At 51.9% G+C, this 125,901-nt stretch overlaps 6 protein-coding genes and 1 long non-coding RNA gene across 17 annotated transcripts; 3 read left to right on the top strand and 4 right to left on the bottom strand.

Moving 5' to 3' along the window:
* Positions 1-13,891: 13,891 nt before the first annotated feature.
* Positions 13,892-37,565, top strand: LOC111144267 (shisa family member 5). Of its 3 annotated transcripts, none has more exons than XM_022498493.1 (6): positions 13,892-14,061; positions 16,225-16,381; positions 28,749-28,832; positions 35,714-35,832; positions 35,985-36,197; positions 36,312-37,565. In XM_022498493.1, the coding sequence occupies exons 1-6, from the start codon at positions 13,995-13,997 to the stop codon at positions 36,389-36,391; spliced, it is 720 nt and encodes a 239-aa protein (XP_022354201.1). In that variant the 5' UTR covers positions 13,892-13,994; the 3' UTR covers positions 36,392-37,565. The 3 variants fall into 3 exon arrangements, with proteins under 3 accessions (XP_022354201.1, XP_022354202.1, XP_022354200.1); XM_022498494.1 differs by having other exon boundaries at positions 13,909-14,064; positions 35,714-35,829; XM_022498492.1 differs by having other exon boundaries at positions 13,911-14,064.
* Positions 37,566-37,597: 32 nt separating this feature from the next.
* LOC111144266 (three prime repair exonuclease 1) lies at positions 37,598-39,590 on the bottom strand. The gene is made up of 2 exons (XM_022498491.1): positions 39,136-39,590; positions 37,598-38,818 (listed from the first exon to the last, which is right to left on the bottom strand). Exon 2 carries the CDS (start codon positions 38,796-38,798, stop codon positions 37,857-37,859), a length of 942 nt encoding a protein of 313 aa, XP_022354199.1. The 5' UTR covers positions 38,799-38,818; positions 39,136-39,590; the 3' UTR covers positions 37,598-37,856.
* Positions 39,591-39,724: 134 nt separating this feature from the next.
* On the bottom strand, positions 39,725-53,161 carry LOC111144116 (ATR interacting protein). Of its 7 annotated transcripts, XM_022498265.1 has the most exons (14): positions 52,915-52,972; positions 50,469-50,599; positions 49,606-49,776; positions 47,889-48,007; positions 46,601-46,758; positions 45,664-45,765; positions 45,217-45,346; positions 44,302-44,994; positions 41,611-41,747; positions 41,333-41,424; positions 40,797-40,877; positions 40,340-40,592; positions 40,040-40,076; positions 39,886-39,936 (listed from the first exon to the last, which is right to left on the bottom strand). In XM_022498265.1, coding segments are annotated over exons 2-14 (2,076 nt in total). In that variant the 5' UTR covers positions 50,571-50,599; positions 52,915-52,972; the 3' UTR covers positions 39,886-39,935. The 7 variants fall into 7 exon arrangements, with proteins under 7 accessions (XP_022353968.1, XP_022353967.1, XP_022353969.1 ...); XM_022498260.1 differs by lacking the exon at positions 40,040-40,076 and having other exon boundaries at positions 39,725-39,936; positions 40,340-40,588; positions 40,793-40,877; positions 52,915-53,161; XM_022498259.1 differs by lacking the exon at positions 40,040-40,076 and having other exon boundaries at positions 39,725-39,936; positions 52,915-53,161.
* A 2,781-nt stretch (positions 53,162-55,942) lies between these two features.
* Positions 55,943-58,241, bottom strand: LOC111144174. 2 transcript variants are annotated; one of them, XR_002640366.1, is made up of 4 exons: positions 58,109-58,241; positions 57,972-58,027; positions 57,802-57,889; positions 55,943-56,155 (listed from the first exon to the last, which is right to left on the bottom strand). It is a non-coding gene; the product is annotated as an uncharacterized LOC111144174 (long non-coding RNA). The 2 variants fall into 2 exon arrangements; XR_002640367.1 differs by having other exon boundaries at positions 57,802-57,885; positions 58,109-58,174.
* Positions 58,242-58,299: 58 nt separating this feature from the next.
* LOC111144173 (coiled-coil domain containing 51) lies at positions 58,300-66,767 on the top strand. Of its 2 annotated transcripts, none has more exons than XM_022498357.1 (5): positions 58,300-58,343; positions 62,736-62,858; positions 63,804-64,123; positions 65,143-65,307; positions 65,785-66,767. In XM_022498357.1, exons 3-5 carry the CDS (start codon positions 63,812-63,814, stop codon positions 66,538-66,540), a joined length of 1,233 nt encoding a protein of 410 aa, XP_022354065.1. In that variant the 5' UTR covers positions 58,300-58,343; positions 62,736-62,858; positions 63,804-63,811; the 3' UTR covers positions 66,541-66,767. The 2 variants fall into 2 exon arrangements, with proteins under 2 accessions (XP_022354065.1, XP_022354064.1); XM_022498356.1 differs by lacking the exon at positions 58,300-58,343 and adding an exon at positions 60,821-60,871.
* A 2,869-nt stretch (positions 66,768-69,636) lies between these two features.
* On the top strand, positions 69,637-95,537 carry LOC111143822 (plexin B1). The gene is given in 39 exon segments (XM_022497740.1): positions 69,637-69,722; positions 73,362-73,414; positions 74,294-75,406; positions 76,087-76,269; positions 76,611-76,739; positions 76,837-76,937; positions 77,228-77,360; positions 77,652-77,808; positions 78,052-78,160; positions 78,243-78,351; positions 78,742-79,002; positions 79,004-79,429; positions 79,639-79,761; positions 79,949-80,071; positions 80,362-80,455; positions 80,531-80,703; positions 80,860-81,011; positions 83,656-83,761; positions 83,905-84,041; positions 84,308-84,484; positions 84,684-84,855; positions 85,044-85,286; positions 86,055-86,231; positions 86,308-86,456; positions 86,964-87,064; positions 87,168-87,385; positions 87,542-87,720; positions 87,858-87,924; positions 88,180-88,326; positions 89,070-89,238; positions 89,534-89,637; positions 89,711-89,795; positions 90,031-90,203; positions 90,393-90,553; positions 90,658-90,805; positions 92,408-92,472; positions 92,616-92,691; positions 93,527-93,601; positions 94,786-95,537. Coding segments are annotated over 37 exon segments (6,414 nt in total). The 5' UTR covers positions 69,637-69,722; positions 73,362-73,414; positions 74,294-74,299; the 3' UTR covers positions 94,891-95,537.
* An 8,894-nt stretch (positions 95,538-104,431) lies between these two features.
* Positions 104,432-120,691, bottom strand: LOC111143750 (F-box and WD repeat domain containing 12). The gene is made up of 7 exons (XM_022497590.1): positions 120,632-120,691; positions 114,658-114,867; positions 113,940-114,098; positions 112,813-113,023; positions 112,177-112,355; positions 111,973-112,106; positions 104,432-104,531 (listed from the first exon to the last, which is right to left on the bottom strand). The coding sequence occupies exons 1-7, from the start codon at positions 120,656-120,658 to the stop codon at positions 104,432-104,434; spliced, it is 1,020 nt and encodes a 339-aa protein (XP_022353298.1). The 5' UTR covers positions 120,659-120,691.
* Positions 120,692-125,901: the final 5,210 nt, after the last annotated feature.

Genomic DNA, 125,901 nt, shown 5'->3' with positions numbered 1-125,901 from the left:
CTGCTTGGCTGCCAGCTTTTATCCGTGACGGTTCTCGTGTCAAAACATTTGTGTTGAAGACACATGTGCTTGCGTCAAAGACATTTTCCCATTCTCCTTGGAATGGGTGATGGTGGATCTCAGCTGCACATCACACTGTGTCCAGCATTCTTTGCAATAAATACTTAAAGAAAAAATTGGGGCGCCTGGCTGGCTCAGTCAGTAGAGCATGTGACTCTTGATCACTGGGTTGTGAGTTCAAGCCCCATGTTGAGCCTAGAGCTTACTTAAAAAAAAATAAAAATGAGAATCTAAGGTTGTATCTTGTGGCCATCTCTCCATTTCTGAGGTATTTTCAGCTGGTTCTGAAGACTCCCACATTGAGGTCTCTCATAGGTCTGTGTTGGGATCTTCGGTCCAGCTCCCACTTCCATGCCTATCCCTCTCTGGAGAGGAAGCTGTCTTGTCCCGGAGTGAGTCCTGGGCCTGGTGCCCATGGGCAGGGACAGGGCCGAGTTTTCTCTGGGCCAACCTAGGATTCTGGTCCTCGCCCCTGAGCAGGAAGCAGATGTGTGAAGGGACATCTGAGGTGGAGGACTGTTAAGGGGAAATTATGAGTCCCAGATCGTGGCATCTTTGGGGCGCGGATGGACCCAGGGGCTGGGTCAAGGATGGAGGGGCGGCAGGGGGTTGTGAGTGGGGCGTGTTGGCTGGTTCTGCCCTGTTTTCTTTGTCGCCTGCCTTTGGGTTGGGAAAGATGGTGACGGGCAGGGTTTTCCCTTTCCCCTGGTCCAGGACTTCACTGGACTCTGCATGCCTCCTGTGCTGGGGCCAGGCTGTTGGAGGGCAAGTCGCAGGGCTGCTTCTCGGTGGACACGATGGGGCCTGGACATGTTGGCTGCCCATCTGCACCTCTTCCAGTGTGTCGGGATGGAGGTAGCTGTGGCCGGGCTGCTTCTGTCAGGTCCGGTGTTGCCAGTAGCTATGGCTCTGCCTTACCCGATTGTGTCACGATCAGTGACAGAAACCTCTGGCCTTCATCCCCGAGTTTAGCGCTATTTCAGCTGTGACGGTCTTCCTGGCGGTCAAGATTAGGGGACAGCTTGATGGTCCTCCCCCCGTCTCTGGACACTGAGGTCCTGGGTGGACGGACACCTGACCTGAGAGGCCTCAGCACTTTTGGGAGAAGATGTTAAAGACTTCTAATAGCAAAGCAACAGCAGAAGGAATAAGATCTAACACTATGAGAATTTTTCTTCAGGTCCAACGTTCTACCACAGCCGTAGGAAGAAGGATTATATTTCGTCGTATTGAAAAATTGTATAGCATTTTGGGTTGCTAGGAAACAATGACCATCATTGGATGTTAGGGTCAGAGGACATTTGGAAGGCAGCTATGCTCACCACTATACCACCAACGCTCAGAGGACATTTGGATAGAAAGAAATGCTGTTCCAAAGGCATAGACTTTAGCAGGGGCGTCTGACGGGCTCAGTCAGTGGAGCACGTGACTCTTGATCTCGGGGCAGTGAGTTTGAGCCCCACATTGGGTGTAGTGATTACTTAAAAATAAAATTTTTTTTAAAGATTTTATTTATTTACTTGACAGAGATCACAGGTAGGCAGAGAGGCAGGCAGAGAGAGAGGGGAAGCAGGCTCCCTGCCAAGCCGAGAGCCCGATCCGGGGCTCGATCCCAGGACCCTGAGATCATGACCTGAGCCAAAAGCAGAGGCCCAACCCACTGAGCCACCCAGGTGCCCCTAAAAATAAAATCTTAAAAAAAAAACGTAGGTTTCAGCAACATTTGAGTTAGGTTTATAATATAACAAATACATACTATATATTAATAAATGAAAATACAGTGATCACTTGGCAAAGGAAATGTTGGCATGTTTGGCTTAGACCAGTCATGTGTGGGGCTGGGCACGTTGTTGTTTGAACAAAACTATTTTATTAAAAGTGAAAAATGGAGGGGCGCCTGGGTGGCTCAGTGGGTTAAGCCTCTGCCTTCAGCCTAGGTCATGATCTCAGGGTCCTGGGATCGAACCCCGCATCGGGCTCTCTGCTCAGCGGGGAGCATGCTTCCCCCTCTCTCTCTGCCTGCCTCTCTGCCTGCTTGTGACCTCTCTGCAAATAAATAAATAAAATATTTTTTTTAAAAAGTGAAAAATGGAGGACACGCCTGGATGGTTCAGTCAGTTGGGCATCTGACTCTTGACCTCAGCTCAGGTCATGATCTCAGGGTCCTGGGATTGAATTCTGCATCATCGGGCTCTGAGCTCAGTAGGGAGTCTGCTTGGCATTCTCTCCCTCTGCCTCTCCACTGGTTTGTGAGTGTGTGCGCATGCGCTCTCTCTCTCAAATAAATAAATATTTATAATAAATAAATAATAAATAAATATTTATGTATTTATTTTTTAAAATATCTTATTTATTTATTTGACAGAGAGAGATCACGAGTGATCAGAGAGGCAACCAGAGAGAGAAGAAGGGAAGCAGTCTCCCCGCTGAGTAGATAGCTGATTTGGGGCTCGATCCCAGGAGCTCAGGATCAGGACCTGAGCCGAAGGCAGAGGCTTTAACCCACTGAGTTTAGTCGCTTAACCAACTGAGCCACCCAGGTGCCCCTAAATAAATCTTTAAAATAAAAAAATGGGGGCACCTGGGTAGCTTAGTCATTAGGCCTCTGCCTTTGGCTCAGATCATCCCAGGGTCCTGGGATTGAGCCCTGCATGGGGCTCCCTATTCCATGGTGAGCCTGCTTCTCCCTCTCCCTGTCCCCCTGTTTGTGTTCCCTCCATCTCTCTCTCTCTCTCTCTCAAATAAATAAATAAAATCTTTAAAAAAAAAAAAAAAAGGGCACCTGGGTGGCTCAGTTGGTTAAGCGACTGCCTTCTGCTCAGGTCATGATCCCGGAGTCCTGGGATCGAGTCCCACATAAGACTCCCTGCTCGGCAGGGAGTCTGCTTCTCCTGCTGACCTCTCTCCTCTCATGCGCTCTCTCTCTCTCTCTATCTCTCTCAAATTAAAAAAAAAAAAAAAAAAAAGAATCCCCCCACATGGAGAACAGTGACTGTGTTGCCTAGTAAGTAAAGGTTGAATTGTGTCCCCCCTACAAAAAAATTCAGACATTTAAGATCTAACCCCTGATACCTCATAATGTGACCTTATTTAGAAATAGAATCTTTGGGGGCACCTAGGTGGCGCAGCTGGGTAAGCGTCCAGCTCAGGTGGTGATCACAGGGTCGTGAGATCAAGCCCCGCGTGGAGCTCCACACTCAGCACCAAGTCTGCTTGTGATTCTCTCCCTCTCCCTCTGCCTCTCCCACTCATACTGTCTCTCAAATAAATAAAATTAATCTTAAAAAAAAAAGAAGAAAGAAAGAAATAGCATCTTTGCAGATGTACTGAGTTGAGGTAAGGTCGTACTGCGGTAGGCTGGGCCCTCATTCGGATTCCCCGGTGCCTTCAGAGAGAGCGTGGCCCTGCCAACACCTCGGCTCCAGAACCAAGAGACAAGAACTTTCTGTTGTTTAAGCCACTTGGTGTGTTATAGCTGCCCTGGCAGACAAACTTCTGAAAGACATTCCCCTCAGCAACAAGCTTCTAAACGACAGAGAAGGGCGTATCTCTGGGTGAGTTGTCTGAGAAACTCAGTCCAACATTTGTTTTCAATGAATGAGCGAATCTTTCTGAGGCTTTGGATTCTTTCCTCTACATGAGACCAGGGGACTTTCGGCATCTCGATTGCATTTAGTGAGACTCGGCTTTCCTTCTGGCCAAATAGATACACAGAACGACCCCTTGTAGCTCAAGCCAGCACATGGAATCCCAGATTTCTAGCAGATGCACCTGCGTTGATAAATTCAGCCCCATCTAAACTTCGGTTCTTATCTCCTTGGCCCCGGACCTGGATCCTTTCTCACACATACTCTTCATATTGTGACCAAGGTAAAGTAACAAAGTCTTACAATTCCTTTGATATGTAAGCCTTCCCCTCTGGGTTTGACTTGGTAATAAGACCTCCAGACATGCTGGAATCCATCTTTTTATTTATTTTATTTTTAAGTAATCTCTACACCCAGCGTGGGGCTTGAACCCACAACACTGAGACCAAGAGTCACATACGGTGCTCAGCTGACTGAGCCCGTCAGGTGCCCTGCGGGAACCCATCTACAGTTTAAGGCACCGGGGATGTTAAGGAGTTTGGGAAGAGGGGCAGGAGGGTCGGCTTCCCTTGGCAAACTGACTCTCTCACGAGGTCTCGGAGGAGGACGCCTTGCTTCCGGGTGCAGGGGGTGCAGAGGGGCTGCCATTGGTGGTAATCAGATTCCTCTGCATTCTTCTATCTCTCTTCATCCCGTGTCATTTGCTAACACATCAGGTGCCTACCGTGGGCTAAGCCATGGGGGCAGAGCAGTAAGCCTAACAGACAAGCCCTTGCTGTCACAGAGCTGACATTCTAATGGTGGTGGACACAGTGAGGAAATAAGACCAGGGGCGCCTGGGTGGCTCAGTGGGTTAAAGCCTCTGCCTTCGGCTCTGGTCGTGATCCCAGGGTCCTGGGATTGAGTCCCACATCGGGCTCTCTGTTCAGCAGGGAGCCTGCTTCCCCCTCTCTCTCTGCCAGCCTCTCTGCCTACTTGTGATCTCTCTCTCTCTCTGTCAAGTAAATAAATAAAATCTTAAAAAAAAAAAAAAAAAAAGCAAGATCAGAGAGAGAGAGAGAGAGAATCACTTCACAGGACGCTGGGACAGGCCGTTTACGAAGGCCTCACTGGAAGGTGACTGAAAGCCTGGAGGAGGCCGGGAAGCATTCCACAGCCAGTGTGAGACCCTGAGGGTGGGCTGTGCTGGCTAAGTTCCAGTAACGTAGGGGACACTGTGGGGCTGCAGAAGCAGGAGTGAAGAGGAGGAGGACCAGGTCAGAGGTCACGAGGTGCTGGCGATACGGGGCCTTGGAAACAGGAGGCTACTTTGAGCCAAGTGACTTGATCTGATGAACGTTTTTAAAGTGTCCCCCTGGCTGCTGCTGACTTCAGAATGGACTTCAGGGGGACAGAGTGGAGGCCAGGAGACCTGTCCAGAGGCCACTGTGACAATCTGGGCAAGAGAACTTGACATTGGTGTTGGGGCTCTTGAGAAGTAGTCGGATTCTGCCTAAAGTGTGAAGGTAGAGCCAAGATTGGCTGCTGGTTTGGATGAAGCATATGAGAAACAGGCCATGCCCAGGGGTGAGGTCACCGCTGAGGACATGGGAAGGGCCGCAGGGGGCATCGTGGTGCTGGGGGTCCACAGATCAAGTGAAGGCACATTCGGATTTAATGCCAGAGATACCCAAGGGGAGGCATTGAGGGGACAGTTGCTTCTTGTCATCTGGAGGTGAGGCCTGGGCCAAAGGTAAGAAATGGCATCATCAGTGCATAGACAACACTTAAAGGTATGACACTGAACGAGCGCTCAAGGGGAAGGTAAATAGGGAAGAAATGACACCTGAGGGCTGAGCCGTGGGGAGCCCACATTACAGCTTGACATGAAGAGCCAGAAGAGGGCTATGGGAAGGAGCAGTGTGGGGAGAGTGGGTGGAGCGCGGAGTGGCCCGCCATGTCGGGTGACGCCCGTGGGTCAAGGAAGGTGACAATTGCCACTGGACGTGAGCTTGTGGAGTGTTTCCTGGTGTCGCTGTACACACTCCGTGCTATGTCTGGAGCAGTGCCTAGCGTTTCCCTCAAAGATTTAAGGAGGCTCTGAATTCAGTCAGTATTTAACCGGGAAGCCACAGAATCAGCCTGCGGGTTTGATGATGGGCTGCCGCAGCCCCATGGGCCGCAGGAGACAGGAGGCTCCTTTGCAAAGCAGAGAAAGAGTTGTTTGTGCCAGGACACACAGCAGCTAAGAATCTGACCCTGTTCTCTTTCTTCAAGCTGTTTGGTGCTGTTGGAAGCAGCCACCTGACGCTGGGGGCATTTCTGAGGCCCTTTGCGCACTGCTGTCAGGGGAAGCCCTAGGCCTCCCCATACCCCATCCTCAGTCCTCAGTGGGTCCCTCACGTGAGGGGCCACCTGTGGTGTTTTCTTTTCTGACTTCACCTCGGACCCTAAATTTGGTGGGAGTTTCACACCAATGATGATTTCTCTAACTCTCCCACACCAGCTAGTTGTCCAACAATTCAACTCAATTTGGACACCAGCTCCTGAGGGAGTGTAGGCCCTACAGGTGGAGGGCTCAGTCCCACAGGACTGACCCTACTTCAGGTGCTAGCAACAACTCCCTAGGGGGCCACTTGTAACTTCTTACCAGGTGCCCATACGTCAGGTATGAGCCCCCTCCTCAGCTTCAGTAATTTTCAGGACTGGCTCACAACGCAGGGAAATACTTTATTTACATTTACCAGTTTATTAACAAGGATACAATTCAGGAACAACCAAACAGAAGAGAGGCATAGGGTGAGGTACTGAGGGGAGGGCAAGCTTCTAGGATGACCAAGGGCTCATGACTTCCCAGCTCCGGAAGCTCCCTGAATTCACTAGGCAAGGAGTTTGATGGAGGTTTCTTACAGAAGCACTTTGCAAGTTTAAGGATGGGTGTAGAACTGGAGTACCAGGAGACTTTACCTTCAAAGACCCTAGAAACCAAGTTACTTAGAGCATAAAATCATTGGATTCATTTTGAAAGAACAATGTCTTGACTTAAAAACTTTCTTTTTGAAAGGAAAGAAAATTTGCTCTTGGGCGCCTCAGTGGCTCAGTGGCTGAATGCCTCTGCCTTTGGCTCAGGTCATGATCCCAGGGTCCTGGGATAGAGAGCCTCCTATCGGGCTCCCTGCTCAGCAGGGAACCTGCTTCCTCCTCTCTCTCTCTGACTACTTGTGATCTCTGTCTGTCAAATAAATAAATAAAATCTTTAAAAAAAAGAAAAAAAAAAAAAGAAAATTTGCTCTTGCAGGCACTGATGATCCACAAAAAAAACACCCAACAAAAAACACTGGCCTTGGGGCGCCTGGGTGGCTCAGTGGGTTAAAGCCTCTGCCTTCGGCTCAGGTCATGATCCCAGGGTCCTGGGATGGAGCCCCGCATCGGGCTCTCTGCTCAGCGGGGAGCCTGCTTCCTCCTCTCTCTCTGCCTGCCTCTCTGCCTACTTGTGATCTCTGTCTGTCCAATAAATAAATAAAATCTTTAAAAAACAAACAAACAAACAAAACATTGGCCTTTGGTTGATAGAAGTGAAATCTCCACTCCCACCTCCCCAGTTCAGGCTGGAAGTTCCTACCCTCTATTCCTGGCTTGGTCTTTTTGGTGACCTGCTCCCCCACCCCCATCCTGAACCTATCTGGGGTATGCCTTTTCTTGTCGGGGAGTCTTCTCATTAGCATCCAAAAGATAGTACATTCCAAGTGTTTTAGAAGGTCTGGTGCCAGGAAGCAGAGACTAAGAGCATCTCTCTCTCTGTCTCTCTCTCTTTTTAAAAGATTTTATTTATACATTTTGTATATAAATTTTAAATATATTATTTTTATATATTTATATTTATACATATTTATATATAAAATATATTATTAGTATATATTATTTATATATATTATATTATATATATTATTTCTATATATTATTTCTATAGAGCACAAGCAGGGGGAGCAGAAGGTAGAGGGAGAAGCAGGCTCGTTGCTGAGCAGGGAGCCTGATGCGGGACTCGATTCCAGGACTCTGGGATAATGACCTGAGTTGAAGGCAGACACTTCACCCACTGAGTTACCCAGGTGTCCCAAAGAGCATCTCTTCTGTATTAAACGACACCCCCAATGGGGGGCTTCAGCCTGCCAGGTTAGCTAGAGCCCTTTCCTTTCATCCTAGCTGGATTTCTTTAGCTCCCACCAGATGAATGTCCAGTCTGGACACCTCCTGCCGTCCCTGGGCACAACTCCTCTGTCAGTCGCAGGAAACAGGACTCTGTCCAACTTAATCAAAGAAGGCGAATTTCTTTCTTTCTTTTTTTTTTTTTTTGAAGATTTTATTAATTAATTTGACACAGAGAGAGCATAAGTAGGCAGAGAGGCAGGCAGAGAGAGAGGGAGAAGCAGGCTCCCTGCTGAGCAGAGAGCCCGATGTGGGGCTCGATCCTAGGACCCTGAGATCATGACCTGAGCCGAAGGCAGAGGCTTAACCCACTGAGCCACCCAGGCGCCCCAAAGAAGGCAAATTTCTAAAAAGGAACTTGTGTAGCTGCCAGAGCCACCAAGGAGGTTAGAGGACAAGACACAGAGCCACACAGTTTGTCTCCAGCCCAAATCACAGCTCTGTGCTCCTCCCGGTAGGCCCAAACACTGCAGGCGGCCTGCCCCCACGAACTAGGCTCCCAGCAGTTCTGCCGCCCATTGCCAGCCCCCGAGTGAACTCCAGGGAGGGTAGGTTTGATTGGCTGGGCCTGGACAAAGGCCCTTGCCCTCGGGCGAAGGACACAGGGGAGAGTGAGTATGTGGCATTTCTGCCTTCTGAAGCGGAAGAAAGGGGCCAGGTGCTGGGTGGAAAGGGATGGCCGGGACCTCTACTGTAGCATTGGTAATTAACGCGAATTCAGCTGAGTAACATGTAAAGCCCTAATTGGCTTAATTAAACACTTCGTTAATTGGGCAGCACTCCACCTGTTGAGTGGAGGGGAGCTCCAAGGAGTAGGACCAGATGGAGGGTTTCTTTAGATGGACTGTAGATGCAGGACAGTTATTAGCAAAAGAAAAGGATTGTTCTAGGCTTCCCGGCTTGGCGGGGGTGGGCAAAGCCAAGTGTCTTATCATGCAGATGACCTCATCTCTCTTTGGGGGGGGGGGGGGGAGAGCAGCGGGTGGCAGACTCAGTGGCGCTCATCAAGAATTCCCGACGGACCGGTTAAGACCACATTTCTGGCGGAGGTTGAAACCGCAATTAGATTGGGGATCAAGCCCTGGTTTGGGGACTTGTTCTGAGGGGCACCTTTCTGGGCCTGCAGTTTTCTCTTTAACAGCACTCACCCCTCTTGTCCCTGAGGCTCAGTCCTGGGCTGATGGGCCGTGCCCACGCCCTGACACCCACACCCTGTCAGGACTGGGCCTCCGGGCATCACTGGATGTGGCTCTGGGCTGCGGCCCCCACGTAGAACTCCCAGCACAGCTGGGCCACCCAGCACAAGTGAAGGTCCCATTCCCATCAGGTTGGGTGTTCGAAAAGAGTTCAATACAAGGGTTGTTTACGGGGCTGTAGATAGGTTCAAGGGGTCACCTAGGTTGGCGCATCACTGGGGGGGCTAACATCAGGAGGAGCCCTTTCAGGGTGTCTGGGTGGCTCAGTCAGTTTACTGTCTGCTTTCGGCTCAGGTCGTGATTGGAGGGAGTGGTGGGATTGAGCAGTCTGTTGGGCTCCCTGCTGGGTGGATAGCCTGCTTTTCCCTGTCTGTCTGGGCACCCCCACAGTCGTGTGTGCACACACACAAGCGTGCACACACACATACACACACACACACACGAGCGTGCTCTATCTCTCACTCTATCTCAGATAAATACAATCTTTAAAAACAAAAACAGGGGCGCCTGGGTGGCTCAGTGGGTTAAGCCTCTGCCTTCGGCTCAGGTCATGATCTCAGGGTCCTGGGATCGAGCCCGGCATCGGGCTCTCTGCTCAGCGGGGAGCCTGCTTCCCCTCTCTCTCTGCCTGCCTCTCTGCCTACTTGTGATGTCTGACTGTCAAATGAATGAATAAATCTTAAAAAAACAAAAACAAACACAAAAACACAAAAATGGGGAGCCCTTTCCATCCCTAGGCCTGCAGGGGGCAAAGTAGGGAATGGTTACTCAAACCTGGTGTGGGCCCGCGCCTTAGTCCCGTTCAGTTTCTGTGATCTGTCCACCAGAGGGATCTCTCAAGACATGCGCTCCTGTGGTCCTCTAGATAAAGGCCCAATATCTCAGCATATAGCCCTGCAAGGGACCTGGGAGAGGGGTGACTATGGGGTGGGGTGTGTTGACTGCAGGCAAGAGTTTGGGGAAGGAGTAGGGGAGGAGCAGCCCCACCCATACATTCTCCAACTTCCTACCTTTGCCTTCTATTTGCCAAGCCCAGCAAGAAGCCCTGGAAGAGGGAGCCCCGGGACAGAGGAGGGTGGAAGGTGGACCGGGAAAGGGAAGTCAAGACAAGCTGCTGTCACAGGCCCCTACTACGGGCAACACAGAGGCTTGGGGGCACTGAGGCAGCCTGTCCCCAAGGGGAGTGATTCAGGCTGGTACTCAGGGGAAAGTGATCAGTGGGTTGAAGGGGATCCTGTCTTTCCTTTTTCAGTTTTCTGGCATGTGCATGGCCCTTGTGCTGGTTATAGAAGACAGACCTCTACCCCAGCCTCACTGAACCCCCAGAGTAGCAGAAGGCACCCACATAACCCAGGGTTTGGTGTTGGGCTGGGGAGCCACAAGGGCTGTGGGAACGTAGAGGGGACCCCTAATTCAAACTTGACATCTTGGGGGGGCTTCCTGGAGGAGGTGGTGTTTTAAACTGGGACCTAAAGGGTGAGTCAGAGGGGGTGAGGGGGATGTATGTGGTGGCTGCAGAGCCAGGAAGCATGAGGAGCCCCATTTTATTGCTGGGAACAAAATTGGAGCTTTACCTTAAAAAGCCCTTAAGGGGAGCCCTTGCAGGGTTTAGGGTGGCGGGTGTGTGTGTGGGGGGGATGCTGGCTACTGATTTATTCTTTAGGAAGATCAAGACTGGAAGCATGGAGAGAGGTGGTGAGACCAGAGCTGGGTCAGTGGTGAAGAAAAGAATGTTCTGGAGGTGAGAGTGGCAGAGTAGGCGGAGTCGAGCACCAGTCTGGGTGACCAGGTAGAACTGGGGAGACAGGTATGAGTTGTCCGTGGAGGCCTAGGAGCTCTTGGGAGGTGCTGTCCTGGGAGTCTTTAGGGCCTGGACTCTGCTGCATGGACAGGGACTCTCAGAGGCCCAGCCGGCTCGGAGAGAGAGGTTAGGGCAGGGACCTCTGGGAGCACACTGGGGAGGGGGCAAGAGGAGAGTTGTGGGTAGATGGTGAGGAAGGTGAGGATAAGGTGTTCTGGGACACCAGCAGGGAGTGTAAGGCGGAAATGCAGAGGGAGGGGGTGAGGACTTAGGGGAGGACCCTGTGGTGCCAGTGGCCTGGGACAGGGGAAGAGCAGAAGGGAGTGACTGCGTGTGCCCTGAAGTGAGGTGTGAGCCATTCCAGGTAGACGGGAAAGGGGCAGAATTTAAGGGAGGGTCTGCTTCTAAGCAGGGAAGGGCACCGGCTGGGACGAAAAGCAGGTAGGGGAAGCCTGAGGAGACAGGCTGTCAGAGGGGTGGGTCTGAGCCCAACAGCCCCTGCTGCCCGGCCCCTCCATCCCATACACAGACAGACGTGGCCTGGCACTTTTTTGCTGAGCTAGTCCAGTTGGTCTGGGTCCTTGCATCAGGTGTCCTGCCTGTACGACCCTCAATCCTGTTGAATACACTTTTTTTTTTTAATGTAAACTACATGCAATGGAGGACTTGAACTTATGACCCTGAGACCAAGCGTTGGATTGGAGGGCCCTCAGTCTTGTTGAGACCCCCACGTTTGGCACAGGGAGTTTGGTTTCTGTCTCAGAGCAGCTGATTTCCCCAGGCGGCTTGTGGAAGTAACCACTTCCCCGCTTCGCAGACTTGGTGTCCTCCTCCCTCGCACGGATTCATGCCTGTCGGGGGCATGGCTGCGATTTCTCAGCCATGGGCTGTTCTTGGTATCCAGCGCCGCTCGGTCTGCAGACAGCTCTGGGTGGGCCATGGAGCCCTCACCGGACTCCCCCAGGAAGATTTCCCCCATTTGTCTGTGAGGTGTGGGAAGATGACAGGGCATGGGGACCCCAATCCTGAGAAGGTCAGGGAGGATGAGGCCAGGGGAGAGGCCCTTAGAGGAAGTGGGGTGGGGGTGTCAGAGCAGAGAGGCCAAAGACAGGTGACAGGACGTAAGAAAGGACAGCTCTTTTATTTTATTTTTTTTAATTGCTTTGCAAATGTGGGAAAACATTGCATTTCCTTTTTTTTTTTTTTAAGATTTTATTTATTATTTGACAGAGAGAGATACAGCGAGAGAGGGAACCCAAACAGGGGGAGTGGCAAAGGGAGAAGTAGTCTTCCTGCAGAGCAGGGAGCCAGATGTGGGACTCCCCTGAGTACCCTGGGATCATGACCTGAGCTGAAGGCAGATGCTTAACGACTGAGCCACCCAGGAGCGCCATGAAAGAAAGGACAACTCTTAGAAGCTTTGCTCAGGGCAGGGACTGGGTTATGAAGAGAGACCAAGTCTGTGGGAGGCAGAAGGCTGGGCACCCAGGGTGTGGAACGAGGGGTGGAAGGCTGGCTGGACAGGTGCATGTGGAGGGGAGCGTGTGGCGGCTGTTGTCCTTGGGAAGGGGGACCTGCGCTGTGTTCAACTTCAGACTGTATTGCTGAGGGGGCAGGACAAGGCTGAGAGGTGTCAGGGAGGGCTCTTCATTCTGCTGGGGGACAGCCATGCCTCCACCTCTGCTGAGTCCTGACCCCTTCCTCGCCAGGTGGTCCAGGTGGTGGCCAAGCTGAGCTGTCTCCTCCCTCTTCTCACCCCCCAGCCTGGGGAACCGCACTGAGGACCTCGCAGGTGGTCCTCTGGGGTCTGTTAGTCCCAGCGATGCCCCTGTCCTCGGGTGAGAAACACACAGCAGGACACAGGGTGTATGCCGGGGCTTGGGTGCCCAGTCAGTGCAACGTGTCATGTTTTCTGCCTTGAGTCCGATGTACTGCACGTGCCAGGTGCGGGGTGGGCGGCAGGTCAGAAACCCTGGGTGAAAAAATGCTGCGCATAGACTGAACACCTGTGTCCTCCCCAAATTCACATGTTGAAATTCTAACCCCAAGGTGATGGTATTTGGAGGTGGGGCCTCTGGGAGGCGATTAGATCTTGAGGGTGGAGCCCTCATGAATGGGGGTTAGTGTCCTTAGAGAGGAGGCCCAGAGAGGTCTCTTGGTCTTTCTGCCAAGTGAAAACACAGGGAAAAGACAATCATCTATGAACCCAGAAACTCATCAGACACAGAATCTGCTGGCTACTTGATCTTGGACTTCCCAGTTGGCAGAACTGTGGTTCCCCAAGCCTATGATGTTTTCGGATGGCATCTGGAACAGAGTTGTGGCAGGGCTCCTTCTGCATTTCCTTGGCTCTGCCCAGACCCCTGACCACAGTGAAAGGCAGGGTCAGGGGTAGCTACTGCCCCATCTCAAGGAGTCTTGTGTGAGCGCATGGTCCTGGAACAGAAAGGAATGCGGGCCAGCCAGACTCCCCTGAGCCAGGAGGTGACCTAGAGTGCCTGGAAGCTGCCAATTCCCATCCTCAGAACAGCCCATCTGAATCGGGCATGTTCTGAGATGGGGGATGAGCCTGCCTGGGCTGGGGCCTAGGATGACTGTGGGGATAGAGAGGTCAACCCAGTGGATGGAGCCTCCTCAGAGTCTTTGGATTAGCATTTATTGAGTGCCTACTGTGTGCTTAGGTCTGCTCTGGACACTCTTCTCACCACCTCACCTGGTCCCCAGCTCCCGGTGAGTCCCGAGTGAGGATCCACCTGTGTCCCGCCTCCCTAGTGTTAGGATGCAGATTTCCCCCTTCCCAGGAGACCCCCTCCGGGCCAAGGGCTGGGAACTGGGGCGCGGGGGAGGAAGGGGGCTGAAAGTATCCCGTGCACAGAGGGCGACGTCGGGTGGGGGGGTGGGCAGGCGCCGCCACCTCCTGAAGGAGTTGGAGTTTCCGCGTGGCCCCTGGACGTGGGCCTGGCCAGGAGGCTGGGAGGGGCGTCCGCTTCCCCTCCCTGGCCTCGCTCTCCTCCCCTCCGCTCCCTCCTCCGGGCGGGGTTCCCGGAACAGGCCGCCAAGGGCGGGGCGAGGAAGCGGTGGCCGTACGGGTCGCTGAGGCTGCCGCCGCACCTCAACCCCTCCTGCTTCTGTCCATCTGTCCTTCTGTCCGTCTGCCGCCCTGCCATGGCTGCGCGGATCCCCGCGCTCCGGATCCTACTGCTGCTGCTTCTGCTGCTCCCGCCGCCTCCAGGTGGTGAGCCTTGTGGGTGGGGGCATTTTGTCCCGGGCAGGCACGGTGTGTCTGGGAGGGGGGTTGCCCGGTTCCTGCGTCCCTGGAGTGTGCCCAGGCAGCACCATCCCCACAGTGTCCCCAACCCCCAGTAACCCCGAGGCAGTCAGCCAGCCACCCAGGACCTGACCTCAGCTCCCCTCCGTGTCTGAACGGACCCTAGGAAGTTGCCACCATTATTGTGCCCTGGGTGACGGTGGCAGTGGTGGGGTCTGTGGTCCCTCAGACGTTCGGAAGGATTGGGTCCCCAGGGGCTGGGGTGGGAGTCCCTGCCTGGTCTTAGCCTAGGGTAGTGGCAGAAGGGAGGCCTGGCCCCCTCCATCAGAGGCCTTCCCTTCAGCCCTATGTACTGGCTGGACTCCCCCACCCGCTGCTCCCATGGCCCTTGTGTTCCTGGAGACGGCTGAGGCTGGCCTCCCGGGTTGGAGGAAACACCACTGTGTGTGTTGATGGTACACTGATGATTCACAGACGGAGGAGGCCAGGCTGGGGGCCATTTCGGGGTGGGAATTGGAACAGCCCCTTGCCCAGCCAGCGGAAGCCAAATGATCCCTCTGGGGTGAGCGGTTTCCTCAAGGAAAAAGGCTTTATTTCCTGGGGGAGCTGAGATGAATCTGGGGACCCGGGCTGGGAAAGTGAGAAGGTAGTTCCCTGGTCCCTGGTCCAGTAAGTTCTGGCAAGTCTCAACCAGCTTGTCGGGGGCCCAGAAGAGCATTTGTGTCCTGGGCTCTTGGTCCAAGCCAAGTGGTGTGTGTATGTTTTTGTCCCCAGCTTAGAGGCTGAAAGGACCCTGCTGGAGGGGGGTCACCTGAGTTTCCGGTAGCGTTGGCCAGGCTGACATACCTACTGTTGGATGGACAGCTGGTTAGGGGAAGCCTGGGAGTGGTCAGGTCCTCTGCGCCTCCAGCTTTGCCCAGAGCAGGGTTCTGCCTGAACCTGCCAAGAACAGAGCACCCCTCCCCCGTCCCCCACTCCTTCCTAGTTATCTCTTCTCAAGGAGGTCACTCAGTGCCTCTGTCTTTGGGCCTCGCTCTGTATGTGATGCACTGACCAGGCTGGGTCTCCAGATTCCAGGTGCTGGGCTGGGATGTTTTTCAGGTGACATAGCCATACTTGAGGGTTTATCATTAGACCTGTCCCCAGGCTACCATAATCATTTGGGTCTTGCTGGACTGGGTGTTCTGTTCGGGATCTGTCCAGGCACAGTCTGGGACCGGCCCCCTCCTGCTGGTGGGCACTAGATCTCTGCTTATGTGGTCTAAGGGTGCGTGGGAACATTTGGTTATAGCATCTTCCTGGAAGTTTGCAAGCCTGTGGTCTCCCAAAGCCTTGGGTCATTTCCAACACTGGTCAGCCAGGTCCTCTCGGCATGACCTGGAATACTGGAGCTCTGTCCTTACCCCAGCCTGTGGGAAGGTCCTTGGATCCTTACTCTGGCTGAGAGCCTTGTAATGGTTCTGGGGCTTGAAGCGGGGCCACTGCCTCGGAGCCCTGGCCACCAGTTGTGTAAACATTTTCTGGGCACCTGCTTTTCTTGGACTTTTCTGGGCTAAGCGCTTCATGGACATGTATGGTGGGTATGACCATGGCCCAAGGTGAGCCTGGTGTGAGGGTGTGGTCTGTGAGCGCCAGGCCCCTGCACTTCTGTGTCTAGCAGAGACTGAGGCTAATATGACTGAGTGGTGAGAAGAGGAAGTTAGGGGCTGAGTGCGGATAGAGCTGGAAAGTTGGGGTGACCATCAAAGCCCTTGGCAGTCCAGCCCGTGCTTTGTGGACCCTGGACTTGATTCTGAGGCAGTGGGGACCTGGGATGGTCCACGAGCAGGAAGTGGCCCCACCGAACTCCCACTTAGGAAGGCCAGGCTTCCGGCAGAAGCCAAGTGGCTGGTGGGGGAGAGAGGGAGCCCGGTTAGCTGCCTCTGCTGTGGGACAGGGGAGAGGGCAAGGCAGATGGGGGCTGTGGCTAGAGGTGGTCAGTGACTGGGGTGGCTCAAAGGCCCCCCAGATGCTTGTGCCTGCTAGCGGTGCTGGGGAAGGGGCTCCGTTGCGCGGACCATGGCCAAGGTCTGGCGTGATGCCTGGCCCTGTGGCCCCCCGATGAACAAGGGTGCTTCTCCGCTCCAGCCCACAGTGAGGTGTGTGTGGCTTCCCATGGACACAACTTCTTCCCAGAGTCCTGTCCTGATTTCTGCTGCGGCAACTGTTACAACCAATACTGCTGCTCCGACGAGCTGAAGAAATTTGTGGGGAACGAGGATAGCTGCGCAGAGCCCAAGGCCAGGTGGGTGCACAGTGGTCACAGGGTGGGAGGGCTGAGTCTGCACCCAGCAGGAGTGTGCATGAAGGAGAAGTTAGCTCTGCCCCTGGCCTCTCAGGCCCTGCAAGGTGGTAGAGCACTGGACCAGGGATGGGGGGTGAGGGTGTGGAGACCCTGTTCTGGGCTGAACCCCCCCCCCCAGAGCTTACTCAGTTAGTCCTCTACCCCTCTTTCCCAACCCTCGAGGGCCCCCGCTCACCCAGCTCCCTCAGTCTTGGGCTGAGCAGGTTTCCCAGGGCTGGTGGCCTCAGCCGGCCCTGTGGCTCACCCCTGGGTATGCACCTGGACCAACAAGGTGCACACCTTGGTGTGAGTCTACCTTATAGCAAAGCATGCACCTGGCTGGGGTAGTATGTGACTCGTGTAGGCATCAACTTGTGGGCCCTGGAGCTCACGTCGCACCCTGCACCATGCCCGTGTCCTCTTAGTGTGGCCAGTGGATTTGCATTGCATCATGGGCTGGAAGCAAGGTCTCCCTTTGCCACATCGGGGTTTCTTTTGTGTTTGATCATAGGGATAGAGAGGGTGGAGGGGGTCCAGCTTCTCTGCTTGTGACAGGTGATCATCACTGGTCTGGACAAGACCAGCCCATGCCGTCCTATATATTTAATCTCACATGTCCCTTCCATTTCCCTCTCACCCCATAAGCAACCAGTCTGTATGTCGTTTTCACTGTTTGTGATTGATTGATTGATTGTTTGATTGACTGATTTTTAAGTTAAAGTTTTTTTTTTTAATTTTTTTTTTAAAGATTTTATTTATTTATTTGTCAGAGAGAGAGAGGGAGAGAGAGCAAGCACAGGCAGACAGAATGGCAGGCAGAGGCAGAGGGAGAAGCAGGCTCCCTGATGAGCAAGGAGCCCGATGTGGGACTCGATCCCAGGATGCTGGGATCATGACCTGAGCCGAAGGCAGCTGCCCAACCAACTGAGCCACCCAGGCGTCCCTAAGTTAAAGTTTTTTAAACTCTGCAACCAACCTAGGGCTCAAATTCACTACCCCAAGATCAAGAGTTGTGTGGTCTACTGATGGAGTTATTTTGTGTTTTGGAAAGTCTACATTGTTTTGTGGATGCAAGGAATGCCCTTACTTTTTGCATTTGGCTTAGGGTTTATAAGACCCAGTCATACTGCACTGTGTGCATCTAGCCTATGTCCACCCCTGTGGTGTTATTCTCTGGGGTGTGAGTATTAAGCTTGCTGTCATAGATGATCACTGTAAGCATCTTCCTGTACTTTCTTCCTCTTTTTTATGGAACCATGTGAGAATTTCTTGGAAGTGTACATGGGAGCAAATTGCCAGGAGAGTGATTTATGTAGGACTTCTAAGGTGTTCTTGGGAATGGCAGCCCCAGGCTACATACCAGCCTACCTAGATTCCTGATGGATCAGAGTCCACCCTTTCACTGGAAGTGAACACCTTTTGGTGTCCTTATATTTTTACATGCATCTTTTAAAGAAAATCCATTCCAGTAATTTTTTTTTAAATACATGAGCATTTCATTTAAATTTAATGTAATTATTGATGTTCTGGGATTTTATTTGCCATCTTATTTTGCGCTTTTTATTGCTCTCTTCTATTCTCTATTTCTTTCTTCTTCCCTTACCATATTGTTTTGCTTTGTTCTTACTCCATTTTTTCTTCTTCTATTCTTTACTTCTTTTACCTTCTGTATTCCTTTATTCCTTTTTCTTGCCTTGTTGCACAGGCTGGGACTTCCAGTGCAATGTTGAATAGAAGTGGTGAGAGCAGATCTCCCTGTCTGGGTCTCAATTTTAGAGAGAAAATATGCAGGATTAGGTATGATGCTGGTTGTAGCTTTTTCATTGGTGGCCTCTATCAGATTGAGGAAGTTGCCTTCTATTTCTAGTTTGCTTGGACTTGAAGGGAATCTTGAATTTTGTCAAATAGTTTCCCTGCATCTGTATTTTTTTTAACGTAATTAATCTTTTTGATGGTACTGTAGTGTAGTTTAGAATTCTTGTTATTTATTGATATAAAGGCAATACATTTTTATAAATTAACCTTGTATCCAGAGACTTTACTAAATTTATGTATTAATTTGAGTGATTTTAATAAAAACTTCTTAAGAACTTTCTACAGAAATGGTCACGTCATGTATAATTAATGTTTTATTTTTTCCATTCCAATTCTTATACTTTTAATTAACTTTTCTTGCTTTATTGCACTGGCTAGGATTTCTAGTGCAGTGTTGATTGGAAGTGATGATAGGTAGCATTCTTGTCTCAGGGGAAGGCTTTCATCATTTCATGATTAAAAATAATTAAATAAAATCTTTTAAAAAAGGGGGGGGGGTGCCTGAGTGGCTCAGTTGATTAAGCTGCTGCCTTCGGCTTAGGTTGTGATCCCAGAGTCCCAGGATCGAGTCCCGCATTGGGCTCCCAGCTCCACGGGGAGTCTGCTTCTCCCTCTGACCTTCTCCCCTCTCGTGCTCTCTCTCACTCTCGCTCTCTCAAATAAATAAATAAAATCTTTAAAAAAAATAATATTTACTGTAGGTTTTTTTTTTTTTTAGGATACCTTTTATTAGACTAAGGAAAGATTTTATTTATTTATTTGACAGGCAGTGAGAGAGGGAACACAAGCAGAGGGAGTGGGAGAGGGAGAAGCAGGCTTCCTCCCGAGCAGGGAGCCCAATGTGGGTCTGGATCCCAGAACCCTGGGATATGACATCAGCTGAAGGCAGATGCTTCATGGCTGAGCCACCCAGGTACCCGGTTACTGCTAATCTGATAGTGATACTAAGAACTCTTTTTTTAAATAAATCCTTGGTGCCCTTTAAATATTTACTTATTTATTTGTGTGTGAGAGAGAGAGACAGAGAGTGTGTGTGCATGAGTGGTGGGGAGGGGCAGGGAGAGGCAAAGAGAGAATTAAAAAAAAAAAAGATTTATTTATTTATTTATTACAGAGAGAGAGAGATCACAAGTAGGCAGAGGCAGGCAGAGAGAGGGGGGAAGCAGGATCCCCGCCAAGCAGAGAGCCCGATGTGGGGCTTGATCCCAGGACCCTGAGATCATGACTGGAGCTGAAGGCAGAGGCTTAACCCACTGAGCCACCCAGGCACCACTAAAGAGAGAATCTTAAGCAGACTCCCCACTGAGTGCAGAGCCTGACTTGGGGCTTGATCTCAGGACCCCAAGGTCATGACCTCACCCGAAATCAAGAGTCAGGCACTTGACTGAGCCACCCAGGTGCTTCTCCTTGGTGTCTTTTATTTTTTTAGAATTTTTAAAAGATTTAATTAATTTATTTGACAGTGAGAGAGCACAAGCAAGGGGAGCAGCAGAAGGAGAGGGAGAAGCAGGCTCCCCGCTGACCAGGGAGCCCAATGTGGGACTGTGGGACTCGATCCCAGGACCCTGGGATCATGACCTGAGCTGAAGGCAGATGCTTAACCATCTGAGCCCAGGCGCCCCACCTTGGTGCCTTTTAAAAGAAACATATTTCTGGGGCTCCTGGCTGGCTCAGTCGGAGGAGCATAGGACTCTTGATCTCGGGTTTGAGTTCAAACCCCATGTTGGGGATAGAGATTACTTAAATAAATAAAATTTTAAATGGAACATATTTCTTTTGGGTAAATACCTAGAAGTCAAATTGCCGAGTCATTGGGTACACGTGTTCAGCTTTGGCAGATACCCCCAGTTTTCTTTTAATTTTTTTTTTTTTTTTTTTTTGACAGAGATCAAAAGTAAGCAGAGAGGCAAGGCGGGGGGCGGGGAGCAGGCTCCCTGCTGAGCAGAGAGCCCGATGCAGGGCTTGATCCCAGGACCCTAATATCATGACCTGAGACGAAGGCAGAGACTTAACCCACTGAGCCACTCAGGCGCCCCTACCCCCAGTTTTCTAGCATTGTGGTAGTGTTTACACTCTTAGCAGCCATGTACGAGAGTTCCAGTTTGCTGTGCCTCCTCTAAAAACTTGGTATTGTAAATCAATTTTTAAAAATTGAGATATAATTACATGTAATAAAATGCACAAGTCTTAATGTTTCAGTTTGATCAGTTTTAATAAATGCATATTTCTCACCTGTAGTACCTCAGTCAAGATCTAGATCATTTCTATTTCCTAGAAGGTTTTAATTTTAGTAATTTTGGTGAATGTGTGGTAAGACCTCATTGTGTTGTTTTCTTTTAAGATTTAAGTGTTTTGAAATTTATTGAGATTCATTTTATGACCCAGCATATACTATCCCTTGGTAAATGTTTCATATGAACTTGAAAAATGGTATATTCTGCAGTTGTTGGGTGTAGTGCTTTTAGAAGTGTCAGTTAGGTCAAGTTGGTTGATAATAGTGTTTAGATCTTTTCTGTCCTTGTGGGTTTTGTCTGCTTGTTTTATCGATTACGGAGAGACCACAGATATGTTCATTCTTCTTTTAGTTCTGTCAATATTTGCTTTGTGAATTCTGATGCTTTGTTATTCGGTGCATACATATTTAGGATTGGTTTGACTTTCTTTTTTCTTTTCCTTTTTTTTTAAGATTTTATTTATTTGATAGACAGAGATCACAAGTAGGCAGAGAGGCAGGCAGAGAGAGAGGGGGAAGCAGGCTCCCCACTGAGCAGAGAGCCCCATATGGACTCGATCCCAGGACCCTGAGATCATGACCTGAGCCGAAGGCAGAGGCTTAACCCACTGAGCCACCCAGGTGCCGCTGGTTTGGCTTTCTGATGAAGTGTTCATTTTATCATGTGTAATATCCCTCTTTATTTCTTGTAATACTATTGTAAACCTCAAAGACAGTATTTTAATTGGTTTTGACAGTGAATATTTATTTACATTTATCCATATCTCGTCTTCTCTGCTGCTTCTTCTTGCTTCCTACATATTTAAGCCTTGGCTGAGATCGGGTTCCTTCTACATCTCATGCAGGTATGCTGGTGTCAAATTTTGTTTTTGTTTTTCTGAAAATGTCTTTATTTCACCTGCGTTCTTAAAGGATATTTTTCCTGGTTATAGATTTCTAGGTTGGCAGCTGTCAACTTCTCTCAGCACTTTAAAGCTTTCATTCCATTGTCTTTTCTTTTCTATTTACTTATTTTTTAGTAATCTCTACACCCAGCGTGGGGTTTGAATTTATGACCTTGAGATGCTTTTCTGCCTGAGCCAGCCAGGCGTCCCATTCCATTCCATTGTCTTCTGATTTCTGTTGTTTCTGTGGAGAAACCAGTTGACAGATTAATTATTGCTCCTTTGCAAGCAACATGTTTTTTTCTGACTACTTTTTTTTTTAATTTTAAAAATTTTTAATTTTTAAAAAATTAAAAAAATATATTTTTTTAGATTTTTTTTTTTGTTTATTTATTTGACAGACAAAGATACAAGTAGGCAGAGAGAGGCAGGCAGAGAGAGAGGGGGAAGCAGGCTCCCCGATGAACAGAGAGCCCGATGTGGGGCTCCATCCCAGGACCCTGAGATCATGACCTGAGCTGAAAGCAGAGGCTTAACCCACTGTGCCATCCAGGCGCCCCCTGACTACCTTCTTTTTAAACTTTTTATTTTTTAAAGATTTTATTTATTTATTTATTTGAGAGAGAAAGAGAGAGAGCATGTGCGCCTGTGTGTGTGTGAGCCAGGGGAGGTTCTGAGAGAGAAAGAGAGAGAGAGAGAGAGAATCTCAAGCAGACTCCTCATAGAGTGGGGAGCCTGATGGGGGGCTCGATCCCACTACCCTGAGATCATGACCTAAACTGAAATCAGGAGTCAGATGCTCAACTGACTGAGCCACTGAGGTGCCCCTTTGACAACTTTTAAAATTTTTCTTTGTATTTGGTTTTCAGCAGTTTTGGTGTGATGTTCCTGGGTATGGCTTTGTGCTGCTTGGGGTTCACAGTACTTTTTTTTTTTTTTTTAAGATTTTTCTTTATTTATTTGACAGACAGAAATTACAAGTAGGCGGAGAGGCAGGCAGAGAGAGGGGGGGAAGCAGGCTCCCCGCTGTGCAGAGAGCCTGATGTGGGGCTCGATCCCAGGACCCTGAGATCATGACCCAAGCCGAAGGCAGAGGCTCAACCCACTGAGCCACCCAGGCGCCCCCACACTACTTCTTGAATTGTTATTTTTTTCTTCAGTTTTGAAAAATTGGCAGCCGTTATCTCTTTGAAGATTGCTTCTGCTCCATTTTCATACTCTTTTCCTTTTAGGACCCTAATTACACATATGTAAGACTTAGCTCTTGTAAACCTCTTATATTTCATATCTTGCCCACCATCTTCTGTCTTTACATTTACTGTCTTTTTGTGTATCTGAGCTTCAGTCTACGTGTATTAGACCTATTCTCCAGTTTATGAATTGTATCTTCAGCTCTGTCTAGTAAATTATGAATTTGTAGTATTGCTTTTTAGTTCTAGAATTTTTGTTTCTTCTTTTATATTTCATGTTCTCCTGAAGTGCTCAATTTTTTCTTTGATCTCCTTGAACTGTGTATGTGATGGTGTTTAATGTCAGTGGCTTTGCTATTTGAGGCCACATGGGTACTTCTGTGGTCAGTTACCTGTGGTCACTTGTGTTGTATTCACGTTGTCTTGTGTCCTCGTGTTTCTGAAACTTTTTGATAGTGTGCCTGATGTCACATTTTCAAAATTGATTATAGAAATTTGGAGCCCAGGACTTCTTCCAGGGAGGATTTGTGTTGCTTTTGCCAAGGTCACAGCACTCTTAAGACTGTCTTGGCCTGGGACCCCCTGGGTGGCTCAGTCAGTTAGGCGTCTGCCTTCATGAAGCTCAGGTCATGATCCCAAGGTCCTGGGATGGAGCAGGCTCCTTGCTCAGGAGGGAGCCTACTTATCCCTCTGCCTGCCACTCCTCTCGCTTGTGCTCTCTTTCTGTCTCTCTCTCTGACAAATACATAAAATCTTAAAAAAAAAACCATGTTGGCTTAAATGCAGACAGAGACAGAGGATTAGAAACTGAGCTGTCTACTCACTTCCTCCCTTCTTCTCGGGGCTCGGGGCACAGCTTTTGAGGTCTCATCCCAAGTGAGTGGGAATCACTGGGGACTGCCCACCTGGTGGACTCTGGGTCTAATCTCTATTACCTGAGACCTTCAGAGAACAGGGCCTCAGATGCGAGCCTTACTTCCATGGATCTTTCTTTCCAGCCACCCACATACCAGCTTGGTTTCCTTTGCTCTCTTATTGCTCACCAAAGCCTATGCAATGATTTTTTTTTTAACTTTTATTTAGGAATTCTCTGTACCCAACGTGGGGTTCGAACCCATGACCCTGAGATCAAGAGTTGCGTGCTTTTCCAAACTGAGCCAGCCAGATGCCCCTGCACACTGGTTATTTTTTTTTTTTTAAGATTTTATTTATTTATTTGACAGACAGAGATTACAAGTAGGCAGAGAGGCAGGCAGAGAGAGAGAGGAAGGGAAGCAGGCTCCCTGCCGAGCAGAGAGCCTGATGTGGGGCTTGATCCCAGGACCCTGGGATCATGACCTGAGCCGAAGGCAGAGGTTTAACCCACTGAGCCACCCAGGTGCCCCTACTTTTTTTTTTAAGATGTTATTTGTTTATTTGACAGAGAGAGAGAGACAGTGAGAGAGGGAACAAGCAAGGGGAGTGGAAGAGGGAGAAGCAGGCTTCCCGCACAGCAGGGTGTCTGATGCGGGTCTCAATCCCAGGACCCTAGGATCATGACCTGAGCCAAAGGCAGACGCTTAACGACTGAGCCACCCAGGCGCCCTGCACACTGGTTTTTAAAAAATATTTTCTCCTCAGCTTCACTTTTCCTTCAAGTTTAGGATATAGTTGTTCCTAATGCTTTTAAAATTTTATTTTAAATTATATTTAATTTAATATTTTAATTATATTTACTTAATATATTATATATTATAATAGATATATAACATATAATATATATAACAATTATATTTAATTTAATATTTTAATTATATTTGATTAATGTATTATATATTAAATTATAATATAATAACTGTACATATCCATCACCTGCTTCCATAGTCACCAACACTCTGATATTGTTATTCCATATACCTCCCCCCCTTTTATTCTCTGATCATTTTAAAACAAAATAAAAATTAAAACATCATAAATACTTCTCCCAGGGACGCCTGGATGGCTCAGAGGGCTGAGTGTCCAACTCTGGATTTTGGCTCAGGTCATGATCTCTGGGTCCTGGGATCCAGCCCTGAGTTGGGCTCTGCACTCAGTGGGGAGGCTGCTTGAGATTCTCCCTCCCTCTGCCCCTTCCCCGGCTCTCTCTCTCTCTCTCTCTCTCTCTCAAATAAATAAATAAATAAATAAGTCTTTTAAAAAAATGTCTCCTTAATTGTTAGTTTTCATCTGTACGAACAAGTCCTTTATAAAGAGTTATTTGTAAAGAAATATACAAGTTCTTTGTAAAGAAATATAATCATGATTATATTTGGCATAATTAACAGTAATTCATTAGTAATTTTCAATGCCAGTCTGTCTTTAGCTGCCTCCACTTGTTCTAAAGTGCCTTCTCACAGGTGGCTTGTTCCATTCGGAATCCAAAGAAGGTTATTATTGTTTTTTTTTTTTTAAATTGAAGATTAGTTGAGTACAATATTCTGTTAGTTTCAGGTATATATCATAGTGATTCAGTATTTTCATATGTTACAAAACGATCCCCACAATCAGTGTAGTTACCATACAAAGTTACTGCAGTATTATTGCCTGTGTTCCCTGTTACGTACATTACATCTCTGTGGCTTATTTATTTTATGACCGCAGATTTGTACCTCTTAATCCCCTTCACCTCTTTCACCCGCCCAGCCCCCAGCTGGCCCTCCCTCTGTAACCACATCTTTGTTTCCTGTATTGATGAGTCTCTCTTTGTTTTGGTTTGTTGTTTGCTAGATTTCACACAGAAGGGAAATCATACGGTATTTCTTTCTCTGTCTCATTTCAGTTAGCATCATACCCTTTGGCTCCATCCATGTTGTGGAAAATGGCAAGATTTCTTTCTTGTTTTGTGACTGAGTAATATTTTAGTGTGTGTGTGTGTGTGTGTGTGTCCCATCTTCATTTTCCACTAATCTACCAATCAACACCTAGATTGCTTCCATTTCCTGACTATTATAAACAACTCTGCAATGAACATAGGGGTGCATATATCTTTTCAAATTGGCATTTTCGTTTTCTTCAGATAAATACCCAGAAGTGGAATTGGTTATATACGGATTATATAGTATTTCTGTTTGTAACCGGTGGGGGGAACCTCCATGCTGTTTCCCCACAGTGGCTGCACCAGTTCGAATTCCTATTAACAGTGCACCCAGGCTCCCCTTTTTCCACATGCTCCACAGTACGTGTTGTATTTTGTCTTTTTGATACTAGCCAATGAAGTTATAACTTTTTTTTTTCATTTTTCAAAAGTTTCTTTATTTTAAAGTGAGAGAGGAGAGGGCAGTGGGAAGGGGTAGAGGGAAAGGGGGAGAGTCTCAAGCAGACTCTGCCCCGAACATGGAACCTGTGTGGGGCTTGATCCCACGATCCCCGAGATCACGAACTGAGCCAAAACCGAGAGTCAGACGCTCAACCAGCTGTGCCAACCATGCACCCCTGAAGTTATTACTTTTTTTTTGGAAGAGGGAAACAATTTTTTTAAAGATTTTATTCATCTGTTTCTCGGAGAGAGAGTCCACAAGCAGGGGGAGCAGCAGGCAGACAGAGGGAGAAGCAGATTCCCCGCTGAGCAGGGAGCCCAATGCCAGCTCCATCCCAGGACCCCGGGATCATGACCTGAGCCAAAGGCCAATGCTCAATCAACTGAGCCATCCACCTGCCCCTGAAGTTATTACTTTTAAAGTCTTTGTTGTACCTGTAGTTCTTTCCTCTTTTTTATTATGCATTTTTTCCTTTTTTTGTCTTTTCTCCTTGATGAGTCTTGCCAGAGGGCCTGCCAACTTTGGGTTTTTTAATCTTTTGTATTATTTTTTTGTGGTGGTTGTTCTCTTTTATTTTTGTGCTTCCCTTTATTAATCCCTTCCTTATTTGGGGGATTGGCTCTATTAGTTATCCCCCAACTTCTTGAGTTTAACATCTTACTTTTAAAGATAAATAAATTTCTGAGGCAGCTGGGGTGCTCAGTCGGTTGAACATCTGACTCTTGATTTCAGTTTGGCTCATGGTCTCAGGGTCATGAGATTGAACCCCACATCAGACTCTGTGCTCTGGGAGTAGTCAGGTTGAGATTCTTTCCCTCTCCCTCTGCCTATCCTCTTGCCTATACACTTTCTTTCTCTCTGTGAGATAAATCAATCTAAAAAAAAAAAGATAATAAATTTCCCTCTAATAACTGCATTAGCTGTGTTTTTTACCTGTTTTATTTTAACCTGTTGTATTTTTGTTATCCAGTTTTACTAATTTCTCTCTCTCTCTTTTTTAAGATTTTATTTAATTATTTGTGAGAGAGAGAGAGAGAGAATGAGAGGGGAGTGGGTCAGAGGGAGAATCAGACTCCCCGCTGAGCAGGGAGCCCAGTGCGCAGGCTCGATCCTGGGACTCTGGATCATGACCTGAGCTGAAGGCAGTCACCTAACCAACTGAGCCACCGAAGCGCCCAGTTTTACTAATTTTTTAATTTCTTTTTCTTTCACTTGGCACAATTTTATTTATTTTTTTTCTTCCAAATTTGTATTTAAATTTTGGTTAGTTGACATATAGCATAATACTGGTTTCATGAATAGAATTTAGTGATTCATTACTTACCTACAGCACCCAGGGCTCATCATAAAAAGTGCCCTCCTTGGGGTGCCTGGGTGGCTCAATCGTTAAACATCTGCCTTTGACTCAGGTCATAATCCTGGGATTCTGGGATCAAGCCCCCTATCGGGCTCCCTACTCAGCACAAAGCCTGCTTCTCCCTCTCCCATTCCCCCTGCTTGTGTTCCTTCTCTCGCTGTCTCTCTCTCTGCCAAGTAAATAAATAAATAAATTTTTAAAAAAGTGCCCTCCTTAATGCCCATCACCCATCTAGCCCATCCCCCACCCCCTTCCCTCCGTTAACCCTCAGTTTGTTCTCTGTAGTTAAGAGTCTTTTATGGTTTGCCTCCCCCTCTCTCCTTCTCTCTTGCTTTTCCCTTCCCACACATTCTTCTGTTTTGTTTCCTAAAATCCACATATGACTGAAATCATGTGATATTTGTCTTTCTCTGACTGACTTATTTCACTTAGCATAATACATTAGCTCCATCCACTTCATTGCAAATGGTAAGATTTCATTCTTTTTGATGGCTGAGTAATATTCTGTTGTATAGATATACTACATCTTTTTTTTCTTCTTCTTTTTTTTTTTTTTTAAGATTCTATTTATTTATTTGACACAGAGAGAGAGATCACAAGTAGGCAGAGAGGCAGGCAGAGAAAGAGGGGGAAGCAGGCTCCCTGCTGAGCAGAGAGCCTGATGTGGGGCTTGATCCCAGGACCCTGAGATCATGACCTGAGCCCAAAGCAGATGCTTAACCCACTGAGCCACCCAGGCGCCCCTACATCTTTTTTTCTTAAAATTTTATTTTTGTATATTTTTGTTTGAGAACGAGAGAGAGAGAGAGTGTGTGTGTGCCCACATGCACAAGTGTGGGGGAGGGGCAAAGGGAGAGAGAGAAGCAGGCTCCCTGCTGAGCAGGAAGCGCTACTCAGGGCTCCATCCCAGGACCCTGAGATCATGACCTGAGCTAAAAGCAGACACTTAACCAACGGCACCCCCCTGGTGCCCCGATATACCACATTGTTTTTATCCATTCATCAGTCAGTGGACACTTGGGCTTTTTCCACAATTTGGCTATTGTTGACAATGCTGCTGTAAACATCGGGGTGCATGTGCCCCTTTGAATCTGTATTTTTGTATTACATATTTCTTAATTTACTTTATAATTTCTTATTAATGCACATTATTTTTGTTGCCTTTTTTTTTTGGTAGCGTGTTAGTTTCTCAAGGTGTGAGTTATGTTCAGTATTTCTTTTTTCATTTCGTTGCACAGTAGTCTTCCTTTGCTGATTTCTAACTTCATGGCACTGTGGTTGGAGAAGATAGCTTTGTGTGTTGCCCATCTTTTCAGATCGATGGAGCCTCTTTTTGTAGCCTTGTATGTAGTGTCTACTGGAGAATGTTCTGGGTACACCTGAGAGGAGTGTGTGGCCTTGTAGCCTGAGATCCTAGGGAGTGTGATAGTCCTCCTCAGGAGGCCGTGAGGAGTCTTCTGTGGCCTGTACAGGATTGGTTCTTGTGCATTTTGTGCGTTTGCTGAGGTAGTGTTTGTTCCAGGTGTGCTGGGTGGGGGCTTGGGTGTGTCAATCATGAAGCTTTCTCTTTTCAGTGTGTCTGCCGGTACCGAGCCCCTGGAGCAGCTGGGCTCGGCGCTGAGGTTCCGTTCCAGCTTGGACAGCGACCCCATGTCAGGGTAAGTAAAACCTGCAGGCGGGGTCCATCTTCCTGGTGGAGGTGACAAGGGTCTCAGTGGGCTAGAGTGAGGGCTTTGGGGACTGGGATGCCACAGAGGCATTGTAGTGCGGCCCCAGAGTAGCTGACCAACAGGTTCCTTGATTCTTAGGTTGGAAAGTCGAGTCCTCATCATTGTGGACTGGGGATGGGGGGCTGGGGTTGACAGTTGAAAGGCCAAGTGTAGGAGGTCCGTATTGACCTAGGTGATGGGGTGGGCACTGGTGACTGATGAGTAACGAGTGGTGGTGGTGGTGATGGAGGTGATGGTGGTGACGGTGATGGTGTGATGGTGACAGTGATGGTGTAATGGTGACAGTGACAGGGCAACGGTGACAGTAGTGGGGTGATGGTGGTGACAGTGACAGGGTGATGGTGATGGTGACAGAGATGGGGCAATGGTGACAGTGATGCGGTGATGGTGATAGTGACGGGGGAGATGGTGGTGACAGGGATGGGGAGATGGCGGTGACAGGGATGGTGTGACCGTGGTGATGGGGATGGGATGATGGTTGTGATGGGTGATGGTGATGATGGTGGCAGGGTGATGGTGGTGACCATGACAGGGCGATGATGGGGAGGTGGTAAAGACACTGGGATACTGATAAGCCTGGTTCCTGTGTCAGGGCCTGTGAGCCATGGTTGCTGTGTCAGGGCTCTTCTATCAGGGGCCAGGGAACAAGGCTGTCTCCCAAACCTCAGTTCCCTTGGCCAGGTTCCTGCTCTGTCTTGTTGCCACCGTGACGGGTGTTGTGACGCACCCTTCACGTGGGCGGAGCCAGCGTGCAGCCACGCGTGTATTTTCCTGGTGGGGTCTGTTCCACGTGCTGCCTGCCTCGGCCCTCGTGGGTCTAGAAGCCCCTCTCAGGAGATCTGCACAGGCCTGGCCGCCCCTTGGGAAGAGGACCCTTGGGGCTCCGGGCCCGCATGGGGGTCCAGGTATGCGCCTGCCCTTTCTGCCCTGCAGGCCTGGGTGGGTGCGGGGTCTCACTGGCCACAGTGGAATCAGGACAGGGCTCCCGGGAGCGGGGAGGGAAGAGGTACAGCCTGTGGGCCCTCCTCAGAGCCCAAGGCCTGGCCTTGGCCCTTTGGTCTGCGGGCGGGTCCTGCGCCCTTGGCTGATGGGAGAATGACACCCTGATGAGCCCCTCCCTCCGCACGCAGGGGGCGCCCTTCCTTGGCTGAGTCCCAGAACTGTGGGCTTTCTGACAGCCCCACAGGACCTCCTGCTGTCCAGCCAGCGTGGGCCTGGGGCAGCCCAGGAGTGCGCCTTGTCCTGAGGACAGTGGAGTGTTCTGGGCAGTGCTGGTCTAAGCGGTGTTTAGGAAGGAGACCATTCTGGCTGCTCCAGGGAGGATGAGGCTGGGAGGGGGTGACGGCCATGGCTTCCCAGTCCCAGGTATTGGGAGGCTGGAGGGAGACTGGGCTTGGCGCAGAGAGGTGAGTGCCTGGCCTCTGCCCTGGTGACGGGACGGGAGGTCCAGGCCTGTGAGAGGATGTGGGACCAGGAGGGGGGCCGGGGTAAGGGGCTCAGGTTGGGTGGCAGGAGTGTGCCGAGGACTGAATCTGAGGGTCAGCAGCATTTGAAGAAGGGCCTCGGGAGATGCTGAGAGGGAGGGTTTGGAGAAGCAGAAGGAAAGAGGAAGATGTGTGGGCTGTGGGCTGTTGAGGAATGTGGACTCCCTACCACAGAGGCCGTGGCACCCTTGGGAGGAGTCGTTCAGTGCAGCGGACTGAATAGTGAGCCGGAAACTTGTAGGGTGAAGTGAGTGTGGAGGCTTCAGGGAGCCATTGCGCTGCGAACTCTAGACAGGAGTTGGAGGAGGAGTCAGAGTGAGGAAGGGCTTCTTGGGTGCTGGTAGAGACTTGAGCTCAGAGAGGGGACAGAGGGGACACTGCAGAACCAGGTCCTCGAGGGGCATGGGAGGAGAGGCTGCCGGGGCTGATGGCCGCAGCGAGGTGACTGAGTGTGAGCACAGGAGCACCTGTTCCTGCCCGAGGTGTGCGCCCAGAATGGGGGCTGGTGGGAGGTGTGCACACGCCTGTGTGTGCTGGGGGTGCCTGCTGCCTCCCGCCCCGGCTGTCCTGCCCACTGGGGAGCGTGGGTGACGGCAGTCGTGCTGCCCCATCTCTCCCTCCCTGCCTTCTGGCCAGCGCCCCTGTGTCTTGGTCAGCACCTGCCTTATACAGGTTTAGGGCTTGGGAAGCAGCCAGAAGGGCAGGGTCACCAATGACACATCTGTGTTCTGCCCTGTTGGCCAAGGGCACTGTTTCTCTGCTGGAGTGTTGGCTCTGTGGTGGGGTTCAGCCCCTGCTGCCCAGGCCATGGCTGGAGCTCCAGTAAAGCTTCAGTCGGGGCAGAAAAACCCCCACATCTCCCTCTGTGGGTAACTCCTTGGGTTCTGCAAGAATGAGGCCTCAGGTCAGAGCACAGGGACCCAGAGGAGGTCTCCTCTGCCTGTCACAGCCTCCATGGGTGGTGTCTTCCCTTCACGTGGGCCCTTTGCTCCCTAGATGTGGCCGTGTTGCCTATGGGCCTGAGGTTGGCCCAGGTCTTCTGTAGCCTGCTCCCCAACTTGGGCGGGTGAGCCCCATCCTACCCTGTTGAACGGTCAGTGTCTGTGTCCACTCTTGGCTTGTACGCTCCCCAAGTGCATACAGGGGCCTCAGTCCCTGTCATGGTTCTTTTGGACCCTAATATCATTGTCCTTTCCGGTTCCTTGCTACTTCTGGGCAGGATCGACGTGTATTTCAGCATCTGAGTGGTAGAATGCACGGCTGCAGGCCCCAGGCAGGTGGCTGCTGGCCCTGACTGCTGTGAGTGATGGTGTGGGAGAAAGACATGCAGGTCTGTTAGGTGCGGTGGGGCCGTGGTACACCTGTCCCAGCTCTCCCAGGATCCTTTGTGCGGCTCTCACACCCACGGGGTCATGGCTGGTCCACCGCCTTGCCAGCATGATGGTGAAAGTGCTGTTGTCCCCGCTCCGGAGAGGGTTTTCCCCAGTCCCTACACGAGGAGTCTTCAGCCTTCTAGAACCACGCACTTCAGTCCTGCACACTCTCTGCTTGGGCTGATTCTGCTTTTTTTTTTTTTTTTTTTTTTTAGGTTTTTTTTTTTTTTTTTTTTTATAGAGAAAGAGATCACAAGTAGGCAGAGAGGCAGGCGGAGGGAGGCCCCACATCAGGCTCTCCGCTCAGCGGGAGCCTGCTGTGGGGCTTGATCCCAGGACCCTGAGATCATGACCTGAGCTGAAGGCAGAGGCTTAACCCACTGAGCCACCCAGGTGCCCTGATTCTGCTTTTTGAACTTGGCCTTTGGACTGTCTGATCTGGGAGGTAGCACCAATGTTGGGAAACCCATTCCTTCCTCTCAGAGGCATGGTTCCACTAGAACTGTGGCCTTGGGTACCATAGGCCCCTACCACACTCTGGAACCACCCCTCAAATATTACCCTTCCTCAGAGCATCATGCCTGGCCGCCCTACTAGGTGCTGCCCATGGGGTCTCTGTGTGAATTTTTTCATCCATCAAATCCCTGTTGAACACACACAGTGTGCTCAGTGCTGGAGATAGAGCAATGGCCCAAAGCAGGTGCAGTCTGTGCCTCTGTGAATCCACAGGCTAGAGGCAAGATGCACGTTAATCAAATGCTCACAGAGTATATGTTTGTAAACTGAGGGAGACAGGGATTTAGTTCCATCAGAGCATTTATCAAGGAGCCTGAACTTATCTGGATGGTCAGGGGAGATGTCCCCAAGGAAGTGGTATTTTGAGCTGAGTTCTGAAGGGTGAACAGGAATTAATTACATGGAGGACAGGCCAGGCAGGAGGAACTATATATGCAAAGGCCCTGAGGTCAGATTATAGCATGGTGCTTTGAAAAACTGGAAGGAAGGTGATGTGGCCAGAGCACAGAGAACACGGTGAGGTAGGAGGTCCAGACCACACAAGTTTCATTTTTAAAAATTTTTAATTTAATTTAATTTTTTTTTAAGATTTTATTTATCCATTTGACAGACAGAGATCACAGTAGGCAGAGAGGCAGGCAGAAAGAGAGGGGGAAGCAGGCTCCCCACTGAGCAGAGAGCCTGATGTGGGGCTCGATCCCAGGACCCTGAGACCATGACCCGAGCCGAAGGCAGAGGCTTTAACCCACTGAGCCACCCAGGCGCCCCCACAAGTTTTTTTTTAATAGACTTTGTTAACTAAAGATATTTTTTAAATTTTGATTTTATTTTTTAAAAATTCAGTTAGTTAACATATATTATTGGTTTCAGAGATAGAGGTCAGTGATTCATCAGTTTTATATAATATTTATTAACTAAAGATTAAAATTTGTCTTATTTTAAGTTTTACTGTCTGGTGAGACAAATCATAGATTTTTTTTTCTTTTATTTTCAACTATCATATATATGTATGTGTGTGTATATATATGCATATATATATGTATATACGTATATATATGCACCCCCACACAGAAAATTACGCATAGATACATAAAGGGGTTTTTTTTTTAGGACTTAAAAAAATTTTTAAGTAATCTCTACACCCGGTGTGGGGCTTGAACTCACAACCCTGAGATCAAGAGTGGCATGCTCCACCGACAGCCAGCCAGGTTCCCCAGATACACAGTTTAACAAGTAAATTATAAATCAAATTCCTGGAGATCTCAAGAGCTGCGGGAGCCATAGAAGGCTTTTGAGCAGGGTGACATGATCAGACCAGGCAGATTGGCCAAAGGCACTTGAAGAGGCTTCTGCGTCGTCCTGGTGAGGCAGGCTAGTGGCTTGGAGCACGCGCTGGTGGGAGAGGGGAAGCTGAGGGGACTCGTGTGTCATTCCAGGGGCCCCCAGGGCTGCTGGTGGACCTAGATCGCTGAAGGTGCCCATCAAGGAGGACAGCTGCAACAGGGCTGGTGGGCTGAGCAGGAGTGTGGCTCTGTCCCCCACACGTCGGATCCAGGGCAGCATCTGGGCAGGAAGGTGGACAGCCATGGTGTGAGGCCAGACTCGTCAGGGCAGGCGAGGCTGGGACAGGGGCCACTTTGGGAGGACCGCTGGACAGCCCTGGCTTCCCTCCCTGCTCCAGGCCTCCCTGGCACCGCTGGGCCTTGCTGTGTCTTTAAGAGCTCTGCGCTGACGTCAGAGATAGGGGAGGGCCAAGATTTGCTTTCCTTTCCTCGAAAGGGGAGGAGTTTGGAACTGAGTGGCCCGCGATGGAAATAGGGGAAGTCCAGGGCTGCTGGAAGCCCGGGAGTGAAGGCGGAGGCTAACATGGGGTGAGCTTGGGCGCCATACTCTGTGTGTGTGTGTGTGTGTGTGTGTGTGTGTGTGTGTGTGTGTCCCCGTGTCCCCATTCCTTGGGGGCAGCAGCGAGTCTGGGAGGTGCTTGAGTCCCGGGCGGGTGACCCGCAGTGATCAGTGGCTTTTGGTTTGTGAATGCGGTTGTGTACTTTGGAATCCTCAGTGTGAAAGGTCTGTCACTAGCCTGTCCCTGGGCTGTTTGGGGCCCTGCTGAGATGATGCTGCCCCTCTGGACTGTGAGGGGAAGCCCCTCCACCCAGGGGTGGGTGGGGTGGAGTGGGGTATCCCCCCCCCCGGGGGGCCCCCCCCCCCCCCCCCCCCCGTTTCCCCTGGGCCTGCCGTGAGGAGGCTCCACGCCCAACGTGGGTGGGGCTTGAACTCACGACCCAGATCGAGAGTGGTCTGCTCTACCAGCTGAGCCAGTCAGGTGCCCCTCCTTCCACGTTTAAATATTCCAGGTGCTGTCACCAAACATGTGCCTTTTCTTAGGGTTTGGTCCCTGGCAATAGAGGAGGAGAGCAAGGGACTCCATCTGCCCTTGAAAGTCAATGTTGGTGAACTTCCTGTCCAGGGCCTGCCCTTTTTTTTTTTTTTAAGATTTTTTTTTTTTTAACTATTTACTTATGAGAGAGAGTGAGAGCATGAGCAGGGAAAGGGGCAGAGGTAGAAGCAGGCTCCCCAGGCTGAGCAAGGAGCCTCATGCGGGGCTCCATCCCAAGGGCCCTGGGGCCATGACCCGAACCAAGGGTAGAGGCTTAACCCACTGAGCCACCCAAGCACCCCTGGGTCTGCCTTTTCTTAAAGCCCCTCTACTCTGCTATGGTCCTTGCTGAGGGGCTGGCATCAGGCAGGGAGGCCTCCTCTTCCAGAAGACAAGCTTAGCTCTAGCACCTCCATATCAGCCACCTGGCTCTGCTTATCCACTTGGCCTCCTGGTCAGAGCATGGGAGCCCAGGATATATGCGAACTCCTGGCACGGTGCTGGGCACCCAGTGGGCTCCCTGTCACTCCGGGGGGCCTGTAGCCCCTCTCTGGGGCCAGTGGCGGGGCTGTGTTCCCTGCGTGCCTCTCCTCACTGTTCTGGGCACACTGGCCTCTGCTGTCCTGGGATTTCTCCCCCGCCTCTGTCCCTTGTGCTTCCATTCTCCCCCAGCGTCTGCTCCCTGTACTGAAGTGTGGGCTCCCAGGGGCCGTGAGCTAGTCGGTGTCACCCCCAGGGACTGGCTTAAGCCACGTGCCCGAGGACCTGCTGCTGAGTGGTTGGGGTGAACAAGATGGGTGTGTGATCTGGAGACCCTCGAAGAGGCGGGACACAAGAGGGGTCGACACTGGGTGAGGTGCTTTATACAGACTCACGAAACAACCCCGTTTTACACTGAGGAAATGGTCGGAAGGAGGTTCAAGTTGCCCCACCTGGAAGTTGCCCTGTGTGGCCCAGAGTCTCCTCTGGCAAGAAGGGTGCCCCTGGGAATGGTGGGGTTGTGGAAGCTAGGGTGGGCTGGGTGAGAGAGGCCCTGGGTCATGGCCGGCTTTTTGGCAGGTTTGGGGCAACGGTAGCCATCGGCCTGACCATCTTCGTGCTCACTGTTGTCACCGTCATCATCTGCTTCACCTGTTCCTGCTGCTCTCTCTATAAGATGTGCCGCCGGCCCCCGCGTCGTAAGCACGCCCCCCCCCTCCCCAGCCCCCACCCCGGGACCCTGGGTGCACAGGTGCAGAGCCCAGGGGCAGGGGGGTGTTGCTGACCAGGGCCCTGGCTTGGCTAAGCTGGAGTGAGGGGGGCTTGGTCCTGACTGGGATTCTCTTTGCAGCGGTGGTCACCACCACCACGGCCACAACGGTGGTGCACACCCCTTACCCTCAGCCTCCGAGTGTGCCCCCCAGCTACCCAGGACCGACGTACCAGGGCTACCACCCCATGCCCCCACAGCCAGGGATGCCAGCAGCACCTTACCCGACACAGTACCCCCCGCCTTACCCTGCCCAGCCTATGGGCCCCCCAGCATACCACGAGACACTGGCTGGTGAGTACCACTGCCAACGCCAACCCTGCCTGGTCCCCCATATCTCCTGCCACTGTCCCCTCGTGCTGCAGTCCTCCAGGTGCACAACCAACCGGTATCCTCTTCTGTTTTCAGGAGGTGCGGCCATGCCCTACCCTGCCAGCCAGCCTCCTTACAACCCGGCCTACATGGACCCACCGAAGGCAGTTCCCTGAACATGTCCTTGCTTCTCTGGCTGCCCCTTGGGGCGTGTGTGTGTGTGTGTGTGAGAGAGAGAGAGAGAGAGAGAGAGAGGGAGAGAGAAAGAGAGAGAGAGAGAAGGTGGGTATGGAGGCATGGTCTTTTTCTCCCCACGCATGGTGTTTGTGTCCGGTTTGTACACGAGGCTTCTTGTGACGCCGACATGGTGGGGAGCAGTCCTTGCCAGAGTTGCTGGGACCCTACTTCATTCTCTTCCTCACTTGAAATTGTGCTCTTTTGAAATCTCAAAATTCAAAGACTGGGAGTTCCTTCCCATACTGTCCCAGGGAGACCAGGCCGGCGGGGCTTGCCATGCCAGGACAGTGAGGCTTTTTGTGGGCAACGTGCCCATGTGTTCTGGTTTTGGCGGAGTGACAAGCCATTGCTCAAGGCCATGGCCTGTCCCCAGGGTGTGGGGTACTCTTCGAGGAACCAGAGCCATCATGGCATGGGGGTGAGGCTTGGGGCCTGGCTAAGCAGACATCCTACAGTGCCAGAGCCTGTGCCATGCCCAGCAGAGGGTGGACAGCCTCCTGAGACCGAAACACTTGAGGCAGAGGCTCAGCCACCCGAGCGCGGTCTGCCTGGACTGTCCTCCATCCTCCCTGGGACCAGCTGGAGGGCCACGTCCACCCACGGCTCTGGCTGCCCTGGCTGCCCTGGCTGGCCACCCCCACCACAGGGCGGCAGGGCAGCCTCTGTCCACCTGCACACTCAGGTGTCCTCCCTGCAGTGTTTTTGTTTTCCTTTTAGCCAAACATTTTGCCTGTTTCCTGTTTCAAAATGTATGTGATCGTTTTTGTGAGGCTGGACCTCCTGGGTCCTGGAAGGAAATTGGCCCACAGTGGAGAGGGACCGTCAGGCCTCTGATAGGCCCTGCTTCTCCCGACACCAGCTTCACAGAATAGCCAGCTCCTGTACCCCAGTCCACAGTGTGTCCTGGCACCTAGGGCACCTGGGCCAAGGGGCCATCTGGACCAAAGGTGGAAGGGGGCCCTAGGTGGCTGCTCTGGCCCAGACATGAATACCTCGGTGTTCCCTGTCCCTCTGTTAATATCTCACCAGATCTGTCTTAGCTTTGTACCTGTTGATGTGTTTCTGAGAGTCTAGGGTCTGCAACTTTGTTTATAATAAATGCAAACATTTGAGGCTGCCGCCTTCTTTCTTCAGAGCCTGGGTGCTTGGACTGGGCATTAGGCCATGTCCCATCTTCATGCAACTCTTGGATTTCCATGTCTCTCCTGGGCTCAGATGTCTGACCATCTTGCTAGGGAGGGTGAAGGACGGACTTCTGCCACCCTCTGTGTCCCCCTCCCCAGGTCCCTGAGTGTGGGCAGAGGTACAGGTAACTCCTCTAAGGCTGCCAAGGAGGGTAGAGGTGAGTGGCTACTCGGTGCTGGAGGGGAGGGGGTCTTTATTGGTCAGACTTTTCCTCTTGGCCTACTGCCCAGGTGTGGCCAAGGAGAGCCCATACAGCATGGCTAGTGCCAAGGTGAGGAAGGCTAGCAGGCCTAGTGGGGCCAGCAGTCCCTCCTTGGGTGAGGCTCCAGGGCCCTCCACTGGAGGAACGGCCTTGGGCTTCCTGCCCCTGCCCAGGTTGGCACTAGTGTCTGTGGCTCTCGCCAGGGCTTTGGTGGCCGTGGTGGCAGATGGCCTTGGGTTGGTTCCAGCAGAGGCTGTGACCACGTACATGGGCTTGACGGTGCTGAACGGCCTGGCGTGTGCATCCACCCACTGGAGCAGGGCCCGCGGCCTCCACTGACAGATGCTGAGCAGGGCGAGGACGTCACTCTCGGCCATGTGGGAGTCCGGGGGGGCCTGGCCGTACAGGCGTGTGTAGACACTGCCCAGACTGTAGCTCTTCCGTGGACCATGCTCTGAGGGGCTGGCAGCACGCTCCAGGGCCTTCAGGGCAGCAATGCTATCCACACAGAGGGCACCATCCAGAACACTGGCAAGGCCTAGTACAGCCAGCTCTGCTTGGAGCAAGGGGAAGTCATAGTGGTCGCCGTTGTGTGCCACGAGGCACCAGGGCTGTGGCTGGCGCTGCAGGAAGGCTCGGAGTAGGCCGGCCAGGTCGGCGTCGAAGCATAGTCGCCCATGTGCTGCCAGTACGGCTGTGCTCAGGCCTGTGATCTTGCTAGCTCCTGGGCTGCAAGCCTTCCCTGGAGCCACGCACAGAGAGAGCTTGTCCAGCACCCGGGGTGGTGGGGGCACTGTGGGAGGCCCCCGAGTAGGGGGTGAGCTCTCCAGGGCATATCTGTGGACAGCCAGCAGGCATAGCTCCGTGACCTTGGGCTGGGAGGAAGGCAGGCCAGTGGCTTCCAGGTCCAAGAAAATGAGGGTCTGCACGGGTCCCGGGGCTGGGGCCTGTGAGCCCATGCTGGGTACCTGCCAGGAGCCTGGGGAGGAGCAGGGGTGGGGTGTCGGTGTGTGAGTGCCCCAGTGGGAAGAGCTGAGGCAGGTGGGGTGGGGCACCTCAGCACATCTCTGGCCTTCTCCGCAAAGATCTGCACCGTCACACTGTCAGTGAGCTCTAGGACCTGACCTGTTTCCAGGGCAGGAAGCCCGAGAGGGTAGCATAACTTCCTTAGTGGGAAGCCCACTCAACTGTCTTGGGGGAAGGCTTGGCTCCGCCCCTAGCACCTACCTAGTCTGGGCCTACGTTGGCTGTGAGGCTTTCCCACCCTGCCCCAACCCCATGGGGGTCCTCACTTACCTAGTGGCGGGCAGCAGCAATGACTCGGGGTCTGGCTGGTTCTTGCTGCCGGCAGTTAGTGGCGGGAAGTGAAACTTAGTGTGAGCCCGCCTATGGGCTGTCCTGAGTGGGGCCCGCCTTGCTTGTCAGCCGGCCAGGTCTGTCCCTCCCCAAGCACTACCCCCTTCATGGCTCCACAGAGGCCTCCGACCTACAGCTGTGGGCCTGCTGGCTGGCACAATGCATCAGGGCCCTGACGCCATGAAAGCCCGCCGGCAGAAGGGCTGTGGTGCCCAGCCCTTCGGGGAAGCCTAGCAGCAGGACTCTAGCCAGCCAGGGACCCCAGCTGCGGCCACCGTGCACCTCCCCTTGGCCCCACTTTTTCAGGTCTCCCTGGTGTAGGCCCCAGCTCCCAGCCGCCTCCTGCCTTGCTGCACAATGGTTTCTTCCCATGGCCTCAGCCCAAAGCGATGACTCAGGACAATTCCACAGGCTGGGCAGGGCCGGGCTCCTTCCTCAGGGCAGATTCGTTACCATGGGGACAGGTCTCAACTCCAGCCAGGCTTAGGAGGGACATCAGCCTTCCCTGGGTCTGGCTCCTGCTCCATCCCTCCCACTCAGCGACTCGGGTCAGACTCAGGAAACATCACAAGGCTGGGGAGTTCTCAAACAACCCTTCGCTGCTTTTAATCTGATGAAGAGGAGGGGAAAATAGTGGTTCTGGTGCCACCGTGTGGCTCAATGTTCAGCGGCATCAGCTGCAGTCCATCTCAGGGTCCTCCACATCGGTTTCAGCGGCACAGAGGTCATCCAGGGCTGCCTCTGAGCAGAGAGAACAGGGTTCTACGATGAAGGCCCAGAGGTGCTGGGCACAGGGGCGAGGGGGAAGACCCACCGCTCCTCCCCCACGCCCGTGGGAACTAACCAGTCCCTTCCACGCCCAGGCCTTGCTCCCTCAGCTACTGCAAGCAAAGTGATACAAAGGCAATTCAGACAGGGATGTTTCTGGAAAAACCATGGCTGCCAGGCCAACTCGACAGATACAAGCAAAGGCAGCCTGCTATGCTCAGAGAGGAGCCAGAGCAGTAAGGCAAGTAGGACCCCAGCGCCAGCAAAGGCTGGAAGGAAGACTGCTGACTTAAGGCCAGGAAGTCTAACCTGTCCTTGAACTTCAGGGAAATACCGCATGCGGGCTGGACAGAGAGGGGTCCTCTTGCTGGCTTACCTTCACAGTCTGCCACGTCAGGAAGCCCTCGAATCAGCATGCTGACCCCTGGCATCACCTGGTCATACTGATGCAGTACCTCCACACAGTGCACAGTGAAGAGCTTGTCCTTCTGGGACAGGCCGTGCAGCAGCAGCACCGTGTCCCGCAGGCACCGCACCGTCCGCTTCTGCTGGTCCGTCCTCGGTGGCCCCCCGGCCCTCCGCACTGTCAGCCACTGTCTGTGCAGCATCACCGTGAGTGCTCGGACTGCCTGCAGGGAGGGCAAAGACTGAGGCTGGGCCTCAGGGCTCTTGTACCCTACTAACCTGCTCAGCTGGACAGTACCCTCCCTAGCCACGCCAGGTGAGGAGGGTTCTGAGTGGGGGCATGAGGTTTAGAAGGGGCAGGGGGCCCCTGCATAGGGTCGCCTCACCCCCCGACTGAGCTGCCAGGCCGCTGGCCCCCGTGCACTCACCTCCACGTTGCACTGGCAGTTAGAGCCAGTGACTGGGGAGGAGGGGCTCTGCACACCAAGCTTAGCCAGGAGCCACACAGCCTAGAACAAGAACAGACTGTTCCATCTGTGGTAGAATGAGACCCTGATCACAGTGAGGGCTTTCTAAGGCTTCTCCTACGAGTGCTCCAGTTGCCTTAGCAACTGCCTGTCTGTACAATGGGGTCCAAGAAATGGTCCTGTGGGACCTTCCCAGGCTAGACTCAGGGACAACACCTGTGTCTCACCAGAGACCCACCTGCCTCCAGGCCCCAAAGCCAGGGTGGGCCAGTTCTCAGGCCACTCTGACAAGTTCCAAGACACCCTGGGGTCCACCTTTATTGCTTGTGTAGTGTGGAGCCCCGAGACTGAGTTCCCCTTGTTAGCATCTAGGTAAACTCTTGTTGCCAAAATGAATGAAAGCTCTGTTCCCCCCAGAAGAAGGAGGAACAGAGGCCCTGAGGTGGTGGGGCAGAGGGGTGGTGAGCAGGTCACAGAAGGGGCTCTGGAGTTTTTACCTCTTGTTCTAGCTGAAGCCACTGTGTGTCCGAGGCCACTTTGTCAGGCCTTGATGTGATGTACATGTACAGCAGCAGGAGGAGACAGCCTTCTGAAAAGGACGCCCCACCTCTCACTCAGGGTCCCCCTTCTTACCCAGAGCCCAGGGCACAAGCTGCAGAAGCCGTCAGGAGGCCTCCGACCTGTCCCTGCTCCCACCCCCCCCTGCCCGCCTGCAGTGGCAGCCCCCCCCCCCCCCCCCCCCCCCCGCCCTCGCCCCCTCCCTGCCCTGCTCTACCTGAGCGGGAACAGAGCTGGGGCGCCAGTTTCTCATGGTCCGCCAGGAGGGAGAGGAGCTCGACAGTCAGCAGCACACTGGGCAGGGGGCTCTCGGGGCTGAGGCACTGTGGCAGCACATGGAACACACACTGGAACCTACAGCACAGGGGCCCGGAGAGAGGGGACACTGATAACCTCATCCCACAACTCACCCTCATTCTTCACCAGAGGGAACGGGACATTTTGAGCAGGCGATGCGAAGAGGAGCTGTGGTTCAGACCCAGGTTCAAGTGCTGGCCAACCACCACCTGCTTACTAGGACACCGCTTCCTGTGAACCAGTGGGTACTAGCCTCTACTGCCATAATGCTGTGTCTTAGAGAGGACAGGCCCTAACCGGGCACAGTGCCACCTGTAGATGGGGGCTGCCTCCCTGTACCTGGGGTGCCTGGCTTCCACACTGCTCCTGGAGCTTTCCTACCTTAACTTGGGTGTGAAAGTTACAAGCCCACTACCCAAGGAGTGGCCAGGTTCTAGAAGTAACAAATGCAGACTTGGCTAGGGCTGGATTTTATATCACTTGCTGAGCAGACCATTTTTGAAAACACCAGATCCTTTGTCACCAGACAGGAGCAGGTGCCCCTTTGGAGCGTGCACAGGTGAGGGGCTCTGGGCATACTCTCCCCCAGGTCTCTCGGGCACAGGGAACTAGGAACTAAGTCCCAAGATAACCGTCATTTGCTCAACCCACACAATCTTGTGGGTGGCAAGAGGGGCACTTCTGTGTCCCCCTTCATGTATCATGCATCTGCAGTATCTCACCACACACCACTGAGGGTTAAGAATATTTCTCAGTATGCCAATCAGGAAGCAAGTTCCCACTATTTGGGGTGAAATCATTTCAGAGCAGATCCTGTTCGGTGGATAAGCTGCATGTTTTCAGGTACCAGGGAGCATGGAATTTGGTGGGAAACTGGGATTTAACCTGGTTGTTACTCAATTTCATCATTAGAAGTGGTCTCTAGTCCTCATGTAAAGTCCCTGAAACTATCTGCAAGAAAAATCCATCTTTATATATGACACAGTGGTTTCCAAATTATTTTTGGATAGCATCAGCCTTCTTTTAAAAAAATTTTTTCAGAGCCCCCAAACATGCAAGAGAGAATAGCCTTGTTCTCTTTGGAGCTGGGGATGAGACCTCTTTGCTCAAAAGCCACTGCCGTCCCAGTACCCAGGAATGACCCAGTAACTGGGAATGACCTATGGCTACACCAGATATAGTAGGAAGACATGGATGGGTCTGAGGGTTAGGGTTAGGGTTAGGGCAAAAGTCCCCTTTATGAGACCGCTGTCTGCCTGGCTGCTTGTGTTGCCCTGCACACAGTGTTAGAGCCTTAGTGGCACATGTCCTTTGCTTTCATGCCAAGGTGAACAGGAAGCTGTGTGGTAGTGGGGTTCAGCCTGCAAGGATGTAGGAATTCTGACACCAAGAAGCACCAAGTGGGAGGTGATGTCAGACCATGATCAAGGGCAAGTCAAGGAACTTGCCCAGCATGCTCTCTTCATTCATATTCATGTGCTTACAGCTAGGTGTAGGGATGCAGGGCTGTGAGGTGTCCCTGAGCTAGTGAACAGAAGGCACCTGTCTGGCCTATAGTAAGCATCCCCTGACTAGCTGTTTTGTCACGTTCTTGTGGACAAGCTCAACAGGGATGGAATGATGGTCTATCTACCAACAGGACTGGTAAGAAGTGGTTCCTGGCATTCATTCAATACCTATGAAACAAGCAACCAGCCCCTATGAGCTAGCTCTGTGCCAGACACGTGGGTGACAGTTCTGAACCCGCCATGCTGCCCACAGCTCTGAGGACTACCGTTAGCATGGACCAGACCAGCCAGAATATCCTCTAATGGAAAGCAGGATCCAGAAGTGTTTTTAGGAGGCAAGTATGCTAAGCACAGAGACTAAAAGCTTAAGGTAAGTGCAGCCAGTGGAGTTACTCCTAATAGGAACTGCCTTCTTGGTGGCATGCTGAGGAGGGGATCGGATTATCGCACGGGGGATGAGCTGAATGGTGTTTACAGTTCCTCCCAGGCTTAAGGCTCTGGAACCCCAAGTTAGGATTATGACTACAGTGTTCACAAGCTAGGTTCACTATCCAACCACTTCCCACAAACCTTAAGAGGAGCAAGTAACCTATGACTTGTGCCAGAGTGGGGCACGGTGATGATGGACAGATTCCCAGCAAGGTTAGCTTACGGGCTGCAGACCTACCCCACACCCTCTGCTTCCTTAGGGAACCCCACCAAACTTAAATGTGGTATGATTCACGGTCTTCACCTGATCCATGGCCCAGGTTCAAGGCTCTTGGTTCAGCCTTTGTCTGTCCTGGGGACTGGATGCTTTTCCATAGCGGCTAAAAGCCTTCTTTCATCACATGTGTCTTTTGCTTACCTGCTGTACAGAGGCAGAATTAAGCCAAATAAATTACTTCCTTGGTTCTCCTAAATCACTTTCTTGGTTCTCTACCACCTGGCCCCACTTTCCATTACTTCAGAACTCCCTGAATGAAGCCTCAGAACATAAAACCAAGGCTTAGCACTGAGAAGTATAGAAAAGTCAAGATTGGGCAAAGTATAAGGGCCATGGGATAGACCTCAAGAGGTTAGGTAAGACCCACAGAGAATCATGACCCCATGCCGTGTTATACCTGGGCAGGAAATCAAAGGAAGCATTTTCAGCTAATTTCACCAAAATCGTAAGACACTGGCTCAGGATACTGGCTTGAAGGTGACCTGTTGCTGAAGAAGAGAAAGTCAACAGGTAAAGAAGCATCTTCAGTAGTGGATGCTGGCCTTGGTCACTGGCAAGCCCCTTTGGGGCTGAGGACATATCCCCATGATCTTGTCTGTGAACCAGGCTCTGGTTTCCTTCCATAGCAGCAGAATCCACCCCTGCATCGGACAGTAATTGGTGGACGACCGCTCCGCTGTGGCACACCAGGTGCTGAAGAACACTGAGGGATGCCACAGAGAAGCCTTCCAGGTTACAAAGGGAGTCCTCGAGGCTGGCCTCTCCCCCAGAGCTCATGCAGGAGGAACGTGTCGGTGAGTCCCCAGGCGCTCCACTTCTCTTGGCTCCTGCCAAATCTTGCAGAGCCTGGCAGTGTAAGCCGATAAAGAACTGTACCAGGGGGAGGAGATGCACAGCTCCAGGAAGCTGGCAGAGTGGGAAGGCCCTTCTGCCGCCCTCTGCTGGGTCTCCATCACAGGAGCCTTCATCCCGGGCAATGAGATTCAGTCCAGTGAGTGCCAGGTTCTGTGCTTCTCTCAGAGCCAAGAGGGGTTGAAATGACCCATCGCGAGAACCTGTGGTCCTTAGGCTTGAAATCCCAGTCAAGGTGCTAGCAGTAAATACAGAAGAAAACACACAAGCATGAGATGAGAGACAAGGTCAAGGGCTTCAGTCAACCTGCCCGCCAAATTCTCTAGTTTCCCAAACTGTACCCCACCCCCGCCCACTCCTGTCATGGGCACAAAGACCTCCCAGGCTGGCCAGGACCAGAAAGGGACTTGCTTCCTGGGAACTCCTTCCTAAATGAGCTTTTTAGGAGTCTGAGGCTTACCTGCCAAAACCTGGGGGCTGCAGCAGGGTACTCGTAGGAGCCTCAGAACAACTGCTCAGGAGGTGGCACAGACCTAGGGATGACCCTGGGATCAAAGGCTGCTTCAGGAGAAGGTTTATCAAAATGGAACCTGCAGAAGACATGGTAATTCTAGAAGGTTCTGACAAGGGAGGCCTTTTCTAAGGCTTCAGAAGGAAAAGTGAAGGTTCCTTGGACACTAACTATCCTCTAAGCTGCCCTGCAGCTCCACTGAGATCCCTGTGGGTGCTGAGGGCTCTGGAATACACCTGCTTTGGCCCCTTCTAGTTTACAGTCTTCTGGTTAAGTCACAGACTACCACCCCCCTGGACCCTCTGAAGGACTTCCTGGGGTGCTGGTTCTCAAAGACAATTCAAAGACAACCGGAGCTGTGCCGGCCTCCTGCACGAGGGGCGGGTGTTCTGGTACCTTGAGTGTTTGATCTCTGCATCCAGCGGTCAATAAGACTTTTCTGGGATTCTTCTTGCTTTATGGAGTCACCTCCCAGACTGTGGCTCTTATTCTCTACAACTAGATAAAATGTGAATCAAAACTTGAGCACGAAAGCAGAGGCATATCAGAAACTCTTGAACATAATGAGTTTTTAAACTTTTTTTTTTTTTAAGTAAACTACCCTTAATGTGGGGCTTGAACTCATAACTCTAAGATCAGGAGTTGTGTGCTCTATGCACTGGACCAGCCAGGAGACCCATCATGAGTTTAAAACAGAAACTGTTCCACCTCCTCAACCTTGGAAACCTTGGAAACCTTGGATTAAAACAAGAGCCAGAGCAACTCAATAACCTTCACATTTTTGCCTTTCTCATGGAAAACAGGAACTCATACAAGGAAAGGAAAGTTCCTTTATACTGGCTATGTTTCTAGCATGTTGAGTGGGGAGGTTTTAAAATACGCCTGCAAATTCTAGAGATACTTCTCTTCAAAAGGTGTGGCCTAGTTTCCTTTCCCTTGAACATGGCTTCTAACAAACAAGAATGTGGCAGAAGTGAAGCTATGGGACTTCTGCGGCTAGGCTATAAAAGGGCTGGCTTCCCACCCGGCTCTCTCCTGTCGGTTAGCTCTAGAGGAAGCCGTCCACCAGGTTATGAGGTCATCCAAGTAGCTCTGTAGAGAGGCCCACATGTGGAGAACTCCGCTGCCAGTCATGTGAGTGAGCTACTTTGAAAGAGATCTTCCAGCCCAGACAAGCCTTCAGTGACTGCCATCTCCACAGAGACAAACCACTCCCACTGTGCTCTGTCAGCACTCTTGTTCCACAGAACCAGGAGAAATGCTCCTTGTTGTTTTAAGCCACAAGTCTGAATAGCTTGTTACACAGCGATGGATGAGAGACAGACTGACTTACCCTCTCTGCCCACCAGGGACTTGTATCCTGGCTCTGTCTGGAAGGGGTGGGGAAGGGACATGTTAGCACTAAAAGACTCCTTTGTAGGGAAAGATGGTTTTCCAAACTGTGGAGAACATGCTTCTGGCTTTACAGCCACAGAAGGGCTTTTCCTAGGACTGGAAAAAATTAACTATTAAAGCAAAGTAATGATTCTGCTAAAACCATTTAAAATACCTGGTTATAAAACTTCTAACTTATTCATGTGTTAAACTTTTTGCGTCTAGGTGCTTTGACCAAAGGTTTTATCTATTTTATATTTGTCATTCTTTATCAGGATAGCAGTGCAAAATTCAAGGCATTTTGTTCCAAATTGTTGAAAACCTCTTTCATCTCCATTTTCTTCTAATCACCCCAAAATACTGGCCTTAATTCTAGTACCGTTTCCAATTCCACCCAAATATCTTTTTAATGTGGAACAACCTCTTATTCAATAGTCTCCAGGGGCTGAATTCAGAGATTTTCAGTAGAAATAGTGCCTATTAAAAGGCATGTCGTGTCCTGCAACTTGAAAACCGAGCCAGTTCTTCGGTGCCAGGGTCTTGGTGTTAGAGAAGCAGTTTTAACCCTCTGAGTACATCAAACAACGCCAGGACCCTTCTGTCAGAGATGTGTGAAGAGGTGAGGATGGACCCCCTCTGCTCTCCTGTCTGACCTGGACTAGGCAAGGCAAGGCGAGTTCAGTTTCACACCCTGCCCATTATGAGCAGAGACAGCAGAATGTTCAATATCAGAAAAAGACACCCTGACCCATACTGTTCAAATTTCAAGGCTGTGTGCCAGATTTCTCTGGCAGGCAGGGGGCAGGACAAGACCATCAACAAGCTGATCACATCTGCAGCAAAGGCGGGACGGTTGCACAAAGGTCCCAGGGCAGCAAATGAGAAAAAAAAGTTCCAAGTAGTTGGGACTGAAATATGCTTATACATGGGGCAAAATCAGTTATTTGAAACAAATTACATAAAAATGACGACTGGCCCACCCCAAAAGTTCAGAGAGCATCTTTCCAGCCTTTTTTTAGTCCTGAGTATAAAGTCCTACAGAGAGGAAGCCCTCCTGGAGTGTGAGGCCTTTAAGCTGTGATGCACCAAACCTTTCAAGCCTGATCTAAACCACCTTCAAGGCCTTAGGAAAGAGGATCTGTGTTCAAATGGCAAAGTTTAAATGGCCTTCATTCAAGATTAGCCTGACCTTATTCATACTTTCTATAAACCATGCAAAACCACTCTCTCTCCAGCACCATCGTTACCTGATATGGGGAATAGAGGGAGCAGCCAATTTATTTGCTCGTTCGCTGCTTTGAAGCTTTGTCCTTAATTCATTCATCTCCGCATCTTTAAACTGGAGTTCAGACTGCAGTGACTGGAGCTGGAAGGCAAAAGCAACATACTCCTGGTGGTCCCATCATACATGCAAAATTATCTCTGGGCTCCAAATCCCAAGCTCATAAAGGAAAACAAACCATGAGAATAAGTATGAAAGTCTGATGTGACACAAATGTCCTTTCTATCAAGCTTTAGCCTTCTTCGCGAAAGTCAGCATGGTATTCCAGAAAGACGTTTTGACCCAAACTATTGCGAGGTAGTGTGTGAGGGTTCAGATACCATTTCCTCAGCATCTCTGAACGTTAGCTTATCTGTAACACAAATACCTGGCTTCATGGTTGGGGGGATTAAATAGGAAGGACGGACGTGAACTGCCCAGCCTGGCGCCTGGCAAGGTGCCGTATCTCACAGTGACATGTCAACCTTTTGATGAACATAGTGGTGTACGATTCCAGGTCTTCTTGAAAGTCTGGGCAGAGGATTTGGAAATGTTGCCAAAACCCCATGCAGCACGGGGAGACCTGCTCCAGCTTACAGCCAAGAATGCTGTGACTCCCTGGGCACACTCTCCGTGCCAAGTATAGTACCAGTCACAGCACTCCCAGCAAGTGCAGGGCTGTTTACATCTTACAGCAACCCTTCTAGTTATTCCCTGGAACAGATAATGGAAATGAGTCACAAAGCTTAAGTCATTATGCTGGGGTCTCCACTCATATGTGAGAAAGCCTGGATTCAAACTCTGGTTGGTCTGCTTACAACTCCCTGGCTCTTCCATCATGCATGTGCAGAGACAACTGTTGCTGTTAGTGTGGGGCACAGGTTAGTGCTTCTTTAAAGTTTGCTAATTTGCTGAGTGAATGGCAGAATAAGACCCAGGTCCTTGAGACTGAAGCCTTGGAAAGTGCTGAAGGAAAATGGTGTTATGTAAGGACACCTACTAATTTCTCCCTGGAACAGCAGCTTCCTCCCCCGATAAATAATCATTTCCCCACCTCTGTGTGATTAAACAGGAGCTGTCATCTCTGTGGTTGCAGTGACTGGGTCAGGGACAGGCGCCTGACTCAGGACAGACCAATGAGAGCCTTGAGATGGTAGTGGTGGTGGGGCAAGTATTCAGTCTGCTCTGGAGCTATGAAATATGGGCCCAAGAGCTGCTGGAGAACATATCCTTTACCATAAGGATGGAGCCTGTCTATAGAGTAGACAGGAAAGACAAGTCGCAGCAAGGCTTGAGTCATTCAAGGCCCCCACACACCTGTTTTTTCCCAGACTTAGTTATGGAAGTCAGTACGTTTTCTTTTGGCCCAAGCTAGGTCAACTGAGTTTCTAACCTGCCAAAAAAGCTCTTACTTAAGCCTATTTCTGGAAAGTCTAGGCTATTGATTTGTTCCAACCAAGACCAACTATCATAGCTACCACAGCAAAGCAGTTTCTTCTAAGTCCTTTTCCAAACCACATGCAGAGCCTGAATAAAAGTATATGTAATTAACTGATAGCAGAAAGTATTTAAGACAAACAACTGTTGAAATCTTCCGGGGAGATTTAAAGACACTTTGGTCATTGCTTCTAACAGAACTCAGTGAACAGGCAAAAAACACTTGTTCTTGTGCCCAGAACAAGAAAAAAAAAAAAGAAGTTCACCTTTTTGGAAAATTCCTTTTCTTTGTCACCAAGTGCTTGAGTTTTCTCTTGCTCAAGAAGGAAATGTGATCTTCTCTGTTCCTCTAGCATGGATTCTGTCTGATGCAGTGAGTCCCGCAAAATTTTTATTTCTCCATTTTTAATGAGGACTTCTTCTTCCATTGCTTTCATCTGTAAATCCCAAATCAATCTTGTGAAAAGCTTACAAGGATAAGTTACATATGTACTTGTTTCAACATATAGTTGTGGAGATGGAAAAAGCACATGTAAACCATGTTCTACAGACCAGAAGTGTCCAAATACATCCATACCAACTAGATGTCGCCATGGTCCACTAGGCCCATTCGTGGAACAGTTGACATTCAGCAAGCTAGCTTAAGGACACACTGTCATTCACACATACAGATTCCATAGGTTCTAAAAGTATCAAACAATCTGGGTCACACACTTCACAGTTCCAAAATTTCACACTATGTTCCTAGTTTTCCTAAGGACCTAATCTACAGATGGTCATATAAACGATGTCTGCTTTTTTGTAAAACTGCTAATGAAAACAGCAAACATTATGATGTATCCCCTGTATAAGACATATGCTATAAATTTGTCTCAGTGCTATGACAGAAAGTTTGTATCTCTTTTTGGATTGGGTGTACACTGTTTCCTTTCTTGCCTAGTTGTTAGGAATCTCAGGATTTGGTTTCTTTCAGTCTGAATTTTCTGGCTTTCCCCAGCCTTCCTCCATTTTGTGGGGCTGAATCTTGAACTCTTGTTTTAAAGCATTTACATATCTTACTGTACAATGCTTTATAACACATGCATAAGTGATTAAGTTAGCTATAAGAACCACAAGTTAAGTCACTTACCTTTTCTTTAAGTTCTTTGTATTGTGCCTGAAGTACCTCTAATTCAAAATTATCTTGAACTGGAACAAATTCTCTGTTCTTCCCTGCAGGAGTTTTTGACATCCCATCTAATCTGGGGACCTTATGAACATCTATAAAAAACAGTTCCCATATACTTTTCAGAATCCAACATTTTCCCACTTTTGTCGGTCAATGCTGAAAAGAATCACTCTTGAAAGCAAATTAGAGAAAGTTCTAGTAAGCAATATAGTTATTTTCCAACCTAAGAAAAGGAATCAAACTCACAGATGATCCTTATAAAATAACAGATCCTGCCACTCCCCCCAACCCCCAATTTTAAGAGTCTCATCTGAAGGCTGAAAACATGTTGTGGGGACCTCACTGATCAGCAGTTGGTGATCTATTTTTCAACAATATTTACTGAGCACCTTTATCTACACCAGTACCTAGACCTACTGAGCACCTGGCACAATCTAGTCTCTAAAGGTACAGCGGTGAGCATAATGGATCCAGTCCTTACACTCACAGAGCTTATAGAACATTCAGAAATATTCACACAAATGCAAAATTACAACTGTGATAAGAGCTGCACTAAAGAACAAATATAGGAAAGCCTATCCGAGGGGGATTTGATCCAACAGGAATGACTGGAAGTCTTCCCAAGGAAGTGATGACTGAGCTCGGAGCTGAAGAATGAGCAGAATTTAAGCAGATGAGGAGGAATGGGGAAATGGATGAAAAGAACACCGTGTACAAGAAACAGCAAGGAAGCAGGGAGAATTAAAGAAATGAAGGTCGTGTAGCTTAAACTCAGAAAGAGTGTGAAAGGGCCAGGCCATACTAGCCTTGTAGGCCATGTTAAGAACTTTGATCTTTTTTAAAAAAGATTTATTTATTTATTTATTTATTTGACAGACAGAGATCACAAGTAGGCAGAGAGGCAGGCAGAGTGAGGGGTAGGCAGGCTCCCTGCTGAGCAGAGCGCCCGATGCGGGGCTCGATCCCAGGACCCTGGGATCATGCCCTGAGCCAAAGGCAGAGGCTTTAACCTACCGAGCCACCCAGGGGCCCCTCCTTTTTTTTTTTTTTTTTTTAAGATTTTTTTTATTTATTTATTTGAGAGAGAGAGAGAGAGAGAGCACAAGTAGAGAGGAGCAGGGGGAGGGGGACAAGCATATTCCATGCTGAGCACAGAGCCCAATGTGGGGCTCAATTTCATGACCCTGAGCTGATATCAAGAGTCAGAGGCTTAACCAGCTGAGCCACCCAGGTACCCCAGAACTCTGATCTTTATAATAGAGGCAGTGGGAAGTCATTAAAGGGCTTCAGTAGGGATGTTCACTTTTATCTGTGTGAGACACAGCCAGATTTGAGTTCTGCAAAGATCACTCTGGCTGTGGTGTAAAGTCTGACTTACAGGGAGTCGAGACTGGAAACAGGGAGAATTTAGCAGATTATTGTCCAGACAGAAGAAGTGATTGTAACATAGATCAGGGAGATGGTAGAGATGATGCAAAAAAGGATGGATTCCCAAGGTGGACTAAGAAGGTAAAGTTATAGGATTTGGAAAGGAATTAGATGGTCAAGGAAAGGGAACTGTTGCCTTGTGCCATCTGATGGAGAGTGGTGCTAGTCACTGTTGTACAGAATATTTAGTCATTAATGAACATTTTCTGAATGTCCACTCTGCCAAATGCCATGCTGGCAACAGTGGGGAATGACAGGGTTTCCAGGAGGTGAATGTGTGGGATTTAAGATACCTGTGAGATATCCAAGTAGAGATGCAAGGTGCCCTCAAAACTTTTCTCTTTCTGTGGGCTCCACAAGACTTCATACCTTTCTATAGCTAGAAATGTAAGCTCCTGAAGGAAGGAGGGTTTTTTGTCTTTTGTTAATTGCTAAGTATGTTGCAGTTCCTAAGGTTTTGGGCACCTAGTACAACTTACTGGTTGTATAAAGGAATAAATCTCTTTCATCTCTTGCCCTGGCCAGGCCCCTTTCTTATGTTCTTGCGGCCCAAGCGGGGGTGGGGGTTGCGGGGGGGGGGGGGGCGCAGTGGTATTCATTAGATCTGGAGCCTCCCAAACCTGTCACAAGAATGAGTTCCCATGTGTAGGTATGAGTCTGGTGGTGGTGGACGTGTTCTAAGGATCTTTGCTTAAAACCAAGAACTTCGTGGCCCAAACTTTATAAACTAAAATGTTAACCTAATTTTCTATATTTCAAATCGGCTGTCTGACATTCTTGATACATTTCTCCCCGAAATCAAAAGACTTTCTGAGGTACAACTACTGCTTAAATGAAGCCATTTCTATATTTTTAGGAGGGCAGTGTGGGTGCAGGACACCGGGGCAGCGGTCTCTGTGGGGTTCCGAAGCCACAGCCATCAGGGAGGTCTGGCGAAGTCTGCACCACCCTCCGGGTAAAGGCCCCGAAGCGCACTCACTGGACACATCCCGAGCAGCGGCCGGGCACTGGCTCAGGGCCTGCGACGCGAGGGTGTCGAGTTCCTCCAGGTCGTCGGCAGTGAAATCCCCGTGCGCGCCGAACGGGTCTTCGGGGTCCGGGACCGCGGCCGCAGGGAAGCCCCGGGCTCGCTTGGTCGGAGGGTGCCCGGTGCTGGGCGGAGGGCCAGGGCCAGGCGCCGGGAGCCCGCTCCGCCTCCTGCTGCTCGGCGCGGGGGTTCCAGCCATGCTTCCGCCGGCCACTGTCCGAGAGCACCCGAGGAAGGCCTGGTCGCCGCGAGGCCGGATCGCGGACCAACCGTCCGCGCGCCGCCGCTCGCCTCAGCCGCTAGGGCCACGCCCCCGAGCCCACGGGCCAATCGGCTGTCAGCCAGCGGGCGCGGAAGGATGACCTAATCCAAACGCGTCGCCGTGCTCCGCGGAGAGCGGACCTTTCACGGTGGAGTCCCGCCCCCCAGCCCAGCTCTGCTGGGCGCTCTGGTACTGGTGGTTGGGTCTCCGTGGGTCTCCGTGGGTCTTCGGCGGGATGTGTGCTGCACGGTCCACGTTACCAGGGGGCGGGGCCGAGCCTTACCAGCCTTACAGCGCCGGTGGCTCTGCGCCCCCTCCGCGCAGCTGCGGTGGAGTCTGCCCTGACATTCACACTTGCACTTGTGAATCGTGACAGGCAACGTTCAGGGGTTTGGTCCGTTTTCCTCCCGCCGGACTCACCTCTCACATACCCAGAGGTCCTCTTGAGGAGGCGTCTGGGAGAGTGGAGTTGGACGGAGTATGAATACAACTTTTGTGAGGAGGTATCTTTGAGAAGAGTTAATGTTTTGAGTGTGCATATTTGAGATAGGTCTGGAGAAGAAAGGTCACGGAGAAGGGGTGATCCTGAGAAGAGTGTGCCTGTTTTGGAGAGTGTGGGAACTAACTCTTCAGGCTGTTGGCATTCATTCATTTCTCTGAGAGCGCCTGCGTGGTTTTGTCCTAAGCGCAGGTCATGAATGAACGAGGAGGCTCAGGAGGTCAGAAAGGCCCCTTGAAAGTGGCACCTGGGCTGCCCTCCAGTTTGAGTGGGAGTGACTGACTTAGCAAGGAGACTGGCATCCAAGCCTCAGACGAGAATACAACACCGACATGAAGGCCACACAAATGCCAGGTAGGTGTTATCTGTGGCAAAGAGAGAAGGTTAAGCCTTCAAAGAGGAGCAGGACTTGGGCACCTGACAGGATATTATTGGGGAGCAGTAGTGTGCAGGACAGTTAGCTGTTACAGGGTGTTAGAGAGTAACAGAGGTAAGACTCTACCCTTGCACACTCAGTGCCAAACTTAGCTTTTAAGTGTCCTGTGAATGTTTATGGAAGCAGTAAATGAAGGGGAGATGGTTGTCGGGGTGTAGAAGATCTTGAATACCAGAGTTTCATTTTTGAGACAACTAGTAGGTTCCCTCAGTAGGCCCAAATGTTGAACACTTGTCTTAATTATGGCAGGTCTCTCGTCTTGTGAAGAAAGGATCGTCCTTCTTTTGTCAGGAAGGATTAGGTTCCACCAAACAGAATAGTAGGCAGCAGTGTGGTGTTGTGCTGGATCTTGGGGGTTGTTCTCAGCCCTACAGGGAATGCCAGAAGTCCAGAGTGTGCTGGCTGTGCAACTTTCCAGAAGCGGACCAAGGAGGGACCCCCCCCCCTTATTAATGTCAAGTACCTTAGTCATAAAACAGGCTTCAATCTATTAAAAAACCTTTTCCAGTTTTGACTTAGCAAAATCTGACAAGTTCTAGAGCCCTTCTTGAAAACAGGCGATTAGAGAAAGATGAGCATTATTAGCATAATTTCCAGTGATATCAAGAGCCTGGAGGGGAATCCAGACTTGTGCCACTGAATTGTTCCAATATATATGCATTTAGCCTCTGCCTCCTCCAGTTTACTCCTCCTGGAGTCAAAGGTGATCATCAACAAATATAAAGAGAAAAAAATAAAGGTAACAGACAACTGGGACCACCCCTTTATAGACAGTGGTAAGGGAAAAGCTCACTACTGTGATGTTTGAATTCTCTAAAGGAAGAGAGGCAGTCTCCAGTATATACAAGTGACAGGCAGAAGGAAGAGTTGGTAAGAACAGTGAGTCAGCTTGCTTATAATGTAGACCATTGTGGCTCAAGATGATCAGGGGATGAATGGTATCAGAAGGTAGGGAGTGTCAGCCAGATGCCTAACTGGTCATTGTGGGGACTCGATTTTGCCCTAAGAAGCCACTGAGTTCTGAGCCAAGAAGAGACAAAGTGTAACTTTGTGGTTTAGCAGGGACACTCTGCAGCCTGAATGAAGGTTAAACTGTAGGGGAGAAAGGGTAGGAGGCAGGAAGACAAATGTGGATGTGACTGCAATAACCCAGGTGAGGGATTTTAGGTCAGAATGGGGTGGGGGGGGGTGATACTGGAGGAGGTATGCAGAGACCATATTTAATTTGGCTGATGGGTCAAATGTGGGGTTTAAGGCATGGGAACCTAGGAATGACCTTTCTGAAGCCCTAGTGTAAATGCAGACCTGGAGGCTTCAGAGTGAGCTAGGTTCTTAGGAACTTTCAGAAATCTTTCTCCTTTCCTGTTTTATTCCCTTTATAATGCATATTGTATGTATGAATGTTGCTCCTCTTCCGTAACAGAGAAGTTCCTTAACAACAGGAATTGCCCTCTGGTACACGTGCAGCATGCATTTAGTGGACACCTGACATGAAAGATGAATAATTCCATTACAACAAATGGCAACATGGATGTCCTCATAGAAAGAGAACTTTTTTCCTCCCCAAAGTATAAATTCGTTCATTAACCTCATGTAATATATTCCATCGGGCATACAATGATACAAAAACAATAACCGTTTCAAATGCATTGGTTTAATTCCAGGTGACATGGAGTTCAGGATAGAACCAAGACTGAAGAGCACACGTTGGCAGGATTCCCGGCTAGGTTCACTCTGACCTCAAAACTAACACAGAAATGACTGAGTGACAAAAAATAGAGAATATGAGCCACTGTACGATTATTTTATTTTTTTACAAAAGTTTATTCTTAAATGTACAACAGGATCTAAGACAACACTTCATTCCAGCTATAGGTAGCAACAGATGCTATGACAGGGAATCCATATGTTTAAACAGGAATGGAATTAAGGATCATCATTGCCTCGGGCACAAGAACAGCTTACTTTTTGCCAGATTTCTTAATTCCACCTGTGGCTGCAAAAGGAAAAAAAAAAAGTCTCAGCTAAGGAAAAATATACTCCTTATGGTAGAAGTGCCGGGGGTCTGATAGGGATCCTAGAAAGGCTCAGCTCTTGTGCCAGACATTCTTTTTTTTTTTTTTTTTTTAAAGATTTTATTTATTTATTTGACAGAAAGAGAGCACAAGCAGGCAGAGAGGCAGGCAGAGGCAGAGAGAGAAGCAGGCTCCCTCCCCACTGAGCAAGGAGCCAATGCGGGGCTTGATCCCAGGACCCTGAGATCATGACCTGAGCCGAAGGCAGCGGCTTAACCCACTGAGCCACCCAGGCGCCCCGGACATTCTTTTTGATACAAGCATGCACAGGGCTTTACCAACAGTCTATGTGGGGTAATACTTGAATGAGGATGAGGCAGGGGCACAAATAATGGCTGTGCACTGGCCTCGATCTACACTATTACATATTTCACACACTGGCTCATTTAATCCCCATCCCCCATCAACCCACTTCCCAGATAATGAAATCTCAGGGAGGTGTTGTTCAAAGATATAGCTGACCTACAACAAATCCAAGATTCCACCCCAAGTCCACATTCTCAACTGCCACATCACACACTACTACATTATGATCCTGGGGTGTGGTTTACTCAGTATCTTTATTTTATTCAATTTACATTTGACTATTTGGCACACATAAATAACTTAAAAAATAGTTACAAAATTAAATATGCCTAACACAGTAATGAAGATCCTAAATATCTGACAAAATGAACCTTTAAAAAATGAGAGCTTCATTGAAAAACAAGTAGTATAGGATTTCACTAAAGACTGACATCATCCCTATACACAATCACAGATTAAAGGAAAGTACAAAATACCTCACGATCCAAAAGGGAATCATAATACCTAGAATCTCAGCACTGTTAATCAAACCAAATCCACTGGGATAGAAGCCTTGTAAAGCCCTGGACAACACTCCCACCATTCTAGCCTCCACCGGCGCACGGGGTGGCTGAGTGGTCCCATAGGGCACAAATAACTATGGAAGAAACTGTTCACTAGTTTGATGAATGTAAACAGCATCTTAGAAGCACAGAAAAGTATTCGGGCTGTTGGGCTTGAAAAATCTTTTGATATGTAAGTAATTCTTTCTACATAATGAAAAGAGGCAGAATGGTGAGTGGGGGATTAGATTAAAAGAGCATATAGCACAATAATACATTAAGGAGGCTGGGCTCTATGTTTAGGCGCACCCGTAAGTGAAGACTCAAGATGTAAAAGAATTTACTAGAATTAACAATATGAGCGATGAAGTCAAGAAATGTTTTAAGCAAAAACAGTGTAATACGAATTTGGAGCAAGAAATAGCGGACAATATTTGGAAATTCAACTCTACGACTTTGTGTCTAAGGTACATTAATTTCGGTATTTCCATTTCTGCAGATTCCCCAAAGACAGACCAGACTGCCTGGAAGAAAAGGGATTTCATTTCCAAAGCTGGTCTGGCTCCCTCCCCTTCCCGCTGCTGCGAATCGAAGCCTAGCGGGGTCGGTCCGCCGTAGCGGACGCGAGGACCTCACCAATGAGGCAGGAAATGGACCAGGCTGATTGATGCTCAGAGCGTTAGCCGGGCTTGAGCTCACTTTACTCGGCCCTCACTTACCCAGGGGACCCTTCCCCGCGGCCTTCGCTTTTAGCTCCTCGAGTTTCTTCTGCTCCTCCTTCTGTTTCTGCTTGAATGCCTTATCTTCCTAGGGAGAGGGAGACAGGGTTCACGCCAGGCAAATTTCCCAGTCCCTCCGCACCCGCCCACGCCTCCGCGCTCGCCCTCACCTCGTCCATCTCCTTGGCCTGTTTCTTGGGTTGCTTCAGGGGCTTCTTCTTGCCACCTGTGGGCGACACAAACATGCTCAGTACAGTCCCCACCGGGCCCTGTCCCTCTCTGCCCTGCCACCGCCCCGCACACTCACCTTCGCGGCCGGACATGGCGCCTGCCGCCCCTTCCCCAGACCCTGCCACCGGAAGCGGAGCTCCCCTTCCCACCCCCGGCGCCTCTACTTCTACGCGAGCCCTCTGATTGGCTCCTAGTCAGGAAGCTGCCCTCCCGCTGCCGGAAGCAACTCTGGGGGCGGGCATTAAAGGGTCAGAGATCTACTGAGTGGCGGGAGCTCTGTTTGGGTTACAGTTCCCGCGTTGGGTCGCCAGGTACGAGGTGGGGGTTGGCTTGCCGGGGGAGGGTCCGGAAGCCAGGAGGGGTGCTTAACCGGAAGGTGCTAGGCCTGGGACCGTGCAGGGGGAAAGCATTGGGGGTAGAACGAAGGGCGCGTGCTGAGGCCGTGAAGGTCCGCGAGTTTCTGGAACCGAGGAAAGGACGCATGGGTGGAGAGAGATAGAAGGGAGGTGACAGAAATGTGGGCGGGGGCTAGATCATTGGTCGTAAAGTTTTGGAAACCACCGGAAGGAGTTTGGATTTTATAATAGAGCCGGCTTATGACTTTTTGCAAATTCTGTTTATTCATTTAGTGCTTTTTTGTTGAGTATGTACTATATGCAGATAGTATTATAGGCACTGAGGATGCAGCAGTGAACAAAACAATGCCTACCCTGGCAGAGCTGACGTTCTGGTGTGTGAGACAGACCTTAAGCAAAGTAAATAAGTGAAACACATATCGCAGGTCATGTACATACGTGCATGGAGAAAAATAAAGCAGGCAAAGTGGCTAGCTGCTGGGATGGGAGGGCATGGCAGTGACATCTGAGCAGGACTTGGAAAAGAGAACGGAGCAAACAGTGCAGATAGCAAGCCGCTGATGTGAAGATCCTGCTGTGGGGATGGCCTAGTGTGTTCCAGCAACACCAAGAAAGTCCATGCGTGATAATTACCTGAAGGGTGTGCTAGCTAACTTTATTGTGGTACACGTTTAGCAATATATATATATATCTATCAAGTGTATTGAGTCATAACGTGTGTATCTTAAACTTACACAGTGCTATATATCATTTATATGCAATAAAGCTGGGGGGAGTAAGGTCCATATGATTGGAGGAGAGTGAGAAGATTGAGAGCCAGGAAGTGGATTCCCTGGAGACCATGGAAAGAATTTTGACTTTTACATTAAGAGAGATGAGGAACCATTGGAAAGTTTGAGCAGAGAGAGACATGGTTTGGGTTGTGTGTTTTGTTTTTTTTTTTAAAGATTTTATTTATTTATTTGACAGACAGAGATCACAAGTAGGCAGAAGGAAGCAGGCTCCCCACTGAGCAGAGAGCCTGATGCAGGGCTCGGTCCCAGGATGCTGAGATCATGACCTGAGCCGAAGGCAGAGGCTTTAACCCACTGAGCCACCCAGGCGCCTGGGTTGTGTTTTGAAAGGACTACTGACTGCTTTGTTCACCATAGACTGTAGGGGCTAGAGTAGAAGCAGGGAGACATTCTTAGTCACTAGGACAAGGTGGTAGCAGTGGCAAGGATAAGAGGAGGAGGGATTTTGTTTTTAGAAAGAAGTAGCATCTGCCAATGAATTGGATATGAGGTGGGAGAGAAGGATGTCAGGTGATTTGAGGATTTTGGTCTGATTTCGACTTGAAGTTTCCATCAACGAAGTTGGAGAAGGCTGTGGAAAAGGCAAGTTGGAAAGGGAAGTTAAGATCCCCAATCTTCTAAGCAGGGATGTGGATTAAGCAGCTAGGTAAACGAGCCTGGAATCTACGGGAGAGGTCTGGGCTGGGAAAATCAGAGAATAGTTGATAGTTTTTTAAAGTAATGGTTTTGGCAGCAGGGAAAGGTGGGGGCACTTGTCTGGCTCAGTCAGTGGAATGTGTGAGTCTTAATCTTGAAGTCATGAGTTTGACCCCCATGTTGGGTATAGAGATTACTTTTTTAAAAAGTAATAGTTGGGGCACCTGGATGGCTCAGTGGGTTAAGCCTCTGCCTTCAGCTCAGATCATGGTCTCAGTGTCCTGGGATCAAGCCCTGCATCAGGCTCTCTGCTCAGCGGGGAGCCTGCTTCCCCCTCTCTCTCTGCCTGCCTCTCTGCCTACTTGTGATCTCTCTGCCAAATAAATAAATAAAAATCTTTAAAAAAAAGTAATAGTTTTATTGAGATACAACTTACATACCATACAATTCACTTATTTAATGTGTACAGTTCAGTGGTTTTAGTGTATTCACAGTGTTGTTCAACCATCACTATAATTAATTTTATAACATTCTAGTAGATGGCTTTTAAAGCCATGGGACTGGATGAGAGAGGAGTCTGAGGACCCTGCCCTGCAGCACTCTATGTGGAGAGGTTCAGGAGATGAGTGGGGCCGAGTGTAGAAGGTATTTCAAAGAGGAGGAAGGTGGCATGAATCCCGGGCTGCTGATAGGCCAAGTAAGAGGAGGATTGAGATCTGATCCCTGGATTTAGTAATGTGGAAGTGACCTGGACAAGAGCATTTCCAGTGGCATGGTGGTTTCGAGGGCTGCATCAGAGAGGGTTTTCAGAGAGGATGGGAGAAGAGGAACTGGAGAGAGCAAGTGCTGACAATCCATCAAGGAGTTTGGCTGTACAGAGGGGCAGAGAAGTGGGGCTATTGCTGGAAGGATGTCTGATCAGTTAGTGAGTAGTGTCAGCTGGGGAGGGTGCACGGGACCTGGGGCACAGCTTGTTCTTCCTAGAGCATGAATTCTTCATCCCGAAGAGCAAGAGAGAAGGTGGAAACTGGACAGACACTGGCAGGTGGGAAGGTATGGTAGGAATTTAGAGAAGTTGTCTTCCAATTTTTAAGTATTTTCTTAGTGAAAAATGAAGCAAGCCATCAGCTGCACGTGAGGAGGAGGTACGGGTGATGGAGGTTTGTAGGATGGGCAGTTGGTAGGAGACGGTCACCTGGGTAGAATTGGAAAATTGATTTGGAGGGGCAAGGTTCTGAACTTGCCCCTCAAGACCCTTGTTAATATGGCCTCTGTTTACCTCTTCAGCCTCTCCTCTGCCCACTCTCCTTTCCTCTGCTGTCTTCCAACTACACCGGCTGCCTTTTAGGTTTTAGATGACCCCAAGTACCTCTCCACTTTGCCCCCTCTGGCAGGGACACCTTACCTGTGTTGACTGAGGGCCTGTGAGATGTTTGAGTGGGGAGAGGCTGGGTGGGTGAGAGGAGGGACTGGAACAGAGAAAAAACTTGAGTCCTTTCCTCACACAGCAATGTCTCTGCTGTGACCAAGCTTATGTTGTAGCGAGGGGCTTGGCAACATGTGAAGAAGGCAAATATGTGTCTGATGGAGACAGATAAACCTGGTGGCCCAGGAGGGAATGGTCAAGGAAGGCTTTGCCATGAGGTGATACCTGAGCCAAGACCTAGAAGTCAGGGTGAGCCACCTGGAGCTGAGGAGGAAGCAGCAGGGTTGGGTTTCGCGTGTTTGGGTGCCTGTAGCAGAGGTCAGGGGCAGAGAGGAGGAAGGGGATGACGGTCAAGAGGAGCGGGGCTTGTTGCCCACTGGCGGGACTGGTGTTCATGGCAACTGAGATGGGAGCTGTCGGGGGTGCAGGGGGGTTTGAACCGAGGATATGCAATGATGAATTAACAGAGCCTCAGGTTGTGAGGAATGGCTCTGAGCAGCAGGGAGGAAGCCAGGACAGACAGAAGGACGTAGCTGTCATCGCTGCCAGGGTTGGGTGACCCTCCTGGCTTCCAGGAGTGGGTGGCTGGTAGAGGAGGAGCTGAGAAAGGAGGCTGAGAAGGTTGGAGGAAGCTGAGAGGGGTAGTGACTTCAAAAAGACAGGGTGTTGAAAGCTGCAGAGGTTTGGAGAAGAAATCTGGGAAGTGCTTGCTGAATCTGGCAAGGCAGAAATTTTGCAGGGTTGGAGGGGCAGGGAGTAACCTTGAGGTAGAATGGGATCAGGATAGAATGGGGGCAGAGGAAGTAGTGACAGCTGAGGTGGACACCTTTCTGGTGAGTTGCTGAAAAGGACGGGGCTGTGCTTGGTGGTGCTGCAAGTCTGTGTGCTTTGCTTTGCTCTGGAGTCCACCCACAGAATTGTGGGGTCACAGCTCAGTGCAGTGGGTGCTGGCCTTGAGGCCTCCCAGGCTAGCTCAACCCCTGGGTCATGGATGTTGTGTGCTTTCTCGGGCCTTAGGGATGGGGTCCGGGGTCCGGGGGCGGCACCAGCTTGGAAGCAGTGTCACAGGAATGTCCCCTTCTGTGGCTCTTAGCTCAGACCCGCTTTGGGCAGGAGGCATATCCCTACTCAAGCAACTTTGTTTTCTAGAGGGCCTGAGCTTCTCCAAGCACAGCACAAGAGGGAGGAGGCTGGGATGCTGTGGGCTGGTCTCCATTACATCCAGAAGCCACTTTCTTCATCCCTGGAGCTTCTTCAGTCTTCCTGTCCACAGCTCCCACTGCTTTTCTCTCTGGCCTGGTTGTTTGGCCACTAGGTGTCACTCTTACAGCCAGAGTCAGTACTTGAGGGCTGGGGTTGGCGGGGGAGGCGCTGGCCAGGTGTGCCGGGAGCAGTGGTCACCTGGCCTCTCTTGGGGTCCTCAGGGTCCTCGCTGCTCTTGGGCTTAGGCAAGGACTGACTGGGTAATGGGAATTTCCCTGTGCTCTTTAGGTAACAAGAAGTGGGTGTCATTGGGGCCCACGCATCAAAGCAAGGTTGAAAAGAGAAAGATTAAAGAAACCTAACCTGTAGAGCATGACTGAGGTTGGAGAGGCGGGAGAAAGCTTACGGAAGGTGAGGATTGTGACATGGAGCTGGGAGCCTGGACAGCCTAGGCTCAGAGCACATAGGAGAAGGGCTCATGTGAACCTAAGAAAAGCTCTCCTCTGTAAAGAGATCTGGGCGTTTTGTTTTGTTTACTTTTTCTCCTGGAATTACCTTTTCAGAGGACTGCCGAGGAGGGAGTTTTCTGCCTTGGGATATGAACAACCTATGTTCTCGAACATAGAGCAAAACTCTGCTTCCCCAGGGCTGTGGCCGCCCTCGGTGTCTGGACCGTTGGTTTTGATGGCCTTTTACGGAAATCTTTCCCTGGAACCCCCCTCAGTTCCACAGTTTCCCCGGGAGTCTTTATGAACCTCTGTGGGTTTTTTTTTTTTTTTAAAGATTTTATTTATTTATTTGACAGACAGAGATCACAAGTAGGCAGAGAGGCAGGCATAGAGAGAGGGGGAAGCAGGCTCCCTGCTGAGCAGAGAGCCCGATGCGGGGCTCGATCCCAGGACCCTGAGATCATGACCTGAGCCGAAGGCAGAGGCGTTAACCCACTGAGCCACCCAGGCGCCCCTCCTCTGTGGGGTTTTGTCAGCATGGGCACAGCTCAGGTTTGAGAATTTGCTTTGACATTATCAGACAACCGGGCACCAGGCTTCTCATCTGAGTCGCAACAGAGACCTGGGGGATGTGGGGAAGGCGGGTGGAATGGGAGTGTCTGGTGGCTTTGCGGAGGGAGGTGGAAGGCATGATCTCCTAAATATCGTCTTCCCCGCCCTGTTCTCCCCTGAGTTATCTGGGAGCATCTGCGGCTATAGTGGCTGCAGTCACCCGGCACAACGGAGTAACGCTCAGTTTGGACTCCTCTACTGATATTTGTTCAGAACTGCCCCTGGGCCCTACAGTCTGACTCAGGCCCAGCCTTTCTCAGCTGTAAGCTGATCTGCTGTCATCCCCCCACCACAGATCTCCTGATGACAGGGCGCAGCACCGCGTTTACCACTGGGCACGTCATGGGTGTGCGCCGCGTGCTGGTGCGGAGAGGCCTCCTTAGAAGGGACCTCTTTATGACCAGGACTCTCTGCAGCCCAGGCCCTCGCCAGCCCAGAGAGAAAGGACCTGAGGAGGTGGCCCTGGGGCTGTACCACCGCCTCACAGCCCTAGGAAGAGCCCTGGGGCACAACATTCGTCAGCGAGCGTCCTCCACTGCCACGACTTGGTGGGACAGATATGAAGAGTTTGTCGGACTCAATGAGGTTCGAGAGGCCCAGGGAAACGTGACCGAGGTGAGGAGGGAAGTTGGGGTGCTGGGCCCTGCCTTCTGACTCGGGAAATGTGGCCTGAGGCTTCTGCCAGATCATCACCAGCCACATGGTCCTGGGAAGCCGTGCCCCATTTGCCTTTTCTTGAACGAATACTATTCATAGAGGGATTTGACTCATGTCTCACGTGACACCTGGGTTTGATAGCTCCACCTGGGGTGGAGCTCTCTCTGTAACCATGTTCACCTAGCCCAAAAACGGGTTTCTGTGTACCGGTCAGTCCCCGGCCATTGACATCCATTGTGTTAGGCCAGAGGACACTTCCCACGTGGTGTCTTCGGGGTTGGTGAGGACGTTACGGTGTCCTCAAAGCCCTGTGTGGAATTAGAACAGCCCCGGTGAAGATGCAGGCCCAGGGCCAGGGCAGCATCATACGCTGAGCTGGAAAGACCTGCCTGTGGCTGTGAAGCCCTTGGTGGCAATGGAAACGCCTTCTGTCACTTCTGTTCCTGCTCCTGCCTAGTGCATACCAGGCTAGTGAAGAGGCAAGAATATGGGGTTGGTGGGAGGTTTTGAGGCACCCTACTGTCTCTCCCCTTGGAGGTCGTGACCTTGCTGAGCTGGCGTTTCTGGGTGTATAACATGGAGACATGGAGGTCACGGCCCTGCCTCTGGTGGCCTTGTTGTGAGATACAGCTAAGATAACATACGTGGAGCAGCTCAGGAACTTGGGTTCCGCCTCTTTGTGGTTTGCATCAGACTAGAGTTAACTGGATTTTGTGTGTAGTGTTCCTTATTTCCCAGTTTCTCAAGAGCACATCATTTCTACTTGAACGGATAAATCTGCAGAATCTGATGGGTATGGCCCCGGGGCTGCACTTTGAGGACCGCTGGGTGAGCCAGGATTTTATGTCTGAGGGACTCCTTTCCACCCTTTCGCACCGACACCCCCACTCACCTCAGCCACAGCCTTGTAGGGCACGGAGCTAAGCCTGTGTGGGTATGGAGGGAAGCGCACATGGCCTCCGTCGTTCCCCCTGCAGGCAGAGAAAGTGTTCATGGTGGCGCGAGGGCTTGTCCGAGAGGCTCGGGAAGACTTGGAAGTTCACCAGGCCAAGCTGAAGGAGGTGAGGGACCGCTTGGACCGTGTCTCCAGAGAGGATAACCAGTACCTAGAGCTGGCTACGCTGGAGCACAGGATGCTGCAGGTACAGGCGGCTTGGGAGGCAGCCCCTCCTTGCTGGGCAGGGACCCTGGCTTGGCAGGTCACGGAGGGGCAAGGTGGGAACACTCACTAGCCTGTGGTCAGAGGTCTGGTAAGGAGGTAAACCTCCTCACTGAGCCCCAGGCTTCTGGACCCTATCCACCGACTTCGTCCTAGAGTTAGCAGTCCAGGGCAGTATAATCTGGGTCCCACGGAGGGAGCACCGTGGAGGAGGGACTGGCCCAGAGAGGACATTCTGTAGACGTAGCACTGCTGGGTTAGAAGGTAGTATGGCTCATCTTGACCACCCGCCATTGCTTTGCTCCCTGTCCCGACTGGGTTTACTCTGCCTTCGGTCACCCAGCGGGTTTACGGAGCACGGGGTCTGTGCTGGGCTGAGGCTGGGCCCCAGGAGCGTCTGCTCGTGGCTACTGCTGCAGGGCCCCCTTGCTGCTGTGTAACACAGCTTTTGCTTCTGCAGGAGGAGAAGAGGCTTCGTGCAACCTATCTGCGTGCCGAAGACTCAGAGCGAGAGAAGTTCTCCCTCTTCTCTGCCGCTGTGCGGGAAAGTCACGAGAAGGAGCGCACTCGAGCTGAGAGAACCAAGAACTGGTCCCTCATTGGGTCAGTCCTGGGGGCCCTGATTGGCGTGGCTGGCTCCACCTATGTGAATCGGGTGCGGCTACAGGAGCTGAAGGCCTTGCTCTTAGAGGCACAGAAGGGGCCTCTGAGCCTCCAGGAGGCCATCCGAGAACAGGCATCCAGCTACTCCCTCCAGCAGAGGGACCTCCACGACCTCATGGTAGACCTAAGGGGTCTGGTACGAGCTGGGCCCGGGCAGAGCCCTGGGGCCCAGGCAGGTACTTCCCCCACCCGAGACAGAGACACGGATGTCCTTTCAGCTGCCTTGAAAGAGCAGCTCAGCCATTCCAGGCAGGTCCGTTCCTGTCTAGAGGGTTTACGAGAGCGGCTTGATGGCTTGGAAAAGACGTTCAGCCAGACGGCTGAGGTGGTTCAGCTTGCAAAGGCTGCAGTGCATCCAGGCCTGGTGGAGCCAGCAGATGGGGCTCTGCCTGGCTCCTTGCTGGAGCAGGGGAACATGATCCTGGCACTCTCGGGCATGGAGCAGAGGTTAGAAGCCCAGGTCAACAGGAACACCATCTACAGCACACTGATCACCTCTGTGACATTTGTGGCCGCGCTGCCTGTGCTCTACATGCTGTTCAGGGCCAGCTAGCCCCTGGACCCTCCTCCAGAGGCCCTGAGGGGATAGGTGTGGCTGTGGATTTAGAGAATCCCAACAATGAAGTGAGCCTTTGGGGTGCACGCAGCCTCACCCTGAGGCTGAGCACCATCTGTGTGGCTGACCAGCGGGCATACTTTGCTTTCTAGAAAATGCTCCCTTATGTTAATTATCAAAACTCTATGCTAATGTCCAATTAAAATGTCTTTGGGTTTGTGTTACTTAAAGCAGCTTACATCAGACAGAGTTTTTCTTGTTCAAGACAGATTTGGGATTCGAGGGTTGGGCCTGGAATTACGGTACCCCCCCCCCCCCGCCCCGTTTAGTTCCTCTCTCACCTCCTTTTGGTCTCGTCCTCACTTCAGGACCATATTGGATGTAATTACCCTTGAGGCCTGGTTGTTTGTTTTGGATTGCCTGGCCTGGCCTCTGCTGGCCTGACCTTCCTGTGTCAGATAGCCTGGGGGGTTCCAGTGAGTGGAATCTGGTACACTCACTGCTGACCGTGGTTTCTGCCGTTTCTGGATTACTTTCTCTGCAGGGGTGGGGAGAACCTTCTGGTTCTAACACTGGAGGGACGATCAGAAGGAGGGGGGTAGGGATCAGGGGAATGGTTGATAAATATTGATGGGGACATAATTAGAGATTGGTAGCCAGTCTGGGTCCCTGTGCAGAGAGAGCTTTGGGCAGCCCAGTGTGCTGCTAGATGTCCTCCCATACACAGCCTATGGACTGCCTATACACAGGCAGAGCTTACCCCATCAGCATGAACTAAATGACAAAGATGGGGAGGCGCCTCCCAGAGTTAGGAGGTGCAGTGGGGGGCATGGGGCTGGGTTGGGTGGTGGGTGGACTGCCTGGAAACCCCTGGCCAGTCCCTTTTCAGAGAAAAGCAAACTTTGACCTCCTGGGCTAAACAGCCATGGATGGCCTTGTGTCCATGGATGGCCTTGTGTGTCCTTGAGTAAACAGGAACAGCCAGGAAATACTCTGTCCTCCCTGCAGGTCCGGAAAAGCCACTCCTTTCTGAGCCTGAGCGGGTGGAGGTATGTAGATCTGTGGGGAGGGGCTCCTAGGGGGTGGGACTTGTTTGCCTGGGCCTGCATGGAGCCCACTCTCAGCAGGGGCCTGTGAAGCCAGTAGGGTTTCCTGTGCTGTGCCCTTCCTCCTCCGAGCCTGTGGTCAGGCTTGGGCTGTGAGCCTCTGAGCACCTGGTGCCTTGGTCATTTGGTCACTCCATTCTTGACCTTGTTTTCTTTGTGTAATGGCTCCTCAGGATGGCATGGGATGAAATGACCTCTGTTTGTGGGATGTTCACCTGCCACATGGGCGTAGGAGGTGTCATATTTGTGTACAGATAAGGGGTGCTGTGGGGTTTGGAAGTCCCGTGTACCCTTTGGCGTGAAGTAGGTCCTAAAGGGTGTGCAGTTGAGTGAATGGATTTCAGGAGGGGAGAATTCCAGGTATGTGGGAGGGCTCCCCCCACTCCCCACAGGCTGCACAGGCAGAAAGCCAAGGGGACTGAGGTGGTGATGGGTGTGGGGGAGGGGTGGAGGGCCTGGGATCTCTGATGCCAGAGGCCAGGGATAAGGGAACTGGGAAGGGGGTGCTGTGCTGGTGTAAGGACCCAGGTGCTCAAAGTAGGGGTGGAGGAAAGGGAGTGACATGAGAAGTTGGTGAGAGAGAAATTGGAAGGCAGAGTTGGGTAGATGGAAGTTACAGCAGACTCTTGATGGGAGGGGTGGTGGCAGGTGGCAGGAGAGAGCCCCTGTGGTGTTGGCTCTTTGGACAGTAGCCGGTGTGGGTGACCTAGACCTTCTGGTTGAGGCTCTCCATAGCCTGTGGAGACTATGGGGGTTTACAGGGTGATATGTGTGTGTGACAAATTTTGCCTCCCAGAAGGCTATCCCAGTGTGCCTTGAGCCAAAGGATGGGCCAGGTCCTGGCTCCTGAGTTCGCAGTGGGCAGGTCAGGCTGTGTGTGAAGGGCCCGGCAGAGGGCACAACTGGGCCTCTGTGCAGCGGTTCCTCCCTAGAAAGGCCCAGGTACGTTTGCCAGGGAGGGAGTCCAGACTTGCCCAGGGCTTCTCAGCTGAGGGTGGGTCCAGGTACAGGCCTGGAAGGAAAAGAAGTAAATGTGTCCTTGCTTGTGCACTTTGCAACCCGTGTGCACTCCTTTAACAGCCGGCTAGGTGTGGCATCACCTCCATTTGTCGGTGAGCAAATAAGGCGTGTATGGGGGGTGGGGGTGGGGGGTCAGGTTACTAGGCTTAGTGGTGGCCACAAACCCAGGCCCAACCCCAAAACCTGTGCTTCTCTCGCACAGCCAGAGTTTGGGGCCGGAAGGAGGGGGTAGCCATTAGGGAGTCTGGAGAGCAGGGGCGGTGGGGAGACACCAGGCGCCGAGAAGTTCAGGTAAAGAAAGTTGGAGGGCGGCCGCAGAAGGGAAGGAGGGAGCTCGAGGCGCTGGAGCGGCGGTGGTGGCTGGCGAAACCGCGGGGCTGCTGAGGGGCGAGGGCAGTGGCGCGGCACGGCGCGGCGCCTGCACACCTGTGGGTGCCGAGCGCGCCCCCCGCCCGGCCCCGCCCATCCCAGGAGGGCTCCTGATTCCGGTTCCTTCGAGGTGCGCAGGTGAGGCCGGGCGGGGTAGCGCCGGGCCGCCCGCGCCCCAGGCTCCGCTCCTGGCGCTCGGCTACCCTGGCCGCGACCCGCGTTGCCGTGGCTACCGCCGGCGAGCAGCCCGCGCCCCCACAGGGAGGGGTCGAGTCCCCCGCCCTCGGCAAGTGCGGAGCCCGCAGGGCTGGAATGCGGGGTCCCGGGCGGCTCGGGGCCGCGCGCCCGGCTCTCGTGGCTGCTTCCGGCCTGGCCTTGGCGGCGGGCGGGGGGGGGGGGGGGGGGGGCGGCCCGGCGGGCGCAGGGGGGAAGGAGCGAAGCCCGGCCCGGCCGACGCGGCTTTGTCTCCTTTGTTCCCGGCGGTGGCAGCGGCGCGGCGGGAGGGGCGGGCAAGCGGGCGCGCTTTTCCGCCCCTCGGTCTCCGGGTAACAGCTGCGGCGCGGCCGGAGCCACCTCCCGGGGTGGGGGGGGGCAGGGGGCAGTGAGACTGCCGCGCGCAGATCCCGAGCCCGAAGCGGCCGGAGCCCGCCTCGGCGCGCTCCTCCTGCGGGGCCCTGCCGGGTGGTGAGTGCGGGGGCCGGGGACTCGGGGCCGGAACGGGGGTGGCGGGGGTGGCGGTGCGGCCCCGGGGGGATGTGGGCAGCTTCGGCCTTGATGCTGCCGGGCAGGGGCAGCCTGGGGAAGCGGTGGGCAGCCGCGGTCCTGAAAGTTGGGACCGCACTTCGCACTGAAGGAAACTCTGGCGGCTCCGCCTGTAACGCGATTGGGAGACAGAGGAGGTGGAGCTGCTCCTCCGCGCCCCCTCCTCGCCGCCGCCTCTGCCGGGACCGGCCGGCCCCTTCCCCGCCCTCCCAGGACCGCTGGTGGGGTCCTTGCCCCGTGGCCGAGGGAGGAGGGAGGAAGGGCCGATGGGGAGGTCGAGGCTTACCCCTCTGTATGCAACAGCCCTTCCAGGCTACGCTCCAAGGCGGACTGTGAGCCTTGTGTTAGGCATCCCCAGAGGGGGACCCCCCAGCCCCCAACATGACCCGGGCGGTGGGTGATTGCTGAGCGCTCCTGAGCACTCACGGGTGGTGCATAAATGGTGCCCCCCGCCCCCCAGCACGCAGGCTGCGGGCAGAACAGTATGCACTACAGCACTGTCAATCTCTCCCTCGGGGACGCTGGGCACCGAGCAGGAGTAGGGGAAGGAAAGGCCAGTGTCCCACTGATCCCTGGGACTTGGTAGTGAGGGCCTGAGTATCACCCCTCCAGAGGTGGAAGGGCAGAGTTTGTTAGCCCCTTTGGTTGGTGAGGACAGCCCCAGGACTACTTTCTCTTTGCAAAAAGAAGTTAGGCAGCTGTGGGCTCTGCTCAAGAGGTCCAGAGAAAGGTGGGCCCAGAAGAGACCTCAAGGCAGGCACTGGGCCCCAGTACAGGCAGGTTAGGCTTTGCCCAGGAGTTTGGAGGAGGCCTGAGATCTGGTGATCTGCAAGTTGAGGACATGAGGCCTGGCTCCAAACCAGCCTTTACAGTCTGCTCTGGCTTGGTTATTAATAAAAGTGAGCCTGACAACTTGTCCCTTTGAGAGGCCAAGTAGCCTGGAGAGGGGTGTGGGCCCCATATCTCCCCTGCTGGCTGGATTTCTTCAGCTGTGAGATGGGGCTTCTTTCAACGTGTACGGAGCACTTGCTTTGTGCTGATATGTGGCTCAGTTGCTGGGACCTCTGAATCAAAAGCCACACTCCTTGCCTGCAAAAGCTTCAAGTCCAGAATGGAGAGGGTGGAACAGAGAGAAAAGTGGCCTTGGTTGGTGCCACTGATGCCAGGCACACACCGTTCCGTATTTAATAGCCGGAGCGGTCCTGCCTCCCGTTCTACAAACCGGAACTAAGGCTCAGCCCAAGGCAGAGCTGCTGTTCACATCAGGATGGTAGCTGGGTTTGTCCATTCCATCCAGCATAAGGAGCCTGGGGGGAGACAGGGTAGGCTCTCCTGGGAGATGAGGTTGGGAGGCAGAGTTAAGCAGATAGAGAGGGAGTGGGCATTCTAAGCGGGGAGGAGTGTGAAACAGCCCATAGTTCAGACCAGCAGAAGCTAACAGCATCTGTGGGGGAGCCCTGGCACGGATTAGATGGAAGAGGGCGTGGACTGGAGGGCTTTGACCTTTATTCTTCAGGCCTGGGGCTGCTCCAAAGACAGGGGAGAGATATGCTCTGATTCTGCTTGAGGATCCCGTGAGGTAGGAGGGGCAGTCTGGAGGGGCTGGGGGTGCTCTGGCCTGTGGCAGAGGTTAGGGGAATCCGAGTGCCCAGTGGGAGGAGAAGATGTCCTTGCCCCTCTTTCCCCCCTTCTCCACCTGTGGTACATAGGGAAGGGCGAGGGTGGTGCTTCAGTGACTGGAGAGGCCCTTCACTTTTCCCAGAGCGGCTCAGCCTCCAGCCTCCTTTGTGATCTGGCCAGGAGCTATTCTGATCCCTTCCATTTTCCTGTGGGCCACTCGACCCGGTTGTGATTTTACATTTGGGGAGTGTCTTGGTTGCTGCCCCTTGAGGGCTGGAAAACCTTGGCACGCAGTAGGCTCTAAGCAAATGTTTGTAAGCAAATGGAATGACTCTTGGTCTAACTATGGACCTTCTGCCCCTAGCGCATCCCTGGGAGGAGGTGGCCAGAGGTAGTGAGCAGTAGCTGAGTGTAGGAGATGGCCTCTGCCCATCCTCGGGCAGACCCTGTCTTCCCAGAGGAAGAAACTCTTCCCCCATCCCTTGGAAACAAGGTGGGGGGCTCCTGGGAGCCTGGCCTTGCCATAGTCCTAGGTTCACGACTCTCTCTGCTGTCCCCTTTCCCCCACCCCCTCGGGTAGCAAACAGAGGCAGCCTTGTTCCTGCTCCCATAGAGCTGCCCTGTTCTCCGCACACTAAAAATGGAAACCCCCAAGCTATTTCGGGAGCAGTGCCCAGCTGGGCTGTGGCCACTGCTCCCCTGCTCCCACCAGGCTGCTGGACCCTCCTCCGAGACTTAGGCCCAGCCTTCTCACTCTGGGACAGCCTCAGTAGCACCTTGGCGGGGTCTTGGCTGGGAGGAGCTGACCCTGGGCTGAGGGAGACTCTCCCTCAGACAGCCTGGCAGCTGGGTGGCGGGAGGGGCCAGGCAACGTGGCCTGGGCAGAGGCAAGTAGGGAAAGTATCTTCCAGCCTGGGAGCAGCACTTCCTCAACCTGGTGTTCCTGGCTGGGGACCACCCGGGGTGGGGGAAGATGGTGTTGTCATGGTTTTCTCCACCTGGCCGGCTTTGGGTGGGGGGGCTACAGGGAGGGATCTGGGAGGAGAGCAGGCACCCAGGCTCTGAGGTGGCCCTGGGGATGGGGACCACAGCTGGACATGGTGACTTCCTCTGGGACAAGCCTCCCTCCGCCGCCCCAGCCCTGGGCCCTGGCTCTGCTCTGACCTGCAGGAGAAGAAATAGCAAGAGATGTGCTGGCTTCTGCGGCCCTGTAGGCCTTAGGGCTCGAACCAGGGAAGTGTGCATGAATCCGTGTGTGGGGGGAATCTGAATGTGGGTGGGTGTGCCATGCGCTCGTGTAGAATGCCTGTCTGTGCAACGTACATGTTTGTGTAAGGAGGTTGTGTCTTTGCGCAGGTGTCTGAGCGGGGGTGGGGGGAGTATGTGGCCTGTGTTTCTGCGTGCATCTATGTGTGGACACGATGCGTCTGCATGCGTCTGCACCTGTGCCAGGGCCTGTGTGCTTGTGTGTGCGTGTGCATACGTGGGGCTGGCAGCATGTGTGCTTCCTGGGGTGTGCAAGCCCATGTCTGCTCATATGCTGGTATCAGTCTGGACTAGGACAGTCCCTGGCCCCTGGGGAGGGTATGGACCTGGGTGCCCTGGCAGATTTTGGGCAGAAGGTGAGAAAAAGGGAGTGCGTGGAAGGGAGAAGGGGCTGCAGAGGAGCAGGGTGATGCTGGGGGGGTGGGCGGTGGGCCCTGCCAACCGTGGGGCTCCTTCCTAGCTGCCCTTTCCCAGGCCCTGAGGGTGCCTGGTTCCGCTGCCCTCCCCCTCCCTGTGTGGGCTCTGAGGAGGCGTCCCCTGTGGAATGTGTTTGGTGGCCCAGGGCCAGGCTGGGCCCAGTTCCACTGGCAGGCTAGGCAGCGGGAAGGGGAGCCCGGGCTCCCACGTGCCTGCAGCCCAGCCCCCAGCTTCATGCTCTGCTATCTTCCTGGCTAGGTAACTCCCACACAGGTCATGCTGTTGTCTCCTGATCCAGCCGGCCCTGCCAGGTGAGCCTGACTACAAACCTAGGCACCTGGGAGAAGTGTGAGTCCCGCTTCTTCTTAGCGCTCTCCGAGGTGGTGTCCAGTCTTTCAGGCCCCAGCCCTGGCAGCCTCAACCTCTGTCATTTCACCATTGGTTCTGTGGATTCCTTCTGGATTCCTGGCCTAAAAGGTCCACCATCTAATTCTTGCTCTGCTCTAACGTGCAGATGGCCCATGGGAACTTGCCCTCCCACTTTCCCCTCAGGCCACTGACATCTGAGCAGAGTGGTCCTCTCCCTCCTAGGGGCCCTGAGCCCCTCCTTCCCCTCACCTGTGCTTCTGCCTCTTCCAGGCCCTGGTCCCTGGGGATGGGATGTTTCCCCCATCTCTGGCCCTCTGGCCCTTCCCCTGGGACTCTGTGATGACACAGGATGGTACAGGGTAAAGGGGTGGTGGGGTGGGATGGAGGTCCTCCTGGGACAAATGTGCTTGCAGAAAATGGGCAATGTTGAAATTTCCAGGGAAGATCTCCTGACCCTTTGCTGGTGTGCCATCCTGGGGCCATCCTGGACCACAGTGCCATCTAAGCCTAGGCCTCCTTTTTTTTTTTTTTTTAAGATTTTATTTATTTATTTGACAGAGATCACAAGTAGGCAGAGAGGCAGGCATAGAGAGAGGGGGAAGCAGGCTCCCTGCTGAGCAGAGAGCCTGATGCGGGGCTCGATCCCAGGACCCTGAGATCATGACCTGAGCCGAAGGCAGAGGCTTTAACCCACTGAGCCACCCAGGCGCCCCAAGCCTAGGCCTCCTTTGCTCACTCCCTGAGTTAGGAGGATCATCTTGGCAATGTGATAGCCCTGTCCCACCAGTGGCCCATCAGTTGTCCAACTCTCTCCTTGCCAGGTGACCATGCCCGCCCTCGGCCCAGCTCTTCTCCAGGCGCTCTGGGCCGGGTGGGTCCTCGCCCTCCAGCCCTCTCCACCAGCTGCTTTTGCTCCCAACGGCACACACCTGCAGCATCTGGCACAGGATCCCACTTCAGGCACTCTCTACCTAGGGGCCACCAACTTCCTGTTCCAGCTGAGCCCTGGGCTGCAGCTGGAGGCTGCCGTGTCCACTGGCCCCGTGCTAGATAGCAGGGACTGCCTGCCTCCTGTGATGCCTGATGAGTGCCCCCAGGCCCAGGCCACCAACAACCTGAACCAGCTGCTCCTGGTGAGCCCAGGGGCCCTGGTGGTGTGCGGGAGCGTGCACCAGGGGGTCTGTGAGCTGCGGCGCCTGGGGCAGCTCGAGCAGCTATTGCTGCGACCCGAGCGCCCTGGGGACACCCAGTATGTGGCTGCCAATGATCCTGCGGTCAGCACGGTGGGACTGGTGGCCCAGGGCTTGGCTGGGGAGCCCCTTCTCTTTGTGGGGCGGGGATACACCAGCAGGGGCGTGGGGGGTGGCATCCCTCCCATCACAACCCGGACCCTGTGGCCTCTGGACCCCCAAACTGCCTTCTCCTATGAGGAGACGGCCAAGTTGGCCGTGGGCCGCCTCTCCGAGTACAGCCACCACTTCGTGAGCGCCTTTGCACGTGGGGCCAGTGCCTACTTCCTGTTCCTGCGGCGAGACCTGCAGGCTCAGTCTAGAGCCTTCCGTGCCTATGTGTCCCGCGTGTGCCTCCGGGACCAGCACTACTACTCCTACGTGGAGCTGCCTCTGGCCTGCCAGGGGGGCCGCTACGGGCTGCTCCAGGCTGCGGCTGTGGCCACATCCCTGGAGGTGGCCCAGGGGGAGGTACTCTTCGCAGCCTTCTCCTCGGCCGCTCCCCCAACCGTGGGCCGGCCTCCGTCGGCCGCTGCCGGAGCATCTGGAGCCTCTGCCCTCTGTGCCTTCCCTCTGGACGAGGTGGACCGCCTTGCTAACCGCACGCGAGACGCCTGCTACACCAGGGAGGGCCGCGCCGAGAACGATGTGGAGGTGGCCTACATCGAGTACGATGTCAATTCAGACTGCGCACAGCTGCCGGTGGTGAGCCCCAGCCCCTCCCTGTCTGGTAGTCACAGCTAGGCAGGTGGCCCGAGGAGTCTGAAGGGGAGCTAGCGGTGGTGTGGGGGCTGATGAGGTCGACAGAGGTAATGTGCCTCCTTTGTGCCTGGGTGATGGAAAGACGCCTTGCTGAAATCGTGGTGCGCAGAGGTCAGAGAGCCAGCCATTCGGAACTGGGCTGGGACTGGACACTACAGAGGGCGCATTTGTATGGATGGACTGAGGATTCTAGGGTGTGGGCCAGGGACCTCGATTGTAGGGGGCTGGGCCCTGTTTTAATTTTTTGAGCAAGGGAGGCAGGGGAAATTGAGACTTGTTCGGCTCTAGCTCCTGCATGGAACACAGGGAAGAAGCCACACCCAGGAGGACTGAGTAAGGGACAGGTGGCAGGGGCCCAGGGGAGCAGACTTGGACAGGAGGACTCAAGCTTTGGGAGTCTTTGGACAAGTGGTCCCGGGGAAGACTGAGCGCATAAACTGGGGCAAGGCCAGGCAGAGAGACTGGGATGAGGGTGAGGTTTCTAGGGGCTCCCAAGGAGAAGGATGAGGGAATAAGGCTGTCGCAGGAGGCCTGGCAGAGAAGAGAGAATCATTAGGGAAGAGCTGGCTGGGCCAGGTGATTGGGATGTCCAGGGAGGGTCTTATTGGGCTTGTTGCCTGTAGGACACCCTGGATGCTTATCCCTGTGGCTCGGATCACACACCCAGCCCCATGGCCAGCCGTGTACCCCTGGAAGCCACGCCCATTCTGGAATGGCCAGGGGTTCAGCTGACAGCTGTGGCAGTTACTGTGGAGGATGGACACACCATTGCTTTCCTGGGTGACAGTCAAGGGCAACTGCACAGGGTGAGTGCACAGGAGGTGGGGGGCCCTGTCCCAGGGTCTGGAGGGAACAGGCTGCTGGTGACCAGCCTGGGCAGAGCTACACCTGTGACCCCTGGGGCCAGGATGAGGGGTCTGTGACACACCCCTGGCCTGAAGGCTGGGAGAGATGATTTAGGCTTTTTTTTCCCAGGGCTGGGTATTATTTACCTGTGACCTCTCCCACCCCCTCCTCAAGGGCTGAGTGGCAGGACCTGTACCGCCTAGGAGAAAACTCTGTTTCTAAATTGCTTCACTGTAGGAGAGGAGAGGCCCTTGGGTCTGTGACCACGGACCTGGGTCCCAGAACTTGTCTCTGATCTCAGGTCTACTTGGGCCTGGGGAGTGATGGCCACCCGTACTCCACACAGAACATCCAGCAGGGGTCTGCTGTGAGCAGAGACCTCACCTTTGATGGGGCCTTCGAGCATCTGTATGTCATGACCCAGAGCACAGTGAGTGCCAGGCGGGAGCTGGGGCCTGGCTGCTGGGAGGGGCGTTGGGGCTGTGCCAGGGACCCATGAGTCACTGGGGTTTGGATTACCGTCATAGCTTCTCAAGGTTCCTGTGGCCTCCTGTGGTCAGCACCTGGACTGTGCATCTTGTCTTGCTCACAGGGACCCATACTGTGGGTGGTGTGTGCTCCTTGGCAGGTCAGTGCTCCCCTGACTCCTGACCCTTGACCTATTCCCCAGCTCCAGCCTCCTGCCCTCACCTGCATAATCGCCCTGTCCAGTACTCCTGGTCATCATTGATCCTTGACTTGCAACCCCTGCTCCCTGGACGCCCTGCTTTCCTTCCTCCATCCTCCATTCTGAGCATCAGTGCCCTGCCAGGGCAGACATAGCCTCGTGTCACAGCCCACCTGAGGCTCCTGCTCAGGTCCCCAGTGCTGGGCGAGTCCCTGCCCCCCTGAAGGTGGTTCCCCGTTATTGTCATGCAGGTGCAGTCGCCACTCCGAGTGCTCACGGGGACAGGGCCCAGAGCGGTGGCTCTGGAGCTTCCAGCCCGAGCTAGGCTGTCTGCACGTGGCAGCCATGAGTCCTGCCAACATCAGCCGAGAGGAGCGGAGAGAGGTGAAGGAGCTGGGAGGGCGCGTCCCTCACGGGAGGGCTCTGGTGATGGGTCAATACCCCACGTTTTAGTGTTGGGTGCTCCAAATACCACGTGGCCTTCCACCAGTCACTTCTCTCGGGGCCTTGCTTTCTCTGTTTCTAACCCAGGCTGGAGGGCGTTTATGAAGGCTCGGGGCCCGCCAGCCCTCAGGGGCCACTAGCCCCTGAGCCTGCCCACCTCAGCTGCCCCGGAGACAGGCCCTGGCCTGCTGCCCAGTGGCTCCAACAGCCTGTCCTGGCCTCTCTTGGCAGGTTTTCCTGTCAGTGCCTGATCTGCCGCCTCTGTGGCCAGGAGAGTCCTATTCCTGCCAGTTTGGGGATCACCAGAGTCCCGCCCTGCTGACCAGTGCCGGTGTGATGTGCCCTTCCCCAGACCCTAGTGAGGCCCCAGCACTGCCGAGAGGAGCCGGTGGGTGAGAGAAGGGGCCAGCTCTGGGGCTTGGGAGCCCCACCCTCTTCCTGTCTTGCTCCAAGGGGTGCAGTTGGGGTGAGGTGTGAATCCAGGCAGGGAGCCCTGAAGTAGCATCTTTCTCTGAGTCCCCTCAACTGCCCATTTTTGTGCCCTGTGGACCGTGTTGCAGACCCTGGGTGCTCCCCTCTGCTAAGGGCTGTGAACCCCACTCACCCTGGGCCCTCTCTTCCTGCTTTGCAGACCACGTGTCCATGAGCGTGGAGCTCAGGTTCGGTGCTGTGGTGATTGCCAAAGCTTCGCTCTCTGTGTATGACTGTGTAGCGGTCACTGAGCTCCGCCCATCTGCGCCGTGAGTTCCCTCCCCCCCTGCTGACCCCTGGCCCCCGGGCTCCCCCACAGTGACCCCTGTCCAATGGCTGCACTCTGTGCAGGTGCCAGGCCTGTGTGAGCAGCCGCTGGGGGTGTAACTGGTGTGTCTGGCAGCAGCTGTGCACGCACAAGGCCTCGTGTGACGCCGGGCCGATGGTGGCCAGCCAGCAGGTGAGCGGGACCCCCAGCTGGCCCCCACAGGGTTGCACGGGTGTCTCTGACGGCCCAGGGTCTGTGTGCCTGCCCCCCTACGTGAGGCTCTGTCGTGAGCCTCCCCCACCCCCCCCGAGCCGCTGTGTGTTGCGGGCTCCCTGGAGTTTCAGGAGAGAACGTTTGTGGCTGAGCCGCAGGGGAGGTCTGGGCCTTGGGCCCCACCTCAGCACAGATGCCCCTGGAGCCTGCCCTCCCCTCCCCTCTCTCCTTTGGAGAATTAACGGGCTGTTTTTGTTTCTCTTTCCCTTGGTCTCCTTTCCTCCTAACACACCCTTTGCCTGCCTGCCACCTGCTCCTGCACCTGCCTGCTGAGTGGCCCCTCCTGTCTTTCTCTGCCTCCCCCTTCAGAGCCCGCTTCTCTCCCCCGCCCCTCCAGCAGGAGATGTACCCACCCCCTTCCCACCCAGAACCCCCCAGGCCCCAGTCACCTCTGTTCCCGACGCCCTTCCTGTGGAGCCTGGGGTCCCCTCCACGGCCACAGCCTCGGCTGTCCCACCTGGGGACAGGCCTTCCCTGCTCAGCCCCTGGGGGCCAGGGGCGGGTCCTGGTCCGGTACCTGCCTCCGCCTCCACAGAGTCACCTCTCCATGAGGAACCTCCCCCCCCCGCCCCCCCCCAACAGACCTGGAACTGCTGTCCCCGCCCCCACTGACTCCGGACCCACGGCCACACCCGAGGACCTCTCGGCCTCCCACCCATCGCCCTCAGATGCAGCAGCACTGCCCCCCGCCCCTGCAGACCCCGGCCCCGAGGCCGACCCCTCTGCGGCACTCCTGGACCAGCCCCCCGGCACTGCTCCCACCACCACTTTCCCAGGGGCCGCTGGCTCCGTGAAACCTGCCCCGGACTGGCTCACGAGAGAAGGCGGCGAGCTGCCTGAGGCGGACGAGTGGACAGGGGGTGACACGCCCGCCTTCTCCACTTCCACCCTCCTCTCAGGTGATGGAGACTCGGCTGAGCACGAGGGCCCTCCCGCCCCCCTCATCCTCCTGTCCAGCCTCGACTACCAATACGACACCCCCGGGCTCTGGGAGCTGGTGAGGCCCAGCCCAGGAAGGAGGCCTCAGGGGAGGGGACACAGGGCAGACGTGGTGCCTTACCTGCCTTGCGATCCTGCATCAGGAGGGATCGAGGGGCAGGATGGGTTCTGCAGCTCCACGCTGGCCTTGGGCCCTGGGTTCTGCACAGGGAACCTCCAAGTTGACCGGGTGGGCGCCATAGACTGCCTTGCTCTTGGTGTCTGCAGGAGGAGGTGAACCGGGGGCCAAGTGCCTGCCCTTGTGTAGACAGTGTTCAGGGTTCCATGCTAATGCCAGTGCACGTGGAACGAGAAGTCCGGCTGCTGGGCAGGAACCTGGGCCTCTTTCAGGTGAGTGTGTCCTGTGGCAGGTGGATGTGTGGCCTCCTTGGCTGTTGGTCAGCTGTACGCAAGCCCTGGAATGCAGGAGGAGGGCTTGGCCCTCAGTCCCAACCCGGGGGCTCTGTGAGGGGCCCCGGCAGGGCTCACTGGGCCCAGTTCCTCCAGTTGCCCCACCAACTGTGTCATCTGTCCCCAGGACAGCCCAGGAGACAATGAGTGTGTGATGGAGCTGGAGGGCCGCGAAGTGGTGGTCGAGGCCCGGGTGGAGTGCGAGCCCCCTCCAGACACCCAGTGTCGTGTGATCTGCCGGCGGCACCAGGTGCGGGTCACAAGTGCCGGGGTGGGCGAGGATGCACTGGCCACGGGCCGGCCACTGGCCTCAGCTGGCCACGCCACATTCATCCTGGGAGTCTGCATACCCCGGCTCTGGCCTCTGACCCTGTGTGCCTTGGGGTCCTTGTACCCCAACTCTGACCTCTGACCTGGTGCTCCCATAACTAGTCCTTTTGGTCCTTTCTGTGACCACGCCCCCTCCAGGCCTGATGGCTGGCCCCAGGCTCTGGCCCCAGGCTCTGACCCCAGGCTCTGACCCCACTCCCATTTCTGCAGCTCAGCTATGAGGCTCTGCAGCCAGAGCTCCGCGTGGGGCTGTTTCTGCGTCGGGCTGGCCGTCTGCGTGTGGACAGTGCCGACGGGCTGCATGGTGAGCTAGTGGGGGCCTCTGGGGCCGCGGGACTCCTCTACGCCCGCCTCTCACGTCTGTCTCTGCTCTCTCTAGTGGTGCTGTACGACTGCTCTGTGGGACATGGGGACTGCAGCCGCTGCCAAACTGCCAGGCCCCAGTATGGCTGTGTGTGGTGTAAGGGGGAGCGTCCACGCTGTGTGGCCCAGGAGGCGTGTGGCGAGACCGAAGCTGTGGCCACTCAGTGCCCCGCCCCCCTCATCCACTCGGTGTGTTGCAATGCTCGCGTGTCCCTTCCACACCACTGCCTTTAGAGGGAGGGCAGGGGTGCAGGAGGCCTGAAGGAGGGAGGCTGGGTCTGCATCCCCGGGCTGCCCATGGGTGACTGCCAGGTGGAAGTGTTCCAAGTCCATGTCTTGGAACAGGTGGAGCCACTGACTGGGCCAGTGGACGGAGGCACCCGTGTCACCATCAGGGGCTCCAACCTGGGCCAGCACGTGCAGGACGTACAGGACACGGTCAGGGTGGCCGGGGTGCCCTGTGCCGTGGACGTTCTGGAGTACGAGGTCTCTAGTAGGTGAGTTAGCTGGACCAGCGGGAGTTCGGCACACCTTACGGGCTCCCCGGTGGGCTTTCCTGCACTTGGCCGCCCACCCACTCCTCATCTGTCCTTCCCTCTCCCCCTTTCCCTGTTCTGGCCACAGGGCCTCAGAGCAAGGGTTACCGTTTGAGGCCCTGGAGCGTTCGCCTCCACTTCGTGCACAGGTGTGCATGTTCCTGGCCTGGGCTGCCGGGGAGTCACTGCTGGGCCTGGGCTCGTCTCTACCTAGAGCTGAAAGATGGCTCCGTCCAGGTGTTTTCACCTGGCTTTCTGGTGACCAGGGACATAGTTGTGGTAGCAAGGTTCTCAGATCCCAGATGACTATGCTCGGGGGCTTGCTGTCCGCCAGCTGTCCTTTCTGCCCCAGGCACTGCTGCAGGAGGGCACCTCAGGATGACAGACTTGTGGCCCGCCTGCCGAGTCCAGTCCCTGGGACTCCCAGCTGCCTTCCCAGGCCTGCAGCTGATAGAGGTTCTGGCCCATGGTAGCCTGGCTGGCAGTTGCAGGGTCCCAAAGGTGCTCACACAAGACACTCCCAAGGCGATCTCCACGATCAGCAAATCCCAAACCCAGCTGAATATCTGGATTACCCAGAGAGCCTGTCCAAAGCCACCATGGAATGGGTCCTTCGTATCCACCCTCAGAGATCTAGACTGAGTAGGCCCATGCTGGGACCCCGTAGTTTGTATCTTATTTAACTTAATTATTTATTTTGGTAATCTGTATTTTACTTATTTATTTTTGAAGATTTTATTTATTTTTTTAATATTTAAAAAAATTTTTTTGAGAGCTTATTTGTTTGTCAGAGAAAGAGAGCGCGTGCATGCTTGACCACAAGCAGGGGGAGCAGCAGGCAGAGGGAGAAGCAGGGTCCCCACTGAACAAGGAGCCTGTTGTGGGGCTTGATCCCAAGACACTGGGATCATGTCCTGAGCCAAAGGCAGAGGCTTAACCCACTGAGCTGCCCAGGCATCCCTATTTATTTATTTTAATTTTTATTTAATTAGTTTTTAAAAGACTTTATTATTTGACAGAGAGAGACACAGTGAGAGAGGGAACACAAGCAGGGAGAGTGGGAGAGAGAGAAGCAGGCTTCCTGCTGAGCAGAGAGCCCGATATGGGGCTCCATCCCAGGACCCTGAGATCATGACCTGAGCCAAAGGCAGAGGCTTAACCACTGAGCCACCCAGGCACCTCCCCTATTTATTTATTTTTAGAGAGTGAGTGGGCACGCATATGTGTGCACGTGGCAGTGGGGTCGAGGTGGGGGAGAGGGGCAGAGGGAGAGACAATCTTAAGCAGGCTTCATGCTTAATGGGGTGCCGGACGCAGGGCTTGATCTCATGACCCTGAGATCATGACCGGAGTTGAGATCAAGAGTCCCAGACACTCTAATTGACTGAGCCACGCAGGCACCCCCTCGTAATAAGTATTTTAAACTAGACATTGGGGGGCACCTGAGTGCCTCAGTTGGTTAAGTGTCTGCCTTCGGCCCAGGTCCTGATCTTGGGGTCCTGGGATGGAGCCCCGCGTCGGGCTCCCTGCTCATCGAGGAGCTTGCTTCTCCCTCTCCTGCTGCCTCTCCCCCTAGTTTGTGCTCTCTCTCGTACTCGCTCTCTCTGAAGTAAATAAATAAAATCTTTTTAAAAAATTAAAAGTAGGGGCACCTGGGTGGCTCAGTGGGTTAAAGCCTCTGCCTTCGGCTTAGGTCATGATCCCGGGGTCCTGGGATCGAGCCCCACGTCGGGCTCTCTACTCAGCAGGGAGCCTGCTTCCTCCTCTCTCTCTGCCTGCCTCTGTGCCTACTTGTGATCTCTCTCTGTCAAATAAATAAATAAAATCTTTAAAAAAAAAAATTAAAAGTAAACCAGACTTTGTTGGAGCACCTGGTTTCCCCCTTCAGTGTGTTATGACCAAAAACTTGAGGTGATCGTCTAGACTGTTAATGATTTTAAAACCATGAGACAAAGGTAACTTGCAAAGTGATTTATAAAGAGATTAAAATATTCGCTGGTTGGAGTCTCTCCTGGGTACTTCACACATCACTTGTTCTGTTTTCCAACGTGCTGGCAGTGAGTGTGACCATGTCACGGATTCGCGCCGCTGCCAGCTTCATGTTGGGGAAATTGATTTGCCCCCAGCTTCTGTTTTCTGGCTGAGAACCAGCATTTTCTGAGATTGCTCACTTTCCCTTTCCGTCTGTCCCCCAACCTGACTAGAGGCTTCCAGGGACTTTTTTTTCATGAGGAAATAAGTTGCCACTGCTTTGCGAGTGGTGTGGCATGCGTGGTGGTGGTTAGGCCAAGCGTTAGCTCAACTCCTCATCCTGCAGCCAGCCCTCCGGGGCTCCTTATAAATTTGTGCCACAGAGAGAGGGGGATTCCCCTTCATGAGGGGGGCCTCAGGGTTGGATTCGAATACCTGAAACTGTGAATATGAATTCACAGGGGCCAGAGCCCCCTGCAGTGCCGTAAGGCATTCCCTCCACAGCAAGAGGATCTCTGTCAAATTCAGGAGCTGGAAGAACACCTGTTTGAGTGAGGGCAAGGAGGGGGCAGCTGAGTCCGTTTGAGGGAGCCCTTGGTGCGGCCCAGCACCCCAGCCTGCCCTGTGCCCACAGCTTCGTGTGCGTCACTGAGGCCAGCGGTGGGGAGGTAGCTGGCACGGTGACGGTGGAGGTGCCAGGAAGAGGACGTGGCATCTCAGAGCACAACTTCGCCTACCAGGTGAGGTGGCTCCCCCCCCAGCCCATCTAGTTTTGCCCTCCTGGGGCTTCCCACCCTAGGCCCTTCTGTCTGCCTCAGGCTCCCCTGGCTTCTCTGTGGGTGGCCTCATGCCTGCCTATCTCTCCCTACCCCTGTTCCCACAGGACCCGAAGGTGTATTCCATCTTCCCGACCCGGGGCCCCAGAGCTGGGGGCACCCATCTGACCCTGCATGGCTCCAAGCTTCTGACTGGGCGGCTGGAGGACCTCCGAGTTGTCGTTGGAGACCAGCCTTGTCACCTGTGAGGGCTGCTTCCTCATTCTCCCAAAATCCATGTGTTCCAGGGAGAAGACAGAGGGGCAGGATGCTGGGGAGACCGGAAGTGGGGGAGAGGGCCAGGTCTGCTTCTGCAGAAAGTGGCCAGATCTTCCTGAAACTGGGGCTGTTGTGGGAAGGCGGCCTCCAGGGTCACCTATGGAGCTCTCAGTGGGCTCTGAGGGAAGCGAGTGGAGGCCCGAGTGGGTCCTCTGTCTTGGCCCGCCTTCCACTAGTCCCTCCCTTCCATAGGCTGCTGGAGCAGCAGGCTGAGCGGCTGCAGTGTGAGACCAGCCCCCGCCCTACGCCTGCCACGCTTCCTGTGGCTGTGTGGTTTGGGGCCACTGAGCGGAGGCTTCAACACAGCCAGTTCGAGTACACATCAGACCCCAATATCACCTCTGCCAGTCCCACGAAGAGCTTCCTCAGGTGCTGGGCCAAGTGGCTGCATGGCATGTGCTGGTGGTGGGGGGGGGGTTGTCTTCACAGCTCTAGGACATGGAGGGGTTGCAGGGCTTCCTGTGGGCGTTGTGACTCCCGTGCCAATGGCAGGGAGAGGGACCATGTGGCTTGGGCTGGGCTAGGCGGGTTCTCATAAGCCACTCACGGTTCATGGTCTGTCTTGCAGCGGAGGACGTAAGATATGGGTCCGTGGCCAAAATCTGGATGTGGTACAGACACCAAGAATCCGAGTGACTGTGGCCCCAAGAGCCCTGCTGCCTAGCCAGGGGCTTGGGCGGAGGCGCCGCGTGCTCCCGGAGACGGCATGCTCCCCTGGTGCTTCCTGTGGCGGCCATCATGTAGGAGACCCACGGGCGTCCCTACGAGGAGACCCTGGGGCTAGCTATCCCCCGTGTCACCCCCACTCCCCACCCTGTGTACAGCTCTGGGTGGCGGGTACCAAAGAGGCTCTCTCCTTGTCCTTGCTGGACCCCCTTCCTGCATGGCCCTCAATGGATCCTCTCTGTCTTTCCTCCCTCTGCCCCAGTTTGAGGAGCCATGCCACGTGAACTCCTCTCAGCTCATCACGTGCCACACGCCTGCCCTCCCAGGCCTGCCCGAGGACCCCTGGGTCCGGGTGGAATTTATCCTCGACAACCTGGTCTTTGACTTCGCAACGCTGAACCCCACACCTTTCTCCTATGAGGCCGACCCCACCCTGCAGCCCCTCAACCCCGAGGACCCCACCATGCCATTTCGGCATAAGCCTGGGAGTGTGCTCTCTGTGGAGGTACTGTGTCTGCTCACATGTGGGTCCGCATGACCTTTTGCTTTGCTGGACATTGCTGCTGAGGGATACTGGGGCGGGGGGGCATGGCAGCAGAGCAAGAGCCAGAGGATGAATCTGGCTATTCACCCTTCATGTAGCGAGGGCTGAGGGGTTGGTGGGGGCTCCTAGCCTCCCCCGTCGGGCGGGGGCTTGGGTCCTGCCGACTGGGTCCCAACACATTGTGCGGCAGGAGTCTGAATGACAGTATGTAAATGGTCTGGCACACACAATAGCTGGGGGCATGGTACACAGTGGGCGCCTGAGCTGATGCCCGTTTGGCAGCCTGGCTCAATGTGGACAGGCCCTTGGCATGGGTTCGGACATGTGCAGTAGGTGGGCATCCCGGAAGGCTGTAGGTGGACAGCCCACCGTTGTGCACCACTGGCCCACAGACACAGTAGGGGCTCTGGCTTTGTGAGTAACTGGGTGTCAGGACTGGGGGGGGCGACTTTATATTGTCCAGATTTTTAGCTCTGGAGGAGTAAAAGTGTGGGGAAGAAGAATGGGAAGGGCAGAAGAGGGTCGGGGGCAACTTGGGAGATAACCATGGATGGCCGCCTCCCCCACAGGGGAAGAGTGCTGAGGCATGATCAGCGCTGCGCCGGGGGGTGGGGGTGGGGTGTCAGGACTGTCCTTCCCCCCACTTTGGGGGAATGGGATCTGAGTGACCACCAGCTCCTCCCCTTAGGGAAGAGTTCTGAGTAATATATCAGTGACCTCGTGTTCCAGGGGGAGAATCTGGACCTTGCGATGTCCAAGGAGGAGGTGGTGGCCATGATAGGGGATGGCCCCTGTGTGGTGAAGACGCTGACCCGCCACCACCTGTACTGTGAGCCCCCCATGGAGCAGCCCCTGCCCCAGCACCACGCCCTCCGAGAGACACAGGATGCTTTGCCCGAGTTCACGGTCAGTAGGTGGGCCTGGGCTGGGCCGGGCCCTGGGCATGTGCTGAGACCTTGCTCACTGGGGGCTTCCCATGTAGGTGCAGATGGGGAACCTGCGCTTCTCCCTGGGCCACGTGCAATACGATGGCGAGAGCCCCGTGGCTTTTCCCATGGCAGCCCAGGTGGGCTTAGGGGTGGGCACCTCTCTTCTGGCTCTGGGCGTCATCATCATTGTCTTCATATACAGGTGGGTGCAGCCAGCTGTGGCTGGGCTGGGGCATTGAGGGGGGTGTGGCTCTAGAGGAAGGGCAGATGAGGCCAGGGGTCAACAAACGTTCCTGGAAGGTGCCAGAGAGTACTGATTTTGGGCTTTCATGGGCCAGGTGGCCTCAGTTGCCGTGGTTCTGCTCCGCTCTGACTGTGCAGAAGCAGCCATAGACAAGAGGCAAACTCAGGAGTGTGGCCGTGTGCCAACAAATCTTTATTGGCAGAAACAGGCTGTGGGCCAGATTTGGCCTGGTTGTAGTTTGTTGATCCCTGGACTAAACCACTGGGCTAGACTGGAGGTGGGCTTGCGCAGGACGGGACAGGCTAAATTATTCTGGGCGACGCCTTGGCTTGGCCGGGCATGGCCGTGTTAGACCGTGCCAGCCTGGGCCAGGGCGAGGCTGGGGTAGATAGGCCTGGGCCCGGGGCACCAGAAAGGGCTCTGTTCTGGTCTGGCCTCCACCTTCCTGACCTTGGTGCTGAACAGGAGGAAGAGCAAGCAGGCCCTGAGGGACTACAAGAAGGTCCAGATCCAGCTGGAGAATCTGGAGAGCAGTGTGCGGGACCGCTGCAAGAAGGAGTTCACAGGTGAGGCTGACGAGCAGAGGCCTAGCGGATGCTCCGGGGCTCTGCTAAGCCTCCTCCCATGGCATGGGTCCCAAGCCCCAACCCGGCCTCCTCTGCTCCACAGACCTCATGACCGAGATGACCGATCTCACCAGTGACCTACTGGGCAGTGGCATCCCCTTCCTCGACTATAAGGTGTATGCCGAGAGGGTCTTCTTCCCCGGGCACCAGGAATCACCCTTGCACAGGGACCTGGGTGTCCCTGAGAGCAGGCGCCCCACCGTGGAACAGGGGCTGGGGCAACTCTCCAACCTGCTCAACAGCAAGCTCTTCCTCACCAAGGTGCCAAGCGCCCCGCCCCAGGCCCCAGGCCTCTCCACCGCTGGGGGAAGGGGAGGGAGGCTCCTGGCCCCGCCCCTCGGGTCCCGGCCCTGCTCCTTCTCTGTCCCTCCTGTTCTGAATTGGCCCCTCCCTCCCCATCCTGTCTCCTGGCACCAGTTCATCCACACCCTGGAAAGCCAGCGCACCTTCTCGGCTCGGGACCGCGCATACGTGGCATCTCTGCTCACTGTGGCTCTGCATGGGAAGCTCGAGTACTTCACTGACATCCTCCGCACGCTGCTTAGTGACCTGGTGGCCCAGTACGTGGCCAAGAACCCGAAGCTAATGCTGCGCAGGTCTGTGGTGGTCGGAGGCCGTGGGGTCTGGGGGGCTGTCAGAGCTGGAGGCAGGAGCTGAGGCAGGCCGCCTGGGGTAGAGGAGTCTGCGGCTCAGACGGCTCTTGGTCCTGCCCCTGCCCTTTACTGTCCTCCAGGACGGAGACCGTGGTGGAGAAGCTGCTCACCAACTGGATGTCCATCTGCCTGTACACTTTTGTCAGGGTGAGAGAGGCAGAGGCAGGGGCAGGGTTGGGGGAGGCAGGGTGGGAGGGGCTACCCCCCCAGGGGTGGGGGCAGGGCTCTCAACCACACAGCTTCTGGCCCCCAGGCGGCTCGGACACTCCTGCCCAGCAAGTCTCAGTCACCTTAGGCTCTCTGTGGCCCATCCCCCTCCCCAGCGTGGGCCATGCCCCATACAACTCTGTTTCATGCCCATCATCTGCCCTGGGGGGTCCTCATAGCCTGTCACTCCCCTAGGACTCAGTAGGGGAGCCTCTGTACATGCTTTTTCGGGGAATTAAGCATCAAGTAGACAAGGGACCAGTGGACAGCGTGACCGGCAAGGCCAAATACACCCTGAATGACAACCGCCTTCTCAGAGAGGATGTGGAATACCGTCCCCTGGTGAGTGGGGGGGAGGGAGAGCGGGGAGGAGGGTAGGAGTGGGGAGGGACAGAGTGTGTGAATGTGTTCGCGCACGGTGGGGTCAGGCCCTGGTGAGGATGAGCGTGGGTGGTCGTGGTGAACATCTGTGTTTGGTTTACAGTGGGCCTGACTTCTGGCTGGCTCCTGGGGAGAGGCTTTAGACTGGCTTAGCAGGACAGCAGCTTGAGGGCCAGTCCTTGAGGTGGAGGGCCTGAAGGACCAGTGCCCACCAAGCCCAGGCCAGCTCTGTCAGACCCGGCCACCTCGTCCTCTGGGTGGCTTTCTCCTTAGGGCAGGCCTTTCCTCAGTGACCCACATGGGGTGCCTTTGGGAAAGTCTCATTCAGGCTCCACCAGACCTGCTCTCTCTCAGGCTGGCAGGGACTCACCGCTTCTCACGCAGGCTTCTCTCAGGTGCCTCAGCCTGACAGTTGTGCCAGGAACCTGGGGCCCTGAGTTAAAAGGGCCTTGTGTTCCCTGGTTTTTTACTGCCTTTCACTTACGTAGTGCACTGCGTTAGGTGCTGGGGTCAGGGCGGAGGGAGCCACTGTCTCAGGGCCAGGTTGGTGGGGAGGATTGGGGACAGTGAAGAGACAAGAATTAAGGACTCTTCGGTGCCTGGAGGTCAGAGGCAGTGGCTTCCTCATGGTTGTCCCTGTCCCTGCGTTTCGGTCGGCCGAGGTGCGGCACGAGCCGTGACTGCTCCCGTGTGTGCCTCCATAGACCCTGAATGCACTGTTGGCTGTGGGGCCTGGCGTGGGAGAGGCCCAGGGGGTGCCTGTGAAGGTCCTGGACTGTGACACGATCTCCCAGGCCAAAGAGAAGATGTTGGACCAGCTTTATAAAGGAGTACCTCTGGCCCAGCGGCCAGACCCCCGCACCCTGGATGTTGGTGAGGGTGGAGGAGAAGGGTAGCCTGGGGGCCCGAGCCAGAGTGAAGGCAGGGCTGGCCCTGGCTCAGCCCTGCAGGGGCGGCGTATTCCTCGGTGGGCGTGGGGCAGCAGTGGACTACGGAGTCCCTCTGCAAGGACAGCCTCTCACATGGCGAGGGCCTGCCGCCCTAGTCTTTGCAGAGCATGGGGGAGGCTGCCCCCTTGATGGTGGGTCTTTGCCCCTGTGGAGGAGGAGGTAGGCCCCACCTGCAGGAAGGGTGTCCCGGGAGTCCTCAACCCACCTTGCTCTCGCAGAGTGGCGGTCCGGGGTGGCCGGGCATCTCATTCTTTCCGACGAGGATGTGACTTCGGAGGTCCAGGGTCTGTGGAGGCGCCTGAACACCCTGCAGCATTACAAGGTGGGAGGGGTAAGAGCGGGAGGAGGGGCGGGGGGGTGGGGCTGGTGGAGGGGTCACCGGCTGTGATCTGCAGGTCCCAGATGGAGCGACCGTGGCCCTGGTCCCCTGCCTCACCAAGCACGTTCTCCGGGAAAACCAGGATTATATCCCTGGAGAGCGTGAGTACTGCCCTCCCCCTTCCAGCCCCCACCCAGTCACTGTTCTCTGCCCTCTCTTTGCCCAGTACCCAGTAACAGGCAAAGTCCTCTGGACCTTAGGGTGGGCATGTCTACTTCCCTTCCACCGAGAGAAGCCCTCAGCCCGTGCCTCTGCTCCTGGAAGTTGGCAGGACCCTGAGGGCCCAGGGAAGGTGGTACCTGATGAGGGGTGAAGAGCTGTGGGGTCTTGGCACAGGGACCCCAATGCTGGAGGATGTGGATGAGGGGGGCATCCGGCCCTGGCACCTGGTGAAGCCGAGTGAGGAACCGGAGCCCCCCAGGCCTCGGAGGGGCAGCCTTCGGGGCGGGGAGCGCGAGCGAGCCAAAGCCATCCCTGAGATCTACCTGACTCGCCTGCTGTCCATGAAGGTGGGGCAGGAAGGGCGGGAGGGAGGCTGGGGTCAGGGCCAGGCCAGGCCTCAGGTCTGGGCTGCAGGGGAGGACGGCTGCTTAGGGGATTTGGGGTGGTGTGGGGCTTGCATGAGCATGGTGCCACGGGGCGTCCGAGGCCGGGCTGGGGCTGAGGTTCCCTCCTCTTGTGCTTCCCCTCCCCCACAGGGCACCCTGCAGAAGTTTGTGGACGACCTCTTCCAGGTGATTCTCAGCACCAGCCGCCCCGTGCCACTTGCTATCAAGTACTTCTTTGACCTGCTGGACGAGCAGGCCCAGCAGCACGGCATCTCTGACCAGGACACCGTCCACATCTGGAAGACCAACAGGTGGGGAGGGGTGGCGGTGGCTGGAGCCAGGTGGGCCAGGCGTGCCGGGGTCTTCTCTCCTGCTTCCCCCAAGTGCTCACCGGCCACGCCTGCCCCACCCGCAGCCTGCCCCTGAGATTCTGGATCAACATCATAAAAAACCCACAGTTTGTGTTCGACGTGCAGACGTCTGATAACATGGACGCCGTGCTCTTGGTCATCGCGCAGACGTTCATGGATGCCTGCACGCTTGCCGACCACAAGCTGGGCCGGGTGAGTAGGTCCCGCCGGACGCGGAGGACATGCCGGGGGGGCCGGGGAAGCAGGAGCTGGGGCTGGGCAGTGCTGTGTGCACCCAGATTCCGGGCTTGGCTGACAAGGTCCAGGAGGAGGGCTGGGGGAGGCTGGGGACTCCAGCCCCAGGCTGGGCTTTGTCCCCAGGAGGTGGCAGGGCCTTGTCTTCAGAGACGACCCCTCCAGAATCAAATCCAGCAGGCAACCTGGAGCTGTTGTGGGACTGTAGAAGCCACCTGTCCACCTGGTGGCCCCCACGTCACCTCGGGCTCCCCTTCTCCCAGTCGAGGCTCACTGTAGCCAGAGGCCCAGGGATCCAGAGTGACTCCCGCTTCTACATGGGGCGGAGGAGGTGTCTGGATGCCAGTGCAGTGTAGACGGGAGAGTCTGGGGCGGCGAGTGCCCGGCGTGGAGCAAGGTGCTGGTGAGAGGAGCTGAGAGGCAGATGGTCAGGGCCAGGGCTGTCTGTCGGGTAGCACGCAGTGGTGGGGTATTGTCACCGCAGTAAGAGCCAGCAGAGTCCCATGACAGATAAGGGCACAAGGCTGCAACTGCTCAGGCCCCCAGCAGGCAGGGCCGGTGGCTCCTCAGGCCTGGGAAGGGAGCCTGTTACCTCTGGAGAGATGGATCTCTAGGCCTCTGTGGAGAAACAGAAAGTTCAGTTCTATTCCGTAGTGCTGTCCTATGGGACCCGTTTTTGTTCCGTGTGTTCCCATCAGTCCGTCCACAGTGAACTGAGAACCACGGGGGCCACCAGGACCTAGGGCCACGGTGGGTGGGTGGGCGCTGCATGGTGGCGGGGTTCTTGCCCGACCTTCACACTGCCTCCCCTTGCCAGCAAAAGTGCAGATGCTTGCTGGGTAGCTCAGCAATAGCCCAAACCAGGAATGCCAAGCGCCCCCCACGGAGAGCGGCTGAGAAGGCACGCGTGCTGGCTCAGGCCCAGGGACTCACACCACTGCCCACACAGGGGCACCATCTTGCCTCACCCTCCCTGCAGCTTCAGGATGAGGCAGCGGGTGCCAGGAACAGAAGTGTGCTGCCCAGAGCCCACTGCTGGGGGGCAGAGCTGGGACTGGAACCCACTTCGGTGGTGGGGGATGGATCTGGGTGTGTCAAAATTGTGGGTCCTGACTGGAGAGACCTGCTTCAGGTGCCAGCTCGGCCACTCGGGGTGAGGTGGAGTGGGGCCATTTACTAAATAGTGGGGTTCGTTTCCTGATCTTGAAGATGATTACTTGGGGAATGAGCAGCACCAGGAGAAGCAGCATCAGGGCCCCACACGCCGTTGCACCCTCCCGGCTTGCATGTCTCCTCCCTGCTGGGTGCAGGTGGAGGCAGATGGAGCTGAGAAATGACCGTGGAATGATTCGGGGAGAAGCTTGGGGTGACAGGAGCAGAGGCTGGACATCGGTGGGGGGGAGGAGCGGAGGAGGTCTTTGCAGAAGGAAATGGGCAGGGGGCACCAACTGTCCCAGGTGCCTGGGGACCGAGGGGTTCTGGGGATATTTGAAATGGGGGAAAACCGGGACAGTCGGTCACCCTAAGGGGCTCTCCTCTTTCTTTCCTGCTGGTGCCCAGGACTCCCCCATCAACAAACTTCTATACGCTCGAGATATTCCCCGTTACAAACGGATGGTAGAAAGGTAGGAGGATGAGGTAGTGGATCTGGAAAGGGGATGGGTGGACAGACGGATGGAGGTTTGTGGCTGCAGCCCAGGGGTGGACCCTGGTGGGGTGAGGCATGGCTCATTATCTCAGCAGTCGCCATACCCATGGTCCCTGACAGGTACTACGCAGACATCAGGCAGACCGTCCCTGCCAGTGATCAAGAGATGAACTCCATCCTGGCTGAGCTGTCTCGGGTATGGCCCTCCCTTTGCTTCTTGGGTTGGGCACAGGTCTCCCACCGTGAGGATCCTGCTCTTTTGCCAGGAAGCCCTGGGGACATCAGCAATCCTGTGAGCTGGTTGGGGTGGGACCCATCTCAACATCAGAAATGCAGAATTTTCCAGTGACCACTATAAAGACCAGGGCTCCCAGGACCTCACTACAGAGCAGCAGAGGCTTGTCCTGGCAGCTGCCACCGAACCTGACTCAGCTAGGTGCTGGGGGGCCTGCAGCCGTGCTGGGGTCAGGGGACGATGGGTCCCAGGCAGTGAGGTGGCTGGCGTTCAGTCCCAGGACGGCCCATGCTGGCCTGCTCTTGCCTTCATACTGCTCTGCTGCCCTCAGGGCTGTAGATGTGCCCATAAACCACACCCAGTAACAACAGCCCGGTGGTGGGGCTATATGGGTGGGCTTTGTGTACTCACCTGACCCCCCAGGAGCTTCATAGCTCAGGTGATCGCAGCCCTGTGGCCCTGATGAGGAGGTGCAGACTCCCAGATGGCCCCATAGAGGGGCCCGGTATGACCTCACAGGAGGCAGGAGGGAGATCAGAGCAGACTGACGCTGGGTCACAGCCTGAGAGCAGCACCTGTCCTGCGGGGCCCTGCCACCATCTGGGACCCCAGGCTCCCAGCTGGCACCTCAAGGGGAGAGAGCCAGGCCCTATTCATGCTGCAGACCCAGGAGCCCTGGTGTGCTGATGGGGCTTCCTGTGCAACACCTGTCCCTTCTGCTGCCTCGTCCCCTGTTTCCCAGGGGGTCCTGGGGCTGATGACACCCCTCATCTCTCATCTCTTGTCTCCTCCCTAGAACTACTCTGGGGACCTTGGGGCACGAGTGGCCCTCCACGAGCTCTACAAGTACATCAACAAGTACTATGACCAGGTGGGCAGACCCGCACAGAGCCCTGGGGCCTGATGGAGAGAGGGGTGGGACTCATGGTCCCCAGGGCAGGGAGCAGGGTGCGCACTGGTGCTGGCTGTGCTCTAACCTGGCCGTGCCCTCTCCGTCTGGGCTCCTCGGTGGCAGGAGGGATCCCAGGCATTGGGGAGGGGCTGCTGGGGATCTGCCATGGCCTGGAGGTGGAGGGGGGCACATGCTGGGAGGGACACACAGCTGCCACCCACATCCCCACCTTGCCCTGACTCGCATCCTTCCTGAGTCTGCAGTGGCAGCATGCCGAGCACGGCCACCTCTGGGCTGCCTGCGCTGCCAGCGGGGAGGGTCCTGCCGGGGGTGGGAACGGGCACAGCAGAGCCGGCGAGGGGGCTGTCTGGGCCCTTCCTGGACTGGGCCTCGAGATCAGAGCACCCACGAGTCCGCCAGCTAGGTGCCTGCCAGAATCACACACCCCGGTGTTTGTGTGGCATCCGCGGCGTGGCTGTTGCTGTTAGAGATGAGGAGCCTGCCTCGTGGCCCAGGCCTGGAGTGAGGACAGTCATGCCACAAACGAGGGATGCACAGATGTGAATGCGGGCACAGCGGCTTTGCTCCAGCAGCGCAAGCACCTGTATGAGGGAGGCAGGGGGTGGGGGTGTGAGGCATCTGGAGGCCTCTCCCGGGCCTTGCCGTGCCCCCCGTGGCAGCCCCCGCTTGTGCTTCTGTAGTTGTGGGTGTGGGGTCGGGGAGCTCTCCGAGGACAGGATCGCATGGGGCCCACTGTCGCAGGGTCCCTACTCCTTGCCCAGTGCCTGGCAATAGGAAGTTAGGAAATGCTTCTTGCCTGGTGGACAAGGGGAGCCACGATGGCTGGAACAGGGCTTCTAGAGGGATCGTGGTGAAAAGGTCAGCATGGTGGGTGCAGGTGGCCTCCACTCAGCGAGATCTTACCCGTGGAGGTGGATGCTTATTACCGTGAGTGCTAAGTACTGAGTAAAGTACCTCATTCTCACCTCTGGAATCCTTAAAACCCTATGCTGACCTCACCAGCCCAGCCCTGAGGAGGTGAGGGGGCTCGCTGTGTTCCCGGGCCCCCGCCCCCCGCCGGGCCGCAGCATTTGAGGCAGCCCTTGGACGAGCACAGGGAAAGGTGGTGGCGGGCACTCCTGACCGGCTGGTCTTGGTTGCAGATCATCACTGCCCTGGAGGAGGACGGCACGGCTCAGAAGATGCAGCTGGGCTACCGGCTCCAGCAGATCGCAGCTGCTGTGGAGAACAAGGTCACAGACCTGTAGGGACCTGGCCAGCCCTGGCCTGCCGTTGCCTCAGCCCTGCCCGGGCGGCCCCGGAGCCGTGAGGGAGAAACTACCTTCTTAGATGCCTGTAGTGCCTGACAAGCCGAGTTAGTGGAAGGTGGCTCCCAGTTCCCCTGGGGCCTCTGGCCTGGGCCCTGCTGGACCTGCCTCGCAGGCCTGGGGCCTTGAGGCTGATCGGGTGGGGCCCAGCCTGCTCCCTGAGCCCAGTGACCCTGTGGGCTATTTTGTGTGTGACGTCAGCCTGTGGGGAGTCAGGGACTAAGGGCTTCCAGAGAGTGGCTGGTGGGGCCTCCAGCCCCTGGAGAGACTGTACTGTTCCTGTACACTGGCCTTTATCCCGCTGGGATGCAGAGGGGGAGGAGAAGAGCCCCACTTCCTGTCCTGCCCTCTTCTATCATCCCTGACCTCAGTTTAGCTGCCTCTGGCCTTGTTGCTGCTGTCATGTTCCTAGGTCTGAGAGAGGAATGCCTTTGCTAGGCCACTGCAAACTGACCCCTCCGTGGGGCTGGCTGCCTCCAGGCCACCCTGCCTCAGAGGCAGCCCATGGTGAGGGCCACCTGCTGCAGGCGCCCGGGGGAGAGTGGTGGCCCCACTGACCCAGATCTTCATTAAAGGATAACACACTGCATGGTGTCTGATGTGTGGGCTCAGCCCAGCCCCTCCCCTGGTAGGAGGTGGCAGCTTGCCTGTCAGGCCCTGGAGGGAGCTGGGATCTGTACCCTGGGTCGCGCGCGTGTGTGTGTGGGGGGGCAGTTCTCGTCACCCCCACATGAGGCTGCAGCGCGAACCCCATCCAGGATGGCCTAGGGAGCTTGCAACCTGAGGCGGGGCGCTGGGGGTCTGTCTGAGTCCCATCAGGGGCCCTGCCTTGTCTGTAGCACAGATGTTCTCAGGCCGCCATCCTGTCGTCTTGTCGTCTGAGAGGAGCTGGAGAGGAGGACACTAGTACAGGTGACTCCAGGCACAGTGGGTCTTAGGCCGCTTCTCCATACTCCTGCTTCCTGGCTCCCCACACCCTTCTTGCCTGGGACGTTTGAAGGGGCTCCTGGATACTCCAGGCGTCCGGGGTGGGGGGGCTTGACCCAACCATCTGCCTGTGTGAAGGCCACCTTGGGTGGTGATTCCTGATTCACAGCTGGAGGTAAGCGTTGAGACTGTCCTGGTCGGGTCTTGTGTTGCTGGCTGGGCCTGTCCGTCTGGGTCTCGATGCCCCTTTGACTCAGACCACCTTTGGCCTCGGCAGGAGGCCAGCCTGCCAAATAGAAACGCCCTCAAATCTTGACAAGGCTCTCCCCCTTGGCTCTCCACTTACTCCCCAAGCCCAGAGACCCCCCAGGCTCTCTTCCCTTCTGACCAGAATCCCCACTTCCCACTCGGGTCTTCACAGAGTTTGAAGAGACTGAGGCTGATAGGATTCCAAGAGGAGTCCCTTCCTTTCCTCTCAGTGGCCCTAAAGCCATCTCAGAGTCCTTGCCCCTGAGACAGCGGGAGCCACGCTGATCTGTCTGTGCCCACTGTGGTCACAGCTGCTGTTCTCTGCCCTGAAGCCACTCCCTCCCCACTTCCGCTCCTCAGAGAGGTCAGCAGTCAGGCTCCATCCTCTGGGAGCCTGGGAGCTTCGGTGCTTCAGAACGAGGAAACCAGGTGCCTGTGTGCCCGGGAGGGCTGAGCATTGAACGCTCTCTGAGTTGTTCACTTCACATCTCAGCCTTCTCAGAACGTTGTTCTAGATAAAGCAGAGAATGAAAACGTACCGTGATAACGTAGGAATGTCTTATAAGTCCTCACTCCGACACCACAGCTGAGAACGGAGAGCTCCAACAGCTCTGCGATTGCTCGCTTGGCTCTGGCCCCATTTCAGCATCACACGCTTGTCAGCCAGACTGACCAGGGTCTTCCTATGTTTCCAATCAAGGTGGCAAACGCGTATTCTCGTGGCTTGGTATCTCACACAATCGTGTTAGTGTACAATGGACCCTGTTTCTTGCCTGGGGTGCCTTCAGGGGTTTAGGAAGTGACTTGCCTTCCTACATGAACTTTCTCCAATTTAAATACTGGAATAATTGTCCAGGCAAGATCTGGGAGTTTTGATGACTTTTTTGGCATTTAAAGAACTGTGCTCAATGGTGGAATAGCCGAATTTGTGCTGATAAATGGTGGTATCATCTTGGAAGCCACTTGAAACCTTGGGAGTGGGCAGAAGGACTCCAGATCCTCCTGGGCAGCGCTGACAGATGGCTGTCAGCTGTGCTGGGGGTCACAGGGTGGGCCTTGGCTGTCCCAGGCTTCTGGTTGGGCGCCGACACTGGGGTGTCCAGTATCTTTTCACCCCCAGCTTCTCCTTAGGATAACACATTTCAGAATAAATTCAAACCCAAACCTTCTGGTGCTGCTCCATGGATCTCCCTTTGAAAGTGTCCTGTTTTAATTAAGGATGGTGGCTTATCCCATTGCAAATATTTACCGGAAATCTAAGGCAAAGATAACATCTTGGTATTTGAAAGGAATTTGTTCCATGATTGCAATTTGGGGGTTTTATTTTTAAGTGTTTGGATTACTTGGCTGATATGTGTACTTGAAGCAGAACAATCTTTGGGCTGTCCCAGCAGCCACAGGTCTAGGAGCGGGCTGGAGGGTGTGGGGACTGGACCCCTGGGGAATTTGGGGACTTGGGATGGTGGTGTACTGCCACCTTCTGGTCACAGTGTGGAATTTGATCAGAGGCTGTTATGGGTATTTCTGTGTCTGGAACTCTTTAAAAATCACAGCAATGATAACTTAGTAGTGCTGGGGCTCAGGAGGTAACCTTGCCTTGTCTCTGACCTCTAGTTTAGATGTGAGATACATGTAAGGAAGTAGCTGAGTCCTGTAACAGTGAGTGGATTAGTGCAGAAAACAAACTTGAGTGTTTCAACAGAAGATAGATCACCAAAGTGTTGGGAGGGCAAAGCAGAGGTTAGTGACCACTGAAGCCTTTTCACCCCTAAACTGGCAGGGGCACAACCCTGTAACGGGCCCACGGGATGCGCCGGGGCTGGGTGCTCACTGATACTATAGGAACCCGGTAACTGACTTCCTGGCCAGGCACCTACTATGAAAATGCCACAACTCCCAAATTCATCTCTTCCCCACGATCTCAGGCCAGGAAGGCCGAAGACCTGGATTCTAGTTTGAGTTTCGCCTCCCCTGACTTGCTGGGCCTCTGGGGAGAAAGGCAGAAATGTACTGGTACGTGGTGCCCCTGTGTCGCAAGATGGGACCCCAAGTTGGCAGCTGGCAGGATTTAATGAGGAAATGTTTGTCAAGGGCCGTATCCATCCAGCTCCTGGTGGGAAACTGATGGCGTAAACCAGAGAAGAGGTCATGGAGATGGGCTTAGTGAGATAACTACTTCCAGAGCTGCGGGGGGAGGTTGAATCCATCCAGAGGGAGTGACTTCCTCAAGATCACCCAGCGAGGAGGACTAGAACCAGCTTTTGACTCCCAGACGGAACCTTGGAGACCTGCTGCATTAAGCTACCTTCAACTTCCTACCCTGCCCTTGCCCGACAGGGAATGGCGCCCAGATTCCCTGGGCCGCCTCCCACACCCCTTTGTCCCCAATTCCATTATTGGACCAGGTCCTTGGGTCTCTTGGGGGACCGGCCAGGCCCAGGTTTGTCTGTTTCTTGTACCTCATTCAGTCTTGGTTTCGTATCTCCTCCCCTCCTCCTTGCCTCCAGTGGTTGTGTCCATTTCTCCTGTTTTGTATGTTTGTTTGTTTTTTGTTACTATATTTGAAGGGAGTCATATTTAGGATTTTTAAATCTTTGTGTTAAACTTTTTAATTGAAGTACAATGGACATATTAATTTCAGGTGTGCAACATAGTGATTCAACAATTATACACACTATGAAATGCTCACCATGGTAAATATATTAAAATAATGTCTATTTCCTGTCCCGTACTTTTCCTCCCTGTGACTTATAATTGAGAGTTCGTACCTCTAACTCCCCTTCACCCATTTTGCGCATCCTCCCCACCCCCTTCCCCTTCTTAGGCAATCACCAGTTTGTTCTTCGTGTTTATGAGTGTTTCTCATTTTTAATTTTTTAGATTGCATGTATGTGTAAGTGTAATCATATGGTATTTGTCTTTATCTGACTTATTTCACTGAGCGTACTAGATCTATCCAGAGCCATCCCTGTTGTTGTAACTGGCAAGATTTTATGGCTGAGTAATAATCCATTGTGCGTCTGGGTGTCTGTGCATGTGTGTGGAATCTGTATCTGTTCAGCCATCAATGGACAGAGGCTGCTTCCATGTCTTGGCGGTTAGAAATCGTGCTGCAGTAAACATAGGGGTGCATATCTTTCTGAATTAGCACTTCCATTTTCTTCAGGTAAGTACCCAGAAGTGGAATTACTGGATCATATAGTGTTTCTAATTCCAGTATTTTTAAAAAAATATTTTATTTGACATAGATCACAAGTAGGCAGAGAGGCAGGCAAAGGTGGTGGGGGGGAAGCAGGCTCTCTGCCAAGCAGAGAGCCCAATATGGGGCTCGATCCCAGGACCCTGGGACCATGACCTGAGCCGAAGGCAGAGGCTTTAACCCACTGAGCTACCCAGGCGCCCCTCTATTTCCAATTTTTTGAGGAAGCTTCGGACTGTCTTCCATATTACCTTCCCATCAACAGTTCCCAGGGGTTCCCTTTCCTTCACATCCTGACACTGGTTGTTTCTTGTCTTTTTGATTCTAGCCATTTGGACGTGTGTGAGGGGATGTCTTACTGTGTTTCTGATTTGCATTTCCTTGATGAGTAATAATGTTGAGCATCTTTTCATATGTCTGTTGGCCATCTGGGTGTCGTCTTTGGAAAAATGTCTATTCAGGCCCTCTGCCCGTTTTTTTAATTGGATCGTTTTTTGGTGTTGTAGAAATTGTTTTGTTTCGGATGCTATTTGGATATCTTATGAATTTTAATATTCTATTAACCCCTCATCGGATGTATCATTTGCAAGTATCTTCTCTCATTCAGTAGGTTGCCTTTTTATTTTGTTGGCCTTCTTCGCTGTGTAAAAGCTTTTTAGTTTGATGTAGCCTCAATTGTTTATTTTTGCTTTTGTTTCCCTGGCCTGAGGAGACAGATCTAGAAAATGTTGCTAACGCTGACGTCCAAGAGATTTGTGCACACCAGAAGTTGGTTTGCATTTATTACTGGGTAGTAGCTCATTGTACGGATGCCGCTGAGTACTTCTCACCAGTTGAAAGAGATTGGGTTGTTGCAGATTTTTCGTGACTGTGAATACAGTGGCTATAAGCATTTATATATAGGCTTTTGGGTGATCAGAAGTTTTCAATTCTCTTGGGTACTTAGAAGTGGGATTGCTGGGTGATATGCTAAGTGTATGTTTTATTGCATAAGAAATTGCCCAGCTCTTTACAAAAATGGCTGGAGCATGTTGCATCTGGGCCAACGGTGTCGGGGAGTTCCGGTTGCTCCACATCCTCTAGCTCTTGGCACTGTCCATCTCCCCCTTAGCCCCCTCCAATCTAATAGGTGTACACTATCCTTTCGTTGCGGTTCTAATTTAGATTTCTTTAATGGCTAGCAACGTTGAGGCCTTTTCATGAACTTGTTGCCTCTTGGGTATCCTCTTTGGAGGGGTAGCTGTTCAAGTCTTTTGCCCATTTTTATTTGGGTTGTTTTCTTGTTGAGTTTTAAGAGTTCTTTATATATTTGGGATGTAGGACTATAAGGGCTCAAAGGATTTGAAGGGCTCATCAAGGAAGAAGAACAAGAGGTAGTAACACACACAAACTTTACTAAGCAGTGCATGGAGGGGAAGTTCCTCATCCTGGGAGACTGTCTGGAAGCTTGTGGTGCAGGATAGCAAGGGTACTCAGGGAGAGAGGAGGGGGAGATGGGAGCAGGGGACTTCTGTGCCTAGGTGTGTGTGGGGGGTGGGGGCCTCTGGGTCAAATAGTCCCCCATGACTGCAGCAGCCCGGGGCTTACAGTCCTAGGGCTCTGGCTTAGCAGTGGGTAAGGTTTCAGTGGGGGGTATGAAAAGCAGACAAGGCTCTAAATAGCTAAAACTCTGCTTGTTTAGGCCATTTCCAAAATAAAATCTGAATTTGGTGCCACTTGGCTTTTGAGGTAACAGGCCTGTTTTTGGAGCCCGTGATAAAGCATCCTCAGGATCCAGAAACCTGTAAAGTCACAGACTAGGATTTCAAAAAACCTTTATTCCTCACCAGTCTGCCCCTTTAGTAGTAGAGAACCAGGAGAACTGATCTGATCTCTCTGTTGAGTCCGCAGACCATTATGTGGTGTGTGTCCCTTACTGTGAAACTTGCTGAATGTAATTCAGCCCCAGGCAAGAGGACGTACTGACAAGTGCTAGAGCCACTGACGGTGTGATTGCACTGGTAAAGGTCAAAGGGACCGGTAAAGGTCAAAGGGAAAGACACGGCCACAGAGAAGGGGTTAAAGTTGAAGGTAATCTGCAGGGCATCTCTTGGGCTCTTGGGAACCACCCATATGGTGCTACCCCAATTCACGGCAATGAATTCTGTTAAATAACAAAAAGGCAACCATGTAAATTTTAAAAGGTCCAAGCGGCTTTATTAATCCATTTGTGAATTGGGCAGGGTTTCCATCTAGTGAGTAAAGGAAAGCTCCAGAGGGCTCCAGAAAAGGAAGAGTTTTTAAAGTTAGATAGAGAGTGGGGAAAAAGGAGATTATTAGCAAAGAATCCACTGTTTTAGGCAAGGTTGTGCTCTTCCAGGGGACAGCAGTAACTCTCCTGGAGCTGATCAGGAAAGTCCCACGTAGACTGGGTAAAGGTGACATTTCTGGGGGGCTGAAACTGCAGCTAGGTTAAGTCCCCAAGTTTGCCAACCAAGACCTAATACCTTAACCTAAGAGACACCATGTGGGGCCTGTGGTTTCCTTTTCCACAGTTCCATCTCCTGGATGTCAGGAGCAGGTCCATTGGCTCCAGTGGCCGCAGCAGAGCGAAGTACAGGGGGCCTAGAGAGGCTGCCTTGCTCTCTGGTGAAGTCTTTACTCAATAGAATGTGTTAGTCAAACCTATAAACCCCTTGGGTTAATCCATTCAAGCAATGATATCTGGAAGGGAAGTTCTAATAAGAGGAATAGCCCTGTTTCATTCCCTGTAGCTACAGTAAGCCCCACTCAGTAGCAGTGGCTTTCAGCACTGGCCAGCCCAGGGCACCCAAAGAAGACGTGGGGGGTGCGGGAGGAGTCCGTACCCCTTCTGTAACTAAGTCAGCTACGCTAGGCCCATAGGCCGGCACCCTCCTGGTACAGGTAGGGGAAGATTAACTCTTCCCAGCAGGTTGAGACAAACAAAACCTGGCCTGGAATCCTGAGCGTAGGTTAAAAGTGGACGCCAGCCCCCTGTGGGGATGCTTACAAAAAGGAGGGGCTAAAATGCCATCAGGTCTATTATTTCTATGGGTTCTTGAATTCTTTTCACCACAATAAACCTTGGTCAAATTACCTTAATGGGTGTGACCTCTGTCTAGTCTTGGGACCTTGACTGATGTCAGCTCCACCTCCAAGGGGAGTGTGGTTACAGTTAAGAATTCTCTGGAGGGAATGGTTTCTTTGTTTTATTCCACCCATACCTGAAGCTGAGAGAGGCAGCTCTCCCCATCATCCTTCTCCAAGGGGTAGACTTCCCTTCAGTTTACCTACAAGGAAAGGACTGTTACTTTTCTGAGGGTCCCGCACCTTACAGATCTGTGACCTGACCTCGACGTTGGCAGGGGTCCTGTGCTCCATCATGGAGTCCTTTAAAATTCTGTGAATAAGGCATGCAGTGTTTCTGGACTTGCCCTCTTTTATTCCCCAGCTAAGAAGGTTTCTCTTCAATTCAACTCCCTTTGCCATAGATTTTAAGGTTTTCTTTTGCCTTTGCCTTTGCAGTTTTGAACAATGTTTGATGCTGTGTGTAGAAAGTTTTCTCTGCTTATCCCAGAAATGAGAGCCCAACAGCAATTCAGTTTTATTCTAAGTTGTTCAAAAATTGCAGGCGCTGTGGGATCCTGTTTACTCCTGTTTCCTCGGACAGATTGTGTTCTTTGTGCTCATGCGCGCATAACCCACAGATCCTTGCCTCCATGTCTTCCGCCACATACTCCTTTTATGGCAGAGATTCTAATCAAGAAGACAGCCTCACCGGCTTTCCTTTCCTTAGTCGCAATGGCTACATTTTTTTTGGTGGAGGTAAAATTGGTACAGGACAGGGTCCTCATTGCAGGCATAGGCTAGGGCTGCTTCTTAAATCACTTTTCTAAATGACAATGAGAAGGACCTTTAAAAAAACACAGATCTATAAAATGTAAGTCTTTTTCTCCTGTGGTAAAAACCAAAGTATTTGGGTCAGACTCTGCAGCTGTCTGTGTGACTTGACACCTTGACTTCCCAGCCTGTGTTAGTACATACTCTCCTCGTGGACTTTGATTCGCATCTAAACCAGACATGTGACTGTCCCAGAACTGCCAGGTGCTGTGTACAGCACATCTCCTGCCAGCTTCTCCAACCTTGTCCATCTCCAGAGACCCTCCACTGACTTCCTGTCCTTTATCTTCCTGGTCACAGCTTCAAGTTTATTTTGAGGAAGAGGGAATGGTGGGCATTTTAATAGCCCAGAAACCCACACTGCTCCTTGGAGAAATCTCCTCCTGAGATTTCATTCTTATGAGAATAGTATGTCCCCACTCACGTCCTCTTTCTTCCGGTCCTCCCCTCCTCTCAGAGCCAGGACAGCAGACCTGTGGGTCTTAGGCTTGATGTATTAGTACTCTCTCCCTGAACTCTGAATCCTGAACCAGTGACGCAACCTAGGGGGTAGTTTTTTCATGTCCATTACAATGGCTGTAATGAAACATGAATTGAAACTTCCTTGTGATTTAGCTTTTGCTGTGTGTCCTATTTCCTAGTCCTCTTGGACATTTGTTATTACCATCCATATTCTGAATCGCTTCTAGCTACCGTTGAGTATCGACGTCTATGTTTTTCTAATACATTTATGATTTGCTTGCATTTTAGAGAACATGGACTAATACAGATGACCTTCACTTTTACTATTTTTTTTTTTTTAAAGAAGACTCCACGCCCATCATGGGGCTTGAACTCACAACCCTGAGATCAGGAGTTGCATGCTCTACCGACTGAGTCAGGCGCCCCAGATGCCTTCACTTTTAAACCTGCCTCAATCTGAAGTCATACTTCCCCGCCCTCCCCCATATAAGCTCCTTTTGAATTGATTTGTGACCAGTTATATTTTACTCCCCTAGTATTCTATACTCTCCCTGCTAGCAAGGACAGAGGATAGGTTGCTCTGCCTTCTGTGTAGTGCATCTATTACAGTGTCTGATTTACTATAGGTGGTTAAATCATCGCTTCTTTCCTAAGATCACTAAACAGTCATTCTCGGTTTACAAACAGAATTCTCTTTACTACATTGAGAGAGATGATGTAAGGTTAATTCCATTAGTTTCCACATTATATACGCAAAGAATACATCACCAGAATGCTGGATTCACGAAGTCTCGACACCACACATACGATGCTCATGTTATCGCATATTGCTTTGGAGACATAGCTGCCAACAGGAAAAGACCAGATCATCAGTGGACAAGTGGGAAAGTAGGTATAGCCATTGTTGATACTACTAAATGTGAACCTGACACAGATACGGATATTCTTCCCAAATCAATTGGTCCTTTGATCGCTGAAGTTATTCTTAGATTTGGTTTTGACCGCACAGATCTGACACAGTTATGGTGATTTTTTTTTAAGATTTTATTTATTTATTTGACAGAATCACAAGTAGGCAGAGAGGCAGGCAGAGAGGGGGAAGCAGGCTCCCTGCTGAGCAGAGAGCCCGATGCAGGGCTCCATCCCAGGACCCTGAGATCATGACCTGAGCTGAAGGCAGAGGCTTAAGCCACTGGGCCACCCAGGCGCCCCAGTTATGGTGATTATTAATTGCAAGAGTTGCGATCCCAACCTGCTTTATCTTGAGAATTCTGGCAGTGTTATCTAATCTAGCAAATCAGAGATATTATTTAGTAATGATGAGAGAACATTTTTAAAGTTTTTTTTTTTAATTATTATTCATTGGAGAGTGCTAGCAAGGGTATGAGCAGGGGGAGGGGAGAGGGAGAGGGAGAAACAGACTCCCCGCTGAGTGGCGAGCCCCATACAGGGCTCAATCCCAGGGCCCCAAGATCATGACCTGAGTGCATGTAGATGCTTAACTGATAGATACCCAGGCGCCCTGAGAGAGAATATTTTAAAATAGAATTCTGTTCCCTTTGCCAATACCTGCCTCTGAGGTGGGTACTAAAAGAGGCCATGCCTCCCGCCCCAGGGGGGTGATGTAGAGATTGTGGGGCATGGCCCTGTCAACCATTCTCATCCTGTACTAATGAGGTGATACTCTGACTCCTCTTCTCCAGGAGAAACTGGGGGGTGGGTGGGTATAGTTCTGTTGACCATACCTGCCTCGCACTAACCCAAGCAAGGCTAGTGCCTTTACCCCTCTCCTGCAAAGATTGAGGTAGAGCCTTGTTGCCCATCTCCTCCCCTGCACTAAGGTGAGTAGAGGTGGCCCTCCTTCCTCTTGCCTTCAAGCACCACAGAGACAAGTAATAGCTAAAAACTCCTCAAATTTGGTAAACCTACAGAGCAAAAAAAGTTAGGTGAGGTCTAAAGAATAACAATAACTTGAGATTTCCTCCTTGGATGGCCCAGCAAGAACATCTCAAATGAAAGCCCTTACTCCCCTCACTGTTCTTATCCTCCTTCTTGTAACCTCAGCCATCCAGTCAAGCACACTAGATGCCAGTTCAAGCATGACTACTAAAGGTAGTGCTCCCACAGATGGTACACTGACCACCACCACCACACCAACTCCACCTACTCCTCCAGTTTCTGTATCAAGTATAGTTAGAGCCTCCACTGTCACATCTACAGAAAGCAAACCAAGCACAGTTGCAAAAACATCACCTAGAGCTACCATGAACATCACCTCACCTGTAAGTGGTAACTGGAGCACAATGGTTCCTTTTCCAAAAACACACAAGACTGAAAGTCCCTTGAAATCAGCCCGAGAAAAGTGACACTTATCTATAGAAGAACAACACTTCGAAAGACAGATCTCTCATTGGATACCATAGAAGCCAGAAGGAAATAACACAACATTTCCCAAATGCTGAAATAAGTTAATTACACCTGTGGAAAGACCGATCTGTGCACCATATACATAAAAATCACAAGCCAATTAGATGCTGTCTATAAGAAACTCATTTCAGCTATAATGATATAAGTAGACTGGAAGTAAATAAATGGAAAACAATGTCACATACAGACATTAATCGAGAGAGCAGGAGTAGCTAAGTTAATAACAAAGTAGACCTCAAAGCAAAGAAAATTGCCAAGGACAAGGAAAGACACTACACAAACAGAGGGCCAACTAACGAAGAAGACGTAATACTAAATGTATATGTACCAAGTAACGGAGCTGCAAAAATACATGAAATAAAAACTGATGGAGTTTAAAGGAAAAAGACATCCACGTTTATAATCAGAAAATTTAACTATCTTCTCTCATAACTCATAGAACCACTAGATCAATAGTCAGGAGGGGTATGGAGGAACTGAAACAGATAAGACGATGCCATTGGCAATTACAGAACATTCTACCCAACAAGAGCAGGGTACACATTCTTTTCAGGCACAAATCAAATATTCACCAACATACACCAATCCCTGGTCATAAAGCAAAGTTTGACAGACATAGAAGAAAAAACAATTGTGGAGTATGCTCTCTATAAGGGATTTAAACTAGAAATCAAAAAGATAGCAATAAAATATACAAACACTTGAAAAATAAACATACTTTTGAATAATCCATGGGTCTTTACTCCTGAAACTAATATTACATTATATGTTGACTAACTGGAATTTTTTTAATAGATTTTTTATTTTTTATCTGACAGATCACAAGTAGGCAGAGAGGCAGGCAGAGAGAGAAGGGGATGCAGGCTCCCTACTGAGCAGAGAGCCCGATGTGGGGCTCGGTCCCAGGACCCTGGGATCATGACCTGAGCCAAAGGCAGAGGCTTTAACCCACTGAGTCACCCAGGTGTCCCTTGACTAACTGGAATTTAAATGAAAACTGGAAAATAGTCAATCCATGGGTCAAAGGGGGAAAGGGAATTTAAAAAGTATATGAACTGAGTAAAAATGAAAATACAATCAGTTGAAATTTGTAAGTTGCAGCCAAAGCAGTGCTTAGTGAGGAATTTAGAGCATCAAATGCTAATATTTAAAAAGAGAGGTCTTGGGACACCTGGGTGACCAACTCTTGGTTTTGGCTGTGGTTGTGATCTCAGGGTTGTGGGAGGGGGCCTGTGTCGGCCTCCACACTCAGCAGGGGGTCTGCTTGAGATTCTCTCCCTCTTTTTTCCCTCTGTGCCTCCCATAGCTCACTCACACATTCTCAAATCTTTAAAAAAAAAAATCTCAAAGCAATAATCTAAGTTTCTACCTCAAAAATTAGAAAAACAAAATAAACCAAAACAAAAAGGAAGAAAATCAAAGAGTAGAGATGAAACTGAGAAAAAAAAAATACAAAACAAAAAAGCTCTTTCTTTGAAGAGATAATTAAAGTTGATAAATCTCTATTAAGACCAACAAAGAGGGGCACCTGGGTGGCTCAACGGGTTAAGCATCTGCCTTCATCTCATCTCAGGTCATGATACCTGAGTCCTGGAATTGAGCCTCACATCAAGTTCCCTGCTCAGTGGGGAGCCTGCTTCTCCCTCTGACCACCCCCTTCTTATGCTCTCTCTCTCAAAACCATATATATATGGCTTTATATTATATATATATAGATAGATAGATAGTGTGTGTGTGTGTGTGTGTGTGTGTGTGTGTGTGTGTGTGTAAAAGACTGACGAAGGAAAAAGAAATTACCAGTATCAGGAGTGAAGGAGTTGAAATCTACAGATATGTAAAAGACTAAAAGGAACAAGTTAGATGAAATGACTAACAAGTTAGATGAAATGACTAATTACTGGAAAATCACAAACTACCAGAATGGTACTATCATCTGAATGGTACTATAACCATTAAAGAATTCACAGTTGGAGCACCTGGGCGGCTCAGTCAGTTGAGCATCTGCCTTCCACTCAGGTCTTGATCCCAGGGTCCTGGGATCCAGTCCTGAGTTGGGCTCCCTGCTTGGTGGGAAGTCTGCTTTTCCTGCTGCCCCAATCCCCTGCCTGCGCACATGTGTGCACTCTCTCTCTCACACACACATACACGCTGTCATGTATGCTCTCAAATAAATAGAATCTTTATAAAAAATTATTTAAAAAAAATAAAGAATTCATGGTTATGGGGCACCTGGGTGGCTCAGTCAGTTAAGTATCTGCCTTCGGCTCAGGTCACGATCCCCGGGGTCCTGGGATCGTGCACCAGGCTCCCTGCTCCGCAGGAAGTTCGTTCCCCCGCCCCATGCATGGGCTCTCTAATCAAAATCTTTTTTTTTTTTTTTTTTTTTTTAAGTTTTTTTTTTTATTTGTTAGAGAGAGAGGGAGAGAGAGCAAGCACAGGCAGACAGAATGGCAGGCAGAGGCAGAGGGAGAAGCAGGCTCCCTGATGAGCAAGGAGCCCGATGTGGGACTCGATCCCAGGACGCTGGGATCATGACCTGAGCCGAAGGCAGCTGCTTAACCAACTGAGCCACCCAGGCGTCCCTCTAATCAAAATCTTAAAAAGAAAAATAAATCACTGTAATTTGTCTTGTTAACAATCTAAAAAGGAAAAATCATATGCTCAGGAATTGGTGCAGGAAAACCATTGGCAAAATTAAACATCTATTGATGATAAAAACCCTAAGCACACAAGAACTAGAATGGGACTTCCTCAACCTAATAAACGGTAACTACAAGAACATACAGTGAATTTCATAATTGTGAAAGATGCAACACTTTCTATCAAAGTCAAGGAATCTGCTCTCCACTCCAATGTTGTTACTGGAAGGTTTTTTTGTTTTTTGTTTTTTAAAGTAAACTCTACACTCAACATGGGGCTTGAACTCATGATCCCAGAATTAAGAACTACATGCTCTATCAACTAAGCCAACCAGGCACCCCTTGTTATTGAAAGTTCTATACAATGCAGTAAGTCAAGAACAAGGACAAAAAGACATACGGATTGGAAAACAAGGGGAAAAAATCTGTCTGATGACATGATTGTATACATGGAAAGTCACAAAATATCTACAGACTAATAAGAGCTATTTGAATAATAGTTTAACAAGGTTGTAGGATATAAAATTAGTATTTCAAAACCCAATCATTTCTACATAGTATTAGTGAAAAATTGAAAACTAAGATATTACTGTTACAGTAGCACTCAAACCACTAAATACTTAGATATAGTCTTACAAAATATTTGCAAAAGCTGTATCCTGAAAACTACAAAACACTTGATAAAATAAGGAAGACCTAAATAAATTGAAGAGACATAAGGTTCATGGATAGGAAGACTCAATTGTAAAGATACCATTCCCCCCGCCTAAAATTTATAGATCCAATAGAATTCCAGTATGAACTCCAGCAGAATTTTTGTGTGTCTGAGTAGAATTCTAATTTTTTGATATATTTAATCTCTACACCCAATGTGGGGCTCAAACTCATGACCCTGATATTAAGAGTTGCATGCTCTTCCAACTGAGCCAGCCAGGAGCCCCTAATTCTATTTTTTAAATTCCCTTAAGTAATCTCTATAACCAGTGTGGGACTCAACCTCACTACCCAAGATCAAGAGACACATGCTCCAAAGACTGAGCCAGCCAGGGGCCCCCCACCAGCAGAATTTTTGTAGACATTTACAAAATTATTCTAAAATATATGTAGGGGAAAACACACACACACACACACACACACACAAAACAAAAAGTATGTTGAAAACAAGGGAAACAGAATAGCCAAAGTAATTTTGCAAAAGAATAAAGTGGAGGACTCACATCATCAGATTTTAAAATTTCTATGAAGTTACACTTTCAAAGTAGTGTGTTATTAGAGAAAGGATAGACACATAGGTCCTTGGGACAAAAGAATCTTGAAATTAACATATCTATGTTATATAACATTAACATATATACATATAACATTAACATATATACATATAAAATTAAAACATATATATGTTATATAACATATATGGTCAATTTTTGGCAAAGATGTAAAGGCAATTCAATGGAGAAAGAATTTTTTCCCCCCACAAATGGTGCTGAATAATTAAATACCTGCATGTAAAAAGAGAAAGAAACCTTGATCTAGATCTTACCCTATATAAAATTTAATTTAAAATGGATAATAGACTTAAACGTAAAATCTCAAACTATACAATTTTGACAAAAACAAAGGGGAAAACCTTAGTGACCTCAGATTAGGCAAAGATTTCCTAGATACACATCCAGAGCCCAATCATTTTAGAAGAAAAATTGGAGATTCAAAATTAAGAACACCCGCTCTTTGAAAGACACTGTTAGAGTAGAAAGACAAGCCACAAAGTGGGAGAAAATATTTGCAAATCCTTTTCTGATAAAAAATTTATATTCCAAATATATAAAGAGCTATCAAAACTTGATATTAATAAACAACCCAACTAAAAAACATACAAAAGATTTGAACCAATGCTTCACCAAAGAAGATATGGCAAATAAGCAAATGAAAAGCTGCCTGACATTAGGGAAATACACAGTACAACTATAATGAGAGCACACTACACACCTATCAGAATGTAAAGTAGTCAAAACAAAACCAGAAAAAAACGAAGTAGAAATGAAAAGATGGACAGCCCCTAGGAAAGCGTTTTGCAGTTTCTTTTAAGGTCAAACATACCATATGACCCAACAGTTCCCCTCTTAGGTAAATATGGAAACATGTTCATCCCAAGCTAGAAACAACATAAATGACCCTCAGCTGGCAAGGTGATGAACTGTGGTCCATCTCTACAATAGGGCCCTCACCGCTCAGCAACTAAAGGGAGTGAATTCCTGATACACCACAGGAGGGTGAATCTTGAAAACCACGCTCACTGAGAGAAGCAAGACACAAAGGGATACATACTACATAATTCCATTTACATAAAAGCTTAGAAAATTTAAACTAATTAATAGGGACAGAAAGCAGATCACTGGTTGCCTGGTGCTGGGGATGGAAGGAGGGACAGTCTGCAACGGCGCCTAAGAAAACTTGGGGGATGATGGAAATATTCTGCAGTTTGTATTTCTGATTAAAAGACTTTGTTTTTGTCAAAATTCAAACTTTGTTGGACAACTGCATTCTATTTGGGGGAAAGACATAAAATTTCTTTGCATTGTTAAAAGAAATTAGATGGATAAAAGACATAATGCTACACAATATGGAACGTGTGATATGAAGGGGAAGTATTTAAAATTACTGAGAGGTGTCTGGGTAGCTCAGTCGGCCAAGTATCTGCCTTCGGCTCAACGTCATGATCTCAGGATCCTAGGATCAAACCCCACGTCAGGCTCCCTGCTCAGTTGGGAGCCCACTTCTCCCTCTGCCTCTGCTCCTGCTCATTCTCTCTCCCAAATAAAATCTTAAAAACAAAACAAAACAAGAAGCAGCAACCCAAATGATGAACTCAAAAAAAGGTATAAACCTTGCAAATAAAGATAGGATATTGAAGATGTAGATGTTCCATATTCTGCTGTGGGCAAACTAATGGGAACCCTTTTGGAAAGCCTTTTGAAATGTACTGCATGGGCTGTGAACATATTCCAAGAGCTAGCAATTCTTTTTGGATCTAAGTTTATTTATACATATATACATATACATACACACAAACACACACACACACACACACACACACACACACACACACACACACAATATATGTATAACTTTTTTTAAAGCCTCACTTATTAGCCCTTCAGTTTTTCATATGGAAGAGTTGGAATCTTTGAGGAAGGCTGAAGTCGCAGAAGCAGGGCTTACCAGCTCGGCGCTGAGTCACTGCCCACGTGCTCCAGGTGGCAGCAGCTCTTGAGGTATGGGTAACGGCCTTCCTCTTCCCACATGTACAAATGCAGAGAGTCATCCATGGACGTGCTGAGGACGTGCACAGAATCCTACAAAGGACACCTGGGATGAGCGGCCCCGAGTCCGAGCGACGGGCGGTGGGTGGGGGCTCGTACCTACCACCCATAAGTTGCCGATGGTCCTCTGGTGGTCCTCAAATCGTTGCAGAAGGAGGCCACTGATGGTGAAGAGGAATAAGGACGGCCCGCTCTCAAAGACGATCACATTTCCGTCTCCGACTCCCATCCACATAGGACTCTCCATGTGAGGCGGCAACAGGAAAGTTGCAACCTGGTGGGCTGTGTTCATGCAAAACACACACACATCCATGCGGGTGAACTGGGGATCCTTGAGTCCGCACAAGAGCTTTACGCAGAATACAAACACACACTCCATTCTTCCAGGGGACCTCAGTCTGCTGAGGAAGACGAAGGGCAGGCTAGTGACAGATACAGGTCACGGACCACGGTAACAGGTGCCTGGACCCCACAACAGGGGGCGGTGGGCAGTAACAGGTCAGGCACAGAGGAGGCTGTGGGATCCAGGCCCTACAGCAGGATGGGAATCTGAACAGACCTGCCCAAGGGGGTGGGGGGCCTGTGGAACATAGAAGTACGAGCATGGGCAGGAGAGGCCTGCAGACTCGGGTTAAAGAAATCCCCTGCCCCCTTTCCACAGAATTATGGCTTCCAAAGAATACACGGGTGGAACGGTGGAAGGGTCTAGAAACCATTTCTCCCATGTGGCACAGCCTACCTTGGATGTCTGTTTGGTCCCCCGTCCTCTCAGCCATTAGCTCGAAGGTGGTAAATCCGGTCTTTCTGAAAGAGCCTCTTCGATACATCACTGTTATCCTGCTTGTCCTCCTTGGGGCCCAGCAGGCCCTGCAGCACGATGAATACGGGATAGAGAGGGACAGAGGGCTTTTGCCTTCTGCCGGTTTCAGCAAGCTCTCTGTGAGGAACACCTGGGGAGAGAGTATTGCACATGCGGTCAGGTGAAGGGAGAAGTGACAGCACGTCAGGACAGGAGCGACTCCAGAAAGACCTCCTTGAAAGCCCTTGTTTTGTCGGGGCACCTGGCTGGCTCTGTCAGTAGAGCATGTGACTCCTGATCTCAGGGTCAGGAGTTCAGGCCCCACACTGGACATGAAGCCTACTTAAAAAAAAAAAAAAAAATCCTTGTTTTGTGGCCAAAGCTTTATTCGGAATCTTAGGAAGCACTGAGTAGCCCCTGCTTGTCTCTGACATCCAGAGAGCAAAGCCATCAAAGCTGTTCTTCTGGTGCACTTGGAGCTACAAAATCATCTGGCCACACTGGAGCCCAGATCAAGCGGTCATTGGTTGGACAGATTTTTCCCTTCTTGGCAAACTTGTCATGGGCTGTTCAGCTTTTGCTGCCTCCTCTCAGCTCCTCGCTCTCTGGTGCGTGGTCTGCACGTGCCACATGGTAAAAATGGTGGACTCAACAGCCACAGACTTTCTCAGAGGGATATCTGTAGGCCGATATGTTCTCATGTACCTCTGTACTTCTTTGTCCCTTCCAGCCAAGGTGGATAAAAGTAAAGTAAGGAAAGCTAAAAGGTTACCAAAGATCCTACTTTCTTGAGATCTCTCTCACCTTCCTCTAGCTCTTTGGCTGATTCAGGCTTCATGAGTAAACTTTTATTAACTTATTATTTTTTTGCAACCAGACCCTGTCACTTCAAAGAACATTGTTTCTTGGCTCCAAAAATGGATTCTACGTGTGATACGGCCTTTGAGAGGTAGGAGCACCATGTGTAGTCCTCCCTGAGTTCTTCAGGTTCTCCAACACATCCTAAACCCCACTTTGCTAATGCTTGACCCTCTCCTCCCAAAGTTAAAGCACAGAGCACCACTTACCACTGGCAAGATATTCTGATGTGTCCCAGATGCAAAGATCCATTTCTTGTCGGGAGAGCAGTGTAGGAGGTCAACACTGTATTTGAATGCATTGACTTTAGAGACATGCCTTAGCTCCGGCACGGTCAGTGTGTACATGTCACCTTCAGAGTTGCCTACCTAAAACCAAAGCACCACCACCACGTCAACGGAAGGAGACAGGAAATCCTAGAGCCCACAGAAGGCAGCACTGTCAGTTGCAAAACACACTACGGTTTCTTTGATCCCATAATGGAAAGGAAAAGCTACCTCAGCATTGTGAGAATGATCCCCAAAAATACAATTTCCTAAGCCCCACTCTTCTCAAGAGTAGTTACAGCACATCAACACTGTTCTTTTCTCACATCTTCCCAAACCCATGGCTCTCTCTCCATAATACCTGTCCAAGGTCAAGTACTGTACAATACACACTTGAAAGAAGAGACATAGATAGGAATCATTCAGGGAGGCTTTTTTTTTTCTCTTTTCTGGAAGAATGACTAGGGAAAACATACTTGTGGTAGATCAAAGGCCAAGATGGTAGCGGAGTTTGTATGGCCAATATATGTGGGTATGTTTGGGCTCTCAGGGTTTGTGGTAGGGAGGACTCCAAGAAGACAGACAGTCATGGGGGTACAACACCTGTCAAGCAGCAGGCATTTTGTTCTGTGGGCCCTCTCTAGGTGCAGGGCTCACTTACCATCAGGAAGGGGCCATCTTTTGTGAGACAGATTTCCAAGGAAAAACAGGCCTGTGGCATGGTGAGAGTAGCCAGGGCTTCCGCATCCTGACAATTCCACACTTTGACTGTTCCCTCCAAATCTGCAGTGAACGCAAGATGCATCTGAGGGAGGGTTGCCAGACGCATGATGCTCGACTGCTGGGCGGGGCTGGACCAGATCATAGTGCCCTAGAGAATGAGAGGACACTGTAGGTGTGCAAGGAACTCTTCACACCTACTGGGCTTTCTTTCTGCCAGTGTTTATTTGGAAGTTTCCTCCAGATCCATTTTTTGCTTCTGGCAAAAGAATAAGAAAATTCTAAACATCTTAATTATTTGAGGAGTAGTGAGCACAGAAAAGGAACATCACAGTACATTCAAGGCAAGATCTCACTGTGCGATCAATCAGCATAAAGAATGATCAGGCTTCTGAGCTCAAGTCAGTTCTGCCTCTTACTAAAGGTGTTACATTCAGCAAGTTACTTACCAGTTGTGGCTTCTTACAGGGCTCTCATATTACATTTCACAGCACATGAAATAGTCTTTTTGAACTCTTTCTGCCTAGGGATGCCAGGGTAGCTCTGTTGGTTAAACATCTGACTCTTGGTTTCAGTTCAAGTCATGATCTCAGGGTTGTGAGATTGAATCCCATGTCAGGCTTCATGCAGAATTTGCTTGGGTTTCTGTCTCCCTCTCCCCCTACTCCAAATATTTTTTTAAAAGATTTTATTTATTTGACAGAGAGTGATCTCAAGTAGGCAGAGAGACAGGTAGAGAGAGAGAGGAGGAAGCAGGTTCCCCGCTGAGCAGAGAGCCCAATGCGGGACTCGATCCCAGGACCCCGAGATCATGACCTGAGCTGAAGGCAGAGGCTTTAACCCACTGAGCCACCCAGGCGCCCCCCCCCCAAATAAATAATCTTTAAAAAAAAAAGAATTCTGCCTAGTCCACGGTAGGAATTCAAAGAATATCAACTCTCATAATTATTATTCCATCATCAATCTTGTACATTGCAGATAAGACAAAAGAAAGTTTCCCTTCTCTTTAGCCTTTAAAAAATTGTTGGGGCGTCTGGCTGGCTCAGTGGGTTAAAGCCTCTACCTTCGGCTCAGGTCATGATCCCAGGGTCCTGGGACCGAGCCCCGCATGGGGCTCTCTGCTCAGCAGGGAGCCTGCTTCCTTTCCTCTCTCTCTGCCTGCCTCTCTGCCTACTTGTGATCTCTGTCAAATAAATAAATAAAATCTTTAAAAAAATTGTGAATTATATCAAAAAGAACACAAAAATATATGTAAAAATTAGTTATTACAAATTGATCATATAACTCCCTCTAAGCCCACCGGTACTTGCTCTATTAACTTCTCCACACTCCCCAAATGTAATCACCATTTTGGTCTGTAACACTGTAACACTGTGCAAGAAGTCATCCCAAAATTGGGTGGCTTAAGATCAAAACCACAATGAGATATCATCTCACACCAGTCAGAATGGCTAAAGTCAATAACGCAATGACCAACAAGTGCCCACAAGGGTGCAGAGAGAAAGGAACCCTTGTGCCCTGTTGGTGGGAATGCAAACTGGGGCAGCCGCTGTGGAAAACAAAATCAAAAAATTAAAAATAGAACTACCACATGGTCCAGCAAGTCCTTTACTGGGTATTTAGCTGAAAAAAAGGAAAATGTAATTTGAAAAGCTCTATGCATTCTTGGGCACCTGGGTGGCTCAGTGGGTGAAGCCTCTGCCTTTGGCTCAGGTCATGATCTCAGGATCCTGGGATCGAGTCCTGCATCGGGCTCTCTGCTCAGTGGGGAGCCTGCTTCCTCCTCTCTCTCTCTGCTTGTCTCTCTGCCTACTTGTGATCTCTGGCTGTCAAATAAATAAAATATTAAAAAAAAAAAAAAGCTCTATGCATTCTTATGTTCATTGCAACATTATTTACAATAGCCAAGATATGGAAGCAACCCAAGTGTCCATCAATAGATGAATGGATAAAGACAGACAGACAGACACACACACACACACAAACACACACTGAAATATTACTTGGCCATGAAAAAGAATGAAGTCTTGCCATTTGCATCAACATGGATGGGTCTAGAGGGTATAATCCTAAGTGAATTAAGTCAGAGAAAGACAAATAGCATATGATTTCACTCAAATGTGGAATTTAACAAAACAGAAAAGAGATAAGCCCCCAAACAAACTCATAACTCTAGAGAACAGTTACCAGAGGGGCGGAGTGGGAGATGAGGGAAACAGGTGATGGGGATTGAGGACTGCCCTGGTCATGACAAGCACCAGGTGATGTACAGAATTGCTGAATTGCTACATTGTAGACCTGAAGCTAATCTAATGCTGTATATTAACTACACTGGAAGCTTTTGAAATAAGCAAAATAATAATAAACCCTCTCCAAAAAATCTGGGTGGTTAAAACAGAAGTTTTTGTTCTCTCAGTTTCTGTTAGAAATTCAGGTACATGGGCTGCCTGGGTGGTTCAGTTGGTTAAGTAACTATCTCTGGCTCAGGTCGTGATCCTGGAGTCCCGGGATAGAGTCCCAAATCAGGCTCCCTGCTTGGCAGGGAGTCTGCTTCTCCCTCTGACCCTCTCTCATGCTCTTTCTCTCTCAATTAAATTAAATTAAATTAAAGAAATTTAGGTACAGCTTGGCTGGGTGGTTTGTGGCTAGGCGTCTCTTACGGGGTTGAAGTCATCTTCGTAAGGATAAGGCTCAAGATGGTCGACTCATTCGGCCAGCAAGTTGGTGCTGGCTACCTGCAGCCCTCAGTACTTCCCCACACAGACTTACCCTGCAGGGCATTTTAAGGGTCCTCATAACACTGCGGCTGGCTCTCTAGGAGCCAGTGACTCAAGAGAGAAGAAGTGTCTTTTAGGACATAGCTTTGGAAGTTACGCACCATCATTTCTGCAATTCCAATTGGTTACCAAGGTCAACCCGATTCAGGGTGGGAGTGGACTACCTAGGATCGTGAATATGGGACAAGGAATACGGAGGCCGTCCCAGATTAGCGGACACACTCCACCCTGCAGTGTATAATAACTCACCTCTCTCCCACACGCAAAGTACACTCTCCATCGCCCATGCCCCCAAATAGCTCACCGTTACAGCATCATCATAAAATCTGGATCTCGTTGTTTAAGGAGATGAAGTTCTTTAAATTCAGTTCATGTTGATGTGAAAACCTCAGAAATATCCAAGTTGTCGGACCCCCATCCCCAACATAAAAGGATAGGACATTATACCATAGGTAAGGACAACATTATAGACGGTCTCATCCGGGGTGGGGGGGAAATGGCAGTAGAGGGGTGGGAATCCCTGCTACACAGAAACTTCGAGATCCAATGACAATGTGCTGGTAGTACACTGACCAGGACTCAAGGCCCAGGAAAGATTCTTCAGGACTCTTGGCTCTGCTCTCTAGGCTCTTGGTTCTGCCTTCTGCGTTATGCTGCCCCGTCCATACCTGGTGGCCCAAATCAGTAGCTGAGTAGGGTCACGGGTGCTTCTTCCCTGTAAGAGCTCGGGATTCAAATGCCTCTTTTCCTGTTGTGATATTTCAGCCCTTGTATATCCAAGCTGGCAGCACCCTTGCCAATAGGATTCCCTGAGAAAACTTTGTGGGTCTCCAAAGGAACCTACAGGGGTTGACGTCATTAGACAAGAGCCACACCCACAAGCTTTTGAGATGAATCCCGACACCCTGGGTGGCGGCTGGGTCTGCTGAGGACGAGGCTTCAACCTGTGAGGTCCGTGGCCTGACCTTGGTTCTGAAGCACCCTCTTAGCTCTTTCTGAGGTCGAAAAGAATGTTGTGGTCACCGCTTTGGCTTCACCTTTATGGTATGGTTTATTAACACCGCCCTGCACGGATCTTGCTTGCAGTCTTGGCCTTAAATCTTAGCACCATTTGCCATCTTGAAAGACTGCAAATTTTCGGAACCAGCAAGCTTTGGCTCTCTTTTATCTGACCGTCATTTTCTCCTCTCCCTTTTCTCTTGTTTTACTACAAGCAGCAAGCAGTGGCCAGCCCTCAGCATTCTGCCTAGAATTCTCCTTGAAAAGCATTCAATTCCTTGGATCTATTCGCTCCTTTTCATATTAGCCAGGGTGACAATGTTGCTAAATTTTCTACAGCTGTAGCAAGAACCCTGTTTCCTCTGGTGTCCAATACCCTTGTTTACATTTCCCTTTGTCTTCACTGGCGGCCTCATGGCAGGCCACTAGGTTTCTGCTAGGTTTCCTCAAAGTCCCAAAGTCTCCTCAGGGTTTCTCCAGCTTCTTTTCACTGCCTGGTTCTAAAGCTTCTTCCACACCTTAAATTATAATCAAGAAAAGGAGTACTAAAATCTGTTATCTGTTGCTGCCTAACAAACACCATAGCAGCTCAAAGGAAGAAACACTTTCTCACACACCTTCCGTCGGTCCAAAACTCGGGCGTTGAGTCACTGAGTGGCTCTGGTTTCGGGTTCCTCACTTGGTTGACTGTGGACACAATCTGAAGGCCAAAAAGTTAGCTTCCAATGTGATTCACTCACAGGACTGCAAAGATGGTGCTGGCTGTTGGCAGAAGGCCAGAGATCTTTGCCAAGTGGACCATCACCTTGGCTGCTTGGATGTCCTCAGGGACATGGTGACTGGTTTCCCCTAGAGCAAATTGTCCAAGAGAGTGCCTTTCTGATTTTCTCAGCTTTAGTGAAATGTAATTGACATATAACATTGTGTAACTTCAGGGGCGCCCAGGTGGCTCAGTCAGTTAAGTGTCTGCCTTTGGTTCAGGTCATGATCCCGGGGTCCTAGGATGGAGTCCTGCATCAGGCTCCCTGCTCAGCGAGGAGCCTGCTTCTTCCTCTCCCTCTGCTGCTCCCCCTGCTTATGTTCTCTTCTATCAAATAAAATCTTTTTAAAAATTGTATAACTTTAGGAGTCCCTTCTAGACTTTTATTTCATCATTCTCCTGCCACCTCATATATTCATAAAGGGTTTACTTGTCATAGTTCAGAAGACCCTGTGTGAAAAACGGTCATTAAATACTTTTCACAGAGAGGAAAGAAATACAAACAGGGAAGGCCAAGAAAAATACAATAACTTGTGAACCATTTTGGGGTCTTCTGATTCCCCACCTAGTGATTCTTGCACTACATTTACTGGTCCTGATGTAGAAGACCTTTGTCTACCCTGGAAGTGACTGGAGTTGGAGACCACTTTCTGAAAAAGCCAACATAACAAATGCCAACAGTTGAGAGAGAGAAGTAGAATAGGTCATGGAAAGGCACAACAGCCCAAGTTTATCTCACAGCCGTTCCACGTTACCACTAGAAAGTAAGTCCCTGTATAAATCTATATGGAGAAACACACATAAGGGGCGCCTGGGTGGCTCAGTCGGTTAGGCGTCTGCCTTCAGCTCAGGTCATGACCCCAGGGTCCTGGGATCAGGTCCTGCATCGGGCTCCCTGCTCAATGGGGAGCCTGCTCTCTCCCTGCCTGCCTCTCCCCCTGCTCACGCATGCTGACAAATAAAATCTTTAAAAAAAAAAAAATGGGCGCCTGGGTGGCTCAGTGGGTTAAGCCTCTGCCTTTGGCTCAGGTCATGATCTCAGGGTCCTGGGATCGAGCCCCACATCAGGCTCTCTGCTTGGCAGGGAGCCTGCTTCCTCCTCTCTCTCTCTCTCTGCCTGCCTCTCTACCTACTTGTGATCTCTGTCAAATAAATAAAATCTTAAAAAAAAAAAAAAAGAACTACACATTAAAAAGTGAGTTTTCAGTGTGTCTACCATCTAAATGGAAAGGCCCCAGATTACCAGTTAGAAGACCCAATTTGAAACTCTGTCTCTCACCAATTCCAAGTACCATTCCCATCCCCCAGCACTTGCCACCTGTGTGGAACAGGGTGGACGTGACAGGGCGTTCCTTGTGCTCCTTGCTGGACAGACTCACCTCCTGCAGGTCCCAGGCGTAAAGCATGTGCTTTGATGACACTGTACAAATGACTGACTTCTCCTCTCCACCCACTGCGTGGCCATATCCTGACAGATAAGCCATAGGTCCTAAGATTCCTAGAAGGAAACACAGACAATACTGGCTCACCAGATAGTTGAGGGATGAGCCAATTGAATAAAAAGGACTCTGGGAAGATAATAAGTTTTCCTGCGCCCTCTTAGGAGAGTTTGGGAAACAATTATGGAGAAGAGGAGGAGCTAGTTCTAGAGTCATCCATACGTAGGTTCCCGCTGCAGATTGGCCTGAGGCACTGGCTGACTTATTTTTCCTCCTCCGTTTCAGTTTCCATACACGTAAAATGAGGATAAAGAGGTCTCCATCGGAGAACTGTTCTGAGTTTTATTTTTTTAATATTTTATTTCTTTGTCAGAGAGAGAGAGAGAGAGAGAGCACAAGCAGGGGGAGCAGCAGGCAAAGGGAGAAGGAGAAGCAGGCTCCCCACTGAGCAGGGAGCCCGATGTGGGGCTCGATCCTAGGACCCTGAGATCATGACCTGAGCTGAAGGCAGATGCTTAACCAACTGAGCCACCCAGGCGCCCCACTGTTCTCAGTTTTAAAAGAGGTACTAGGAATAAAGTTAATGGTAGAAGGCCTGTTATTCAGTTTCCTTTTTGTTTAAAATCTTTATTCTATGAGGAACGGAAGGCCTTTGGAGAAAGGAAGTCACAGGGCCTGATTTTAGCTCAAGTAAAGATCACTCTGGTCTCTCCACGCACCATAGATGGTGGGGGCCAAGAGAAGATGGAGGGAGACCTTGACCATGACCACAGCAACCCAGTCCCACTAAGCCTTCATTTTCTTTGTCTTCACTGAATGAAGACACAGGGGGAAAAAAGGATAGTGTGTTTCTTAAGACCAGATTGTCATGTTCCTTTAGGAGACCCTATCCCCGTACCGAGGTTCCCACTTGCTTCTCTGAAGATAAAGTCCTCTGGCTTCACCCTCGCCATACGGTGCTCCAGCTTTGTTTGTCTGAGGAAGAACTGCTTCCAGGTCTGTGAGCCCGGGCACGGGGAGAAGCTGCAGAAGCTCCATTTCCTCAGACACAGGTTTCTGGAAACAGAGTCATCAGCCCTCGAGGCAGCCCCCTTTAGCTACCTCCTCAGTAGCGTGGGTCTCATGAACCCTTTCCTCACTCTAAGCCTCACTTGTGCCTCTCCCAGCGCAGCCCCACGCAGGCTGCCTTGGTACACACTCGGATGTGCTCTCCCTCCCAGGAGACACCCCTGCCTTCCCGCCTTACCCTTCCCTTGCTCACCTCCATAGCTGGTCATTCTCTGCAAGCCTGTTCCAGCACTGAGGGGGAGAAAGGAAGAGGTAAGCAGGTGGTCAGTACCCAAAGGCTGGCTCTTCCTCTGCTCTCCTCTGTTCTGGAAGCCAGGCCCTCATCTCAGTGGTAAACCAGCCACCAACCCGGCTCTCAAAGCCCACCCAGTCTGGGGGGACCAGGACACGGTAACCACAGAGGCCCATCGCAGCGAAGACAGGTGCTTGGAATTCTTGTGGGAGAAACACTGGGTTTCCCGGGGCTTCAACTGGACCATTTGACCCGCGCAGCGACACCTGGATATTCGTCTGTCCTTTTCGTTAAAAACGTGAGGCCCTCAGAGCGAAGGAGGCTAACCCCCCAAAACCCAGCGCATCCCTCCGCTCTTCGGCGAGCTGGCGCTCCACCTGGTCGAGAGAGGCAGCTGAAATCCGGGCACTGGGTCTGTGGGAGCTGAAGGAAGGGGCCGGAACAGGGTAGACGTAAGCAAGGAGGGAGGCTGCGTGGGCCCAAGGCTGGGGTCCCGAGATGCCAGCACTGAGGGGCTGCGGTGAAGGGGGTCTGTGTGACAACTTGTGGAAGGGGGTTCGGGAGGAGGGGGCCCAACAGAGAGCGGCTTGTGGAGAGCATTTACCCTGTTCACTCGGGAAGCCTGGAGCAAGCTGAATGCATCCAGGAAGGAGAAGATTTTCAAGAGCGGCACATCAGGCACGGGGACCGCCATCTTGCACGGCCTGAACCTCCATCTGGTCTCCTCTCCGGCTGCTCTGAATTTAAAGTCTTGGCCCAAGTCTGCAGCTCTCGGGAGGATCCCCACCCGGAGCTCATCGGGCTCCGACAGAAACAGGCCGCAGGTGGGCACGCTTCGGCCTCTGACCCCGGGCCAGATCCACGCTGCTGAGGGCACCGCCCCCCCAGCACCTACTTGTTAGTGTCCATTGTTTAAACCTGTTCCATGGGACCTTCTTTGGTGCTGGGAACCGAAAGTGCAGAGTCTGGGCCGCTCAGGGGCTGATGAACTTGTCAGAAATTTAGGAGTTTTCGATGGACACACTCACATGCACCAAATTCAAGTCTCCACCAAATTCAAGTCTCTGTGTGACACCCTTTAAGTTCCAAATCACCAGGGCAGGGAATCAGCTTGGCACTTTTTTTTTTTTTTTTAAGATTTTATTTATTTGACAGAGAGAGATCACAAGTAGGCAGAGAGGCAGGCAGAGAGAGAGGAAGGGAAGCAGGCTCCCTGCTGAGCAGAGAGCCCGATGCGGGGCTCCATCCCAGGACCCTGAGATCATGACCTGAGCCGAAGGCAGAGGCTTTAACCCACTGAGCCACCCAGGCACCCCTTTTTTTTTTTTAAGATTTTATTTATTTATTAAAAAGAGAGCACAAGCAGGGGGAGCAGCAGCAGGAGAGGGAGAAGCAGGCTTCCCGCTGAGCAGGGAGCCCAATGTGGACTGGATACCAGAACCCCGAGATCATGACCTGAACCAAAGGCAGACACTTAACCGACTGAGCCACCCAGGCTTGGCATGTTTATCTGTCTATTTTGGGACACGGAATCTGCCATCAGGGCCTATCTTCTAGCACCAGCACAGCCCTGGGTTTCCACCTTTGCACATTCCACTTCCCGGTGGGAGGAAAAAGCACGGGCCACAGAGACTTTTCCACAGAGGCCCTACTAAGGGCACAGGGACCATCAGAGATGGCTCCCACAGGTGGTACCTTTCTCTTGTGACCCAATTCTTTTCTTCCAAGAACTTGACTACTGATTCCTGTATTTTCTATGAGTTCCTCTGTGAGGCTCTGTGATGACAACCCCTTTCCTTGAACTGCTGCCTCCAGCCTGACCCACAGTAGTGGTTCTTGGAAGGCCTGTTTCTCCTACAATGTTATCTACTCCATTATCCAAAACCAGATTGGGCTTTTCAAGGATAAATGTCTTCTTCCTCAGAATTTGCAGTGGAATATCTTTCACCGTGACGGGCCCATCAAGTACAAACCTGACAGCTATGGGAGGACACATTTTTCATTCTGTTGAATTAGGTTCATAGACAATCAGTTTGAAGAGAACGTCCTTTGGGGCGCCTGGGTGGCTCAGAGGGTAAAGCCTCTGCCTTCGGCTCAGGTCATGATCTCAGGGTCCTGGGATGGAGTCCTGCATCGGGCTCTCTGCTCAGCGGGGAGCCTGCCTCCCCCCCTCTCTCTGCCTGCCTCTCTGCCTACTTGTAATCTTTGTCAAATAAATAAATAAAATCTTTAAAAAAAAAAAAAAAGAAGAGAATGTGCTTTAAAGAGAAAGAAATTGTCATAAAGAAAAAAGTTCTGGTTTCAGGAGAGAGATAAAGGGAGTCTTCCAGTATCTTTCGTATCAGTAATTCTAGTCCATTCTAAGTCAGTTTCCCTGAACAATGCCATTTTACTGATTATAAAATTACAATCTGTTTTTCGGTTTATCTAATTCAAATGAATGAGCAAGCTCTTAACTGACTCTTTACACTTTAATACCAACAAAAATGTATGTTCAAATTTATTAGATCTTGATATACATCCTAAGCTTTTCTTCAAATATATTCATGTATGGGCCAATAGCACATGGGACTGCATACCTGCCAGTACGCCTAAAATAAAAAACACAAGAAACAACAGGTGTTGGCGAGAAAGGGGAACCCTCGTGTGTTGCTGGTGGGAATGCAAATGGGGTCAGCCACTGTGGAGAACAGCATGAAGGTTCCTCAAAAATTAAAAATAGAGGAGCACCTGGGTGTCTCAGTCGATTAAGTGACTGCCTTCGGCTCGGGTCATGATCCCAGGGTCCTGGGATCAAGCCCCGCATTGGGCTCCCCGCTCAGTGGGGAGCCGGCTTCTCCCTCTCCCTCTGCCTGCCTCTCTGCCTGCTTGTGCTCTATCTCTCTGTCAAATAAATAAGTAAAATCATAAAAAAAAAAGATCTGCCTGATGTTGCTTTAAAAATATTTTATTTCTTTATTTGACACAGAGAGAGAAATAACAAGTAGGCAGAGAGAGAAGGGGAAGCAGTCTCCCTGCTGAGCAGAGAGCCCAATGCGGGCCTCGATCCCAGGACCCTGGGATCGGGATCTGAGCCAAAGGCAGAGGCTTAAGCCACTGAGCCACCCAGGCGCCCCAAGATCTGTCTGATGTTTAAAAAAAAAAAAATTAGGGCACCTGGGTGGCTCAGTTGGTTAAGCAACTGCCTTCGGCTCAGGTCATGATCCTGGAGTCCTGAGATCGAGTCCCACATCAGGCTCCCAGCTCCAAGGGGAGTCTGCTTCTCCCTCTGACCTTCTCTCCTCTCATGCTCTCTCTCACTGTCTCTCTCTCAAAGAAATAAATAAAATCTTTTTTAAAAGGGACGCCTGGGGGGCTCAGTTGGTTGGACGACTGCCTTTGGCTCAGGTCATGATCCCGGAGTCCAGGGATCGAGTCCCGCATCGGGCTCCCAGCTCCATGGGGAGTCTGCTTCTCCCTCTGACCTTCTCCTCGCTCATGCTCTCTCTCACTGTCTCTCTCTCAAATAAAAAATAAAAATCTTAAAAAAAATAAAATTTTTTAAAAATAAATAAATAATTAAAAATAGAACTACCCTATGATCCAATATTTCTACTACTAATTCAAAAAGATATATGCCCCCATATGTTTATGCAGCATTATTTACAATAGCCAAGATATGTAGGCAGCCCAAGTATCCATCAATAGACAAATGGGTAAAGAAGATATGTATATATATATATATGGAATATATACACACACATACGCACACGAGGGAATATTACTTGGCTGTAAAAAAGAATGAAACTCTGCCATTTGCAACAACATGAATGGTTCTAGAGGGTATCGTGCTAAGCGAAATTAGTCCAAGAAATACAAATACCATATGATTTCACTCATATGTGGAATTTAAGAAACAAAACAAATGAAC

This window comes from Enhydra lutris, unplaced genomic scaffold, assembly GCF_002288905.1.
Source record: "Enhydra lutris kenyoni isolate GAN:26980312 unplaced genomic scaffold, ASM228890v2 scaffoldscaffold10, whole genome shotgun sequence".
NCBI classification, from domain to species: domain Eukaryota; kingdom Metazoa; phylum Chordata; class Mammalia; order Carnivora; family Mustelidae; genus Enhydra; species Enhydra lutris.
This window is presented reverse-complemented; position numbering and strand designations above follow the sequence as displayed.

Bases quoted from the DNA above. Each gene is read 5' to 3' on its own strand.
- LOC111144266 (XM_022498491.1), bottom strand. From the start codon at position 38,798: ATGGGCTCACAGGCCCCAGCCCCGGGACCCGTGCAGACCCTCATTTTC.
- LOC111144173 (XM_022498357.1), top strand. From the start codon at position 63,812: ATGACAGGGCGCAGCACCGCGTTTACCACTGGGCACGTCATGGGTGTG. The intron at 64,124-65,142 runs GTGAGGAGGGAA...TTCCCCCTGCAG, and splicing joins CCCAGGGAAACGTGACCGAG to GCAGAGAAAGTGTTCATGGT. The intron at 65,308-65,784 runs GTACAGGCGGCT...TTGCTTCTGCAG, and splicing joins TGGAGCACAGGATGCTGCAG to GAGGAGAAGAGGCTTCGTGC.
- LOC111144116 (XM_022498260.1), bottom strand. From the start codon at position 53,161: ATGGCTGGAACCCCCGCGCCGAGCAGCAGGAGGCGGAGCGGGCTCCCG. The intron at 46,759-47,888 runs GTAACGATGGTG...AATTTTTTCCAG, and splicing joins CCCTCTATTCCCCATATCAG to TCCTAGGAAAAGCCCTTCTG. The intron at 39,937-40,339 runs GTAAGCCAGCAA...CTCTCTGCTCAG, and splicing joins TGACGTGGCAGACTGTGAAG to AGGCAGCCCTGGATGACCTC.
- LOC111143750 (XM_022497590.1), bottom strand. From the start codon at position 120,658: ATGCTTTACGCCTGGGACCTGCAGGAG. The intron at 112,356-112,812 runs GTAGGCTGTGCC...GCATGAACACAG, and splicing joins GGACCAAACAGACATCCAAG to CCCACCAGGTTGCAACTTTC. The intron at 104,532-111,972 runs GTAAGCCCTGCT...TCCTGTTGGCAG, and splicing joins AGTGACTCAGCGCCGAGCTG to CTATGTCTCCAAAGCAATAT.
- LOC111144267 (XM_022498492.1), top strand. From the start codon at position 13,995: ATGGCTGCGCGGATCCCCGCGCTCCGGATCCTACTGCTGCTGCTTCTG. The intron at 14,065-16,224 runs GTGAGCCTTGTG...TCTCCGCTCCAG, and splicing joins GCTCCCGCCGCCTCCAGGTG to CCCACAGTGAGGTGTGTGTG. The intron at 35,833-35,984 runs GTAAGCACGCCC...TTCTCTTTGCAG, and splicing joins GTGCCGCCGGCCCCCGCGTC to CGGTGGTCACCACCACCACG.